Source organism: Ctenopharyngodon idella, chromosome 15 (assembly GCF_019924925.1).
Source record: "Ctenopharyngodon idella isolate HZGC_01 chromosome 15, HZGC01, whole genome shotgun sequence".
Taxonomy (NCBI): Eukaryota; Metazoa; Chordata; class Actinopteri; order Cypriniformes; family Xenocyprididae; genus Ctenopharyngodon; species Ctenopharyngodon idella.
In genome coordinates this window covers 18,115,891-18,260,069 of record NC_067234.1, presented here as the reverse complement: position 1 = coordinate 18,260,069, position 144,179 = coordinate 18,115,891, and the positions used below count along the sequence as shown (strand labels likewise).

Sequence of the window (144,179 nt, the reverse complement as noted above, 5' to 3'; positions counted from 1 at the left end):
TTAATTTCATAATCTTTTCTTTGACAGAAGGCTGTTTTTTTTTTCTTTTTTCCTTTTAATATAAAGTGAGGAATAAAGCAAGAGTCACTGTCATATCACTGCTTTTTGTTGTTGGCTTTAGAAATACTTGATATTAACATCTGCATATAGACATTAGTAATTAACTGTGTTCAGAGGCAGGAGGAAAAAAATAAACCAGTAAAAGAATGGGAAGATTTAGGTGCGCATGATTTATCCGTCGATCAGATGCGCGTGAAAGTTGTGTTCGTTACTATAGCAACAGTAGAATCCGGGTACAGTGTGTTTCAGAATCAATCACTGTAAAAAGAACTTTTATGTCGTGATGACGACAAAACAACTTTTGTTATCTCGAGATCACGAGAAAATTAGGTTGTGATCACGACAAAACAAGATAGAAAAAAATAAATAATCCATGGCCGTTTAGGGCTTCCGTAAAAAACAGATAAATAATACAAATATATTACGGAAATAAATATTCAGTGAAATTATGTGAGTAATCTTTGTTGCCCTCTGCTGGTAGAGAAATTTACAACACCTGTCTCTTCTGTAGTCTCAGACTGAACTTTTCCCAACACTGTCTATATTGCACAATAAATCTATTGTCTATGGCTTGTTTTTTTCACTTTGCTTTAATCATTTGCTGCGTGTTTTAAGTGTTGCACAATCTACATTGTAATCAATATCTAACAAATTCGAAACAATTCAAATGAGCTAGTTCAGCTCTCATTTTCATGAGCATTACTATAAAACAAGAAACTGGTGTGAAGTCACACACACATGTCAGTGTGATCGCTGTGTGTCTCTGGGTGCTTCTCAATTCTTATTTGTGCATCCTCGTTTCCTTTCCTCGCTTCCTTTCCTCGCGTCTTAGCTCCACCCTTTCAGCATGCGAGGGAAGGACACAAGGAAAAGACGCGAGGACGGAGGAACTGAACCAAGTGAAATGATATCCGTGCTCCCTTTAGCGTTACTTTAAAGCTGCACTCGAGGGATCTACCCACATGTTGTTAAAGTTTGGTTATTTAAAAAAATTATAATAAATATTAATAAAGCAAGATGCTCCGTTGAAATATGTGAGATGTAAAGTTTATTTAAACTGCAAAAGTAAAGCATACTTTTAAATTATTGTGACAGATATGAAGGGGGAGGAGAATGTATACGTGCGTCATGTTTCTCGACGAGAAAGACTTCCGCAAAGGATGCACCTGTGTATCCTCGCTCATGACTCCTCAGGAAGCTTCCTCATTCCTCGTTCCTCGCCTCCTCGTGGTGCAGCCTCGAGAAGCACCCTCTGTGTCTTCAGTCTCTGTAGCTCCTTATTCACCATCAGATGATCCTGAGGAAACTGAACTGATGTCTAAATACTGAGAGTCATACAATAAAACACACAGACAGTCACATTTGAGTATGAGACATTACTGCTGTCACATCACATCAGGAGACCATTTCAGAAAAAACACAGATAGAGATATTAGTATATTCATATTAGAGCCAGAGATATGAATTAAAAACTGCTAATAGATTAATAACAGTAAATGATAAACAACTCTCTATTTATCACTTACACACAGAGACACTATAAGAGGTGAAAATATTCATATATTCATAGATCATATTCATATCACAGAATTAAACTCTTATTAAACAGTTTAAAGTACAGATACTAAAGTGGAGCTGAATTATTGTCTTATATTCTCCAGTTACACACATATGAGGCTGTTACTGAACTTGGGTCAATTTAAAAGCTTTAAATAAAAATATACTCACAATATTTTAGTTCCTTCAGTTTATAATGTAGATCATCCTTCATATCAGAGAGCAACTTCACTGATTTTCCTAATTTACTCCCAATCAGACTCAGATATCTCAGGTGTGAGGGGTTTGATCTCAGAGCTGAAGCCAGAGCAGCACAACCTTCATCTGTGACTCCACAATCACTCAACCTGTAGAGAATAATGACAGTTTGAGTTGTAGTTCAAGTGTCTGTAGTTTATGATTCACTCTGGTCTCAGATCAGTAGAGGAGATATAATGACAAGTATTGCCACATACTGCTGCTGATAGAATGAGATTCATGCATGTTCAGTGGTGCTGTTTGAAACTGTCATGTGCTTCAGGACTGAACAGACACACAGAGTTGAATGTCAGATATTGTTTCATAGTGATATAAGGATGTTCTGACTGGAGAAACAGACACTTGCACCTCTAATACACTCCTACAGGAAGACATTTGCTTCACAGGACCCACGTGTTCCTCATTACATATCATTTAACTCATGTGATCAAACACACAATTGTCATGTTTGGTCTCACCTGGCAGCTTATAAACTGAATAGAAATGTTGTGAACTCAATAGAGATATTCAATGTCCTAATGCAGGGATGGGCAAACTCGGTCCTGGAGGGCCACTGCCCTGTATAGTTTAGCTCCAACCCTGATAAAACTCACCTGCCTGTAGCCTTCTAGTAATCCTGAAGGCATTGATTAGATGGCTAAGGTGTGTTTGATTAGGGTTGAAGCAAAACTCTGCAGGGCAGTGGCCCTCCAGGACCAAGTTTGCCCAGGCCTGTCCTAATGTATTCAAAGTAAGAACTATTGCCTACACATGCATTGAGATCATGTTAATGAGCTTAATTTCCCCCAGATCATCACCCATTCACCTCCAGGTTACCAACATGATCTCATGAGAGTACATGTGTTTTTACATAGTGTGGTTGTACCACACGTACATTTATTTACATTTTCATACACACAAAAACGTACAGTACTGACATAATTATAGCACTAAAACGTCAAAGCCCACGCTGGTTATGATTCAAATTTGAAAGTTGCGCCACCCTCGAGAAGCATTACGACATGGTTTACGGCACTAATGTCGAACGCTCATTGGCTCTCACCTGCTATGTCACATATTGCAACATGCTCTGTTTGAGTATATTGACATTTGAAATGAGTGCACGCTTTCACAGAGAGAAGCCGGATTCATATTTTCATGGATTAATAGCTTAAATTCTGCTCTGTACCCTATAAAAAAAAGTATTACCACCAGAGAAGACTGCGACTCGTCATCATTGGTACCACTTTTGACATTTTGCAATAAATTATTGTGATTATGCTTGTTTGTCTGTTATTCTTTTATTTATAACAGTAAGTTACATAGTTTTAAGAAATGGTTATGGGTAGGTTTAGGTGTAGGTGTAGGATTAGCGGCTCAAAATATTGTTTTAATGCTATATTGTTACTAAAATTGTCATTTTCCTACACTTTTCTGTCCATTATGTTTTGTTCTTTTAATATTCTGTATAAAATGGGTGTGTTTAGGTTCGGGGTGAGGTTTAGGGATCTTACATTTATCTATAAAACAATAAAAAGGTCATTTTACATATATCTTTATGACATGAAAGATTTGTAAATATTTTACGTTTTTTCGCTGTAAAAACGTAATAATGCTACATTTCAGTGCTGCCAATATGTCCGTATTGCACATTTCAGCACCTATCCAAACATACAAAAAATGTGTTTTGTGTCTTTGAAAGTTACGTATTAATACCTACGTATTAACTATGAGACCAGGCTGAGGTTACAGCTCTACACTGTATTTCACAGTTAAATTCATACCATGCTTTATGACATCTATGAGAACACAATGAACTCAGATGATTTTAAAACAAGAAGAAAATAAGATGAAAAAATAACTCTTAAAAGAGAGGAGCAGGTGAAGGAGTATCAATCACAAGTTGATTTTAGTTTTAAAATTTACATTAAAGGAGACATCTTACTGAGGACAAAGACGTGTAAATATTAGAGAGATGATCTTACCACAGTATCTCCAGTTTACAGTGAGGATCCTGTAGTACATCAGACAGTAGATTCAATGATTTTCCAATTTTATTCTCAGACAGACTCAGTTCTCTCAGGTGTGAGGGGTTTGATCTCAGAGCTGAAGTCAGAGCAGCACAACCTTCATCTGTGACTCTACAATCTCTCAACCTGTAGAGAACAATGACACACTCTTCACTCTCTCAGTTCAGATCAGATCAGTTTAGCAGTGAATCCATCATTAAAGAGAAAGTACAAACTTGAAGCACAAATTAATGTTTACCGGATTATTAGACTGAGATCTAAAATGTCACAACATATGATCATAAAACAATTCAATTATCATTCAATCAGGAAAACAAAATAACTCTTATTTGCACTATATTAAATATATTATTATTTCTTTTGCATTTAATAAATGACACTTTACTACATAGGTTAGTTTTGCTATGTTATTTATCTGTACTATGTACAGGGTTTCTACAGGTTTCATCAAATCTAATTTAATGCTTTTTAATGCAAATTTTTTAATGCCATATATATATGCCGCTGTCGATAGATGATGGCATACGGCAATGAGAAAATTCATCATGTCATTGTTGTATTCGCATTCTGTCAAGTGTCAGTCCTTTACATTTGTTTGCTTCTCTGCTGCTACCCTTTTGCTCACATAATATATTTTAATACAGCCAAATTCCCAATAAAATTGTTTCATCTATATATATTTTTTTTTGTTTTTGTTGTCAGACAATATGAAATGGTGACTGAAACGCGGCCCATTAAGATTACACAGGTCTCGACATTAAGCCTTGTCATGTGGACACACGTAAATCGGTCATTCACTTGTACGAGTAAAACAGTTGCTTGTCCGGAAAAAAATAGTATTTTTTTGTGGTGGAAATATAAATTTGTTCTGAAGCAATATCCTTTCAGAATATTGCAGCTTTGACATATGTGAATCTGCATATTTTTGATTGATTACAACTGCATTAAATAATGTTATGGGATTGTTTTAAATATTGTTTGAAAATACAAATATGAAATGTTGGGGGGGGGGGGACTCTTTGACTCAACCGATTCGTTCAAAACGCTGAATCATTCAGTAATGAAAACAAGGCTGAGTGTTGTGCTTTGGTTCTGCTGTGATCTTTGTTTGAAACTATTTTTTAAAATAGAACAAAAACAGTCAATGTTCCTTCTAAAATGTAAGTGGCTTAATATTAACTACTTGTTAATTGAACTGTTGTATGAAATCAGTGTCACGTTTATAATCGTGATGGTAGCCTATTTAGGAAAACAGCATTCTTGGTCATGTGGTTTTGTTTACCAGTATGAAGTTATAAAAACTCTGCATTTTGAATTTTTACCGCAGTATGTTTAACAGTTTCTTTTTGTGTGTACTTCGCTCATGTTTCCTTTTCTCCTCGAGATGGTGCGCGAGCCTCAACAGCGCAACCTTGTTATCATCAGTACATTATACAGCCTATTATTATCCACTATCGATCCAAACTAACACTAAATGTAATAAAATCAGTCATACTCACGTTTTGGTGATTCCCAAGTTGCTGTTTTTTTTTTTTTTTTTTTGTTTTTTTTTGGTATTGATGTTTTAATCAGGTCCTTGTCCGGTCGGGAAAGTAAATTCGAGCCCTGACATGTTATAAAAGCACTAAAATCCTGATTTATAATCGAGACGTTGTCTGACAAAATCACCATACACATAAGATAGACATTTGCAGTGATTTTGGCTATATGTACACGTAAAATGATCAATCAGGTTAGAAGCAATAGTATCTATTTTATTTGTTCTCTGACAGAGCGCACATCCTCAACTGAATGCGCTGCTGAACCAGAGAGGTGCGCCTGCGGCAGGAAAGCAAGATCTCGCGCTCGTGCGGCAGTACCGGTGGGTCTCGGAAGCTAGATCAGGTTAACAAATCGCTATATTTGTCACAACGCGCTTTCTTAGAAAAAAGTCGCAAAAGGGGTCTGAAAAGGCGCTAAGTTAGCAACACTGATGCAGCCTTCTGTCTACAGGTCCCAGTGCGCCGCTGTCAAAAACGGCGTTATGGCAATTTTGCACCGGCCGGAGGCAATTACCAAACTGGTTCCGTGTGTGTATCACACCAATTTACATATTACATATGAATTATAATATGAGTATAAATTAATCTGTGTGAGTAATTTTACACAAACACACACATTTAAAAAACATTTTTGAAAGTGCAAATGCAGAAAGATGAACATGGCGAACAGCATGTTCTTCATTTCTCAGTTGTGTTGAGCTCGAGTCTGTTTAAAGTCAAGAGACTGAAATGTTGATTGTGTGAAAGTGTGTATTTCAGTGTGACTCTCAGTCCTGCAGTATCATGTGACTGAGGAGCAGCTCATGTGTTCAATCATTTACAGCTCAATCAGCTGAACTCACAGCAGCAGAAAGAGGCTGAACACTTCAAATATACTTTACATTGTGATTCATGTGTGAGAGTCAAATATGAACTTACCACAGTCTCTCCAGTTTACAGTGAGGATCCTGTAGTACATCAGACAGCAGATTCACTGATTTTCCTATTTTATTCAGTGACAGATCCAGTTGTCTCAGGTGTGAGGGGTTTGATCTCAGAGCTGAAGTCAGAGCAGCACAACCTTCATCTGTGATGCCAGAATCAGTCAACCTGAAAAAGAGATGAAAATCAAATAGCATAATAAATAGTTAAACTATCAAACCGCTATCTAACTTTTAATTCCAATATAATTTAACAATGTAAAATTTTTATCCAAGTTTCACAGTCAAATTCACACTAATAAAAATAACTAAATTATTAATTAAAAATTTAACTAAATTATTATTGATGTATTTATTAACTTTAAACCAAGGGTCTTCAACCGGGGGTCCACAGCGGTACTGCAGGGGGTCCGATAATTAATGTTTGATCACAGATATTTTTTGTTGAAAATTAAAACATGGGTAAAAAAAAATGAAGTCAAACATAAATATAAGCACCCTCAGTTGATACAGAAATATCAGCTTTTGAGTTTGCGCTCAGGAGAATGACGAATGTTTCTATTAACAATGTGTTTTTGCAGCGGTGAGAAATGTAGCCAATCACAGACATGTCTGTTGATCTCTTGAACTCAATGGCCAATCAGAGGTGTTTCATTTAGTCAGAATCCACTCACTGCTCAAAACACTGGAGTTTTTGGTCAGTGCTGAATTCTGTACGCTCATGAATCCTCTCATTAACAAAGACACAATGCAAGTAAGAAATTCATTATGAAATTCCATTCCAATTATTTGTAAAAGTAATGACTCTGCTATACACTAACCATACATCAATTTGTTTTTTAGGAGATTTGAGTTACTTATAAATAATAATAATAATAATAATAATAATAATAATAATAAATTAGCTGTTTCTCCAGTTGTTTGTTTGGTCTTAATTTCTTTTATGTAATTTATTTAAAAACAAATATTTAAAAAATTATGTGCAAGAACATTCAACTGGTAAACCTGAATTATTTATTCATACACAAATTCTCTGACTTTGTTTGAATGTTTGAAGGAATTTTACATTGTTTAGAAAAACACATCAAAATACTGACAACTAAACTCTGGACAACTTCTGCAGCACTGAAGATTTATTAACTTTTATTTTCTTGATGTTTTAACAGTGAAGTGATTGTTCTCAGTGACACTTACTGAACTGATCTGGATTCTTTAATCACAGGCAGCAGCTTCTGAAGAACTTTCAAATCTTCAGCTTTATTGTTTCCTAGAATAAACTTCTTGAGATCAAACTCATCCAGCATTTTCTCTGAGGTCAACAACACAAAAGCTACAGCTGACCACTGAGATGAAGAGAGTTTGGTTTTCTTTATTCTTCCAGATTTCAGATTCTGTTGTATTTCCTCCACTAGTGAATGATCACCCAGTTCATTCAGACAGTGGAACAGATTGATGGATTTCTCTGGAGAGTCAATGGTCCTGATCTTCTTCTTGATGTACTCAACTGTTTTCTCGTTGCTGTCAGATCTGCTTCTTCTCTGTTTCATTAGTCCTTGTAGGAGAATCTGATGAGACTCCGCAGGAAAAGGTCCAGATGTCCATTTTTACTCTGTAGAGCCTCATTCACAGCTCTCTGATGGAGATCGGATAATGAAACATGTTTAAACCTCTCCTTAACTTTAGACTGCAAACTCTGTTTGGTGATTTGGTCAAACACATTTGTGTTGCTGTTAGTGAAGGAGAGGTGCACATATAGAGCTGCTAGATGTTCCTGAACGCTCAGATGAACAAAGCAGAAGACTTTCCCCTGATACCAGCCAAACTCCTCTCTGAAGATCTGAGTGCACAATCCTGAGTACACTGATGCTTCTGTCACATCAATGCCACACTCTCTCAGGTCTTCCTCATAGAAGATCACATTTCTTTTCACAAGCTGCTGAAAAGCCACTTTCCCTAGTTTGAGGATCATGTCTTCATCTGTCACGTTTTTCTCATAGTCCTTCTCATGTTTGATGTCAGTCTGAAGGATCAGGAAGTGTGTGTACATTTGAGAGAGAGTCTTGGGAATCTCTCCACTCTCTGCTTCACTCATCATCTTCTCTAGAACAGCGGCTGAGATCCAGCAGAACACTGGGATGTGGCACATGATGTAGAGGCTCCTTGAGGACTTCAGGTGTGAGATGATTGTATTGGCCAGACTCTGATCACTGATTCTCTTCCTGAAGTATTCCTCCTTCTGTGGATCATTGAAGCCTCGTACCTCTGTCACTCGATGGACACACTCAGAAGGGACAAGATCAGCTGCTGCTGGTCTGGAGGTGATCCAGATGAGAGCAGAGGGAAGCAGATTCCCCACAATGAGGTTCGTCAGCAGCACGTCCACTGAGGCTGATTCACTTACATCACACAACCTCACATCGCTCTGAAAATCCAGAGACAGACGACACTCGTCCAGACCATCAAAGATGAACAACACTTTATATTTGTCACTGGATATTTCCATTTCCTTTGTTTCAGGGAAAAAGACATGAAGAAGATCTGAAAGACTGAGTGTTTTGTCCTTCATCAAATTGATCTCTCTGAAAGGAAGTGGAAATATGAGCTGGACGTCCTGATTCTCTTTCCCTTCAGCCCAGTCCAGGATGAACTTCTGCACAGAGACTGTTTTTCCAATGCCAGCGACTCCCTTTGTCAGCACAGTTCTGATGGGTTTGTCTTGTCCAGGTAAAGGTCTAAAGATGTCATTGCATTGGATCGGTGTGTCCTCTGCTGCTGCTCTCCTGGATTGTGTCTCAATCTGTCTCACCTCATGCTCATTACTGATCTCTCCACTCTCACTCTCTGTGATGTAGAGCTCTGTGTAGATCTCATTCAGGAGTGTTGGGTTTCCCTGCTGTGTTGTTCCCTCATACAGACACTCAAACTTCTTCATCAGATTTGATCTAAACCTTTTGAGGACTTCATGGCTGTAAAATTAAAATACCTCATTATTACTTGAGATAATAAGCAGAAAGTCATTTTTGTATTCTGTATCATAATTAAATCATATCTTTTACAGAAATGTTATACCTCAGATCAGTCTGTGTATCTCCACTCTGAAAATGTATTTTATGACCCATAGGCTCGTCACTCCTCATAGACACACAGCTGGGCTCTGGTTCTGTTCTCTTCTGATGAACTGAACTGTAACAGAGAGAGATTAAAGTGAATGCTTTAAATTACTGTATTAAAAAAACAAACAAACAAAAAAACATTCTTTTATCCATAGAAACACTTTAAGGTTTTTTATTCACACTATGTTGATACAAAAACTGTACTTTCAACTAAGCACTCTCATAGATGTGTGTCTCTGTGTGAGCAACACTATTTATGTTAAAATATCAGATAAAGATAAAAATAACTATAAACAAATTACAAAAATAATTATTCAATATTTACAGATGTGTTATACCTGAGATCAGTCTGTGTATCTCCACTCTTAAAATGTAATGGTGGATTCATAGACCTGTCACTCCTCATAGACACACAGTTGGGCTCTGGTTCTGATCTCTTCTGATCAACTGAACTATAACAGAGACAGATTTGATTCTTTATGATTATAATAATTTTATTACAAGGTCTTTAAAAAGTATTTTTCATCAAAAGCACTTTAGGTCTTGTCTTGTTTGTAATAAACTTTTTACTTAAAAACATCTATATTTTAAATGTAATTTATGTTTATTCAAAGTACCTGCATTCAGGAGAAACATCTTCATCTCTGGATGTTTGTGTGTCATCCATGATGAATCTGAACAGTTGAAACAGAATCTGATCTCCAACACTCTGGACGGAAATGACAACAACAACAATTCAGCTCAACTGGTCAGAAACAGGATCACGAGGCGGTGACGTTCACTCAAACACACTATTTTTCCATCCAAAGTTGCGAATTTAACTTATGCGCAAAATTGCAATATCGCATAAAACATTTGAGAATAAAGCACCGTTTCCATCAAGTGAGTCAAAGAGAACAAAATCGTCACTTCCTGATAAACTCGTGCTAAATATCGCTAAGAAACGTAGAAGAAGCCACTGTATATAATAATTTTCGTATAGCTACAATAAATTATTTGCGTCACAGATCGCGCAGACGAAACACAATAAACCTCAGAGGGGAAGCTGCTGTTTATACGACAGTTATGGGAGGAATTATACCGAACCAGTTTGACGACAAACTTCTGACTGACCAAAACAGCATTTCAGATGCTTTTCAACAAGATTTTTCCGCTGGTTATTACAGTTATGCCGTCCCATCGCGCAAATTCACATGATTTTTTTTTTTTTTTTTTTTAATGCGCAATTTATTCGGTAAATGTATTTCCATCGTAGTTTATGCTAAAGTTTTCTTATCGGATAAAAAAATTATCCGACTCAAACGAGCGCAAAATGGGGAACATCAACTCTGAACATTCACTTTCACTTTATCCACCTATTTCCGGGAGGCGCTACTAAACGGAAACAGTGTTCTGATGACTCAAGAGTTGCAACTATGGCAGCTAAGAAGGCATGCATTGTATATGTATATGCATTCCTCTTTCAGATACTGCTAATTTACAAAGAACTACCTCATATTGGAAGTTGAATATTTCACTGCTCAAGTACAATGAAGTAAAGGATAAAATTAATTTCATAATCACTAATTATTGGGAAAACGCTAATAAGGAAAACAATTTTTTGCAGTAATTGGGAATTGGCGAAATATGAAATTGGTAAATACTTAAGTAGTTTTAGTAGCAAATTGACTAAAAAGAAAAGAAATTAAGAGAGTAATATCTAAAATCTAAAATCTTCTATCTAATATGGTTCTGTCTGATGCTGAAAAAGTTGAGCTTGCGCATCATCAAAATGCGTTAGATGAGTTTTACAAACAAAAAGCTGAGGGAGCGTTTGTTAGATCACGGAAAAGATGGATTGAGGAAGGTGAGCAAAACTCTTATTTTTTTTTAGACTAGAAAAACAACAAATGAAAAAAAAAATTGATTGGAAAGCTTATAATTGATGGATCTCTCTGTGAAGACCAAAAGGACATTGCCAATTTCTGTGCTAAATTCTATCACGATTTATATATATCTAAATTTAACAATCAGCATGCTCATGATTCTTTTGAGTCGTTATTTTCCATTAATCAATTAAGTAACACTGATCAAGCCATTTGCGATTCTCCCATTACTTTAAAAGAAATTGAAGAAGCAATTAAATCTTTAAAAATCAATAAATCCCCTGGCACAGATGGTCTAACGTCAGAATTCTATCTGTTCAGTAAAAACATTGCCCCTTTTTTGTTAAACGTCTTTAAGGAAAGCATAAATAAATCTTCTCTCCCACCTACACTATGCCAAGGACTGATCACTTTAATTCCCAAGCCAAGTAAAAATATTACTTTATTAGATAATTGGCATCCAATAACATTATTAAACATTGATTATAAAGTAATTGCTTTAGTATTTGCCAAAAGATTAAAAGGAGTATTACATTCTATTATTGATGAAACACAATCTGGCTTTATGCCAAATAGACACATATCTAATAACATAAGATTGATATTAGACATTTCAGATTATTCTGATATAATTTATAATGACAGCTTCATCTTTTTCTTAGATTATTATAAAGCTTTTGATACTTTAGAAGACAGTTTTTTATTTTAAGATGGGCTTTGGTGATTATTTCTGCAAGATGGTTAAAATGTTATATGTGAATGGAAATAGCTCAATTAAACTAAAAAACGGTACTTCTCCCAGGTTTTCTCTAAATCGTGGTGTTTGTCAAGGATGCTCAGTGTCTCCTTATTTGTTTTTAATTACAGTGCAGTTTCTTAATTTACATATTAAAAGGAGTAACCTAAAAGGCATCACTGTTGGAAATGCAGAATTAATCATTAGTCAATTAGCTCATGACACAGCATTGTTTTTAGAAGACTCCTCTCAAATCTCAGTAGCCTTAAATGTCCTTCAATAATTTTCTAAAGCTTCTGGTCTAAACCTTAACATTGATAAATGTGAATTATTTCCCATCAAAAGTTGTAATGTCTTTTCAATCTGTGGCATAGCTGTTAAAAGCCCTGTTAAATATCTTGGTATAGAAATAACTAAAGAAAAAAATAGATGTGCAACTAATTTTAATCTGATTATTGAAAAAACTAAAAAAAAAAAAAACTTAATTGCTGGCTTCAAAGGGATCTATCTATTAAAGGAAGAGTTTTGCTCACTAAGGCCGAAGGTCTTTCACGCCTCTCTTATGCGGCCCAATCTCTCTATGTAGATAAGCCTACATTGATTGATAGAGCTCTAACAGATTTTGTCTGGAAGAACAAAAGCCATTATATGAAGAAATCTGTTATTTTAAACTTTTACAACAAAGGTGGCTTAAATTTTATTGATTTTAGTTCTTTAAATTACACTTTCAAAATAAATTGGCTTCATCTATATTTGAAAAATCAAGATTCCATCTGGAATATTTTCCCTCAACAAGCTTTTTCATATATTGGAGGTATACGATTTTTATTGATGTGCAACTATAACTTATCAAAAATTCCTATCAAACATTCAAATTTCCACCAACAGGTACTTTTGGCGTGGGCTTTAATATATAAACATAATTGCACTCCCCATAAATTCTTTATTTGGAACAATCAAAATATTTTATACAAAAACAGTTTTTTGATCAGTGGTTTAATAACGGTTTACTTTTAGTTTGTCAGCTATTTAACAACAAAGGTTTACTAATGACTTACGCAGAATTTCTTTCAGAATACAATATGCCAGTTACTCCCAAAGATTTTGCCATAGTTATGGGAGCGATACCAACAGGAATCTGTATGCTTTTTAAAAATTGCGTTCACTCTCCTACTATAAACACTTTTTTCCCTGAGCCAATAGACACTCCAATATGTAAAACATGTTTTTCAGAAAAAAAAAAGATAGAAACAAAGTTAGATACCTATTTCTTGAAGATATTATCTCGATATCTCCTGCAATCTTTTACTGGAATAATTTATTTCAAAATTTAAAGTGGAAAAAGATTTGGCCTTTACAACAAAAATATTTTCTCACCAATAAAGTAAAAGAAGTGTCTTTCAAAATAATAAATAAATTTTACCCTGTTAAATATTTTATGATTAAATATAAAACCAATATTGATACAAGATGCTCATTTTGCCAAGTGCACACAGAAACTGTCTATCATTTATTTTGGTCATGTTTCTATACTGAACAACCATGGAAAAATATTGAAACATTTATTAAAGGTAATATCCAACAAGATATATCTGTAACTTTTAAAGATATTATTTTTTGACACTTTGATTCTGATTATAATAAAAACAAAGCTTGTTTTGTTATAAATTTAATTTATTTTCTTTGCAAATTGTATATCCATAAATGTAAATTCACTAACAACAAACCAATTTTTCTTGTTTTTTTGAAAGAATTTAAAATGTATCTTAACACCATTTCATCCTCTATAAATAAGAAAGCAAGAAGAACAACCTCAATTTGTAATGACTTTAATTTGTATACTCTAATTGAAATGTAAATTAATATCTTACCCTCATGTTTTTTTTTCTTTAACTATTTTTCTCTTTTCTTTCTCTTTTAGCATTTATGATTATTTTTCTCTGTTCTGTATGTTCAGATGACATTAGACATATTGTTGATATATGTTGTGTACTCTATACAAAATTGTATCATTATTGTCATCTTTATAATGTTTGCAATAAAAAAAGGCCATTCTTTGTGTTCTTTTTGAAGAATTTTCAGAGCCTGATGAAGTCGGTATAAATACGTGTTTAATAGTTCCAGATCTATACTTGTGCTCTTATATTTATTTGCCATTAATGTAAATAAACAAGTACAAACAATATACTTGCTCTTGTGAATTTATGTTGATGTTAATTACATTTACGAGCTGTTTCTTTAATACCACGCGTGGTTTGCATGTTGTTGATGATTGGGCTGACATTTTTGACACACCCACCAAACAAGAGAAAACGTCGGTGCGTTCCAAATGGGATATATCGCCCTCCGAAGGGCACTTCGGAGTGAAAACAATCATGGCCGCCATATTGAAGGGTCATTCCAGACTGAAGTGCTCAAAACTGGCCACTTCAAAGGGCCCTTCGGAATGAAGTATTTCGAAGGGTACAACTGATGGACACTTCGGGCCCCCATGATCCTTTGCACAGGGAAGTTTGGCGTCACAGAATGGGTACAGGAGGCTCGAAGTTCAATTTTACCTATAAATGTATGTAGCCTATAGTATTTTTCTATACTACTGTAATATTTATACAAGTTAGATTTGGTACATTAATATGGTCAAAACGACATTGCACTTCACCAAAAATACTTTACAGCTCCCTTTATCAGTCCATTCAAATGTTTAACCCCTTAACCGTCACAGTCCGGCTGGTCGGACGCTTCCCGACCAACACACCCATGTAGGCCCCACATGGTTTAGCCCAGATTAAACACTACCCAGTGTGAACACTACAGGCTGTTACATGTAACACTGAAATATGCTGGAGTTAATGAGATAATTAGGTGATGAGCAGAATCACCGAAGGACAGAGGAACAACAAGAACTACGACTTCAGCCACAGAATTAGATGAAATCAACTGAAGATAAAAGACATTAAATCTCTCAAGATCTGATTAAACAACTCCACAAACAGCATTACCAGCTTCATTTATTACTAACCAGATTGACTTTATTTCTGACATACATCTACAAAAGTTGTTATTTAATTCACTATTCTAATGACTGAGCTTTATATGAGCAAAATGTTGTTAAGTTCGTGTTGGATCTCGTTCAACCCGGAAACCGTAGCAAAACGCTGCGCACCGGTTTGAGCTTGAACGTGCCTAAAAAGTAATCCCTAAACCCCATCCCGAACCTAAACCTACCCATTTTATACAGAATGTTAAAACATAAACATAATGTGCAGAAATGTGTAGGAAAATGACAATTTTAGTAAAAATATAACATTAAAACGATATTTTGAGCCACTAATCCTACACCTACCCCTAAACCTACCCATAACCATTTCTTTAAACTACCTACTAATATAAATAAAAGAATGACAGACAAACAAGCGTAATCACAATAATTTTTTTTTTTTTTTGTTGCGAAAATGTCAAAAGTGGTACCAAAAGTAGTTCAAATGATGATGAGTTCCAGTCACAGTCCTCTCTGGCGGTAATAGTTTTTTATAGGGAACAGAGCAGAATTTAATTTATTAATCCATGAAAATATGATAAATCCGGCTTCTCTCCGTGAAGGCGCGCACTCATTTTAAATGTCAATCCACTGAAACACGGCATGTCGCAATCTGTGACGAAGCAGGTGAGAACCAATGAGCGTTCGATATCAGTGCCGTAAACCATGTCGTAACGCTTCTCGAGGGTGGCGCTACTTTCAAATTTGAATCATAACGAGCGCGAGCTTTGACTGTGACGGTCGCTGTTGCTGAGAATGAAGATGAAGATCGATGGATAAAGGGCTGAATTTGGATCTGTTCCTTACAAACATATGGATTCTAAAGATTTGGAGTACAGCGAACAAATAAAATGGATGTGATTTGTGAATTTATGTTGTGCTTTGGTGTATCTTATGGTTGTATTGTCAGTCACTGCATAGGAGAAAACGCCTTCTGTGTCTCACAGCAAACAAACTATTACAAAATGGTTAAACAATTACAGAAAATTTATTCATAAGGTTTTAAATTGTAGTCTTGTTTAACATTATGCAATCCTCCGAAACGAGCAGCACAAGTCACGAACAGAAATGTTATTTCATATTAAGGAGTAAACTGCTTTCAATAAATTCGACTAAAAACAACATTAAATCATTAAAGCCACGATTTTAATATTAATACATGGGAATTCATATACACTAACACTTCAAGTTACATGATTTACGTTTTTATTGCTGTTAATACGTAAGTATTTTTACGTTTTAGTCCTCTAAATACGTCAATGTTGTACGTTTTTGTGTGTATGAAAACGTAAGTAAATGTACGTGTGGTAGAACCACAACTTACACAAAAATACACACGTATTCTCATGAGATCACGTTGCTCAGATACATGCAGTCTTGCGCAGTCCGCAGTTCTATATTTATGCAATTCGTACAAGATTAAGTTAAAGTAAAATTGTTGTTCATTATTTGGTAAATGTTATCGAAAACGATCCTGATATTTATCTGGTATATCCCACATGCACAGGTGTCGACAATGTCGACTTATCGTTACAGCCCTACACCGACCAAGCAAATAAATATAGTAAACAATAGGATGAAAACGACAAACTATTGTCATGTTTTTTGCAACAAAATACGTTTTATTGTGTCCTGAAAGCGATCTGTCTAGCGCTCTCTTTCAAACAGACGCACACCCGCGCAGAAACAATCTTACAACTGATTCATCCAGGAATGAAACTGTGTTCTGCTGTGTTGATGTATGGTTGGCTGAGTAAAAAGGATAAAGTATTTGGCAAATCTGTGTCTAAAATGTTATAACTTTATTAGACCATATGTTTTTTAGTCTTTCATTTATGATGCTGTGTAGGGTGACCATATGTGCCATTTTCTCAGGACGCGTCCTGTTCAGGATTTCTAAATTGCCTAAAATGGCACGATATTGGTCGATTATGTATAATTCACGCTATTGGTCAAATCATTTTTCAGTCATTACCTTCCGCAAATATGAAAACAAAACCAAAATTGGGACATTTTATGCAACTTGGAAATCCTGGACAGAACCGGTCCTGGGAAAATGGCACATATGGTCACCCTAATGTTGTGTTAATTTGTTTGAAAATCTTTTTATTATTATTTTAGAATTTCCTTGTTTATGTCTAAACAAAGGAGCTAAATGTAAGAAAAATGGATAAGTGTAAACTGAGATTGACTATTTAAGAAATTTAATACTTTTGACCTTTGTACAAACTAAAAGGAAAACATCTTTGTGACATTTTATAGCAACCTCATTTGAACCAGAACTTTATTATAGGCCTATATATGTTGTATATATATGGCTATATCAGATTCTTATATTATTTGTTAAATATATTTTCTCCAGATTAACTGTGCAGTTTATGAGACCTGATGTAACCTAAACTCCTTCCTCACTGAATGAAGCTTCTTTCTGGTGTGAATACGTATGTGTGTTTGTTAAGATGGTCTTTTTGTGAAAAACTCCCACATTAGACACAAATGTAGCCTCTGACCTGCATGAACTTCAGGTGTTTATTCAGTTGTGTTCAGAAACTAAACTTCTTGCTTATGTTCAAGTTGGTCATGTGAATTCACCGCGCTGACCAACAGAAAGCTGATTGTTTTAAAGTGACCTCTGTGTGAGCTGTGCTTCATTCATCTCTACACTATTCACACCTGACCTGTTTTTGCACATGAAATGTATCATTTTGAACACACCTTTACTGTTGTAAAAGAAATATCACACTCATGCTGTTGATCAAAACATATATCTGAATTGTTTTCACTTATTGTTTTGGTTACATTTGTTTCATATCTTTAATTTGACTGTCTAAATGAGAAGGCTTTTCAATTAAAGAATGTTCTTAAATATAAAGACAATAAATACATCAATCTAAGAGCAAAACTTCTGCTGCTCCCTAAAATACAGAACAACATCTCTACAAATCTTGTGAGATTTCAAACCAACATTCTTTGAACAAACTGAAAACAGCTTTATTTGAACAATAAAATAACATTTGCATGATCAGAATCTCATTTATTTGAGCAGCTGCACAGACGCTAACTGAGACCTGATTCTTGAGGTTTATGTGTCCGCATGTGTTTGTTTAAGTGGCTTTTTTGTGTGAAACTCCTTCCACACTTCGAGCAGCTGAACGGTTTTTCATCACTATGAATCCTCTGGTGCTGCTTCAAATGGCTCACTGCTATAAAGCACATGTGATCCCGCACAACATCATGTACTTTTTGGTGCTGTTTCAGAGTCCATGCGTGAGAAACTCTTTTCACACAAAGGACACTTATGGAGCCTCTCATTCATATGAATTGTCAGGTGTTTTTTTAGATTTGGCACTGAGGTGAAATTTTTCCCACACTGATCACAATTAAATGCTTTTTCTCCAGAGTGATGACACATATGATAAGTGAGTCCTGATGACTGTATGAAGCTCCTCCCACACTGACGGCACGTGTGCGGCTTCTTTCCAGTGTGAATTCTTTCATGTGTCACAAGGTGGTTTTTACCTTTGAAACTCAGTCCACATTGAGGGGAATAAAGTCAATGTCCAGCATTGAGAAACTGTTTCAATAAATATGTAAAGCATTCTGGCTCGTCTATTGTGTCCCATTATATGAGAGCTGTGTGTGGAGGGAGTGTGTGTTCATCTCTGTGTTTTTATGAAGGTATGAATGTGTTTATGCATCAATTTGCCCACGTCGTGTTAAACTATGCTGTATAGCTGTTTTGTGTGTGTGCTAATTGTCAAAATCCAAAATGTATTTTTAATTATTAGAAACAAATTTTTTATATGAAAAAGTTAATAATTGTATTTTTATTGCCAAAATATTTTACTTTGTCTTGCATATCTTATTCATTAGATTCTGTCATATGGTCATGTTACAGTGTGCCTCACCTACGGGGCATGTTGTCACATTTCACTTCCATTCTTTCGAGGTAAATAAAGAAAAAGTAGGCTATATGCTCTAATAATGAAACAAAACCACATTTTTGTAATAGACGTGTGAAATTATTGTGGAAAAAATAAATTCTCTGAACCTCAAGTGGATTTACACAAAATGAGAAAGCTAAAAAAGTGTTAGGTTGTGCCCCGCTCTCCCCTACCTATAGTGGCCGATAAGTGTATACTCATATAGTCAGAGTATATATATCCAAAGCAGAGGAATTTTAATGTTGTCAGCGACACTAAGCAGAGTTTTGCTGCTGTAGTGAACATTCACCATAAGAGAAACTGGTTGTCAATCCTGATCTTGTCAATTTAAGTGATATTTCTTCTAAAGTCAGTACTGTACTTGTCAGTGATGTAATGATTTTTCATGACAGCACAGATGGCGACTGAGATGTTTCATGTCTAAAAAACTCTTTCCACACTGATGGCTCTCATGAGATTTCTCTCTAGTGTGAAATACTTTTTGTGTGAAAATCTTTCTCTTGCATGTGCCAGTTTGTAGATGTGTTGACAAGTACAGGACTGACTTTAGAAGAAATATCACTTTAATTCTACTACAGCTGATCTGAGACTGAGTTTTAACCTTCCATCAAAATGAGTGAGTGAGTTTACTGAACCCAGAACAAAAGGAATAATGTAATTAAGGATGGATGGACACCTTGCAGTTTAAGGAGCAGAATGAAGTGAGATCCAGATCTGAGGAAACTGCACACATCTGTTCAGTTTACAAACACTGTATCCAACAGACAAATAAATGACAAAAGAGTTTATCAGTGTTTTGAGGTCTAAGAGAGGAGAAACATGGTCACCTCTCCACACTTTTTTTTTTCTCATACTCTGAGGAAAATGTGCAACAAGCAGAAAGTTACAGATTTAATATTATTATAGAATTAATATTGTCATAATTAACAAGTTGTATATGAATGTTTTTTGTTTTTTTTATGGTTGAGCTTTAACTGGCCATAATATTCAGAAATATGGCTTAATTATTCCATTATATCATTTGTCATTTTGGTAATCTGATAATAACCCTCTTCATCAGTTTTTTAAAGCCTACAGAATTCCAGAATTTACTCTGAAAAATACAGGAAATAAATAAACAGTAAATAAAAGACATGATTAAACTAAAATGCCTCTGAGTTTCCTTATAGTAGAATAAATCTGTTTTGTAACAATGTCTTTACCATCACTTTTGATCAATTTAATTCATATTTGCTCTATAAATGTATTAATTTCTTAGAAAAAAATCTTACTGACACCAAACTTTTTAACAGTATTGTACATCAAATGTTTTAATTATTTTGGGGCTTTTATTTATTTATTTATTTATTTATTTATTTTTTATCATTTTATAGATTGTGAAAGTGAGAGAGGCAGATGGATTGAGAAATAATGCAGGCCAGATTCAATTCTAACACTGAAATCTACTATAAAACTGATTCAGTTCATTTGCAGAAATTATACAACCAGAATGAAAACTTTTTATTCCCATCTCTGCTGTCATAATGTTAGTACACGAAATTACCGGTGATTATGAAATTAAATTACTCACCCTCATGTCGTTCCAAACCTGTAAGACTTTTGTTCATCTTTGAAACACAAATGAAGGTATTTTAATAAAATCTGAGATATTTCTGGCTCTCCATTTACAGTTCACACAACTACCACTTCAAAAAGTTCATAAAGAGATCATAAAACTAGTCCAAATGAATCGAGCGGTTTAATCCACATTTTCTGAAGAGGCGCGATCACTTTATATGACGAACAGATAAAGTTATACAATAATATTAACAGCCAAGCTGCTGAAAAGGTCGAAAATGTTAAATATTTTGTATTGTTTCTGGATAATCATTTGAATTGAAGTCTAAATATTGACTGTATCTATAAGTCGATGCAGATACTGTATATTTTGAGGAAATTAAATAGTTTTGGTGTGAGTCTACAGATCCTATTGAGAGTATCATAAGGACAAATTTCCATGCAAATGGACAATAAAAATATTTCATTTAATTTCATAATTCCAGGTCAGTTTCTTTGACAGAAGGCAGTTTTTTTCCCTTTTAATATAAAGTGAAGAATTAAGTAAGAGTGACTGTCATATCACTACTTTTTTTTAATATATTACAGAAATAAATATTCAGTGAAATTATTTGCATAATCTTTGTCACTCTCTGCTGGGAGACAAATTTACAACATCTCTTCTGTAGTCTCTGACTTAGTAAAACTTGTAAAAACTTTTCCCAACTCTGTCTGTATTGAACAATAAATGGCTTGTTTTTCGCTTTGCTTTGTGTTTGCTGCGCATGTTACACCATCTACATTGTAAACAATGTCTAACAAATTTGAAACAATTCAAAGTTACTACAAACCCGATTCCGAAAAAGTTGGGACACTGTACAAATTGTGAATAAAAAAGGAATGCAATGATGTGGAAGTTTCAAATTTCAATATTTTATTCAGAATACAACATAGATGACATACCAATAGTTAAACTGAGAAAATGTATCATTTTAAGGGAAAAATAAGTTGATTTTAAATTTCATGGCATCAACACATCTCAAAAAAGTTGGGACAAGGCCATGTTTACCACTGTGTGGCATCCCCTCTTCTTTTTATAACAGTCTGCAAACGTCTGGGGACTGAGGAGACAAGTTGCTCAAGTTTACGAATAGGAATGTTGTCCCATTCTTGTCTAATACAGACTTCTAGTTGCTCAACTGTCTTAGGTCTTCTTTGTCGCATCTTCCTCTTTATGATGCGCCAAATGTTTTCTATGGGTGAAAGATCTGGACTGCAGGCTGGCCATTTCAGTACCCGGATCCTTCTTCTACGCAGCCATGATGTTATAATTGATGCAGTATGTGGTCTGGCATTGTCATGTTGGAAAATGCAAGGTCTTCCCTGAAAGAGACGACGTCTGTATGGGAGCATATGTTGTTCTAGAACTTGGATATACCTTTCAGCATTGATGGTGCCTTTCCAGATGTGTAAGCTGCCCATGCCACACGCACTCATGCAACCCCATACCATCAGAGATGCAGGCTTCTGAACTGAGCGCTGATAACAACTTGGGTTGTCCTTGTCCTCTTTAGTCTGGATGACATGGCATCCCAGTTTTCCAAAAAGAACTTAAATTTTTGATTCGTCTGACCACAGAACAGTTTTCCACTTTGCCACAGTCCATTTTAAATGAGCCTTGGCCCAGAGAAAACGCCTGCGCTTCTGGATCATGTTTAGATATGGCTTCTTTTTTGACTTATAGAGTTTTAGCCGGCAATGGCGAATGGCAAGGTGGATTGTGTTCACGTTTTCTGGAAGTATTCCTGAGCCCATGTTGTGATTTCCATTACAGTAGCATTCCTGTGTGTGATGCAGTGTCGTCTAAGGGCCTGAAGATCACGGGCATCCAGTATGGTTTTCCGGCCTTGACCCTTACGCACAGAGATTGTTCCAGATTCTCTGAATCTTTGGATGATATTATGCACTGTAAATGATGATAACTTCAAACTCTTTGCAATTTTTCTCTGAGAAACTCCTTTCTGATATTGCTCCACTATTTTTCGCCGCAGCATTGGGGGAATTGGTGATCCTCTGCCCATCTTGACTTCTGAGAGACACTGCCACTCTGAGAGGCTCTTTTTATACCCAATCATGTTACCAATTGACCTAATAAGTCGCAAATTGGTCCTCCAGCTGTTCCTTATATGTACATTTAACTTTTCCGGCCTCTTATTGCTACCTGTCCCAACTTTTTTGGAATGTGTAGCTCTCATGAAATCCAAAATGAGCCAATATTTGGCATGACATTTCAAAATGTCTCACTTTCAACATTTGATATGTTATCTATATTCTATTGTGAATAAAATATAAGTTTATGAGATTTGTAAATTATTGCATTCCTTTTTTATTCACAATTTGTACAGTGTCCCAACTTTTTTGGAATCAGGTTTGTATTTATTTTTTGCCCAAGTATTTGATAATGCATTTAATATCCAGATTTACCGTGTTAAATTGTATTTGGATTGGACTTCCAATACTTCCATGCGCATTTTATGACCCTGTCCGTCCGACTTTTTTCCACAGATTGGTTTGTTAAGTCGCAGTGCATTATTATATCGCCTTATCACAAATGAGACACACAGATGGAAATGTTGTTCGTTGTGTTGTTTACTGTAACGCTTGTCTATATATTGGTTTAGTTACCACCGGAGCTCACTGGAAGACTACATTTTCCAACATTGCTTGAGAACTACAGCAAACTACGGCAACTCATATAGCTCAAAATACACAGCACTTTTTTCCTTGCGGTGGTTCTAAATAGTATAATTTTGTATAAAGTTAGAAAGTAATAGAAATTATTAAAGTAGTATTTTGTGTGCTTTATTAGGCAATTTTAAAGTAAAAGTAATCCGTTTTGATATTTAAATACACTGTTAATTACAATAACAACTAGCTGAAAAAAATATATTGATAAAAATAGAACAAAGACTTGACTTGAGACTTCACTTGGACCCCTAAAGACTTGAGACTTGACTTGACTTGACTTGGACTTGGATCTCAAAGACTTGAGACTTGACTTGGACTTGACCGCAGGGACTTGTGAACATGTCTGCTGGACACCGATCAACAAAATGACCTGGGTCCCCAGAACGCCAACAGGCCGGCCCAGGCATCCCGCTGCCCTAGTGGCAGGAAGCGGGTCAAGGAATTGGCGTGGAGAGAGCGGAGGAATGGGAGCTGACGCTGGGCTGATGCTGGTCAACCCTGCCCCCCTGGGCGACGCCCTCTGGGCCGCTGTTGGTACCGTTCCTGGACCACCCCTCCACCGGGGTGGTGCTCGTGGAGGGAGATTCCCTCTGGACCTGGGGAAAGGGACAGGTTTGGAGGGAGAAGGAGGGGGAGAAAACACAGTGGAAGAGGGAGAGAGAGAAACAGATGGCAGGGGTGTTGGATGGCCTGTTTCAGCAACGTTGGGCGGTGGCATTGGACCCACTGGGCGGTCTTCCGAGCAAAGGGTCGGCCACAGTCTCCAAGGTCCAGCGATCTGAAGCGCTGGCGGTGCTGCTCTGGACTCAGGCCGACCCGCTGGAGGATGGTGTGCTTAAGGTCTTGATAGACCAGGAGGTTCTGGACTGGCAGCTGTTGTGCGGCCACCTGCGCTTCTCCAGACAGCAGGGGGATGAGCCGCACTGGCCAGTCTTCTTGGGGCCACCCACATGCCTCAGCAGACCTCTCAAACAGGTCTATGAACACCTCGGGGTCGTCCTGAGGACCCTTCTTATTGAGAGGCACGTGAGTGGGCGGGGCTGGGGCAGATGGAGTTCCCGTAACCCGAACCTCCCGGTCAATCCAGCTCCGGAACAGCTTGTGGTCTTCCTGCTGGTCTTGGACGAGGGCTTGGAAACGCCATTCCTGATCGTCCCTCATGCCCAGCAGTGCCTGATGGTGTTCCTGGTGAAGACCTGCGAGCGATTGGATGACCTCCGCAAATGGCGATCCTGGCGGGGACTGCATGACGGCGATGGCGTTCTTCTCCCTTCCCGGGTTTCGGCACCAGTGTGATGTGGTTCAAAGTGTAGAAGGAGGAAGACATGGTCGGCGTGACTGGGACTCGTGTTTTAATTAAAGTTCTCTGGTACAAACAAAAGAAGTGGCGCTGACTGCGCTTTCTATCACTCAGCAAATAACTCAGAATATAAGTCAGCATACAATTCCAGCTCTGACAGACAGTCTCTTCACATGGCATGAGTTCCCAGTCAGTTTCTCTCTCTCCCACTCCCCATTTCCTGGTGGCTTTTAACCGGTCTCTCCACACCAATTACTGAAACGAGACACAGGTGTTTATCATTTGCACTTGACCTACTTACGCACCGCTCGTCTCCTGCCTCTCTCTCCCATTGCAGACCTCGCTTGCCACAACAGAGTTTACTGAAAGTACCTGCATCCTGGAGAAAAATCTTCATATATGAATGGTTTTATATTATCCATGATGAAGCTTAACAGTTGAAACAGAATCTGATCTCCAAGACTGACTTTGGGTGGAAATGACATTCAGATGAACGGATTCTGAGACAAACAGGATTATGAGAAATGAGACCGCTTTCATTTGCTTAAAAATATCAAACACGTATCAAAAAATGAATACAACCTTCAGGGAAAATATTAATGCGGAAGTCACCTGTAAGTCTCAAGACCTAAACACTCACCTTGATCAACATTATTTATATAGCCTACAGATGAACAAAATCCTCCAACTTTTCTCTCAATTAGCAACAGGTACATTCATTATAAAGGTTAAAACACTTTGATACTTCATATCGTAATGAATCGACTTCGAGCGTTTAAATAGTGATTTAAAAAAAATAAAAAATAAAATAGTGATTCTTTACTTTCACTCTTCATTTGTGACCCGAGCGATGCGCTCGTATGCATACATAGCTACACACAGCAGTGCACATTTGGTGCGTTCCCTTCCCTGACTGAATGAACACACACATTCACTTTGTATAATGTTTAAATGAAGCAGGACAACTGCTTCATGAAGCTTCGAACAATTTAGGGGCCGTTCAAATATTGCGTCTAAAAACGCGTGGAAAAACACTTAAACAAGAAAACAAGGACATACAATTTCAGAAATAAGAACCACTCACAGTCTTTACAAGTTATTGGGACTGATTCATTCAGAAATTAAACTTCACTACTGTGTTCTGCAGTTCTGCACTCTTTCCACACACTGGAAACAAGAACGGCCTCTCAACTGTGTGAACTGTCAGGTGCTTAAGATATGATGAGGATCTAAACTTCTTGCCACACTGATCACAGCTGACAGCACAGATGACGTTTTATCCTGTCTGTAAAACTTTCCACACTGAGGGCAGGTAAAGTACGGTGACCGAGAGGGGACATGTTCGGTTCACTTAGTTTTGTCGTGGCCACGACATATAGGCTGCATCCGAAAACTGGAAAATGCTGCCTTCGGAGGACACATCTCAAGGTAGGAAGGAATCAAGGCATGTCCAAATTCAATGTTAGCTCCACCTCCTGTTTCCTGAGATACCTTAACCTGATCGATTTTTGAAGGCAGCATAGATGCAACCTTTGCTGCCTTTGATATCCCACAATCCTGTGCTTTACATTCTGTGACAGTTGTTCTAGAAAAATAAAGATGGCGTCCGAAAGTTGCATTTGCTGGTCAGTTTGTATGTAAATGTAGATTTTTGACAACATGTCATTTCTAGCAAGAAATTACTACTGTAGTAATTAAATATTTGTTCAGTTTTCACCAAAGCTCGCGCTGTTTTGCGGTAGATCATTAAACTGTTACGCTGCCTCAGAAATCTGTCTGAAATCAGTTTCGTGAGGTGCCTTGATTCACAAATGCTGCCTTACAAGTCATTGCCTGATAGGGCAGCGAGGCAGCAAGTCAGCTGCCTAGGTTTTCGGATGCAGCCATAAACTCGTGGGAACGTGATAATAAGCCGTGGCCACGAGATCATTTTGTCAAGGTAACAACATCCTTGTGTCGTGGCCACGCGATGTAAAGTCGTGGCCTCGAGATCATATGTTGAGGGAACGACATAATTTCTCATGGCCACAAGTTAAATGCGTAAACAACCTGCGCAACCATGGCAACCTGGAATTATCAGAAATGGATAGGCCTATAATAATATTTATTTTTAATTAAGAAAAAGCGTGGAATTAAGAAATTATTTTAACACATTGCATATTATGTCTTTTAAATCCATTCACTGTTTGTTAATTTTTATTTAATATTTTTATATTATTTCTTATTATTATTATTGGTTACATTTTTGTTCATTGTTATGTATTTGCTTTATTTTCTCCTTCATTTCCCATATCTCTTTACCTTACTGTAGGCCTATATTATGTTAGCTATATTTTGTAAATACTGTAAATGCTCGATCATGCCAATAAACATGTAACTTTATGACTATTTTTCTGTACACTACAGAGTAGCCAATGTGAAGATAGGCTAAATGAGCGTCTGTTATCATTCGTAGTCCCTCGTGGCTGTGACAGCATTCGAATAAAATTCTAAAATGTATTATTAATAATAGGTTATATGTTAAAAGAATATTTTAAATCCATTCACTGATATAGCCTAGGCTAAACTTAATTTTGTTTATCATTTTATATATCATTTATTTTATTTAGGTTTAATAGGCATAATAATAACAATAATAATAATAATAATAATAATAATAACAATAATAATAATAATAATAATGACACAATCAGTTTAAAAGGCTGTGAGCTGGGATTGATAAAAATGTTTTCTTCTAGGCCTTTTTTATTTAATGTTCTTACATATTCCTTTATCATTTATTGATAATAACAAACTTCATTTCAATGCTGTCTATTTATAGCTTATTACATTGCGCGCGATGTTGACTATATAGACAGCAATCAAATAATATATTAATAAAATAATTTCTTAATTCTGCCCTTATTTTATCATTCTTGATTAAATTTCTGATAATTCCATGTTGCTATGGTTGCGCAGGTTGTTTACACATTTAATTCGTGGCCACGAGAAAAATATAAAGTTCCCTCAACATATGATCTTGAGGCCACGACTTTACATCGCGTGGCCACGACATAAGGATGTCGTTACCTTGACAAAATGATCTTGTCGCCACGACTTATTATCATGTTCCCACAAATTAATATCTTGTGGCCACGACATATTATAACGTTCCCAAAAGTTTATATGTCGTGGCCACGACAAAACTAAGTGAACTGAACATGTCCCCTCCCGGTCACCGTAGTGAAGGTCTTTATTTAGACAGTCCAGTCCAGTTCCAAACGGGATATATCATCCTCCGAAGGGCACTTCGGAGTGAAAACAATCATGGCCGCCATATTGAAGGGTCGTTCCAAAACAAAGTGCTCAAAACTGGCCACTTCAAAGGGCCCTACGGAATGAAGGATTTCGAAGGGTACAACTGATGGACACTTCAGGTCGCCATGATCCTTTGCACAGGGAAGTTGTTTGGCATCACAGAATGGGTACAGGAGGCTGTTACAGGAGGAAGTTAGATTTGGTACATTATTATGGTCAAAACGACATTGTACTTGAGCAAAAATATGTTACAGCTCTCTTTATCAGTCCATTCAAATGTTTAAAATACTTAGACACAATATACAATATGGAGAGATAAACCAAAGATAAATAAACTAACGTTAAACAAAAGGCGCAGCTTGCACAATCTACTCTTCCTTGATTGATGCAGAAGTGTGTTCCAAAAAAAGAGTTTTTTTGATCCCTACACCCTTCATCCCTTCGAAGCTCTCACTCCGGAGGGTAAACCCTTTGAAGGAATTAAGGCATAGGGATGAGCCCTTCCGAATGGAATGCAAGGAGTTTTTCATAATTTCAATGGCTGACTGTAGTAAAGGTCTTACACTCAACAGTCTCTGTACATTTCTTTTGTTAGCTAGTGATTTTTGGGTAACGTTAGTGTAACCCAGGTCACTAAAAAGTTAAAATAGAATCTAAAAAATATATATATATATATTATGCTTTATATGTAGAAAAAGAATATCATCAACGTTACTTAAAATGTAATACAAATAATAAGAGAAATTGATACAAAATAATTTTATTTTAGTCAGAGTAATCTGAGATCACTGATTGGATGAGGTTAGAGGTTAGTCCCACCCCTAGACATCATTAGAGAGACGAAGATGTGAGAGATTGTATTGAACATAAGATTCTTTTGTGGATACTTTTGAGTAAAAGAAAGGGAAGATTTGTGTGTAGAGAAGCGGAATCAATGTGTTTTTAAGAAAACTGCTTAATTTTCCCCCCTTTTCTTTGTATGGATTATTTTCTCCTTGGCCAGGTTTTTTTTTCTTCTTCTCTTCCCTTCACACTTTCTGTGCGTGTGAATGTTTGTTCTGCTGTCGATCCCAAGCTCCAGCAGTTGAGATTGTCGTGAAGGAATTGTCCTTGCCTGTTGCTGTGTGCACGTTGCTTGGTGTCACGATCACTGTCTGTTCCTGTCAGTTCCTGGACTCCACTTCCCATAATCCTCCCTTCCAATCACATGCACCAATCACCAATTGCCACACACACCTGCAGATCATTACCTGGACTATTTAAGACACACACACACACACACACCCTTTGCGAAGTCTTGATTTGCCCCGGTGATCAACTCTGAGCGTTTCCTTGTGGACTGTTTACCCTGTTACCGTTGGATTGTTTATTCGTTGTGATTCTCTGCTGCCTGCCCTGAACCTTGCCTGTGTACTGGACTGTGATTGTTTGCTGCCTGCCCTGATCTCCGCCTGTGACCCGATACAGTTTGTCTGCTGCCTGCCTCGACCATTGCCTGTCCCTGTTTGTGTCTCTGCCTTTGCCCTGTCTACTCTGTAAGTACTTTTAATAAACAAGCTGCAATTGGATCCCCGCTCTGCCGACCCATCATTACACTTGGACTGGCGAGCCATTCCCATCTGAATCGTACCTGGTGACATTATTTCAAGATTGTGAAATACTGATTGGTAGGACAAACCATTTTTTTCTTAATCACTTTGGTTTTTGTCTTCTTACTGGACCGAACAATTTTTTTTTTCTTCACTACGGACCCGCTGGATTGAGAAACTGATTTTTCATGGACTAAGGGCACTATTTATTTTTTTTCTGTGTGATCCCTCTTCATTATTTTTTTTTTCCTTGACTGCAAACTGAGACACTGAATTTACAGTTCCTATGGGTAATACTTACCTTTGAGTGGTTATTCCCTTCTTTTTTCCTCCAGAGTAGTGTTAATTTCGTCAGCTATTTTTTAGTCCTTAGTCTTAGTCCTGTGTCAAATGTAACTTTTAGTTTTTATCATATTTAGTCAACCTTGTCCTGTTTTTGTTTAGTCAAGTTTTAGTCAACTAAATGTGTGAGAATTTAAGTCTCGTTTTAGTCAATAGAAACTTATACATTTTTGCGTCATATTTTCATCATACTGCATAATGGTTAAAATGTTATAAAATATTATTTTGCACAATTTTAATTGCAGTGATTGTTGTTGTTTTGCAATGGTATTTTTACATTTAATTAGAAGTTGCTCTTTCACTAATAAACACAAATCAACAGAATATCGATTCATATGCATGGTTTATTTTACCTCATCTAGTGTACAAATTAAAGCCTATTAAAGCCTATCAATTATAGCCTAAGCTAAATAAACACCAAAGACTTTAGATGTACACCCACCCTGAAAACTGGTGAAACAAAAACCTACTTTCAAATATTAATAATTTCAAGTTGTATTAATGTTTCTCTGTTAAAACAACGAAAAAAAAAGACCATACATATTTCCACACAGAGGTTGCGTAAGTACAATCAGCAATCACAATCGCAAACAATACAGTCGAGATCCATGACTGAACACAGACTGACTGAATGACACTTTCATTTAAGCAGAATACCTCAAATGGAGATCGCTTGCTGAAATCCAGCTTGTATAGTACCGTATGTCGGTGTTTTCAGATCATGGCGCCTCCGCAGAGAGCGTGTGCGAATGGTTGCCAGATTGCATAAAGCAAAAAGCCGAGCATGTATCCGTTTAACAGAAAAACTCTGTTTGGGGGATCTGAGGCCTTGATATCTGGCAACGGCAAACATGAACGCACACCTAGTTTTGTACAGCAGTCTGAAATGTTTTGGCTCTACTTTTTTCAACAAAAATAAAAAAGATTTTGGTAAAATTTTCATTCTTTTAACTACATTTTAGTCTCGTCTTTTTTCGTCAACAATATTGCATGTTTATATAGTCACAGTTATCGTTTAATGGCCTTATTATCGTCTAATCATCGTCTCGTCTTAGTCCGAGGAAAAAACTTTGTTGATGAGCATTTTTCATCAGATTTCATTAACGAAATTAACACTACTCCAGAGTCGCACTTAGTCTTCTGTGACTGGTCTAAAATTAATTTAAATTATCTTAAATCTGACATTTTATACGTGTGTACATTGCAGAAGCAGAACCGGTGACATTGGTTACACAAAAGTGGCGAGCAAGCCAGGAGGAAAAAACATAGATTTACACATTTTGAAACCACAAGTAAAATATTTAAGTGCAAGAGGGTGTAGTGAACAGCAGACATGATGGCACCAGAGCAGTGTTAATTTTGCTGATGAATAATTTGTCATAATTTTCGTCAACGGCATTTTTTCATGGACGAAAACGAGACGATGACTAAATAAAAATGCGTTTTGAATGACTAAAATCTACTCAAATTTTCATCAATGAATAAAAACAAGATGAACATGATAGAGAGGGACGATTTGGGAAGATATCCAGTCAGGACTGCTGTCCTGTGTGGAAGATGCGCACATTTGAAGTGTAACGTGTTGATCTAACCGCAGGAAAAGCGTGTTCTACAGGCTCGAGCAGCAGCACTTCAAGTTCAGACTGCTTCGCAATCAATGAATAGCGCACATTTATGCTAAGCGATTGCTTCTAAGCTAATGTTGATGAATTACGGCAGTGTTTACACTACACAATGTTTATATGGTAATATGTTTTAGATGGTTGTAAGAATGCATATTTTATTTCCCTCATCAGTCTGCTACCGCAGACTGCAGATATTTCAGAATAAGAGTCACGGTGTATTTCGGGATGGTTTATAATTATTATTTTTTCCTGGTCATTATTGTTATTTTGTTTACACAATAAACTGTATTTAATTTCATTTAATTTCTATTTAATTCATAGTAAACTACTGTATCTAAGAACATTATTTGACACATTATTCAATATATTTTACAAGTATAAGGGTTATTATAGTTAACTAAACCTAAAACCATAAAAAAAAAAAAAAACTTCATTACATGAAATAAACATTAACTGAAATAAAAAATAAATATCTAAAAAATGTAAACTTATTTTATTTCATTTAGGCCTGGTTTCACAGACAGGGCTTAGACAAAGCCAGGATTAGGCCTTAGTTCAATTACGATATTTAAGTAGCTTTTATAAACGTACACTATAAAAAAAAAACTCTTGAGACAAAACGATGGCACTGACATTTTTTAAGATTTGTCAGTACAAGTTGCTTTTAGTTAAAACAGCTCAAACATGCATTTTAGTCTAGGACTAGCTTAAGCCTTGTCTGTGAAACTGGGGGTTAGTCTCCAAGCTTTAGCTTAACCTGATTTACTAAAGTACTGGAGAAATACAAGAGAAGAGAGTTTTGTTCCAAGATGCTCTCTAAGGCCACAAGCACCTCCAAGATGACTTCAGTACTCACAGTTGGGACATCCTCTTAGCCTAGTTATCCAGTCCTTGTTGACAGGCCTCAGTACTGCTTTCACTACCTCCTTGGATGACTCTGAATCTTCAACCAGAAATTCAAGTCCTGATCCTATTGTGACCAGTCAGCCCCTTACATGCAGAGGGACCGGCATATATTCAGGAGAGGAGGGTGTAACCTATGTCACGAAAAAGTTAAAATAGAATCTTGAAAAAAAAAATATTATGCTTTATATGTAGAAAAAGATTATCATCAACATTACTCAAAATGTTATGCAAATGATAAGAGAAATTGATACAAAAATAATTTTATTTTATGAAATTGAAACTAGTCAGAGTAATCTGAGATCGCTAATTGGATGAGGTTAGAGGTTAGTCCCGCCCCTAGACAACGTTAGAGAGACGAAGATGTGAGAGAAGTCAAGCGAGTGCTTTTGAGAAATTGATTGTTCATGGACTAAGGACACCATTTAATTTTTTCCCCGTGTGACCCCTCTTCATTATTTTTTTTTTTCTTGAATGCGAACTGAGACAGTGAAATTGAACTGATACACTGAAACTGAACTGAGACACATACTGTTGTTTATATGGTGTTTCTGTTTTTTTTTTTACTAAGAAAAGAGTTACTAAGAAAAAAAATCTAAAAGATTAAAAAAAAAAAAAAAAACATGGGTTCCTATGGGTACTACTTACCTTTGAGTGGTTATTCCCTTCTTTTTTCCTCCAGAGTCGCACTTAGTCTTCTGTGACTGGTCCAAAATTAATTAAATCTGACATTTTATAAGATGTCATTGCAGAAGTAGAACCAGTGACATTGGTTACATTACTTTTGGACTTTTTGGTTTTATTTTGGCCCTAGTCAACCCCACTTTGTTGCACTTTGTTTTTTTTTTTTTGTAATTCAGTGTTTTTTATTATTGAGAAAACATACAGAACATTTTGTAATACTAGAAAGAAAACTTATTAGACCACTATTACCCTTGTTTTTCCATAACCTGGAAATGAACATTTCTTAAAATTAATAAACAATTAACACTGAGTGTTCACTGGACGAACAGGTTAATTGATTGTAATATTAATTTTAATGTAGCTACATCAAGTTAATCTGATTAACTGATTCACATATTCATAATTAATCATAATTAATAATCATAATGAGTTATGAATAATTATTAATATTTTCCATTTTAGTTAATTCGCTACAGATTTAAAAAGCAAAAATAAAAATATGAAACAGTTCCTGTGCTTGGTGCATTGCAAATCCAGTTCACCACTGGGTGAGTTTGAAGATTTTTATCCCAAGGTACCTTTTAACATGGCACGTAATTTAAAATATAAAAATAAAGTGTTATGTGAAATGTTAAATCTTTCAATTAAGTCTCGAAAATCCAGGATTGAATCCTCTCCTTTTTTGTCATTTAACGTTAGAATACCTTTTATAGCCCAGGAAGGCTGCACAAAAGGTTGTCCCCCAGAAAGTAAATTCAAATTGTGCCAAATAGGAGTATGGGAGTGCCATATAGTTTTAGATGAAAAATAGGCTTCTATCTTTTTAAATATTTGGAGAGTATAGGAAAGTATAGGACCATAATATAAGGAACACTTCCTGAGTGAAAGTCCTGAAAATAAAAAATCTTGCAAACGAATTGGTGAAATGCGCTCTTTTTCTATTTGTTTCCATGAAGACTGTGAACTAGGATCAAACCATTTCGTAATTGAAAGCAGGATAAAGGACCAATGATAACATTTAAAATTAGGGCACACTTTGTTGCACTTTGACCTTAAATGGAGTTTAACACAAACCTGATCTTACATCAATATATAGTTTTTGCTTCTGTTTACAGTTTGATAAGCTTTGAAAAGCTCATTCCACAAAAAGAATACAAGTAAGGCCGACTTTTAACTTTCAAGTGTTTTTTTTTTTTTTTTGATGACCATCAACCTTTTTTCCACACTGATAACTGTTAATGGTTTTGCAGCGTAACTGCACACATGATGATCTATCTATCTATCTATCTATCTATCTATCTATCTATCTATCTATCTATCTATCTATTTCTAAACCATATAGACTCATTTAAACTCATTCTAACATTTCTTATCTATCCATGAACTAGCATGGTATCTATCTGAAACATGATAGCAAAGCGATAATACGTTCTAGCATCTGCATAGCACCACTCTAGCAACCATCCTGAACAACCTAGCAACCATCCTAAGAACTGCATAGCAACACCCTTGTAACCATCCAGAATACCCTAGCAACTGCCCAAAAGTCCCTAGCAGCCCCATAGCAACACCCAAGAAACCACCCCAATTACCCTAAATGCACATATTATATTTGTATAATATTATCTAATTATGAAAACAAATTAAGCTTTTCTTATTTATGGTTTATTTGTTAGATGCCTGTTATATCTTCTTACAAAACAGTGCTTTCTAGTGATTTAACAGCTTGTGGTCTGAAGCTGGAATGGTTTGTTTTTAAAGTTTGTGTAGATTCAAAAGGAAATTGAAAAGAAAAAAAAGAAAAAGAAAATTTAATACAAACTTAATATGGGCATACTGCATTATTACACCAAGAGTTATACTGTTTCAGGTAGTTAAAGAATGAATCAATTCATTGATTATATAAGTGTGAGTCTGAAAGCTTATGCTGCTATTTTGAACCAATAATCAGAACAAAAAGCAGTTGAAGGATGACATGCATAATTCAGTTATTTATCTAACTCCAATATAATTAATCTGACTCCATTAAAGTTGTTGTAATTCTTTATTTAACCTCTTATTCTTTAAACGTAAAAGTCTTTCTTAGAACTGATAGGAAAACATAGGATTTAACCTGAAGGTATAGATAATGAAAGTTACAATCACTTTAGCTTTCAACATTATCAGTGGCAAAAGGAAAGATTCTCAAAGCTTTTAAAGGAGGCAAAGTTATTTATTAAGTTACATGTTTAAATAGACAGTAGAATTACATAACATACTGTATAGAAAAAACTTAGCTGTAAAAAAATAATGCACTGCTGTGCAGAAGAGGCTGGAAGAGCCTTTATTGTAGTATGAGGTTACGCACCGGTCTGCAGGAATGGCAGGATTAAAGACTTTCTCCTAGATCATTGTTAAACATGAGTGGGGTACCAACACCAAAACCAACTGACAGGAAACCAAAAGATAAGTACATAAACATATTCTCCTCAATGTATGTTTCAGCAATAGTACCTAGATTGTACATTAGGATACTTTAATATACCTATTAAGTTCACCATCATTCAGTGCAGTTTATAAGCTGTCAGATGAGACCAAACATGATATAGTTACATGTTAGAAAACACTCATAGATAAATAACATGTTGTTGAAAGCATATTCAGTACGGCATGTGAAGCAAATGGTACAGATGTGTGAAAGTTCACCCAAAAATGTATCCCATGATTTACTCACACTCAAGCCATCCTAGGTTTAAATGTTTATATCTTGTCAAGCTCCTCCTCTCTTATATAGAAATTGCGGTCAAAACTGACTGCATCCATACAAGCAGCTTGCAAATATGTTGTGTAGTATGCAGACTCTGCTGTTGCGTGCACAATAGCAAACTGCACTACATTACTGCCATTCTCAACAATGTACCTTTGTAAAAGTGGGGATTTAGTTTAAGAATAGTGGACTTTATCTTTCGCGTCTGATTGCACTAATACTGTCAAATACACACAAGGTTTACATAAACACAGTTGGTTATGTCTAAATTGAAAGTAATCAGTTGAGAGAAAATCGGATGCGTGTCTGTATTTTAGATGTGTGCAGGTCTTAAAGTAACAGCCGCCTAATAATAAACAAACTGCCCTTGTCCTTAAAGGGACAATTCACCCAAAAATGAAAATTGTCATTATTTACTCACTCTCATATTGTTCCAAACCTGTATTAATTTCTTTCTTCTGCTGAACACAAAATATGTAATTTTGAGTTCAGCAGAAGAAACAAATTCATTCAGGAATTTTCATTTTTGGGTGAACTTTTCTTTAATGTTAATACATTTATTATTGTTATCTTCCTACAGGTCTATCTGAACTGGTAATTTTATGTCATTATTTAAGTATTTAATTTAATATTGTCCATCTTGTACATTTACATTTATTTTTTATATAAGAAGATGCTGTTTGTCTTAAGTTATTTTAACCGAGGGGCCCACAAATAAAATTCTGCTTAGGGCCCCATAAAAGCTTGGGCCGGCCTTGATTATACGTGTCACACTGTGTTCAGGCAGGAAGACGAAGGCAGAAGGATCCAGTTCAAAACACTCAAGGTTTAATAAAAATAACTCTAGCAGGCAGACAGGCAATAGGAAAACACCACTTAATGTAACGGTGATCGGACAAAGACAGAGTGAATGGGAGGAACTTAAATAGCAAACAAAAACGAGGATAATTAATCCAATTTTTTCCTTACAAGCCTACAGCGTTTTGAATTATGCGTTTGCACTTCCGGTTTGGGGAACTTCCATTCAAAAAGACTGAAACAAATAATTTCAAATTACAAGGTTGCCCTACACATAAAGCTTTTCCAACAGTTTGACTGAATGAGCTGTCAATTTTCCTTCACGGTTTATTTTCAGACATCACAAGAATAACGTAACTCTTGGTATTTTAATGTGACATGTTATAACAAGAATGTCTATGGCAAGAACTCTTTTCAGTCGCTGCATTATTTTCCTCATTATCATTTTCTTTTTTCCCTTTGCACTCCACTGTAATAGTACGAAAAAGGACAACAAATACTGCACATTTGTGGTCTGTTCTTCTGATTTATGATATATCCCATTAATCTAGTTTTTCTCCTCAAATTCTGAAGTCTCTTTTCAGGTTTGTTTTCACAGGTAAATAAAATTTATTAACTGTCAAAATGACGGAAATCACTTTGAAATAGTATCACGTAATGCTGAGGTTAAAGGGATAGATCACCCAAAAATGAAAATTCTGTCATCATTTACTCACCCTCAGGCTGTTCCAAACCTGTATACATTTTTTTTTTTTTTTTTTTTATTATGTTGAACACAAAGGAAGATATTGTAAAGAATGTGGGAAACTGAACAGTTCTGGGGCACAATTGACTTCCATAGTATTTTTTTTCTTACTATAGAAGTCAATGGCACCCCAAAGCAGCCTGGTTACAAACTTTCTTCAAAATATCTTCCTTTGTGTTCAACAGAACAAAGAATTTTTTTACAGGTTTGGAACAACTTGAGGGCGAGTAAATGATGACATAATTTTCATTTTTGGGTGAACTGTCCCTTTAATGAACATTTTTGATTAAGACAACGTAGCTTATGTTACATAATACAGACTACAGTAAAATTTAACCTGTCTGTTATTGCTGTGGAAAGAATTGTGCTTTTGGGATTATTCATGGTCTGTTCAAAGTACCTTGTTGATGCTTTTACACTTTAATGTTCGATGGTTGCAGGTTGAGTAGAATAATGTCATCTCATTGTACCCAGTTTATAAAAAAAAATAATAAAAAAAACGTCATAGAGTTAGCCTTTCACTGATTACCTTTTCACAGCTTAACAGAAGTTACACCCATAATTCACGCAAAGCGTCATGGGGCGTAGGATTAAGGTGGATAGAACACAGCTGATACAACTGAATTAATGATAAAGAGTATAGACTCCAAAAAGCGAACCTTTGCCACCATTTTGGGGTGAAAATGCCAGCTGGACAACAGAATCCATCAAATCTTGCGCACCCAAAATCTTATTTTATATATGTTTTTTTTTGTTTTATGTTATCAGTTGTGGAATCCAACCATTACACATCTGAGGTAACGTAGTTAGCCTACTTTATTGAGTATTTCTATTTTTTGCAACTTTACATATTTACTATTAATAGTAAATTAATAAATTAATAATTAATATAGTTAAGATCATCACATTTATAGCGTGATCCAGGGGATTAAAACGTACATTATATATTTCAGACCTAGTGGAGTAATAATAGTAAATTACTCCATTAGGTCTGAAATATATAGGTTTTAATCCCCTGGATTAAGCTACAAACATAATGACCTTATAGAACATGATGCATTGCTGTGTCTGTTATCCCATAATTCCCACTTTTGGACACAGTGGTTGTGTTTTTTTGTTTACATAGTCTTGCTTTAACGGACATTAATACAAGACAACACTGCAAAAACAGTTTACTGTCAAGCATATTCTGTTATATATTTATTGTCCAACATTCCCAGTTTTTCTGATGAATGTCCTTAATGCCCTTACGTGATTTAAAATTCTATTAAAATGCCCCAGAATTCAAGATAAGGGGCAAAAATATCCCTGTATGTCTTTTATATTTATATAATTTAATGCTAACCAATATTACATGATGAGCGGCATTTTTATCCAAATAAGCATGATTACAATGTGATATTAATTTTGTAGAATTCTGTTAATGTTGATCTGGTTACCGTGAAAACAGTGTCATGCACTGCTGCTTCAGCCATCATATGGTAGAAAATGTCCAAAAAAACCCCAAAGCAAAATGTGTTCAACAAGCTGACAGAAGTCGATCAATTTCTTTGTTGGAAGGGTGTAAATGTAACTCTAGTTTTAATGTTGTCTTTGTAAATATGCACTTTCCCATATGGCCACGGAGGAGAATCAGAGGGTCACATTCAGCGGACAGACACCCTTTTTTACAGTCTATGACAGACACGACACACTGTATTTTTTTGTATTTATTTCAGCAAATGACAAACTAAAATCAAACCCATTGAAGCTCGTGAACAGTTTTGAAGTGGCTGAATGAGAGTCATACTCGCAAAACCAAACAAAATACAAAACTTTCAAAAACACTCAGCTGCGTGATTATTTTACTGAGTGATAGGCAGGGGGTTCAATCAGTGACATTATTAGATTTGCTATACGGCATCTTTCCGTCACCTCCTCAACCTGCTTCCCTTAGTGTTTTTACACTGCGAAAAGGCGGAAATTGTATTACACCGTCCAGTTTTTTCCCCTGAACGATGTGAGCTCCTGTTGCAATTCTCGATTCAGCATAAATGACCTACAATGGCAATAATTTTCACAATCACGACAGAAAATCAAAAGACTGCCCTTAATGTCACTAGCAGAAAGGCGTGACGACGGCGTGACGACAGCTTCACATTCTTTTTATCTACCGCCTTGATGGCAGGAAAGTCTTTTAAAGGATTAGTCCACTTTCAAATAAAATTTTCCTGATAATTTACTCACCCTCATGACATCCAAGATGTCCATGTCCTTCTTTCTTCAGTCAAAAAGAAATTAACCTTCAACCGTTTGGAGTCCATTGAAGTCCGCTATAAGGAGAATAATCCTGGAATGTTTTCATCAAAAACCTTAATTTCTTTTTGACTGAAGAAAGAAGGACATGGACATCTTGGATGATATGGGGGTGAGTAAATTATCAGGAAATTTTTATTCGAAAGTGGACTAATCCTTTAATTCAGTAGAAAAATCATTCCTCTTCATAACATAAGGATCACGTCTAACATATGTTGTGATTTTCTGTTTATACCTTTCTAAACCAGCACAGTATGGACTTTTCTCCATCTTCTCCATTCTAATTTTCACTTCTTGCCCTTAACCTGAATTTCACGCGTTACCAGAACCACGTGATTGCAAACAACCTATTGTTTTGCGTCTCTGAGCAACGCTTCCTGAATTAATCAGCCATTTGAATGAATCCGATGAATCTCAATGACTCGCTCATTAACAGTGACTTGCTGCCACCTCCTGGAGAGTTTAATTTCACATTTAAAGTATCTTAAAATATTAAATAATTTCAAATAACAGTATTTACCGTTTTATTTTTTCAACATTTCAAAACATTATTTATGCATCTGTAACTGCTCTTGACTGATTAACTTTAATAAAATTTAATCTGTAGTTATATAGTTATACATTAGATTAAAATTTCTGTAACTGAAAATCTCCTGTTTAAGCATACATACAAACCTGAAAAGCACCATTTATTTCATTTATGTTTATTCTGTTGTATTTATTTGTGCTATTATTTGTTCCTATGTTATTACTTACTGTTTACTTGTCTTACAATATTTAAAATTTAAGTGAGTTAATCTAGTAGTTTTTGGTGTCAACCTTATTTATTACACATCTTCACATCTTCTATTACCCCATCAAATTCGGCCAGAAATCTTGGAGTAATCCTTGATTACCAACTGACCTTCAAAGACCACATTGCAAAGACCACTCGGTCATGCAGATTTGCACTATACAACATCAGGAAAATCAGGCCCTTTCTAACAGAACATGCAGCACAACTTCTGGTCCAGGCCCTGGTCATTTCTAGGCTTGATTACTGCAATGCTCTTCTGGCTGGACTGCCATCATGCACAATCAGGCCTCTACAAATGATTCAGAATGCTGCAGCACGTCTCGTCTTCAACGAGCCCAAAAGAGCCCATGTCACGCCTCTCTTCATCTCTCTTCACTGGCTACCAATTGCTGCTCGCATCAAATTCAAGGCGTTGACGCTTGCTTACAGATCTGCCACAGGCTCTGCACCCTCCTACTTCCACTCACTCTTATGAGTCTACACTCCTACCAGAAGCCTACGATCATTAAAGGAGCGAAGGCTTGTGGTACCATCACAGAGAGGCACGAAATCACTCTCCAGGACATTCTCGTTCACTGTTCCTTGCTGGTGGAACGATCTTCCTGCCTTTATCCGGAATGCAGAATCCCTGGCAATATTCAAAAGACAGCTGAAAACTCATCTCTTTCGTGAGCACTTAACCTCATCTTAATAAAATTTTTTTTTTTAAATTTTATACCTATCCTTTCACTTCCTCTAACCCCTCTCTATTGTAGCTTATGATACTCTGAGCATTACCTAAGACTTGTATTGTGAGCACTTTTTGTGTCTATTTGCCTCGTCATGACGACTCGCTTGTTGTATTCCTCACTTGTAAGTCGCTTTGGATAAAAGCGTCTGCCAAATGAATAAATGTAAATGTAAATGTAAATTTATTAAGGTTACATGTATAAAAACAATGAAAACAATAAGTAGGCTTATTTTATAGGCCCATTTCATTTTCTTTTCTTTTCTTTTTATTTATTTTATTTTTTTACTTTATTTATTTATTTATTTTTATTGTGGGGGCAGTGAAAATTTGAACCACTGGCCTGACTGAGCGCTGAGCCCGTAAATGTTCAGTGAAGGCATTTGCATTGTCAACCTCTGCTGGTAAACACATATCTTCTGTAGTCAGGCATTAGATTTCTCAAATTAAAACTTTTAAATTTAGAAAAACGTTTTACATGTAAAAAAAAAAAAAAAAAAAAAAAAAGTTATATTGATAAAAGAATCACATTTTCCAATTATAATAAACAAAGCTGTCTACCTTACTCAAATCTCTTAATTACACTGTGTATGTGGTTTGTTCATTACAATGTTCTAGTTGTAGTTTTGTCACTTTTGTCACACTCTTGTAGATTATACAGTCTTACACCATCTACATTGTGATCAAGCAGTGCATTATCTACCGAATCCAAAACAACTTCATATTGCACTTATTTTTATGTGTAAAATTGAGTCTTAAAAATATACAGTAAGTTCAGATCCTGTAATAATGTAAATCTGATTATATACAGTATGTAGTACAAAAAAACAGACCCACCAAAAAAGAAACTGGTGTGAAGTGTGAAGACTATGACAGTGATCGTTGTGTGTCTCTGTGTTTTCAGTCTCTGTAGCTCCTTGTTCACCATCAGCTGATCCTGAGGAAACTGGACTGACGTCTAAATACTGAGAGTCCTACAATAAAACTCACAGACAGTCACAAATGAGTATGAGACATTACTGCTGTCACATCACATCAGGTGATCATTCATATATTCATAGATAATATTCACATCACAGAATTAAACTCTTTTTAAAACAGTTTACATAGACTAAAGTGGGGCTGAATTATTATCTTATATTATCCAGTTGCACACATGAGTCCCGTTACTGAACTTGGGTCAATTTAAAGGCTTTAAATAAAAATATACTCACAATAGTATAATCTCTTCAGTTTATAATGTGGATCATGCTTCATATCAGAGAGCAACTTCACTTCTGATTGTCCAAGTTTATTCCCAGACACGTCCAGTTCTCTCAGGTGTGAGGGGTTTGATCTCAGAGCTGAAGCCAGAGCAGCATAACCATTAGCTGTGACACTACAATCTCTCAATCTGTAGAGAACAATGACAAAGTTTGAATTGTAGTTCAAGTGTCTGTAGTTTGTTATTGACTCTGGTCTCAGAGCAGGAGAGGAGATATAATGACAAGCATTGCCACATACTGCTGCTGATGCACTCATACAGGAGGCCATTTGCTTCACAGGACCCACATGTTCCTCATTACATATAATGTATTAAGTCTTGTAATTAAACTTATAATTGTGTCATGTTTGTTCTCATCTGGCATCTTATAAACTGAATTGGAATGTGGTGAAATCAATAGAGATATTCAATGTCCTATTAAGCTCATTAACATAATCTCAATGCTGTAGGCTCTAGATCTTACTTTGTACATTAGGACATTGAATATCTCTATTCCTCCAGATCATCACCCATTTACCTCCAGTTTACACCTCTACACTGTATTTCACAGTTACTCCCTCAAATTCATGTCATGCTTTATGTAATCTCTGAGAACACAATGAGCTCAGATGATTTTAGAACAAAAAGTAAATACAGTGAAAATTAAAAGAGAGAAGATGAAGGAGTGTTAATTATATGTGCTGAGATTTAATGTTTATTGAACATTTACAGTATCTCACAGAAGAGAGTACACCCCTCACATTTTTGTAAATATTTCATTTTGTAAATATTTTTACTTTTCATGTGACAACACTGAAGAAATGACACTTTGCTACAGTGTAAAGTAGTGAGTTTACAGCTTGTATAACAGTGTAAATGTGCTGTCCCCTCAAAATAACTCAACATACAGCCATTAATGTCTAAACAGCTGGCCACAAAAATGAGTACACCCCTAAGTGAAAATGTCCAAATTGGGTCCAATTAGCCATTTTCTCTCCCCGGTGTCATGTGACTCGTTAGTGTTACAAGGTCTCAGGTGTAAATGGGGAGCAGGTGTGTTAAATTTGGTGTTATCGCTCTCACTCTCTCATACCGGTCACTGGAAGTTCAACATGGCACCTCATGGCAAAGAACTCTCTGAGGCTCTGAAAAAAAGAATTGTTGCTCTACATAAAGATGGCGTAGGCTATAAGAAGATTGCCAAGACCCTGAAACTGAGCTGCAGCAAAGTGGCCAAGACCATACAGCAGTTTAACAGGACAGGTTCCACTCAGAACAGGCCTCGCCATGGTCCAAAGAAGTTGAGTGCACGTGCTCAGTGTCATATCCAGAGGTTGTGTTTGGGAAATAGACGTATGAGTGCTGCCAGCATTGCTGCAGAGGTTGAAGGGGTGGGGGGTCAGCTTGTCAGTGCTCAGACCATACGCCGCACACTGCATCAAATTGGTCTGCATGACTATCGTCTCAGAAGGAAGCATCTTCTAAAGATGATGCACAAGAAAGCCCACAAACAGTTTGCTGAAGACAAGCAGACTAAGGACATGGATTACTGGAACCATGTCCTGTGGTCTGATGAGACCAAGATAAACTTATTTGGTTCAGATGGTGTCAAGAGTGTGTGGCGGCAACCAGGTGAGGAGTACAAAGACAAGTATGAGTGCTACCGGCACTGGGGAGCTACAGTTCATTGAGGGAACCATGAATGCCAACATGTACTGTGACATACTGAAGCAGAGCATGATCCCCTCCCTTCGGAGACTGGGCCGCAGGGCAGTATTCCAACATGATAACAACCCCAAACACACCTCCAAGATAACCACAGCCTTACTAAAGAAGCTGAGGGTAAAGGTGATGGACTGGCCAAGCATATTTCCAGACCTAAACCCTATTGAGCATCTGTGGGGCATCCTCAAACGGAAGGCTCTGTGATGTCGTCATGGAGGAGTGGAAGAGGACTCCAGTGGCAACCTGTGAAGCTCTGGTGAACTCCATGCCCAAGAAGGTTAAGGCAGTGCTGGAAAAAATAATGGTGGCCACACAAAATATTGACACTTTGGGCCCAATTTGGACATTTTCACTTAGGGGTGTACTCACTTTTGTGGCCAGCGGTTTAGACATTAATGGCTGTGTGTTGAGTTATTTTGAGGGGACAGCAAACTACTTTACCTTGTAGCAAAGTGTTATTTCTTCAGTGTTGTCACATGAAAAGATATAATAAAATATTTACAAAAATGTGAGGGGTGTACTCACTTCTGTGAGATATTGTATTTTAGAAGTTTTAGAATTTACATTAAAGGACACGTCTTACTGAGGACAAAGACGTGACTATCAGAAAGATGATCTTACCTCAGTATCTTCAGGTTACAGTCAGGATCCTCCAGTACAGCAGAGAGAAGCTTCATGGCCGAATCTCTTAGTTTATTCTTAGACAGACTGAGTAGTCTCAGATGTGAGGGGTTTGATCTCAGAGCTGAAGCCAGAGCAGCACAACCTTCATCTGTGACACCACACTTACTCAATCTGTAGAGAACAATGACACACTCTTTACTCTCTCAGATCAGATTAGTTTAGCATTGAATCCATTATTATAGAAAAGTATAAACTTAAAGCACAAATTAATATGTTTGATGGATCATTAGACAAATCTTAGAATGTCATTATCATAAAACTAAAGTATTGAAAGTATGATTCAATCTGGGAAAATAATATCTCTTATTTGCAGTATATTAAATATCTGTCTTGTGCAAAATCTATATCTAATCTTTTAATAAAAAAATCAACAACATGTATGTTAGACCCTATACCGACTAAGCTATTGAAAGCGATGCTTCCAGAGGTCATAGATCCTCTTCTTTATATCGTTAATTCGTCTTTATCACTAGGATACGTACCAAAAACTTTTAAGCTGGCTATTATTAAACCTCTTATAAAAAAAAACACAACTTGATCCTAGAGAATTAGTCAATTACAGGCCGATCTCAAATCTCACTTTTCTGTCAAAAATACTAGAAAAGGCAGTATCATCACAACTATGTTCCTTTTTAGAAAGAAATAGTATCTGTGAGGATTTCCAGTCAGGATTTAGACCGTACCATAGTACTAAGACTGCTCTTATCATCAGATCGTGGTTGTATCTCCCTATTAGAGTTACTGGATCTCAGTGCTGCATTTGATACTATTGATCACAATATTCTTTTAAATAGACTTGAAAATTATGTTGGCATTATTGGAATTGCACTGTCATGATTCAAATCATATTAATCTGACCGTTATCGGTTTGTAGTAGTAAACAAAGAGATGTCATATCGATCCTAAGTTCAATATGGAGTACCGCAAGGCTCAGTACTAGGACCATTGCTTTTCACTCTGTACACATGCTACTCTTGGGAGATATCATAAGGAAGCATGGCGTTAGTTTTCACTGTTACGCTGATGATACTCAGCTCTATATTTCTTTGCGCCCTGACGAAACTTACCAATTCACAAAATTAACGGAATGCATAGCTGATATAAAAAATTGGATGACCAGTAATTTCCTACTACTAAATTCAGAAAAAACAGAGATTCTAATTTTTGGACCAAAAACTTCTTCACGTAATAACCTAGAATACTGTCTAACACTTGATGGCTGCTCTGTTAAGTCTTTGTCGTCAGTTAGAAACCTGGGTGTGCTCTTTGATACCAATCTTTCATTTGAAGGCCATGTTTCTAGCATCTGTAAAACCGCATTCTTCCATCTTAAAAATATATCTAAACTACGACATATGCTCTCAATGAAAAATGCAGAACAGTTCCTGCGTTCATGACCTTAAGGCTAGATTACTGTAACGGTCTACTGGGTGGTTGTTCTGCTCACCTGATAAATAAACTACAGCTCGTACAAAATGTAGTTGCTAGAGTTCTTACTAGAACTAGGAAGTATGACCATATTAGCCCAGTTCTGTCAACACTGAATTGGCTTCCTGTTAAACATCGTATGGATTTTAAAATCTTGCTAATTACTTACAAAGCACTAAATGGTTTAGCTCCCCAGTACCTGAGCAAGCTCTTAATGCATTATAGTCCTTCACGTCTATTGCGATCTCAGAATTCAGGCCAGCTGATAATACCTAGAATATCAAAATCAACCACAGGCGGTAGATCCTTCTCCTATTTGGCACCTAAACTCTGGAACAATCTTCCTAGCATTGTTCGGGAAGCAGACACACTCTGTCAGTTTAAATCTAAACTAAAAACGCATCTCTTTAACCTGGCATACACACAACACATTATCAATTTATATTTTCAAATCCGTTAAAGGATTATTAGGCTGCATAAATTAGGTCAGCCGGAACCGGGAACACTTCCTGTAACACCAGATGTACTCGTTACATCAGAAGAAGAATGGCATCTACGCTAATATTAGTCTTTCTGTTTATCCCGAGGTTTACCATAGTCAGCCAGATCTGGGCCATATCCAGGTGAGATTGAGGACCTGCGCCTTGACATGACCACAACACAGCCCTGAAGTATCAGCAGAGATTGAGTCAACTAGATCATCCATTGTGAAGGCCTCATCGACACGACAACCAGTGGCATAGTTCCTCAACAAACCGTCCATACCGGCGTGATGAATACAATCCTCAACTGGATGGAACTGGAATAAATACTTTAAATGCTGCGATCCCATCAGATTATTGATAGCTACCTGAATCATAACAAAGCACTGTTCGCCAAAGGAGGACTGGCCCCCCGACTAAGCCTGGTTTCTCCTAAGTTTTTTTTTTTGTTTGTTTTTTTTTCTCCATTTTAACACCTATTTACCACCTGATGCCACCTGTTGGAGTTTGGGTTCCTTGCCGCTGTCGCCTTTGGCTTGCTTAGTTGGGAACACTTGACATTTGATATTCAACAGTGCTTTGCATCTGCCTGCATTGACACCATTTTCTTTAAGAGCTGCTGTGCAGCCAAAATTATACACCAGTTATCACTGTAAAGCTGCTTTGACACAATCTGCATTGTAAAGGTGACTTGATTTGACTTGACTAGAAACTTGGGATTTCATCATTTCACTCTCTTAAAACTCATTCTTTCCTCAGTTTCTTTCTTTCTGCAATAATCAAAGTCTCATTTATATGTTTTTTAAAAAAAGTGTCTTGTGTTATGTGCTTACGAATTTAATGTCTTAAACTGCCGATCTATGTTACCTTGCTAATAAATAGTGTTTTCACTATAGTTTGGATATTCATATCCGCTATAGAGCTGATAGTTATGGCCCGTTCAAATGAATGCTGAACAATTCATTTGCCAGGTCGTATAATAAGTGACTCAAAATTCCCTATATTAATTAATAGTTCCCTTTGAGCTAAATTGACCTGTGTCCCTTTCATTTCTGCAGAGCAGCTCATTTATTCAATCATTTACAGCTCAATCAGCTGAACTCACAGCAGCAGAAAGAGGCTGAACACTTCAAATATACTTTACATTGTGATTCATGTGTGAGAGTCAAATATGATCTTACCCCAGTTCCTCCAGTTTACATTGAGGATCCTCCAGTACAGCAGACAGCAGATTCACTGATTTTCCTATTTTATTGCTAAACAGATTCAGTTCTCTCAGGTGTGAGGGGTTTGATCTCAGAGCTGAAGCCAGAGCAGCACAACCTTTATCTGTGAAACCACAATTATACAACCTGTAGAGAGATAAGGCATGTGATCAGCTAGAGAAAAAAAAGCAGGAAAATCTGGCCATGCCCGAAATCTCTTTTTTTTTTAAATATATATTTTATCACATTAAAAGATATATCTTATATTGTAATAATACATACTGTACTGTAAAAATAAAAAGCAGCATTTAATAATCATGATATTAATTAATATATTATATAATATACTAAAAAGTATTAATAGATTTGTGTAGCGTCTGCACAGAATCAGTTAGCAAACCAACTCTAGATTTGACAGAATGCTTTTAGTTTTTTGAACTCTGCATGTAAATCAAGGATAGGCTCCAGCAAGTCTAGATCAAATTGACCCATTGGCACCTTTGTTACCTCTTTGAAGAAGAAATCAAAAATAATCAAGATAACAGAAGACATCCTCACCAGCTCCAGGGACTTCAAAGAGTCACCCTGGTGGGGCTAAGGGCCATGTGGTCAGACACTGGCCAAAACTCCAATACACATCACACACACACACACACACACACTCACCCAGACACCCACAAACACACATGGAGACTGTATTCACATGTATCCTCAAAATATGACTATGCCAAAGTGTACCCGTTATTGTATTCAAGTGTGCATAAATGTATCCATAAGATATAAGCTTAGTTGCGACTATAGTTGTGTTAGTTTCACTCTAAATGTTCTATTCAGGTATAAGAACTGTATCTCTCCCTTAATGTCTTTGCCACCCAGCATGTTTGGGTTTGTTTTAAACCTCTCTGAATGTTCTAATTAACAATGTATGTTATGTTACTGTACAATGCATTTTTCTATTTTTAATAGTATTGCGAAGAAAACGTACTCAGATCTGACACTTCATAAACTATGCAAATTAGGTCATAAATGGAGACAAAGAAAAAGTTTGCCCGCCAAACTTTCACCCTCGCCACTGGCTGGTGCATCCAAGGAGGCATTTTGGTTTGTTTGTCTTTAAAAGACAACGACACACGTCCTTCATCTGTTGAGTCTTCTTCATCCGTTGAGTCTTCTTCATCCACTGAGTCTTCTTCATCCGTTGCCTTCACTCTTCATCACCTAGGAGATGGACTCTTTCTTCTTTATTTTTTGGTTATCTTACTCTTAAGTTTAAAACCTTGTTTGAAAATCCCGCCGAAGAAACCTTCCTCGGAAAAGGACCAATCGCTCCAGATTGCACGTACTGAAACTCCTGCAGAAAGACGAAGCAACCACAGCACCTAAACCTATGCAAGTATAGAACCATTCTTTTCTAAGCGTTTTAAGCTCCACGTGTAAGTTGAGTTTCCTTGCTGGCTCTCAAAGGTTTTAACTGTTTGTAATTTTGCCATTTCTTTGATCACCTCTGTTTTCTTGACTTTACTTTCGTTTTATTCTATGTATGTTCATTTGTTGTATTTTTAGTCATATATTCGTAGTTCGTATCTATTAAATACATTATATTCATGCTCAATTGTTTCTGTTGCTCATTCAGAAAATCAAGTCACTTCTACGTTTCGATTTTGCAAACTGCTTTACGTTTTAATGCTAGAATAGGAAATTATTTGTCGTGGCCAGAGGAATAATTTCCTTTTATAATAGTTGATAAGGAAACTGATAATTTGCTGGACAAACTAGACCAGTCTTTCTAAATAAACTATTAAACTAGAACTAGTCCTGAACCATATATGTAATTAATTATAATCCGTTGTAATTAATTCACAATATATGTGCATAATTCCCTTTTTGGTCAATCTATATTATAATTGATCATAACATGTTATGATTTAATTATATATATATTTCAACCATAATCTGAATTAATTAATTAATTCATTGTAATTCGTTACATTTGTTATTATTGAAATACCTGCCAAAAGTTTACAAATATTAATAATTTTTAAATAAATCTCTTCTGCTCACCAAGGCTGTATTTATTTGATCAAAAATACAGTAAAAATAGCAATATTGTGAAATATTGTTACAAATTAAAAAAAAAAGTTTCAATTTCAATATTATATGTAATTTATTCCTGTGATGCAAAGCAAAATTTTTTGCATCATCTTTTGCAAAAATGATTTTCCATGATCTTTCAGAAATCATTCCAATTTGATTTGCTGCTCAAGAAACATTTCTGATTATTATCAATGTTGAAAACAGTTGTGGTGCTTCATATTTTGGTGGAGATGTTGATACATTTTATATTTCAGGATTCTTTGAAAAATAGAAAGTTCAACGAAAAGCATTTATTTGTATTTATCAAATATATTTCATTTTTTAAAGCATTTATTAAATAGAAACATTTTGTAACATTTTAAATGTCTTCACTCACTTTTCATTACTTTAATGAATGATGAATTAAAGTATTAATTTCTATTTTAAAATCTTACCACAAATGTTTGAATGGTATCATTGTTTCCACAAAAATATTAAGCAGGAAAAACTGCTTTTTAACATTGCTAATAATAAATAGTGAACATTTCTTGAGCAGCAAATCAGCACTTCCGATGGATTATGTGACATTGAAACTTCTCTTTGCAAATAACAGAATTATGAACGAATCTAACGATGAATGTTGCGTTCCCAAATGCAAATTAAAGCATCACAAATGCAGTAAGATTTACAGTGAATCGAAACTGAAAACACAGTACTGTTACAGCAAACATGCAGCGTGTCAGACTATAGCCTATATTTATATAATTACATCACAACCATTGCGAAATTTATGATAGTACTAAGTAATCTCACATTCTCACCACCATACATAAAGTTACGGAGTGAGTAACATGTTTTCAGCTGCTCACATTTGGACATGTTTTACTGAGGACAAAGACGTGTGGATATTAGAGAGATGGTCTTACCACAGTATCTCTAGTTTACAGTGAGGATTCTCCAGTACACCAGAGAGAAGCGTCACGGCCGAATCTCCTAGTTTATTCCCAGACAGATCCAGATGTCTCAGGTGTGAGGGGTTTGATCTCAGAGCTGAAGTCAGAGCAGCACAACCTTCATTCATGACACCACACTTACTCAACCTGTAGAGAACAATGACACTCTTCACTCTCTCAGATCAGATTAGCAATGAATCCATTATTAAAGAGAAAGTACAAACTTAAAGCTGAGCTCATAGACAGCTCACTCAATTCAATTCAAATTGGCTTTATTGCCATGAAAATGTCCACAGCAAAGCATCAAAATCTGTCCAAATATTGGGAAACAGTAACAAGAACATAAAGATTTATATTAATTATATATACAATGTCAGTGTCTGTGTATGTTTGTATATTATATGCATGTGTGTCAGTCACTGTATCCATCATCAGGAAGTGCCCCAAGTTCTTCTTCCACTGCCTGAAAAAACATACTTAACAATATTTACCAAATATTTAAATTATTTTTTAATTGCTTTTAATTACACTTAGGTGTAGCCTATAAGTACTAAGTAAATAAATAAGTGAAGGGATAAATCAAACAGTTATGTTATTCTACAGAGAGGAAAAAAAGCTCTGCTCCATTTTAGTGCAGCTATGTACAGAAGGAACTGCATTGATGCCAAGTTCTTAATAGTGTGCTCTCTGGTACCGTGCTGCAACAAAATGGATGCACACTGCTGTCCCAGCAACACAAGAACAACAGGCTGGGTCCTTTAAATCAATCTCTGAAGATAATTATATTGGGTTACATATTGAATTTGTATACATTTTGAATTACTTTCAATTGCATTTTAAATTGTTACATTGTAAATTAAAATATTTTTAATTAAATGATAAAAAACGAATAATCTTTATGTCACAAACATACCAATACACTGTAAAAAGTGTTTAGGCATATTTCAAAAGATGTCCCTATCCCTCTTAACCACTTCTGATCTTGTTGTTTTTTACTGAACAGCTTCACCATGTTTGTGTTAGAGTTAGTTTGTGTATATTAAATACAAATTAATTGATCAATTCAAACTTCAGATAACAGATAATAAAAATCATTATAAGTATGAACTGTCAGAAACAGACTAAAGGTGTATTATAATACATGGCAATCTAAAAATGGGAACAGTATTTAAAATACTTTCTTTCTTTATGGTCATGTGGTTTCTCAGTTCTGTTCTGTCATTGGTTCCCTTGTTCCTTATGTCATTTGGCCATTGGCTGCTGTTGTCATGTGTTCCCCAAGTTCATGTATTTAAGCCCTAATGTTAACACTGTTTTCTTATCAAGTTTTGTTCACTGTACTGCTGTTGGTGAGTCTTATGTTCAAGTTCATAGTCATGTCATGCTAAGCCAAGCCAAGCCAAGCCAAGTCCTTGTTTGTTTTGTTCATGTTTGTCAATAAACTGCACATGGGTTCCCAACACTCGCCTCCAGTGGACTATAATTAAAGAGAGCTAGACAAGTAAACATGAACCCAGCAGTTCGTCTCCTGCGCCTCCGTCAAGGCAATCATTCTATTGAGGACTATGTAAAGGAATTCCTGTGGATTTTCAGACCAGGTGGGCTTTAATGGCATTGCCCTCAAAGACATTTTTCATGCTGGTCTAAATGAACCAGTCTCCTCTAAGATGCCTAGAGGTTCTATCAGCTGGACTCTGATGGAGTATATTGACTATGCACTTTTATTGAGTGGCTCATCATTTACTGTGGGTTTTGCGGATGAGAGGCCCCATAATCCCACAGTACCCACCACACCAGAGTCTCCATGTCCCGACCGTCATGTCTGGACTTGTTCACGCCACTCCAGGGCCTGTTCACACGACGACTGCCACGCCAAGGTCTGTTCACTACATACCAGCCAGGTCAGTGCCTGTACATGTCATGCCTGCCAAGTCAGAGACTGTTCACGTCATGTCTAACAAGCCAGAGCTTGTTCACGTCATGCCTGCCATGCCAAAGTCTCATCAAAGTCATATTGGGAATAGGGGTGTAACGGATCGCGGTTGATCCGCGATCCGTACAAACCAGGCCCCACGGTTTGGAATGCATGTGATTTGTGGATTAACTGCATTAAGCCATTATATAGAGAAAGTTTATTATTTGCACGTGTTTGTATTTTGTATTTCGCAATCGCACACGTGCTCACAGAGGCGCCTTTTAGATGGTGCGTGAACACATAATTGAGCTCTGTTTTGCGACTCCTTGAGAACGGACACTTAAACACAAATGATCTCAAAATCCCAGTCTTGACAAGTACTTTTGTTTACTGTTGTATATAAAGTCTTAAGTGAACCTAAACAGTTGAGTTAAGTCGAGAAAGAAATCAGATGTGTTTCATCATATTGGTTCCGTGCATTCAGTTGTGCATTCATACCATGCATTCAGTTCGGTGCAATAAGTGAGAGCAGCCTAAAATTAACTATGTCATTAATTGTCAAACAACAAAACAACTTTAACAATAATTAATCTATATTTAATTTATACAGTGAACACTATGCATGAAGTAATTAGGGCCCGAGCACCAATGGTGTGAGGACCCTATTGGAATTGCTCCATTTCTTATTATTGTTTTTCTAAGGAGAATTATTTTTTTTCCACCATCCGGGGCTTTTTGGGGACCTTAACATGCTCAAAGGTCTCAACTCTTGAAAATTGGCACACACATTTGAATCTGCGGCCATTAGGATGCTGATCTAAATAGTTCTGTCTTAAATCAGAAGATATTTTTGGTAACACTTTACAATAAGGTTTCATTAACATTAGTTAGCTGCATTAGTTAACATGAACTAATAATGAACTGCACTTATACAGCATTTATTAATCTTTGTTAATGTTAATTTCAACATTTACTAATACATTATTAAAATCAAAAGTTGAATTTGTTAACATTAGTAAATGCACTGTGAAGTAACAAACAATCAACAAACAGCTGTATTTTTAACTAATGTTAATAAAGATTAATAATTACAGTAATGTATTGCTCATTGTTAGTTTATGTTAGATAATACATTAACTAATGTTAACAAATAAAAACTTTATTGTAAAATGTTACCTATTTATTTTATATAAATTTCAACACAAGTACACAAAATGTATGACCACAATAACATTAAGAACCTTTTTTTTGTTTCTTTGTTTAGATAAATTGGGGTTGGACCTGTAATGTGATGCAGTTAGACTAGGTTACATTTGATTCATATTATTAAATTGTAAAGAAATTAAATATCAATCTTTGTCGAAAGAATTCCAGGTGCAGTTCACTCTCAGCCAATAAGATTCCATGTAACATTTTCATCGATCAGTCGTCTATTCTGATTGGTTGATAACTTTTGACAGCGTTTAATCCAGAAGCAAATTAATGTCTAGTGCAAGAGCACAGAGAGATTCACGAGTGCACAGGACACAGCTTGAGAGCGCACACGCAATATCTGAGTGAGAGGAGAGGCAGTTCATAAAAGAGCACTGTATATTTGAGAGCGCACGTCCAGTTTTGTGTGAGAGCAAAGGAAATCCATGCGCGAGCGAAGAGTTTTGCGCTTTGCGCTAGCGTCACAATAATGCGCTCTCGACATTTGGCAGTAAAATAACACCATACACATGCACTCTGCCTCTGTTTGAACTGAAGCGCTACAGCGATGTGTCAGTCACACAACAGAGCGCCAAAAAAGATCACGACAGCTCAAGAGAAGTTCATGGTCTCACTCCAGTCTATGGGAAAATAGCCCATTTTCGATTCTTGTGAGGTTTATTGTGCCTGCAGACTCACCCTGACACCTCCCACCCCCGAAAAAAAAAAAAAACTCTTCGGATCTACACGATTCACATAAATGACATATTTTGATTCAAAACAGCGAATTTAGTCGAAAAGCGACTAGTTTGCAGGTATGTTTATAATCGCTGACTGAAGCTGTCAGTCAGTGCAGCACAAGCTCAATGATCTAGGCACACTTGTGAAAATAAATCCTTAATTTACAGTGTGTTGACCATAGACTGTAAAAAAAAAAATATGGACGTAGAGTCCGTAATGTCACCCGTAGATTTCTGAAGAGCATTTCTGAAGCGAAAATGCGGCCGTTGCCATCTTGGCAGCGCGTCACTCCCGGATAACTGAAAATGGGCAAAGAGGCGGGACATGGTTGGAACTGAGGTGCCTGGTTGCTGAAACCACGCCCACCTAGCGTGACGTGATCATGTTAGGAGGAGCTAGGAGCTATCTATCTGTCTAAAATACTATCAAAAAAAATTAATAAAGATAACAAGTTATATCATTAGAAAGGTTTACTGTCTATCTACAGTGTCTGTTTTACGATATAGATGCTCCAGCACCAGTAATATTGTAATTTGTGTCGGGTGTGCAAATGACAACTCGCAAATTCAAAACGGGACACCATAACTTTATAATGAAATAGCGATCGTGAGATGAATCCAATCCATCGCACTTGGGTGAAATGTCCACTGAAAAACAAACAACAATACTTTTTGTCCACAAAAGTGTTAAATCCATGAAATATTGATATATTATCCATTGTTTGCATCAAATTTCTTCTGAATAATCTCCTCTCCATCATTGTTCTTCAAGAAATTATGCAATCTGAGTACCATTTATGTTGTAAAACTGTATATGATTGTATATATTGGACTCACAAACAAATGAACCCGCGTAAAAGGTATAATTTTTCAAAACAGTGCAGCAGTTTTAGTTATAATATCCAAGCAGTGCTGTCAGAGTTTATGGTGTCTTGAGAGGCATATTCTGTATTTTGTAAATCTGGCGGACAAAATTTTTAGCCAATGTCAAGACGACCCAACAACGTGTGTTCTGTTTATCTTCCACATGTGTGCACATTTACACAGACGTACATCTGTCTCGAGTCTCGACCATAAGTACAGCAAGTCATTATTTGATAATTGTATGAAATAATCCCGAAAAAAAAGCACAAACATGGCAGAGATGCCAAATTCAGTGGCTGGAATTAGCTGAGGTAACGTGACGGCTCACAGACAGCAGCACAATCCACCTGTCACTCAAGTGGCCACACCCTTAATTATGCAGAACTTTAAGGCTTAATATAATTTAAACTGATGAGTTATTTAAAAAAGAAAAAAAAAATCACCCCCCTCGGAGTTGTCATGAAGGGCAAAATTAGCTGTATAGACCAAAACCAGCCTGTAAACATGTTTCTTTCTGCTGTAAAGTTGGGCATTTTAACATGGGGCTCAATGAGATTCTGCTCTCTTTTGGAGCCTGTCCCTAGCAGCCAGTCGATGAATTGCAGTTTAAGTCACTTCCATATTGGCTTCAAGAGAAACTGGGGGAGGTTGCCGCTTGGTGTTGACGCTTTTTTTTTTTTATACAAGTGTGAAAACAGATGGTCGAATTGAATTTTGCTGAGGAGGAATACTGATGCACCTTTTTAATGTGGTCTTAAAAGAAAGGATTTTTAGAAATCTTGGCCAACTGAAAAGTATGAACATGAAAAGTATGAGCATGTACAGCACTCAATACTTAGTTGGGGCTCCTTTTGCCTGAATTACTGCAGCAATGCGGCGTGGCATGGAGTCGATCAGTCTGTGGCACTGCTCAGGTGTTATAAGAGCCCAGGTTGCTCTGATAGTGGCCTTCAGCTCTTCTGCATTGTTGGGCCTGGCATCTCGCATCTTCCTCTTCACAATACCCCATAGATTTTCTATGGGGTTAAGGTCAGGCGAGTTTGCTGGCCAATTAAGAACAGGGATACCATGGTCCTTAAACCAGGTACTGGTAGCTTTGGCACTGTGTGCAGGTGCCAAGTCCTGTTGGAAAATGAAATCTGCATCTCCATAAAGTTGGTCAGCAGCAGGAACCATGAAGTGCTCTAAAACTTCCTGGTATACGGCTGCGTTGACCTTGGACCTCAGAAAACACAGTGGACCAACACCAGCAGATAACATGGCACCCCAAACCATCACGGACTGTGGAAACTTTACACTGGACCTCAAGCAACGTGGATTGTGTGCCTCTCCTCTCTTCCTCCAGACTCTGGGACCCTGATTTCCAAAGGAAATACAAAATTTACTTTCATCAGAGAACATAACTTTGGACCACTCAGCAGCAGTCCAGTCCTTTGTGTCTTTAGCCCAGGCGAGACGCTTCTGATGCTGTCTGTTGTTCAAAAGTGGCTTGACACAAGGAATGCGACAGCTGAAACCCATGTCTTGCATACATCTGTGCGTAGTGGTTCTTGAAGCACTGACTCCAGCTGCAGTCCACTCTTTGTGAATCTCCCCCACATTTTTGAATGGGTTTTGTTTCACAATCCTCTCCAGGGTGCGGTTATCCCTATTGCTTGTACACTTTTTTCTACCACATCTTTTCCTTCCCTTCGCCTCTCTATTAATGTGCTTGGACACAGAGCTCTGTGAACAGCCAGCCTCTTTTGCAATGACCTTTTGTGTCTTGCCCTCCTTGTGCAAGGTGTCAATGGTCGTCTTTTGGACAATTGTCAAGTAAGCAGTCTTCCCCATGATTGTGTAGCCTACAGAACTAGACTGAGAGACCATTTAAAGGCCTTTGCAGGTGTTTTGAGTTAATTAGCTAATTAGAGTGTGGCACCAGGTGTCTTCAATATTGAACCTTTTCACAATATTCTAATTTTCTGAGATACTGAATTTGGGATTTTCCTTAGTTGTCAGTTGTAATCATCAAAATTAAAAGAAATAAACATTTGAAATATATCAGTCTGTGTGTAATGAATGAATATAATATACAAGTTTCACTTTTTGAATGGAATTAGTGAAATAAATCAACTTTTTGATGATATTCTAATTATATGACCAGCACCTGTATATCAGATTTGTTGAAGGAAGCTGCTTCTGTTCATGTGTGCCAAGACATTTTAGAAATCCCGACCGGGAAATGTTTTTCGGCCATGTCCGGAATAAAGATGGAAACCCTATACATAGCCTACATAACATTTTCTCATTCATTCCCTGTGCGACTTCTTGCAAAGGCAAACCTCTTGCATTTCATTTACTCACACCACAAGGTGTTACCGTGGGCTCAAAGCTTCAGCACTGCCACTCTGAGCTCTGCTGATGTCCGAGGTAAAACACGCCCCCCTCATTAGCATACAGACAAAGAAATGTAGAAATAAATAACTGTAGAAATAAATGTAGGCAAATACATATATACTGTAATATATTTGGATCTGAGGCTGGATCGGAGAGATGAACGACAGACACACGCTTTGCACGTTCACTTGCTTTACTGAGTGTTCACATACGGAGAACTTACCTACATACAAATGGGCGTGGCTTAACATCCCAGTCAATCAGCACATCTATTACACTCCTTCCCCTTAAGATTCGAACATCTTTTTTTTCAAAACAGTTTTAAAATTGTTTTTAAAAAAAAGTAGTAGGAAACAAATACTTGGAGCAGTACGGACCCCCTGTGGATATCTACGAACAACATTTTCTGAGGGTGTGGTGCTCACTGGACGTCCAGTTCTCTGTATTTCCAGTAATCTCTGGTTCAAAAACTGGCATAGGGTTGTCACTGACAGAAGGAATGTTCATGACTCCAATGCCATCAACATTAACAACTGGATTTGGGATCTCTAACACGCCATGCAAAGGAGATCCTTCTGCAACATTTCCCGGCAGAATATGGTCCACATGCACAGTGCGCCTTCTTTGACCTTCCTGTACTAGATAACTTACAGGACCATTCCGCTTGATCACAGTTGCGCTCAACCATTTCTCCTGCCCTCCTCTGAAGTTTCGGACTCGTACTGGCTCTTCCTCCACGAAAGATCTTAGGGCTTTTTTCCCTTGGTCATGCTGTTTCTTTTGTTCCTGCTGTTTTTCCTGAACAAATTTGGCCAGATCAGGCTTCGACAACGAAAAACGTGTTCGGATGTGGCGCTTAAGAAACAGCTCCGCTGGTGTTTTCCCTGTGACTGTATGAGGTGTACTACGGTACATTATTAAGAAATTGGCCAATTTGTGCTTGAGTGAAAGCATCTGCTTGCCCCGTTTCTCACCAACACTTTTCAGGAGTGACTGTTTCAGTATCTGAACAGATCTTTCTGCCACACCATTTGAGGCCGGATGATAGGCAGGAACTTGTGTATGTTTAATTCCGTTTCCTTTCAGGAAATCCGTGAACTTGGCAGACACCAGCTGCGGCCCATTATCAGAGACCACCTCCTCTGGTAATCCATAAGCCGCGAACAAACCTCGGAGTGCATCAGTGGTGAGCGAGGAGGTGATTGATGACATTGGCACCACCTCTAGCCATTTTGAATGGCTGTCGATCACTACTAGAAAAAACTGCTTGTCTTTTTCTGTGAAATCAATGTGGATTCTCTGCCATGGCTGCTCAGGCCATCTCCACGGGTGAAGGGGTGCCACTGCAGGTGACTTTTGAACTGACATGCAACAGCTACAGCTCCGCACTCTTTCTTTAATGCAGCCATCTAATCCCGGCCACCACAGGTAGCTGCGAGCCAGGGCCTTCATACGGCAAATTCCCGGATGCTCATGGTGTAGCTCGTCTAGTAATCTGGATCTGTATTTGGGTGGAATTATGACATGCATAGCCCACAACACACACCCTTGGTCCTCTGACAATTCATGTCGGCGTGTGAAGTATCGTTTCAGACTCTCCTCTGACACATAGTTTGGCCAGCCATTCACAGTGTAATTCCACACTTTGCATAGTGTTGGATCGTTCCGTGTTGCTTGTGCTATGTCCTTAGCAGACACAGGGAGCTCATCCACCTGGGAAAAGTAGAACACACTTCCTTCTTCCCCGATACAGTCTTTGCCCATAGTTGGTAGTCTGGACATTGCATCAGCATTCATGTGATCAGCTGATTTGCGGTACTCAATGTCATAATTATAAGCCATCAGCACTAAAGCCCAGTGCTGCATTCTAAGGGCTGCCAAGGCTGGTATTGCTGCCTTCGGTCCAAGTATCGCCAGCAGAGGCTTGTGGTCGGTTATGAGTGTGAACTTCCGTCCATAGATATATTTGTGGAACTTTTTAACCCCGTAGATGATGGACAAGGCTTCACGTTCTATTTGGGCATACTTTTTCTCGGTTTCTGTCAGTGTGCGGGATGCAAAAGCTATTGGGCGCTCTTCACCATTGTCCATAATGTGCGAGATCACAGCGCCCACCCCATAAGGTGAGGCATCGCAAGCTAATTTCAGGGGTCGGGTCCCATCATAATGTACCAGCACTGTACTACTGAGCAGCAGCTGTTTAGCTTCCTCAAAAGCTGTGTCACACGCTGAAGTCCAGCTCCAAGGTTGCTTCTGTTTTAGCAAATTGTGTAAAGGCTGCAGCTGGCTGGAGAGATTCTTCAAAAACCGACCATAGTAGTTCAACAGGCCTAAAAACGACCGTAGCTCTGTGACATTGTTTGGTTTTGGGGCGTTAACAATCGCTGCAATCTTTTCCTCAGTTGGATGTAGACCCTCTTTGTCGATAAGGTGGCCTAAATACTCAACACTGCCTTGCATGAACTGACTTGGAAAGTTTTACTCTAAGTCCATACCTCTCTAGTCTGTCCAATTTGCTAAACAATGTTCCGCCTGCCAACTTAGCGAACAAATCTTCTGTGTTGGGCAGCGGATATGTTTCCTCCTCTAGGTTCTGGTTTATAGTGACTTTATAGTCACCACAGATGCGGATGGACTTATCACTTTTTGGCACGACTAATATTGGGGCTGCCCATTCACTTCTTTCAGTCTTGGATATTATGCCTGTTTTTTCCAGTCTTTCCAGTTCCTTTTCCACCACTTCTCGTAAAGCATAAGGAACAGGTCTCGCTTTCTGAAAGATCGGTGTTGCATCAGGAGGAACTCGGATGGTAGCTTTAAAATCTTTAATTGCACTTGGTTTGTCAGAAAATACCTCTGAGTGTCGTCTCAACACTGCTTTTAATGCTGGGTCAGAGGCCACTTCAGCTTTTTCCACCATGAGAATATTTGGCCAATTCAACTGAATTTTCTCTAACCAGTTTCTGCCCAGCAGGGCCAGTCTGTCCCCTTTGACGATGACCAATGGCAGTGTGACATTTTGCTTTTCATACTTCACTGGCACATCAATGGATCCCAGCAATGGAATTCTCTCCCCTGAATATGTAGTTAGCTGCATGCTTATTTTGCTTAAGGGTATGTGCGAAAGGAACTCCTTGTATGATAGTTCTGACATCAGCGACACCGCTGCCCCCGTGTCCAGCTGCATGTCCATGCACTTTCCATCCAAATTCACATTTACCACAATTCCTTTATTTCCGTTTGAGGTTGTGTACACTGTATACACTCCAAATAACTCTGATTCATCCTCTTTTCTTTCATTAGAACACTCTGCCTCCACATACTGTGTCTGTCCGGCTGTTCTCTTATTCCTACAGGCCCTTGCAATGTGTCCAATTTTGTTACACACATGACACTTCTCATTCTTAAACCTGCAGTCTCTAGCAGAGTGTTTCCCAGCACATCTGTAGCATTTATTGCTTTTTTCTTTTCTCTGTTCTCTCTTCTGGTATTTTCCTTTTTCAGAATCATCTCTCCCTTTAAACTTTCCTTTTCCTTTCTTTTGAAAAAGTTTAGCTTTGTTCACGGCATTCACTGACTGTAAATCCTTGGTCTTACCCGCAATTTCCAGCGTGTTTCACGAGGCCAGCTCCAGAGATGACGCAATTTCGCAAGCCTGGTTAAACGTCAGATCCTTCTGACTCAGCAATTTGCGTTGCATCGACTCCGAGTTTAGTCCACTTACAAATCTGTGTCTGAGCGCATCACTGAAATATTGTCCAAATTCACAGCTCACTGATAGCTGTCTCAAAGCCACGATGTAATCCGCCACGGATTCACCTTCCTTTTGGTTGCGTTTCTGAAATTTGAAACGCTCCGCGATCACTAGTGGTTGCAGTCTGTAATGCGCTAGCAACGCTGCTTTCAGATCGTTATATGACATTGCACTCGGCTTCGTCGGCGTGACTAGATTCTTTAACAGTCCATATGTCTCTGCCCCGATCACGGAGAGAAGCACACTAACCCTTTTTCTCACTTGCAATGTCATTCGCCAGCAGACACTCTTCAAAACGCTCAATGTACGACTCGAAATCCTCCTTCGATTCCTTGTACTCTTTCACACAGCCAAACTGTATCGCTGCCATGTTAGCTATGTTGTTAGCAACTTTTCACTCGTGCCTTGTTCCTTTCTTTTTAGTTTCTTTTACGACAAGTGCAACGGTGTTTCTCATCAACTAACAGTCTCTAAATATACTCTTAATCCTCGTCGCCACTGTAATATATTTGGATCCGAGGCTGGATCGGAGAGATGAACGACAGACACACGCTTTGCACGTTCACTTGCTTTACTGAGTGTTCACATACGGAGAACTCACGTACATACCAAATGGGCGTGGCTTAACATCCCAGTCAATCAGCACATCTACTACATATACATAAATAAGTGTGGAAATAAATAAAAGTGGAAATAAATGCATAAATAAATAAATGTGGAAAATATATAATTATCCATAATTAAGGAACTAATGTATAAATAATAATTTATTTTTATTTTTCACATTTCTTCATATATTTATTTATGTATTTATTTATTATTTTTGCAGGTGTGGGCCTCCATATTGATCAAGTGCTTTAACTCCGTTGTTTCTCCAGAAAAGATCAGTGAGGGGAAAGTTTCTTATTTTATGGAGGATAATTTGTTAACGTGTGTCCTCGTGCTGTGTGTGTGTTTGTCTTTCCCTCTCTCTGCTTTTCCCCGTCACTTTCACTTTCTTAGATGCAGCTCATTGGTCACATCCAATGCCACATCGTCACATTGGGAACGTTATTAAATGACCAACAGAGGACCATGTGGGAAAGTTCTGTTAATGACTCAAATGTCCCCTTTGTAACGTTCTTATGTGACCATAAAATAACCAAAATGGTACGTCCCCCTAAATTCATATAAAGAAACTTGAACTGCAGCACTTTTATTACCAAAAGAGGATGTTTTAGGAATGTCCCTAATGTTCTGTAAAGGTTCAGGATTTTCGTCACCGTAAGAGAACTTTTAGGGAACGTTGCGAGAATGTTTGCGAGAATGTCCCCTCCTACGCAGTAAAGTATCAGTCAGGAAAAATATCATATTTGTACTATATTAAATATATTAAATGTTTGTCTCATGCAAAATCTGTTTTAATAAATGATACTATTCACTACATAGGTTACTTTTGTTATGATACTTAGATCTGTATGTAATATGTATGGAGTATCAATTAGCGCGTGTGTGTGTGTGATTTTACACAAATACACTTTTAAAAACATTTTAGTATCAATGCAGAAAGATGAACGTGATGTAAGATTGAATCCAGCATGTTCTTCATTTCTCAGTTCTGACTGTTTTGAGCTCGAATCTGTTTAAAGTCAAGAGACTGAAATGTTGATTGTGTGAAAGTGTGTATTTCAGTGTGACTCTCAGTCCTGCAATATCATGTGACTGAGGAGCAGCTCATGTGTTCAATCATTTACAGCTCAATCAGCTGAACTCACAGCAGCAGAAAGAGGCTGAACACTTCAAATATACTTTACACTGTGATTCATGTGTGAGAGTCAAATATGATCTTACCACAGTTTCTCCAGTTTACAGTGAGGATCCTGTAGTACATCAGACAACAGATTCACTGATTTTCCTATTTTATTCTCAGACAGATTCAGTTCTGTCAGGTGTGAGGGGTTTGATCTCAAAGCTGAAGTCAGAGCAGCATATCCTTTATTTGTGATACCACAATCCCTCAACCTGTAGAGAACAATGACACACTCTTCACTCTCTCGAGTCAGATCTGGGGCTGTTTTCACAAAACATCTTAAGGCTAAAAGCAGCTCCTAACTTGCCGATTTAGGAGAAAATCTTAAAAATAATGGGTGTGTCAATCCTAAATTTAGGAGTCCTACATTTTTGCTCTAAGAGTATTTCACAAAGCATTTTAGTGCTAAAACTAGCTCCTAAATCTGTGAAATGTTAGGAGTAGTCAAGAGGACTCCTAAGCCACTAAGACCAAATCACAAACAATCCTAATGGCCGCTGCTGCCAATCTGCCTCAGTAATCTGCCAAAGACACTACATCATGAGGCAATAGTGACAGAGCCTTAGGTGCTGAACCTTTGCTTTGTAAATGCAATAAATATTTTGATTTATAGACTTGAATCTATGATAAAATGGCACAAATAAATCTTTAATAAATAAAGAAATAATGACTGATTACCTGTGGCGGTTGTTTTCACAAGTTCACACTTACAAATGATCGAATAGAGTATTATTTGGCGTGCTGAGGGCTCCGAGCTTGGAATTTTTTTAGCGGTGGAGGGATACAGAAAACTTTCGAGGTAACTATAGGTGAGTCGGCTCTCGTCTGTATATACCTCCTCTTGAGCTGATTAGACAGACCGTTTGAATGTGCTCCTCCCAAACTTTGTTTATAAAACATCATTTGTCACTTGATTTTTGCATTCCCTCGAGATGCAGACATGTAAAAGGCTGACAATTAGCTGAACATATACTAGTTTAATTAGTGACACTTTGCCTACATTTTAAAACCTTTATTTGAATATGGCAACATTTTTATTTTAAAATCTTTAACTAAATATGGCAACTTGTTACCTCATTTTACAATATTTCTATGATTATATCACTGACAGAGACCCCTCCCCCATCAGCCAATCACTGTGGTCATAGTCAGGGCCGCTGCTGGCCAAATGGGTGCCCTAAGCAGAACGCCCCGGGTTACTTCACTGTAACCCTGTTCACTGAAAAGGCGGGAACGAGAAGTTGCACTTATTTCAGCGCTATGGGAACGTCTTTAGTCGTGACCAGCTGTGAATATACGTGTAAAACAATATTATATTACAATATATTTATAGCCTAAATTGGAATGCGCCGATGCAAGGCTATAATTAGATGAACCACAGGTGCGTCTGCAGATATTTTGTCTGAAGAGCAGTCCTGGGACATCCTAGTGTGGAAATGAAGCGCAGCTTCTCGTTCCCGCCTTTTCAGGGAACAGGGTTACAGTGAAGTAACCCGGGGCATTCCCTTTCAAAGGCTACACTCGAGCTGCGCTTAATTCAGCGCTATGGGAACGAGAATACCCACGCTGCCGCACTGTGTGTCCAGACCCCCAGGCTATGAAGTGTGTCACAAGCACAGAGAGTCTCAGACACAAGCTTGTGATGTTGACTCAAGGACGCAAGAGCCCGGAGTAACATGAACATCCAAACTATAAAACTTTCTGAATGTGTGCAGAGAGGACCAACCTGCCGCATCACAAACATTTTGTAAGGAGGCGCCCCCCACCAAAGCTCTAGAAGAGGCAACCCCCCTGGTGGAATGAGCCCTGATGCCTGTTGGCGAAGTCTGTTGGCGCGCCTCATAGGCAAGGGCAATAGCATCTCTCATCCAATGTGACATTTCGTGGCAGCTGCACCCTTGTTATGGCCGCCATGAAAAACGAATATTTGCTCTGACTTACGCCACTGGCTAGTGCAGTGGACGTAGGTCTGAAGAGCACGGACTGGACACAGTCTGTGAAGTCTCTCCTGCTCCGGCGTAGTGAACGGCGGAGGGCAGAAGGCTTCGAGAGTGACCGGATGCGAGTTTGTGAAAGGAACATTAGGTAGATAGTCAGGATGAGGATGCAAAATAGCTTTCACCTTTCCTGGAGCAAAGTCTAAGCAGAATGGCACAATGGACAGAGCCTGCAAGGCCCCGGTTCTCTTTAGAGAAGTTATAGCCATTAAGAAAAAACATTTTCAGAGTAAACAGCTTGTCAGAAACTGACTCTAAAGGTTCAAAGGGGGTCTCAACCAGGCCCTCTAGGACTATTGCTAGGTCCCATGAAGGGATCCTGGTTCTAGAAGGAGGCTTAAGCCGCCTAGCTCCTCGAACAAAGCGAGAGAGCAGGACATGCTTGCCCAAAGGCACCCCGTCAATCAGAGCGTGGCAAGCAGAGAGAGCGGCCACATGGCGGGGCATGTACCTGTTGATAATTTTTTCCTGCAGGAAGTCCAGAACTGTAACAATCTGGCAATTAACTGGATCTGCATTGTGTGCAGTACACTATCTAAGACACCCCATTTGTTGGCATAACTTGATCTAGTGGAGGGAGCCCTAGTCTCAATAACATCAGGTGAAAGCCCTGTGTCCCTCAGTTGGTTCCCCTCAGTGGCCAAACATGAAGGTTTCCACATCTCTGGCCAGGGATGAAATATTGTGCCCTGCACCTGAGACAGAAGGTCCCTCCTCTTCGGTATCGCCAATGGCAAGCCGTCGAGGAGAGATATTATCTCCGAGAACCATATTCTGTTCAGCCAAAGCGGCGCTATCAGAAAGAGGCAAGTCCCTTGTTGGCAAACTTTGGCTAGAACTCCTGGGAGCATAGAAACCGGAGGAAACGCATACAGGCGCATTCTGGGCCATGTATGCGTATCACATCTACACCCAGGGGGAGCTGGGTGACTCAGAAAGAAGTAGAGTGGACATTGCGCTGCCTGTTGGGGGCGAAGAGGTCCGTCTGTTTCATAAAATCTTTACCAGATTTGTTTCACTACCTCGGGTGGAGTTTCTACTCCCCCCGTCGGTATGCTCTGTTTGGACAGATGTCTGGGGATATAAATCGCCCTGAGGGACAGGAACTTGTCCTGAGCCCAGAGCAGAATGCGCTGCACTAGCCTGTCTAGATGTCGCAAATGCAGTCCACCCTGGCGATTTGTATTAGAGGCTACCGCAGTAATGTCCACCCGCGCTAGGACATGGTAACCCCTTAACTGGTGGAGGAAGTACTTCAGGGCCAGAAATACAGCCATCAAGGCAATTGATGTGCCAATCGAGATGATGACCTCACCATATCCCTTTGGACTGGACGGCCACCTGGACGGCTCCCGTGCCCTTGCCCTTATTTGCAGTGGGGAATTGCTTGGACAAAACTGGCTCTGAGCCACAACTGAAATGGTCTCATATGCAAAAGGCCCATAGGAATCACAGAGGACGCTGACGCCATGAGACCTAGCATTTCTTGATACTGCAGAACAGTGCAATCTTGGCCTAGCCTGACATTGTTCAGGGTGGTTAGAATGGTCTCGACTCGAGCAGGAGACAATTGTGCCCGCATCATGGTCAAATCCCATATGACCCCTAAATATGTCTTTCTCTGGGTAGGACAGAGAACAGTTTTCTTCTCTTTTAGTCTCAACCCTAGAGAAACTAGATGAGCTAGTACGACATCTCTGTTGTAATGCCATCTCTTGTGACTGTGCTAGTATTAGCCAGTTGTCTATGTAACTCAAAATGCGAATGCCCTGGAGTCGCAATGGAGCCAGTGCTGCATCCATGCATTTTGTGCGGGGTGATAGGGCCAGGCCGAATGGAAGAACCGATATTGGTAAGCTTCGCCCCCAAAAGCGAATCTCAGGAACCTCCTGTGTTGTGGCAATATTTCTATGTGAAAATATGCGTCCATGAGATCGATCGTGACGAATCAATCATGATGTTGGATTGCGACACGATCATCTTTACGGTTAACATCTTGAACTTGAGAGCTTTGACTGAATGGTTTTATGCCTTGAAGATCTAAGATTGGACACAGCCCCTCACCCTTTTTGGGAACTAAGAAGTATCTGCTGTAGTAACCTGACTCTCTCTCTAGAGGGGAAACATGCCCTATGGCCCCTTTCTCCAGAAGAGATTGCAGCTCTTGTGACAGTAAAGTCACTTGCCCCGGCTTCATGGTAGTGGAGACCATGCCGTTGAAACATAAACTGGATTCTGTATCCTTTTTCTACTGTCTTTAGAACCCACGCAGAAGTACCTGGCAGTAGTTTCCATGCTGCCAAGTTCTCTGAAATGGGCACTAATTTTGATACTTCCCGTAGAGGATGTTAGATGTTAGATGTTCCACATCCTGATGTGTTACAGGAATCAACAGAACACCTAACATTTCACTGAAAACCGCTGCCCCCCGAAGCACCAGAGGTGGCGGGGAAGGAGAGTTTATGTGGAGATATTGAGAAGGGGCGGGTGTTAGATACTATGAGGCTGCTGAGCATGACGAGCTGGTCCCCATTTTTTACGGGGGGAAGCGCAACTCCCCACAGTCTGTTTTTGAGCCTTTCTTCAGCAGGTCAGCCTGGTCCACCTGCAACACTGCCATAGTGTGCAGAGCAGTACCAGTCTGACACCCTGATCGAAACGCCTTCCCACCAGTATGGATGACGAAAACCTTCTCCAGAGTGCTCAGGACCTCAGACTGGGCCGAAGGTTTACCTTCCAACAAGACAATGACCCTAAGCACACAGCTAAAATAACGAAGGAGTGGCTTCACAACAACTCCGTGACTGTTCTTGAATGGCCCAGCCACAGCCCTGACTTAAACCCAATTGAGCATCTCTGGAGAGACCTAAAAATGGCTGTCCACCAACGTTTACCATCCAACCTGACAGAACTGGAGAGGATCTGCAAGGAGGAATGGCAGAGGATCCCCAAATCCAGGTGTGAAAAACTTGTTGCATCTTTCCCAAAAAGACTCATGGCTGTATTAGATCAAAACTACATACTACATACTGAGCAAAGGGTCTGAATACTTAGGACCATGTGATATTTCAGTTTTTCTTTTTTAATAAATCTGCAAAAATGTCAACAATTCTGTGTTTTTCTGTCAATATGGGGTGCTGTGTGTACATTAATGAGGAAAAAAAATGAACTTAAATGATTTTAGCAAATGGCTGCAATATAACAAAGAGTGAAAAATTTAAGGGGGTCTGAATACTTTCCGTACCCACTGTGTGTGTGTATATATATATATATATATATATGTATACACATATACACGTATACACATACATACAGTAGATGGCCATTTCACTTATTAATTCCTCAGAATTAAATGCAGCTAATTAACAGACAAGTAAACACGAATGAAAATCTGTGCTTAAATCTTTCATAGATCAGCCTGGAATGCCTGTAACACAGCCATTGAGTACAGCGCAGTACCAGTCTGACTTGCTGTGAAACGCCTCTGATGATGCGCCCCCAGGGGAGAGATAGCATGCGAGCGTCTCTCCGATCTGAGGCAGCATCGTATAAAGCGTGCCTTCGCACCCGCGATAGTCGAGCAGGTCGACGATACGGGTACAAAGACACATTTATTTTATAAATGCTTTGGGGGTCTGACTTGTGTTTCACTGCATGAGTGACCGCCCAGAGCAGTTCCCTTTCACTTTATCATCACGGGAGGAACGCTCGGAGACGGACAAACTCACATTCCATTCCAACAGAAAACACTTGAAAACACAGTGTCCTCCGCCCAAGCCGAAGAAGCATCGAGGCACACTTCGGTCCCGGCAAAAGGACATCGCGATCTGGAGAGAGAGAGAGCAACAGGGATGGACCCGTCTCTCACTCCTCAGCCAGATCGCCACGCGAGCCCCACGATCACATTGTGGGTGCTACCCCTTGAAATAAGCAAAGCGAACGCGAAGCACTTGAACATTCACAATGCTCGCACTCACCCTGTTACAACACAAGGGCAGCATGCTCTTCCCCAAACAAACAAAACAATACTGGTGTGTCTCTGATTCGGAGATGGAACGCGAACACGGAGACACACACCGTTTGTTGTTTTATTCAGCCATGACTTTCTCTCAAATATATAATATATATGTGTTCACTTTTCACTTGTCAGACAGAGTTGAAAAAGGAACAAAGGGAGAGAAAGTTCTGTGCACTGCCTGTCAAATCTAACTCCTAACAAAGTGATGAAGGAAGGAAAGAGTTTGAGCAGGGCTGTTTCACTCTCTCTCTCTCACACACACACACACACACACACACTTCACAGTGTGGTCTCTGAAGACAAAAGACCTGCAGACGCACCTGCGGTTTATCTAATTATAGCCTCGCATCAGTGCATTCCGATGACGTCACGCAGGCTATAAATATAGGTAAATTTCATTGACGTTGTCTTACACGTATATTCACAGCTGGTCATGACTAAAGACGTTCCCATAGCGCTGAATTAAGCGCAGCTCAAGTGTAGCCTTTGAAAGGGAACTGTATTGTTGTGCCCCCCTAACCCCCTCCACAAACGCATTACCATTTTTTTTTTTTTTTTGGACAACAGTCTTTAAAATGACTTAAAATACGTAGGCTATATAATAACAATGAGGCAGTAATAGTGGTAAGATAAAATGTTTTGTGAATACGGCCCCAGATCAGTTTAGCAGTGAATCCATTATTAAAGAGAAAGTACAAACTTAAAGCACAAATTCATGTTAGATGGATCATTAAACTGAGATCTAAAATGTCAAATATGATCTTACCACAGTTTCTCCAGTTTACAGTGAGGATCCTGTAGTACATCAGACAGCAGATTCACTGATTTTCCTATTTTATTCCCAGTCAGATTCAGTTCTCTCAGGTGTGAGGGGTTTGATCTCAGAGCTGAAGCCAGAGCAGCACAACCTTCATCTGTGACTCCACAATATCTCAACCTGTAGAGAACAATGACACACTCTTCACTCTCTCAGTTTAGATCAGATCAGTTTAGCAGTAAATCCATTATTAAAGAGAAAGTACAAACTTAAAGCACAAATGATTGTTTGATGGATCATTAGACTGAGATCTAAAATGTCAAATATGACCTTACAGCAGTTTCTCCAGTTTACAGTGAGGATCCTGTAGTACATCAGACAGCAGATACACTGATTTTCCTATTTTATTCATAGACAGATTCAGTTCTCTCAGGTGTGAGGGGTTTGATCTCAGAGCTGAAGCCAGAGCAGCACAACCTTCATCTGTGAGACCACAATCAACCAACCTGTAGAGTCAAATATAAATATAAGCACCCTCAGTTGATACTGTAAAAATATCATATTGGTGAAACAGATTTGGCAATTACTCCAGTGCACTTTAGTGTTTGCGCTCTGGAGAACGTCAAATGTTTCTATTTACAACGTGGTTCCTATTTACTCAACAGTGGTGAGAAATCACAGACATGTTTGTTGATCTCTTAAGATAAGAATAAGATTAAGAATAAAGGGGTCCTATTATGGCCTTTTACGAAGTCTTGATTTTGTTTTTGGGGTGTACTAGAATATGTTTTCATTTTCATGTGTTGTGATTGGCACCTGTAAAAAAGGCTGCGGTTTGCTGTCACTCTAACCTCTCTCTATTAAATCTCTCCCTCTGTATTTTGAGGCACGGGCATACACAGCATTTCGTCTCTAATTGGACAGTTTTTGGTGGGTCAGCACCCTGAGCCGGCAAGTTGTCTATGGTAAAGAGCAACAAAGAGCCAACCATTTTTTCAGCACCGTGTGTTCGGGAAATGTCCTGACCCTCCATAACTGCGAGTTCTCTAGTGTAAAGATTCAGGGTGGCATCAATTTCAAACCAATTCGAGCCTGATTTAGACCCTGACAATGTTAACGAACAAGGGGATTGTGCAGAATGGATTTCATGCACAGACTTTGCAAGCACGGATTTCACAGTGCAGGTGCTTACAAAAGCAACAGAAAATAGGCCGTTCTTCATAAAATGTGCAGCGCACAGATAAACATTGGGGTTATAATGTTCAGGAACAGTGTTTAAAACAAATTTTAACCACTCTAAATTTGTCCGCCTTAGAAAGGTCAAACGAATGAGCTTTGGAAACATTGTGTAAAAAACAGCGTCTCTTTGACATAGCAACAACACTGTCTTCTCTAATACAGCTCAACGAGGCCTTGTCCCCTTTGTTGCGTGTTCCGCGGGCTGAGATTATTTAAACAAATAACACTATGACTTCATAAGACCCAGAAAAAACATGTTGTAGTACAAACAAGTTGGTCATTGTAGTTCTTGAAAAGTGGAATCTGTTAAATAAAATCGCCCTTTGGAGTGGACTTTAAAGGAACACTCCACTTTTTTTGAAAATAGGCTCATTTTATAACTCCCCTAGAGTTAAACAGTTGAGTTTTATCGTTTTGGAATCCATTCAGCCGATCTCTGGGTCTGGCGGTACCACTTTTAGCATAGCTTAGCATAGTTCATTGAATCTGATTAGACCGTTAGCATCTCGCTCAAAAATGACCAAAGATTTTCAATAGGAAAAATATCGAAACTCTTTGGTCATTTTTGAGCGAGATGCTAACGGTCTAATCGGATTCAATGAACTATGCTAAGCTATGCTAAAAGTGTTACCGCCAGACCCGGAGATCGGCTGAATGGATTCGAAAACGGTAAAACTCAACTGTTTAGCTCTAGGGGAGTTGGAAAATGAGCCTATTTTCAAAAAAAGTGGAGTGTTCCTTTAAGCTTTGTAGCCTTGCAGATCTTTTTATGCTCAAACAGCAACATTAACGACTAACTGAAGTGGAAAAGCGTAATAGGACCCCTGAAGTGATTGTTCTCACTGATACTTACCGAACTGATCTGGATTCTTTAATCACAGGCAGCAGATTCTGAAGAGCCTTTACTTTATTTTTATTGTTTATTCCAACAAAATTATTAATATCAAACTCATCTAGCTTTTTCTTTGCTGTCAGCAACACAAAAGCTACAGCTGACCACTGAGATGAAGAGAGTTTGGCTTCCTTTATTCTTCCAGATTTCAGATACTGTTGTATTTCCTTCACTAGTGAATGATCACCCAGTTCATTCAGACAGTGGAACAGATTGATGGATTTCTCTGGACAGTCAATGGTCCTGATCTTCATCTTGATGTACTCAACTGTTCCCTTGTTGCTGTCAGATCTTCTGCTTGTCTGTTTCATTAGTCCTTGTAGGAGAATCTGATGAGACTTCACTGACAGACCCAGAAGAAACCGCAGGAAAAGGTCCAGATGTCCATTTTTACTCTGTAGAGCCTCATTTACAGCTCTCTGATGCAGCTCAGATAATGAAACTGTTTCTGATGATTTGTGTTGAAACGGCTTGCTCTGTTTAGTGATTTGGTCAAACACATTTATGTTGTTGTTTGTACAGGAGAGGTGCACATACAGAGCCGCTAGATGTTTCTGAATGCTCAGATGAACAAAGCAGAAGACTTTCCCCTGATACCAGCCAAACTCCTCTCTGAAGATCTGAGTGCACAATCCTGAGTACACTGATGCTTCTGTCACATCAATGCCACACTCTCTCAGGTCTTCCTCATAGAAGATCACATTGCCTTTCACAAGCTGCTGAAAAGCCACTTTCCCTAGTTTGAGGATCATGTCTTCATCTGTCACGTTCTTCTCATAGTCCTTCTTATGTTTGATGTCGGTCTGAAGGATCAGGAAGTGTGTGTACATTTGAGTGAGAGTCTTGGGAATCTCTCCACTCTCTGCTTCACTCATCATCTTCTCAAGAACAGTGGCTGAGATCCAGCAGAACACTGGGATGTGGCACATGATGTAGAGGCTCCTTGATGACTTCAGGTGTGAGATGACTGTATTGGCCAGACTCTGATCACTGATTCTCTTCCTGAAGTATTCCTCCTTCTGTGGCTCATTGAAGCCTCGTACCTCTGTCACTCGATGGACACACTCAGAGGGGACGAGATCAGCTGCTGCTGGTCTTGAGGTGATCCAGATGAGAGCAAAGGGAAGCAGATTCCCCACAATGAGGTTCATCAGCAGCACGTCCACTGAGGCTGATTCACTTACATCACACAACCTCACATTGCTCTGAAAATCCAGAGACAGACGACACTCGTCCAGTCCATCAAAGATGAACAACACTTTGTATTTGTCACTGGATATTTCCATTTCTTTTGTTTCAGGGAAAAAGACATGAAGAAGATCTGAAAGACGGAGTGTTTTGTCCTTCATCAAATTGAGCTCTCTGAAAGGAAGTGGAAATATGAGCTGGACGTCCTGATTCTCTTTCCCTTCAGCCCAGTCCAGGATGAACTTCTGCACAGAGACTGTTTTTCCAATGCCAGCGACTCCCTTTGTCAGCACAGTTCTGATGGGTTTGTCTTGTCCAGGTAAAGGTCTAAAGATGTCATTGCATTGGATCGGTGTGTCCTCTGTTTCTGCTCTCCTGGATTGTGTCTCAATCAGTCTCACCTCATGCTCATTACTGATCTCTCCACTCTCACTCTCTGTGATGTAGAGCTCTGTGTAGATCTCATTCAGGAGTGTTGGGTTTCCCTGCTGTGCTGTTCCCTCATACAGACACTCAAACTTCTTCATCAGATTTGATCTAAACCTGTTGAGGACTTCATGGCTGTAAAATTAAAATACCTCATTATTACTTGAGATAATAAGCAGAAAGTCATTTTTGTATTCTGTATCATAATTAAATCATATCTTTTACAGAAATGTTATACCTCAGATCAGTCTGTGTATCTCCACTCTGAAAATTTATTTTATGACCATTAGGCTCGTCACTCCTCATAGACACACAGCTGGGCTCTGGTTCTGTTCTCTTCTGATGAACTGAACTGTAACAGAGACAGATTAAAGTGAATGCTTTAAATTACTGTATTAAAACAAACAAACAAACAAAAAAAACACATTCTTTTATCCCTAGAAACACTTTAAGGTTTTTTATTCACACTATGTTGATACAAAAACTGTACTTTCAACTAAGCACTCTCATAGATGTGTGTCTCTGTGTGAGCAACACTATTTATGTTAAAATATCAGATAAAGATAAAAAAAAAAAAACTATAAACAAATTACAAAAATAATAATTCAATATCAGAATACTATTCTGATAATACAAAATGCCACACCAAAATCATATTTTACAGATGTGTTATACCTGAGATCAGTCCGTGTATCTTCACTCTTAAACTCTATTATACGACCCATAGACCTGTCACTCCTCATAGACACACAGCTGGGCTCTGGTTCTGATCTCTTTTGATGAACTAAACTATAACAAAGACAGATTTGATTCTTTATGATTATAATAATTTTATTACAAGGTCTTTAAAAAGTATTTTTCATCAAAAGCACTTTAGGTCTTGTCTTGTTTGTAATAAACTTTTTACTTAAAAACATCTATATTTTAAATATAATTTATGTTTATTCAAAGTACCTGCATTCAGGAGAAACATCTTCATCTCTGGATGTTTGTGTGTCATCCATGATGAATCTGAACAGTTGAAACAGAATCTGATCTCCAACACTCTGGACGGAAATGACAACAACAACAATTCAGCTCAACTGGTCAGAAACAGGATCACGAGGCGGTGACGTTCACTCAAACACACTATTTTTCATTCCAAAGTTGCGAATTTAACTTATGCGCAAAATTGCAATATCGCATAAAACATTTGAGAATAAAGCACCGTTTCCATCAAGTGAGTCAAAGAGAACAAAATCGTCACTTCCTGATAAACTCGTGTTAAATATCGCTAAGAAACGTAGAAGAAGCCACTGTATATAATAATTTTCGTATAGCTACAATAAATTATTTGCGTCACAGATCGCGCAGACGAAACACAATAAACCTCAGAGGGGAAGCTGCTGTTTATACGACAGTTATGGGAGGAATTATACCGAACCAGTTTGACGACAAACTTCTGATTGACCAAAACAGCATTTCAGATGCTTTTCAACAAGATTTTTCCGCTGGTTATTACAGTTATGCCGTCCCATCGCGCAAAGTCACATGATTTTTTTTTTATGCGCAATTTAATCGGTAAATGTATTTCCATCGTAGTTTATGCTAATGTTTTTTTATCGGATAAAAAAATTATCCGACTCAAACGAGCGCATAAGATTTTTGTGCGCATTTTTAGAATTTTTCCGCATCTGGCGTTTCCATCCAGCAGTTTTTGATGCGATATCCCAAAATGCGCATAAAAATAGAAGAATAAAGAATAAAGAATAAAGTAAAATATTAGGCCTAAAGCAGAAGTCATCCTAAAGTGTCTCCAGACCCGAGAATACAGATTCTTAAATTAATAATAATAATAAAATAAAAACTTCACCTTTCAAGAAGCCATACGCAAATTCATTACAAAGGTTCCCATTAAACACGCTGATACTCGTTATATAAAAGAATCGAGTCTGGTTGTTAAAATGGGGAATATCAACTCTGAACATTCACTTTCACTTTATCCACCTATTTCCGGGAGGCGCTACTAAACGGAAACAGTGTTCTGATGACTCAAGAGTTGCAACTATGGCAGCTAAGAAGGCATGCATTGTATATGTATATGCATTCCTCTTTCAGATACTGCTAATTTACAAAGAACTACCTCATATTGGAAGTTGAATATTTCACTGCTCAAGTACAATGAAGTAAAGGATAAAGTTAATTTCATAATCACTAATTATTGGGAAAAAGCTAATAAGGAAAACAATTTTTGCAGTAATTGGGAATTGGTGAAATATGAAATTCGTAAATACTTAAGTAGTTTTAGTAGCAAATTGACTAAAAAGAAAAGAAATGAAGAGAGTATTATAATATCTAAAATCTCAAATCTTCTATCTAATATGGTTCTGTCTGATGCTGAAAAAGTTGAGCTTGCGCATCATCAAAATGCGTTAGATGAGTTTTACAAACAAAAAGCTGAGGGAGCGTTTGTTAGATCACGGAAAAGATGGATTGAGGAAGGTGAGCAAAACTCTTATTTTTTTAGACTAGAAAAACAACAAATGAAAAAAAATTGATTGGAAAGCTTATAATTGATGGATCTCTCTGTGAAGACCAAAAGGACATTGCCAATTTCTGTGCTAAATTCTATCACGATTTATATACATCTAAATTTAACAATCAGCATGCTCATGATTCTTTTGAGTCGTTATTTTCCATTAATCAATTAAGTAACACCGATCAAGCCATTTGCGATTCTCCCATTACTTTAAAAGAAATTGAAGAAGCAATTAAATCTTTAAAAATCAATAAATCCCCTGGCACAGATGGTCTAACGTCAGAATTCTATCTGTTCAGTAAAAACATTGCCCCTTTTTTGTTAAACGTCTTTAAGGAAAGCATAAATAAATCTTCTCTCCCACCTACACTATGCCAAGGACTGATCACTTTAATTCCCAAGCCAAGTAAAAATATTACTTTATTAGATAATTGGCATCCAATAACATTATTAAACATTGATTATAAAGTAATTGCTTTAGTATTTGCCAAAAGATTAAAAGGAGTATTACATTCTATTATTGATGAAACACAATCCGGCTTTATGCCAAATAGACACATATCTAATAACATAAGATTGATATTAGACATTTCAGATTATTCTGATATAATTTATAATGACAGCTTCATCTTTTTCTTACATTATTATAAAGCTTTTGATACTTTAGAACACGTTTTTTTATTTCAAGATTGGCTTTGGTGATTATTTCTGCAAGATGGTTAAAATATTATATGTAAATGGAAATAGCTCAGTTAAACTAAAACTTACTGACACCAAACTTTTTTACAGTATTGTACATCAAATTTGTTTTAATTATTTTGGGGCTTTTTTTTTTTTTTTTTAATCATTTTATAGATTGTGAAAGTGAGAGAGGCAGATGGATTGGGAAATAATGCAGGCCAGATTCAATTCTAACACTGAAATCTACTATAAAACTGATTCAGTTCAATTGCAGAAATTATACAACCAGAATGAAAACTTTTTATTCCCATCTCTGCTGTCATAATGTTAGTTCACACAAAAATTAATGGTGATTATGAAATTAAATTACTCACCCTCATGTCGTTCTAAACCTGTAAGACTTTTGTTCATCTTCGAAACACAAATGAAGATATTTTAATAAAATCAGAGATATTTCTGGTTTTCTATTGACAGTCCACACAACTACCACTTCAAAAAGTTCACAAAGACATTGTAAAACTAATCCAAATGAATCGAGCGGTTTAATCCACATTTTCTGAAGAGACGCGATCACTTTATATGGTGAACAGATAAAGTTATACAATAATATTAACAGCCAAGCTGCTGAAAAGGTCGAACATGTTAAATATTTTGTATTGTTTCTGGATAATCATTTGAATTGAACTCTAAATATGGACTGTATCTATAAGAAGTCGATGCAGATACTGTATATTTTGAGGAAATTAAGTAGTTTTGGTGTGAGCTTACAGATCCTGTTGAGTGTCAAAAGGAAAGGACAAATTTCCATGCAAATGGACAATAAAAATATTTCATTTAATTTCATAATCTTTTCTTTGACAGAAGGCTGTTTTTTTTTTTTTTTTTTCCTTTTAATATAAAGTGAGGAATAAAGCAAGAGTCACTGTCATATCACTGCTTTTTGTTGTTGGCTTTAGAAATACTTGATATTAACATCTGCATATAGACATTAGTAATTAACTGTGTTCAGAGGCAGGAGGAAAAAAATAAACCAGTAAAAGAATGGGAAGATTTAGGTGCGCATGATTTATCCGTCGATCAGATGCGCGTGAAAGTTGTGTTCGTTACTATAGCAACAGTAGAATCCGGGTACAGTGTGTTTCAGAATCAATCACTGTAAAAAGAACTTTTATGTCGTGATGACGACAAAACAACTTTTGTTATCTCGAGATCACGAGAAAATTAGGTTGTGATCACGACAAAACAAGATAGAAAAAAATAAATAATCCATGGCCGTTTAGGGCTTCCGTAAAAAACAGATAAATAATACAAATATATTACGGAAATAAATATTCAGTGAAATTATGTGAGTAATCTTTGTTGCCCTCTGCTGGTAGAGAAATTTACAACACCTGTCTCTTCTGTAGTCTCAGACTGAACTTTTCCCAACACTGTCTGTATTGCACAATAAATCTATTGTCTATGGCTTGTTTTTTCACTTTGCTTTAATCATTTGCTGCGTATTTTAAGTGTTGCACAATCTACATTGTAATCAATATATAACAAATTTGAAACAATTCAAATGAGCTAGTTCAGCTCTCATTTTCATGAGCATTACTATAAAACAAGAAACTGGTGTGAAGTCACACACACATGTCAGTGTGATCGCTGTGTGTCTCTGGGTGCTTCTCAATTCTTATTTGTGCATCCTCGTTTCCTTTCCTCGCTTCCTTTCCTCGCGTCTTAGCTCCACCCTTTCAGCATGCGAGGGAAGGACACAAGGAAAAGACGCGAGGACGGAGGAACTGAACCAAGTGAAATGATATCCGTGCTCCCTTTAGCGTTACTTTAAAGCTGCACTCGAGGGATCTACCCACATGTTGTTAAAGTTTGGTTATTTAAAAAAATTATAATAAATATTAATAAAGCAAGATGCTCCGTTGAAATATGTGAGATGTAAAGTTTATTTAAACTGCAAAAGTAAAGCATACATTTAGATTATTGTGACAGATATGAAGGGGGAGGAGAATGTATACGTGCGTCATGTTTCTCGACGAGAAAGACTTCCGCAAAGGATGCACCTGTGTATGCTCGCTCATGACTCCTCAGGAAGCTTCCTCACTCAGATCCAGATCTGAGGAAACTGCACACGTCTGTTCAGTTTACGAACACTGTCTCCAGCCTACAGGCAAATAAATGACAAAAGAGTTTATCAGAGTTTTGAGGCCTGGGAGAGGAAAGAAACACTCTCCACCAAACACTTTTTTCTCATACTCTTGATGAAAATGTACAACAAGCAGAAAGTTACAGATTTATTATTATTATAGAATTAATACTGTCATAATTAACAAGTTGTATATGAATATTTATTTTTTTATTTTTATTTTTTGAGCTTTAACTAGCCATAATAATATTCAGAAATATGCCTTAATTATTCCATTATATCATTTGTCATTTTGGTAATCTGATAATAACCATCTTCATCTGCTCTTCATCAGTTTTTCCAAGCCTCCAGAAATCCAGAATTTACTCTGAAAAATACAGGAAATAAATAAACAGTAAATAAAAGACATGATTAAACTAAAATGCCTCTGACTTTACTTATAGAAGAATGAATCTGTTTTGTAACAGTGTCTTTACCATCACTTTTGATCAATTTAATTCATATTTGCTCTATAAATGTATTAATTTCTTAGAAAAAAATCTTACTGACACCAAACTTTTTAACAGTATTGTACATCAAATTTGTTTTAATTATTTTGGGGCTTTTTTGGAAATCATTTTATAGATTGTGAAAGTGAGAGAGGCAGATGGATTGGGAAATAATGCAGGCCAGATTCAATTCTAACACTGAAATCTACTATAAAACTGATTCAGTTCAATTGCAGAAATTATACAATCAGAAAGAAAACTTTTTATTCCCATCTCTGCTGTCATAATGTTAGTTCACACAAAAATTAATGGTGATTATGAAATTAAATTACTCACCCTCATGTCGTTCTAAACCTGTAAGACTTTTGTTCATCTTCGAAACACAAATGAAAATATTTTAATAAAATCAGAGATATTTCTGGCTTTCTATTGACAGTCCACACAACTACCACTTCAAAAAGTTCATAAAGACATTGTAAAACTAATCCGAATGAATCGAGCGGTTTAATCCACATTTTCTGAAGAGACGCGATCACTTTATATGGTGAACAGATAAAGTTATACAATAATATTAACAGCCAAGCTGCTGAAAAGGTCGAAAATGTTAAATATTTTGTATTGTTTCTGGATAATCATTTGAATTGAACTCTAAATATGGACTGTATCTATAAGAAGTCGATGCAGATACTGTATATTTTGAGGAAATTAAGTAGTTTTGGTGTGAGCTTACAGATCCTGTTGAGAGTGTCAAAAGGAAAGGACAAATTTCCATGCAAATGGACAATACAAATATTTCATTTAATTTCATAATCTTTTCTTTGACAGAAGGCTGTTTTTTTTTTCTTTTTTCCTTTTAATATAAAGTGAGGAATAAAGCAAGAGTCACTGTCATATCACTGCTTTTTGTTGTTGGCTTTAGAAATACTTGATATTAACATCTGCATATAGACATTAGTAATTAACTGTGTTCAGAGGCAGGAGGAAAAAAATAAACCAGTAAAAGAATGGGAAGATTTAGGTGGAAACATTTAATAGCTCATCACAAAAAATTACGGAAGCCCTAAACGGCCATGGATTATTATTTTTTTCTGTCTCGTTTTGTCGTGATCACGACTTAATTTTCTCGCGATCTCGAGATAACAAAAGTTGTTTTCTCGTGATCACGACTTAATCTCTGCTCTAAATTACACAAATGTGCCAACAGGTGTCAGTATATTACCAAATTTAACTGATGATGTGCGGTAAATTTCCACTTTACTGTATTAGTTCATATTGGCCCAGATTGTACGAGTTTCGGACAGAGAAAGTCTTCGTGATCGCTTTATTTTGTGCAGTATTGTGTGCGTTAAGTAATTAACTTAACTGTTAAATGCTTGAATATGATTATTTCGCTTGAAAGTTTATCTGTTATCGTTCTGACTAGTGCAGGACTCACCACAGTTTCACGACCGCAATAGTTCGGTGTGATACTAAACTTTTTGCTTATTAAAACTAACTTGTTTTTTCACTTTGCTTTAATCATTTGCTGCGTGTTTTAAGTGTTGCACAATCTACATTGTAATCAATATCTAACAAATTTGAAACAATTCAAATGAGCTAGTTCAGCTCTCATTTTCATGAGCATTACTATAAAACAAGAAACTGGTGTGAAGTCACACACACATGTCAGTGTGATCGCTGTGTGTCTCTGGGTGTTTCTCAATTCTTATTTGTGCATCCTCGTTTCCTTTCCTCGCTTCCTTTCCTCGCGTCTTAGCTCCACCCTTTCAGCATGCGAGGGAAGGACACAAAGAAAAGACGCGAGGACGGAGGAACTGAACCAAGTGAAATGATATCCGTGCTCCCTTTAGCGTTACTTTAAAGCTGCACTCGAGGGATCTACCCACATGTTGTTAAAGTTTGGTTATTTAAAAAAATATAATAAATATTAATAAAGCAAGATGCTCCGTTGAAATATGTGAGATGTAAAGTTTATTTAAACTGCAAAAGTAAAGCATACTTTTAGATTATTGTGACAGATATGAAGGGGGAGGAGAATGTATACGTGCGTCATGTTTCTCGACGAGAAAGACTTCCGCAAAGGATGCACCTGTGTATGCTCGCTCATGACTCCTCAGGAAGCTTCCTCACTCCTCGTTCCTCGCCTCCTCGTGGTGCAGCCTTGAGAAGCACCCTCTGTGTCTTCAGTCTCTGTAGCTCCTTATTCACCATCAGCTGATCCTGAGGAAACTGGACTGACGTCTAAATACTGAGAGTCCTACAATAAAACACACAGACAGTCACATTTGAGTATGAGACATTACTGCTGTCACATCACATCAGGAGATCATTTCAGAAAAAACACAGCCAAAGATTTTAGTATATTCATATTAGAGCCAGAGATGTGAATTAAAAACTGCTAATAGATTAATAACAGTAAATGATAAACAACTCTCTATTTATCACTTACACACAGAGACACTGTAAGAGGTGAAAATATTCATATATTCATAGATCATATTCATATCACAGAATTAAACTCTTATTAAACAGTTTAAAGTACAGATACTAAAGTGGAGCAGAATTATTGTCTTATATTCTCCAGTTACACACATATGAGGCTGTTACTGAACTTGGGTCAATTTAAAAGCTTTAAATAAAAATATACTCACAATATTTTAGTTCCTTCAGTTTATAATGTAGATCATCCTTCATATCAGAGAGCAACTATCTCAGGTGTGAGGGGTTTGATCTCAGAGCTGAAGCCAGAGCAGCACAACCTTCATCTGTGACTCCACAATCACTCAACCTGTAGAGAATAATGACAGTTTGAGTTGTAGTTCAAGTGTCTGTAGTTTGTGATTCACTCTGGTCTCAGATCAGTAGAGGAGATATAATGACAAGTATTGCCACATACTGCTGCTGATAGAATGAGATTCATGCATGTTCAATTGTGCTGTTTTCAAACTGTCATGTGCTTCAGGACTGAACAGACACACAGAGTTGAATGTCACATATTGTTTCATAGTGATATAAGGACGGTTCTGTGTGGAGAAACAATGACTTGCACCTCTAATACACTCCTACAGGAAGACATTTGCTTCACAGGACCCACGTGTTCCTCATTACATATCATTTAACTCATGTGATCAAACACACAATTGTCATGTTTGGTCTCACCTGCAGCTTATAAACTGAATAGAAATGTGGTGAACTCAATAGAGATATTCAATGTCCTAATGCAGGGATGGGCAAACTCGGTCCTGGAGGGCCACTGCCCTGTATAGTTTAGCTCCAACCCTGATAACACTAAAAAAACAGATTTCTCACAGATTATTTTTGTATTTCTGCATTCACATCTTAACAATGAGGCTTTTCAATTAAGAAAGTTGTTGAATAAACACAAGAATAAAAATACATTAATGTCCGAAATGTAATGCAATAATTCTGTTCTGCTGCTCCCCAAAAAAAAACATCAAATCTTGTTATTTCATAGAAACTGTATTTGAACAATAAAGTAAAAACAACTTTATTTTAACAAATAGAGTGAAAACAACTTTTTCAAATAAATTGAAAACATTTGCATTCTCAGAATCTCAGATTATTTATTTGAGCAATGATAGCGACCTGATGTTTGTGGCTTCTCTCCACTATGAATATGTATGTGTTTGTTTAAGTGGCTTTTTTGTGTGAAACTCCTTTCACACTGCGAGCAGCTGAACAGATTTTCTCCAATGTGAATTCTTTGGTGTTTTGTCAAATGACTCGCTGCTGTAAAGCTCTTCCCACACTCGAAACACATGTGATCCCGCACAACATCATGTAGTTTTTGGTGCTGTTTCAGAGAGTCTGGTCGTGAAAAACTCTTTTCACACAAAGAGCACTTATGGAGCCTCTCGTCCGTATGCACCGTCAGGTGGCTTTTAAGAATTGATGATGTAAATTTCTTACCACACTGATCACAATTATATGTTTTTTCTCCAGAGTGACGATGCATATGATAACAGAGACCTGACAACCCTATGAAGCTCTTCCCACACTGATGGCATGTGTGCGGCTTCTCTCCAGTGTGAATCCTCGTGTGTTTGTCCAGGTGGACTTTCTCTTTGAATCCATATCCACACTGAGCGTATGTGAACGGTCTTCAATGACTTTTCAGACGCTTTCTGAGATGTTCAGGTGTAATGAAGGTATTGCCACACGCCACACAAGCATGAGTTTTCACAGAAGAATGGATCTTCTGGTGCTTTCTGCAATTGGCCAGCCGTGAAAAACTCTTTCCACACACTGGACACAAGTACAGCCTCTCGACTGCGTGAACTGTCAGGTGTTTGTTGAGATATGATGAGGATGTAAACTTCTTGCCACACTGAATGGTTTTTCATGACAGCGCAGATGACGACTGAGATGAATCTTTTGTGAAAAACTCTTTCCACATGAAGACATGCGTGAGGTTTCTCTCCAGTGTGTATTCTTATGTGTCTGTTAAGGTGGCTTTTTAGCATGAAACACTTTCCACACTGAGGACACATGTGAAGCTTCTCGCCAGTATGAATTACAATTAGTTGGTGCTTTTTAAAGCTTCCTTTTAGTGTGAAACTCATTCCACACTCAGGGCAAGTGAAAGACTTATTGGTCTTTGTAGTTCTTCTGTTTTGTGATAAATTATTTTTTGCAACATTATCGTGGTTCTTTTCATTCAGCTCTTTACTTTGCACTTGGATGTCCATTTGGTCTAAAATAAACCATACTTGGCCACATGTCACTTCACTTAAATTGTTTTGGAAATTTATCATGTCAGTAAATTGAGTTGTATTGAATTTTGCTTGAAATTGATCAACTGCAAAATCACATTCATTGTTAATGATGGTAAATGAGGAATATTAGTCATATTAACAATACATCTCAGAACTTTGTCAATAGACCATGTAGGCTACCTTTCTCCATCCAATCTCTAAAAAGGGGTTTAATTCTAAAGACTGAACAGTTGTTCCAAATAGGTGTATTATATGTATCAGTGAAGTTATGCTTATACAGTTACTTCCAGTATAACTTGATGAAAATCAGATAATGGACATTTTTGTAAAGTAAAATCACATCACAAAAGAAATTCAATACCACCTACAATTTTCAAAATTACCATGGGAACACAAAACCAAAAACTGCCAGTTTATGTCCTTTATTGTCTTGTCAGAAAAGAGAAGAGAAACATGCAGGACAGATGAAACTAGACTGTGACGACTCAGGTTGAGTGGGATCCATATGCAGTTTATTAATAAACAGCAAGCTCACAGTTGAGGCAGGCATGGGTCTTATCACCAGTATAAACAGCAGTGTCAGAGGCAGCACAATAATCGAGGTCATAACCGGGCAAAGGATCAGGGCGGGCAGCAAACAAACAAAGTAACAGGCAGGCAACAAACAATCAAAGGTCAGTAATCCAAAAAAGGTTGATACACGGGTATTCCGTAACAGGAATCAAACAAGGCAAACAAGACAGCAGGGCAAACAATATTATACAAGGAGGCCAGGTATGTGGGTGCTTGGGAATTATAGTCCAGTTAATACTCGAGAGAGTGAGACCTCTGGTGGCCGACTGAGGGATCTTCGCTGGCATTTATAATACAGGGTCGAGGATATCATTCGCATTGACACAGGAACTCTCCTTCTGCCCGTACCCCTGCCTGTCTACCAGGTATTGAATCTGGCATCCCCAATGTCTGGAATCTAGCACTTGATATGCCTCCTTGCAGTCGATGATCATGGGTGGGGGGCCTGATTCACCATCTTCCGCCTCCACTCTCGGGCCACCGGCAGGTTTCAACAGTGACAGGCAATCAGGTCACAGACAGAAACACAACACATGCAGGGATGAACACAAAGACCCATGAAACATGACTGTTTATTTCTGTAAAGCTGCTTTGAAACAATGTGTATTGTATAAAGCACTATAAAAATAAAGGTGACTTGATTTGACTAGATAAATAGGGATGCCACGAACTGACTGTTACGGTCAAAGCCATAACATAACAGAAGGTCAGCACAAAAGGCTTGTTCCAATAGGGTAATTTATTTAAGGACAATAATCATAACATAGGAAAAGTAATCATGTACGCAATGGGACCGCCATCAAAATCCTGCATTACATGCACACGTAACACCACCAGAAGATGGAAGTCATGTAAACCCATTTATTCACCAGAAGCTTTAATAAAAAAAATATATATATATAACCTATATTACAGAAATAAATATTCAGTGTAATCATTTGCATAATTTTGGTAGACACATTTAAAACATCATTTTCTTCTGGAGGCAGGCTCTTGATTTCTCAAACTGGTAAAACCTTTTCCTTAGTTTAAAAGTTATAATAAACAAAGCTGTCTACATTGCACAACAAATCTCTTATTTAAACGTTTAAGGCTTGATTAAAATCAGACTGTTTTAGTTTTGTCTCACAGCTCGTAGTGTATATTGAGTGTTACACCATCTACATTGTAATCCATATCTAATAAATTCAAAAAGACTCCAAATCCCTAATGCTATAATAAAATGAAAATTCTGTCATTAATTACTCACCATCATGCCGTTCCACACCCGTAAAACCTTTGTTTATCTTCGGAAAACAAATTAAGTTATTTTTTATTAAATCTGAAAGGTATCTGACTCCTTCATAGACAGCAATTTAACCACCACTTTCAAGTTCCAGAAAAGTAGAAAAGACATTGTTAAAATAGTCCCCATGACTACAGTGGTTCAGCCTTAATGTTATGAAGCGACGAGAATACTTTTTGCAGTGTTTACGTTCAGCGCTTCCAGGTTCTACGTCAGAATGCTGGCTCATTATTGGCTGGCTGCTGTGTCAGCATCACACGCATGTGTTGTGCTGCTCCCGTGAACAGCGTCAGCCAATACTGAGCCGGCGTTCTGACATAAAACCTGGGAGCGCTGAACATAAACAGCATAAGACAATGACGCAGAAGAGAGGATATTGTTGAATAAAGTCGGTATTTTTGTTTTGTTTTTGCGCACAAAAAGTATTCTCGTCACTTCAAAACATTAAGGTTGAACCTTACATGGACTATTAAGGTTGAACCTTACATGGACTATTAAGGTTGAACCTTACATGGACTATTAAGGTTGAACCTTACATGGACTATTAAGGTTGAACCTTACATGGACTATTAAGGTTGAACCTTACATGGACTATTAAGGTTGAACCTTACATGGACTATTAAGGTTGAACCTTACATGGACTATTAAGGTTGAACCTTACATGGACTATTAAGGTTGAACCTTACATGGACTATTAAGGTTGAACCTTACATGGACTATTAAGGTTGAACCTTACATGGACTATTAAGGTTGAACCTTACATGGACTATTAAGGTTGAACCTTACATGGACTATTAAGGTTGAACCTTACATGGACTATTAAGGTTGAACCTTACATGGACTATTAAGGTTGAACCTTACATGGACTATTAAGGTTGAACCTTACATGGACTATTAAGGTTGAACCTTACATGGACTATTAAGGTTGAACCTTACATGGACTATTAAGGTTGAACCTTACATGGACTATTAAGGTTGAACCTTACATGGACTATTAAGGTTGAACCTTACATGGACTATTAAGGTTGAACCTTACATGGACTATTAAGGTTGAACCTTACATGGACTATTAAGGTTGAACCTTACATGGACTATTAAGGTTGAACCTTACATGGACTATTAAGGTTGAACCTTACATGGACTATTAAGGTTGAACCTTACATGGACTATTAAGGTTGAACCTTACATGGACTATTAAGGTTGAACCTTACATGGACTATTAAGGTTGAACCTTACATGGACTATTAAGGTTGAACCTTACATGGACTATTAAGGTTGAACCTTACATGGACTATTAAGGTTGAACCTTACATGGACTATTAAGGTTGAACCTTACATGGACTATTAAGGTTGAACCTTACATGGACTACTGAGTCACATGGACTATTTTAACAATGTTTTTAGTATCTTTCTGGACCTTGAAAATGGTGGTTAAATTGCTGTCTACTGAGGAGTCAGATAATTTGTGTTCTGAAGATGAATGAAGGTCTTACGGGTTTGGAATGATGTGAGAATGAGTAATTAATGACAGACTCTTCATTTTGGGGGGAACTAACCCTTTAAATAATCAAGTATAAGTTTAGGTCCTATATTTGATAATTGTGTAAATCTGATGATCTGTAATTCAAAAGAACAGACCCACAAAAAGATGAAACTGGTGTGAAGTCACACACATGTCAGTGTGATCGCTGTGTGTCTCTGTGTCTTCAGTCTCTGTAGCTCCTTATTCACCATCAGCTGATCCTGAGGAAACTGACGTCTAAATACTGAGAGTCCTACAATAAAACACACAGACAGTCACATATGAGTATGAGACATTACTGCTGTCACATCACATCAGGAGATCATTTCAGAACAAACAGCCAGAGATATTATATATTACAGCCAGAGATAATAATGAAAAGCTGTGAATAGATTATAACACAGTTAATGATAAACAACTCTCTCTTAAATAACTTAAGCCAGGTTCACACTGTACGATTTTGGCCACGATTTGGCCATATGAAACAAATTTTGTGAATCCTAAAACAAGGGGTTTTAAACCTGTCCTGAAGCACCTCTAGCACTGCGTTTGTATGTCTCCCTCATCTAACATACCTGATTCAAATCATCAATTCATTAGTAGAGACTGCAGGCATTTCTCAATACCAAGTATGCAAAGTTTAAATGAACTCCAGAGGACGAGAGGACGCAAGTTCGGTAATTCTACAAATAGAACAGCAGCGTACTTGACACCGCCACTCAGCCCACTCCGGTTTTCTCTGTAGGCTATATATAATTAGGCTACAATAAAACGAAATATGTTATAAAATTCAACCCGGCCTCTTTTCGTTTTCATTTAAAAAAAAAAAAAAAAAAAAATTAAACATTAATATGTGGTTCAGGCAAAGCATATGTAGGCTACTCTGATTATATTCACTTTATGTACATGTATAATAAAATGAAATATGACATAAAACACAACCTTGCCTCTTTTTGTTAAATGTCAGTTTATAAAAGTATATATATTGGCTATTATTGATCATTAAAACTGACATAGGTATAAAGTATAAGAAGATATACAATAAGAAATAAAGACAAGCAAACAATTCAGTCAAATGTACAAAGTCAGCGCTTTAGTACAACGGCAAAGTTAAACAAATATATAAAGTTATGAAACCTCACCTCAGCCAAAACTATTTGCCCGGGAACAAATTATAGATAAATGAGACCAAAGATTACTCGTTAGATATACACAAGACAAATTATATCTCCTGTTTAACCACTACAGAGACTTCAGAATCAGTGGCAAACATCAGAAGGACTAGCCAATGCTCTCGGCTGGGTACATGAGCGCTGAGCCCCCGGATATCGCCTGGATCTCAAAACGTCAGATCAAATTTTCAAATAGACGCCATCTTTATCAATAAAGGTATAAAGGACTATTATAAATCATACAGTGTGAACAGTGCTTTACACACTGTAAGAGATTAAAATATTCATATATTCATAGATCAGTCACATCACAGAGTTAAACTCTTACTAAACACAGATTTACAGAGACTAAAGTGGAGCTGAATTCTTATCTTATATTCTCTAGATAAACACATAAGAGGTTTGTTACTGAACTTGGGTTGATTTAAAGGCTTAAATAAAAATACTCACAAATCTTTAGAACCTCCAGTTTATTATGTGGATCATCCTTCATTTTAGAGAGCAAACTCAATCCTGATTGTCCTAGATTATTCTCAGTTAGATATAGCGCTCTCAGGTGTGAGGGGTTTGATCTCAGAGCTGAAGCCAGAGCAGCACAACCTTCATCTGAGAGTCCACAATCACTCAACCTGTAGAGAACAATGACAGTTTGAGTTGTAGTTCAAGTGTCTGTAGTTTGTTATTCACTCTGGTCTCAGATCAGTAGAGGAGATATAATGACAAGCATTGCCACATACTGCTGCTGACAGAATGAGATTTATGCATGTTGATGCTCAATGTGCTGTTTGAAACTGTCATGTGCTTCAGGACTGAACAGACACACAGAGTTGAATGTGAGATATTGTTTCATAGTGATATAAGGACGGATCTATTTGGAGAAACATCTGCTTCACAGGACACACGTTTCCCATTACGTTTACTAAAGAGTTAGTTCACCCAAAAATGAAATGTCTGTTATTAATTACCCTCATGTTGTTCCAAAGCTGTAAGACCTTCGTTTATCTTCAGAACACAAATTAAGATATTTTTTATGAAATCTGAGAGGTTTCTGATCTCCCTATACACAGCAATGTGACAACAAATTTCAAGGCCCAGAAAAGTAGTAAAGACATTGTTAAAATAGTCCATGTGACTACAGTGGTAAAAAACAAAACAAAAAGAGGACTTTATTCAACTATGTCTTCTCTTCCGTGTCAGTCTCTGTGCTGTTTACGTTGTTAACACAGTGCAGTGCTTCTGGGTTCTACATCAGAACGCAGATTCATTATCAGCTCCTGCGTAAGCATCAAATGTATGCGTCGTGCTGCTCATGTGTACAGCGTCAAACTCTGCTGCATATCAATATGATGACTCTTATGGACACTTGTGCTGTGTAACAGGTATATGCTGTGTACAGGATTACTCCGCCCTGCCAAATGATTACATTGGTGACACCTGCAGCTAACTTCCCTTTTCACTTTTAAAAGAAGCTAGAGGGATGGCAGATGGGGGCGGCCTACTTGATTTGTTTACTTGTTATTTGTTTGATTGCGTTTCTTTTTGCATGCATCACATTGCTACAGCACATTCTCACACCTGAATACGTTTGGTTGCCGTTTCCCGGACAAGCCCCCATTTGTTACACTCCGTAGCTCAAAAGCATGGGGTCCTACTTTACGATCATATAATTGTTTCATTCTTTCCTGACATTTTTTAAGTGTAGCACTAGCCAGCTCTCTTGCTTGTAACAGCCTCAGACAAAATCCATAAACATACAACAGCAAATTTTTAGGCGAATCAGAAATTGACAGTTTTGCAGTACATCCAAAAGCCCATGAACTTTGTGACCAAAAACTAAATCATTAGGACTAAATCCAGTGCTTTCTTGCACAACCTCACATGCAGCCAATAGTAACCAGGGCAAACCCTCCTCCCAGTCTCTATTCAAATTATACACAATAAGCAAGAAGGAGAGGCTTCAATGTTTGGTGAAATCTATCTAACGCTCCTTGGCTTTGTGCAATTAAGATTGTGCTTAATTTTTAGCTGTTTCAAAATTGGTTGGAAGAGGTGAGAGGTAAGGTTGGTACCCTAATCACTCTGAATAACTTTGTGAATGCCAAAAACTGACTTAAATTGTGACAAAGCTCTTACAATTGAACGTGATGTAATTGTACGCAATGAATAGGCAGAAGGGAAACATGTATCTAAACACATGACTGTAAGCAAATATTTGCTTCCTGACTTTGTGGTAAAATGTAAACTGAGTGATGAAAATTATGAGATTGCTACTCCCCATCGGAGAAACCCAGTTATATCATCGGTTTTGTAATATCAGATTTATCAATAAATGGAGCCATCTTGTGGCTGTTTTGAAAATTGCATGCTAGACTGCCATTAAAGGGAGAGTTCACCCAAAAATGAAAATTCTGTGAACCAGGGCCTGTGCCAGAGGCGGGGGTGGGGGGCCACTTACACATCCCAGCATAAATGCTCCCAAAAAACTATTTGTTTTAAGAACATCTGCATTCACAAGCCACTGTTAATTTGAACAGAAAAGCAAGTATACTGTATGTGGGGCTTTTGTTTAGTGCTAACTTAAACACCTCTGATTGGCTATTGCGATCAAGAAATCAGATATGTTTGTGATTGGCTATATTGCTCAGCACTGCAAAATCACGTAAACAGAGACCTTTGATGCTCTCTAGAGAACAAATATACGTACTGGATAGTTTGCCAAATATGTTTCTCCAATATGCTATTATTACGCAGAAAACTGATCCTAGACCAGTAGTTATGGGCAGCTTTTCCATCTCAAAGCAGTCAAATGCAACAGCAGGACATTTTTACAGTGAAAAAAAATTCCATGCTAAGGCTGTGTGTCCACCTAAGCGTTTTTTTTCCGAGGCTATAGTGTATTTTTCCAATTGTTTTCAATGGAAGTGTCGCATTTTTAAAATGCCAGGAGCGCAAAGAGGCGCTGAGCATCTATTTCACACTGAAGCTCTGAGCACTCGCCATTTTTTACCGGTCGCCTAGAGTTGAAGAATGTTCAACTTTGGGTAAAATGCAGCGCTCATTACTGCTACTTTGTACCCAGCCATCCAATCACAGTGGAGGAGGGGTGGGACAAATACCACACCGACCAACCGCCACATTCTGCTTGTACAATGTCAACAGATGACAACAAGGATAATAACGGAACAAAATAATTTAAAACAAGAGCTTGTGCTGCCGAAGTGCTCAAGCACCCACAGCTAGGCGTTTTCAGCAGAGCGCCTAGTGTTTTCAGCTGGCTAAAATATGCTTTGGTGGACACATGGCCTAAGTCCATGGCCAGGGGAAGCCTTGCCCTGCATTATACACGCCCCGTTTAAGTTTCTGATTCATATTTCTGAAGATAATATGTTATATACTGCTGAACAGATTAGTGCTTCCGTGAGCTAAAGGTTGCTGAAAATGTTTTGATTAGGGGGGCACATTTTGTCATCTTTGGGGCACTGAGAAAGCCCTGTCTATGCTTTGCCCCGGTATGGTTTTTTTTTTAAATGTTTTTTTTTTTGGGGGGGGGGGCGAGATTGAATATTCAATCTGTTAATTCATTTTCTACCCCTGAACATAAAAAACAAGAAGCTGAATTCTTGGGTTTTTTGTTTTGTTTTGTTTGTTTTTTTTAGGAGGAGGAAGTCACAGAGGTTTTGGATCACTGTTTTACACATTAATGTCATCTGAAAGTTCAGTATTAATCAAATTATAAGAAGCAACTGAAGCTCCAGTAAATATCTGGTGGGTCAAAAACAGGAGCAGAAGGTCATGTGATGTGATGAAGATGAATGAAATGAACTTCATCTTCAGTCATCAGAGTCATTAGTGCTGAGATTTACTGTTTACTAAACATTTATTTTACGAGTTGATTTTAACCTTAAAATTCACATTAAGGAACAAGACAAAGTCGTGACTATTAACAGACAATCTTACCCCAGTATCTCCAGTTTACACTGAGGATTCGCCAGTAAAGCAGAGAGAAGCTTCACGGCTGAATCTTCTAGTTTATTCCCAGTCAGATCCAGTACTCTCAGGTATGAGGGGTTTGATCTCAGAGCTGAAGCCAGAGCAGCACAATCTGTGACTCCACAATCAATCAACCTGTAGAGAACAATGACACACTCTTCACTCTCTCAGTTCAGATCAGATCAGTTTAGCAGTGAATACATTATTAAAGAGAAAATACAAAATTAAAGCACAAATTAATGTTTAATGCACAATTGGACTGAAATCTAAAATGTCACAGAGCACAAAATGTGGCCATAAAACATCTAGTCTCATGCAATCATGATAAATAATATTATTTAATTGCACTATATCTGTATTTTTATATAAAATGTCTGTTTTAGGCAAAGTCTGTTTTAATTAATGACACTATTCACTACATAACTGTCACGCAGGGGTTGCAGCACTCAAGCGCACGATGGAGATATCTTCAAAAGACATTTAATAGAATAATCCAAACAATACACAGGAGAATCAACAAGGAGAAACATACTACAAACACCCTTACCGTTAAACAAAGCTAGACAAAGAACAGAAAGAAACTGTTTGCTTATATACATGGAAAAACAAGGGAGCTAATTAACAAGAAACACCTGAACACTAATTACTCAGTAACTAAGGAGACAAAAAGTTGAATGAGATGAAACAAAGAAACACATGGCAAAGCTGGGTCAACTGAAGATGAACAGACAGTGAACACAATGAAAACAAAGACAAAACCCTGACAATAGCTTTGTTTTATACTGTTATTTAGATATGTACTAATATGTATGGAATGGTGATTTGAGTGATTTTACACAATTAAAACAAAATTAAATATTTTAAGAGTCACTGCATTTAGATGAACATGATGAACAGTAAAAATGAATCCAGCATGTTTTTCGTTTCTCAGTTCAGACTCTTTTGAGCTCAAGTCTGTTTAAAGAGACTGAAATGTTGATTGTGTGAAAGTATGTATTTCAGTGTGACTCTCAGTCCTGCAGTATCATGTTACAGAAGAGCAACTCATGTGTTCAATCATTTACAGCTCAATCAGCTGAACTCACAGCAGCAGAAAGAGGCTGAACACTTCAAATATACTTTACATTGTGATTCATGTGAGAGTCAAATATGATCTTACCACAATTCCTCCAGTTTACAGTGTGGATTCTGTAGTAAATTAGACAGCAGTGTGACTCCTGAATTTCCTAGTTCATTCCCAGACAGATCCAGTTCTCTTAAGTGTGAGGGGTTTGATCTCAGAGCTGAAGCCAGAGCAGCGCAACCTTTATTTGTGAGACCACACTTACTCAGCCTATAGAGAGTAATGACACAAGTTGAATTATAGTTTAAGTGTCTGTAGTTAACTCACTCTAGTCTCAGAGCAGAAGAGGAGAACATACTGCTGCTGATAGAATGAGATTTATGCATGTTGATATGCGCCCTCCAGAAGTTTGCGTTCTGCAAGTGAACGGCACCTTGTGGTGCCATCCCAAACGGGGCACAAAATCACTCTCACAGACCTTCTTCTGGTCTGTTCCCTGCTGGTGGAATGACCTGCCTAGCTCTATCTGAGCAACGGAGTCTTCAGACATTTTCAAAAAAACTGCATATAGACATATCTTTTTCAGTAATATTAGCACTTACTTTTTCTTTTTTCTAATTCTATTCTCTCTCTCCATCTATTTAAAAAAAAAAAATCCTTGCTACAAGCAATTTACTGGATAAAATGGGACTTGACAACAGCACTTATACTGTTGCACTCATGTTGATTTGATTGCTTCTACTGTTTTCATTTATAAGTTGCTTTGGAGTAAAGCGTCTGCTAAATGACTAAATGTAAATGTAATGTTGATGCTCAGTGGTGCTGTTTGAAACTGTCATGTGCTTCAGGACTGAACAGACACACAGAGTTGAACATAAGATATTGTTTCATAGTGATATAAGGACGGTTCTGACTGGAAAAGCAATTAATGGCACCTCTAATACACTCCTACAGGAGGACATTTGCTTCACAGTCGAGGTCTGCGTGGGACAGATTTTTCAGTCCCGCTCCTGTCTGGTTCTGTTGGATTTATCTCACTCCCACAAAAATACGTTACCTTCTCACGCTACCACCTGCAACATTCATGTTTTGTACCAATCCCACCAGCAAAAGCTAGCAGGTGAAATTATACAGAGATAGAGTACAGACAGATTTTTTTCAGGACGTCCAGGAAATTTCCATTAAATAGCTTCAAGTTAGTCCACCTAGCAACAGCATACAATTAATGTTAATTTTACTTAATGAACTGTTACTTACTGAATTGAACTGGATTCTTTAATCACAGGCAGCAGCTTCTGAAAAACTTTCAGTTTTTCAGTTTCATTGTTTCCTCCAACAAATTTATTAATATCAAACTCATCCAGCTTCTTCTCTGAAGTCATCAACACAAAGACTACAGCTGACCACTGAGATGAAGAGAGTTTGGTTTCCTTTATTCTTCCAGATTTCAGATACTGTTGTATTTCCTCCACTAGTGAATGATCACCCAGTTCATTCAGACAGTGGAACAGATTGATGAATTTCTCTGGAGAGTCAATGGTGCTGATCTTCTTCTTGATGTACTCAACTGTTTCCTCATTGCTGTCAGATCTGATGCTTGTATGTTTCATTAGTCTTTGTAGGAGAATCTGATTAGTCTTTACTGACAGACCCAGAAAAAAACGCAGGAAAAGGTCCAGATGTCCATTTTTACTCCATAGAGCCTCATTCACAGCTCTCTGATGCAGCTCAGATAATGAAAAATGTTCTGATGAATTGTGTTGGAACCAATCCTTAACTTTAGACCACAAACTCTGTTTGGTGATTTGGTCAAACACATTTATGTTGCTGTTAGTGAAGGAGAGGTGCACATATAGAGCTGCTAGATGTTCCTGAATGCTCAGATGAACAAAGCAGAAGACTTTCCCCTGATACCAGCCAAACTCCTCTCTGAAGATCTGAGTGCACAATCCTGAGTACACTGATGCTTCTGTCACATCAATGCCACACTCTCTCAGGTCTTCCTCATAGAAGATCACATTGCCTTTCATGAGCTGCTGAAAAGCCACTTTCCCCAGTTTGAGGATCATGTCTTCATCTGTCACGTTCTTCTCATAGTCCTTCTCATGTTTGATGTCAGTCTGAAGGATCAGGAAGTGTGTGTACATTTGAGTGAGAGTCTTGGGAATCTCTCCACTCTCTGCTTCACTCATCATCTTCTCTAGAACAGCGGCTGAGATCCAGCAGAACACTGGGATGTGGCACATGATGTAGAGGCTCCTTGATGACTTCAGGTGTGAGATGATTGTATTGGCCAGACTCTGATCACTGATTCTCTTCCTGAAGTATTCCTCCTTCTGTGGATCATTGAAGCCTCGTACCTCTGTCACTCGATGGACACACTCAGAGGGGACGAGATCAGCTGCTGCTGGTCTGGAGGTGATCCAGATGAGAGCAGAGGGAAGCAGATTCCCCACAATGAGGTTCGTCAGCAGCACGTCCACTGATTTCTTTTTGTTTTCATCTTGTAAAGTCTCATTTTTTTTTAAATGTAAGGGAAGACGACACTCATCTAGACCATCAAAGATGAACAACACTTTATATTTGTCACTGGATATTTCCATTTCTTTTGTTTCAGGGAAAAAGTCATGAAGAAGATCTGAAAGACTGAGTGTTTTGTCCTTCATCAAATTGATCTCTCTGAAAGGAAGTGGAAATATGAGCTGGACGTCCTGATTCTCTTTCCCTTCAGCCCAGTCCAGGATGAACTTCTGCACAGAGACTGTTTTTCCAATACCAGCGACTCCCTTTGTCAGCACAGTTCTGATGGGTTTGTCTTGTCCAGGTAAAGGTCTAAAGATGTCATTGCATTGGATCGGTGTGTCCTCTGTTTCTGCTCTCCTGGATTGTGTCTCAATCTGTCTCACCTCATGCTCATTACTGATCTCTCCACTCTCACTCTCTGTGATGTAGAGCTCTGTGTAGATCTCATTCAGGAGTGTTGGGTTTCCCTGCTTTGCTGTTCCCTCATACAGACACTCAAACTTCTTCTTCAGATTTGATCTAAACCTGTTGAGGACTTCATGGCTGTAAAATTTAAATACCACATTATTTCATGAGTTAATAAGCACAGTGGGTCTCATTCACTAATAATTGAATGGATTATTTCGTATTTGTATGCACAAGAGAACTTCTCATCAAAAATCACAACACATGCGTACGCACATGAATTTGTTTAATCTTGTTCTAATGTTGGTAAATTGTGAGTACTCTAAATGAGCGGCCCTGTGCATGAGGTTAGTAATGTGCATAAAACACACACAAACATTTATCCATATAAGGGCTTTCCGCACAACATTTTCTTTACAGTCTTTCGTCACTCTCGTCAAACATATGCCGCTCTCTGCAGACGTGCTCTTGCCAGATCCTTGAGCAAAGCCAAGTGTGCCATTCTCAAAACAAGGTCAAACACAATAAACACCTTTTATACAGACCCAACTGTCCACATGTGTAAATCTGCATTATTCAGAGAAACCTAGTAGCTGAAGCTATAATGCCGCTTTTCTTACTCTCACTGTACAGTGCACGCATAATTATTGCAAGTTTTTTTTCAGGCACATTTTACCAATTCCAAACCACATCAATCTTAATAACTACTATTAATTTTGTATTTAATCATATATAAGTGATATATATATAATTGTTCATGAAGGCTGGAAATGAAAAACGCCTTAATATTCAGGTGTGCATAATTATTAGGCAGGTTTTCTTTAACAGGCAAAATTAATTTTTAGTCCATTTCCCATCCTGAAAATTCAGTTTTGCAGAGATAGACTAAAAATGATCTTGAAAAATTACTTCCAGAATCTGGAAGATAAATTCTTTAAACAGTGGTACAAGAGGATGTGGTGCTGGTCCTTCAAGAGTCACTCTCAATCTGTCTGTCTATAAAGCCTATAAAAACAGTCTTCATGTATTTTACAACACTTCAGTTTGTTCTTCTTATTAAGTGGGAGTCATTTTTTAGGATTCTTTACCCTAAGTCTCTGAGATCCTGACACCTTGCACTTCTGGAGACTCCAGGTAGGTTATGTTCTGGAAAATGGTGGCGCTGGAGACTAAAGTGTTCCTGATGGTTTCACACTTAATTCTTCACCTTAATTCTAAATTATTCTGCAGTTAACATGTCTTTTCTTCTCCACCTGTTTTAGTCTGACCCTGATGACCCAATGAGCATTTCACTGTCCAATTGTCATGCCTTAACTTTGCAATTTCTAGTATTACATTAGTATTGCATTTTTCTCATGAGCATTTAATAATATTTGACTTTTCGGTCTGAGTTAAATTTCTTTTTGGCTTATTTTATCTGTAAAAGAAAACCTGCCTAATAATTATACACACCTGAATATAAGGTGTTTTTCATTTCCAGCCTTCATGAGCAATTATATATCACTTATAAATGATTAAATACAAAATTAATAGTAGTTTTAATTGTATATAGTAATAGTTTAATAGTAATAGTAGTTAGTAGTGAGATTGATGTGGTTTGGAATTGCCTGGAAAATGTGCCTGAAAAAAAAATATGATCAGAAAATTAACATTTAAGATGACATTAAATTGAATGCCTATCATTTATTAATTTTATAATATAATATAAATAGTGTATAATTATAGTTGTGTTAAGATGAAATATAACTTCTTAACACGATTATATGGCCACACAGAGAAAGTGCTTTTTGCATATGTGTGGTTTCAGTTGTTCCTACATTTTTCACACATCTAGAATAAATTTTAGCATGAAACTATATGGTGAATCATGATTTGTTTGTGAAAATGTTTGTACGCATATTTTACGCATGTGTGTACACATGCTTGGTGAATGAGACCCAAATGTCTTTTTTATTCAGTATGATATCTTCAAATCTTATCTTTTGTTGAAATCTTATACCTGAGATCAGTCTGTGTATCTCCACTCTTAAAATCTAATGGCTGATCCATTGACACATCCCTCTTCATAGACGCACAGCTGGACTCTGGTTCTGATCTCTTCTGACGAACAGAACTATAATAAAGAGAGGTTAATCATTTAAAAGACCATATTTAGCAAAGCACATATTTATTTATTATTAAATTATTATTAAAACAATCACTTAATTATCATTACATTTAGTTATTACAAAAATTATAAATTGAACAACAGTGCTTTCACAAATGTGACTCTTGTGTGAGCATCACTAAGTTAAAATATGAGAGAAAAATAAATACTAGGCCTATTTATATTATTCTGATAATATAAAAAGTCATATAATCTATTTTTATAGAAACAGAATACCTAAGATCAGTCTGTGTATCTCCACTCTTAAAATCTATTGGATGATCCACAGACCCATCACTCCTCATAGACACACAGCTGGGCTCTGGTTCTGATCTCTTCTGACGAACTGATGAACTATAACAGAACAGATTTGATCCTTTATGATAATAATTATTTAATACAAGGTCTTCAGGTATTTTTCTTCAAAAACACTATATGGGGAGGCTGATCTCATTTTTTAAAAATAAAGTTTTCAGTTTTAATCTTTAACCTAACTTCTATCATTTAAATGTGGTTTAATATAGTGTTTATTCAAAGTACCTGCGTCCTGGAGAAAAAAAATTTAATCTCTAGATGTTTGTGTATCATCCATGATGCTGAATAGGTTCAACAAAATCTGATGTCCAATACTGACTCTGGATGGAAATTACAAAAAATAATTAAGCTGAACGGATCCTGAGAGTCGGAAACAGGATCATGAGACGCGGCGTTCACTCAAATATTCATTGTTAGTCGTATATTAACACAAATGCTAAATAAATAAATGCAAATAAACCACTGAAAACACGGAAAACCAATGAAACCACGTTAACGTGCTTAAAATTGAAAAATATCAAATTCATATCAAAGAGCTACTGCTTCCTTAAGGGAAAATATGAATGCGAAATTCACCTGTAAAGCCTCTCGAGAGCTGAACACTCACCTTGATCAACATTTAATTACACGCAGATTCACAATCTTCCTTTTCTATCAAGTAGCTACATGTAAATTTATTTTAAAGGTTCTCATCGTTAAACACGTTGATTCTCCGTATTGTAAAGAATCGATTTCGACTGATTAAATAACGAATCAACTCTGAACATTTACTTTCACTCTTTTTTTGTGCCGATGATGAGGTCACGCGCTCGATCTCAAGCCTCATCAGCACGGCGGTGCACGTCTTTTTGTTTTGTTTTTGTTTTTACAGTTTTCCCTGAATAAATGGTTACAGGCATTTACTTAGCATAATGTTGAAAGATACAGCAGGGCAAACTTAAATTACGTGGCAAGAGATCATTTTGTTATGGTAACGATAACGAGTTTAATGCGTAAATAAATCTGTGTGTTAGACTGTGGCATGACCAGGAGTCGAATGACTGAAGGCATGTAGTAGATCGTGTGCAACAAGTTTTTCTGCAAAGTTTTGATTGTGTTGATCATTTGGAAGCCTTAGAAAATAATGCATCACATATGACACAGTAGGCTTAAGTACACTTAAGTTCATTTTAATTATCCATTTCTGGTTAGGTTGCAATTCATGCAGGTTTGTTTACACATACTTTTGTACAAAGTAAAAGGAAAACATCATTACAAATCTCGTGACATTTCAAAGCTACTTCATTTAAACAACTTTATAATATATATTTTTATTTAGTGTTTTCGCTTTATCAAATTCTTATATTAGTTCATAAATTGTTTTTCTACAGATTACTTAGACTACTGGTCTAAATATTGTATGGTTATATTTCTTTTTTCGTTTTTAATTTGTTTTGTTCCATTTTAAGTCTTTTTTTTTTTTTTTTGTCGTTTTCATCTACATTTATGTTCTTATAGCCTATGTAAGGGGGGAGAAAATCATGTAACTTATAAAGTATTAGTAAACTAATACTTTTGCTACTCTCCAAAGTAAAAGTGAAAACAGCTTTACAAATCTTGTGAGATTTTTAAAGCTATACCTTATTTGAACACCTTTAACAATTGCTTTTATCAGATTCATCACATCTTTTTATTTCTTTTTCTTCACATGAGACCTGATGCACATTTGAAACTTCTTTTCGGCTTCTCTTCAGTGTAAAACCTCGTGTGTGTCAAGCTGGACTTTTTTGTAGCAACGATGAAACCAGACAATTGTGAAGTGGAAGGTGACTGCTTAGATACAGGGGTGGGCAAACTCGGTCCTGGAGTGCCTGAAATGTAATTTCTCCAGTAAAACTGGACTTTTTTATAAAAAAAAAAACAACAAAAAAAAAACAATTCAGTGTTGTCTTTTCCTTCTTTCTTCCCCTTCTTCTTAAAGGGTTAGTTCACCCAAAAATGAAAATTCTGTCATTCCAAACACGCAAGACTTTCGTTCATCTTCGGAACACAAATTATTATATTTTTGATGAAATTTGACAGCTCTCTGACTCCTCCATAGACAACAATTTAATTACCACTTTCAAGAAAGAAAGGTAGAAAAGACATTGTTAAAATAATCCATGTGACTACAGTGGTTCAACCTTAATTTTATGAAGTGATAAGAATACTTTTTGTGCACAAAAACAGTACAAAAATAATGACTTTATTCAACAAATTCATCTCTTCCCTGTCATTCTCCTGTGCTGTTCACATTGTGTAGACAGTGCAGCACTTACAGGTTCTGTCCGAATGTGACTCAGAATGCTTTGTGATAGTACAAGACATTTTAAATCAGTTAAGAATTACATGAATAGAACAAGTATTAATTAATAGACTGAATGAGAGATACAAATATTACATAGCTTGCACTTTTTTACTTTTAAATGTATGTGAAATTAATGGAATTAACATTTTTAGTACAACCATGAATTAAGCCTAGTTTGCACAAATCACAATACAGAGCAAATTCTTAAACACTATATGACATTAACGATTACCTGCACACGGAGCAGAAGAAGAGAGAAAAAATTGTGAGTTTGGTGAATATACTGTTATGTCGTGTCTCTTGAATAATGACTCTGAATTTAAACTGTATCACTGTGCTTCTTTACTTTTTTTCGGCAACATTACATACAACTCACTGGCACTTCTTTGTCCCCATTGCGTGACTTCATATAACTTGTGCTAAACTAGAACACCATAGCAACATCACCACATCTCCCTTTCTAGAGATCAAAGGGTAGACTACCTTTGTCTCAATAGACCTTAGAGGATTATTTTGCCTCTTTTGCTGGAAGGTCTGCTCCTATCTAATTCTTAAACAAAACAGGTAATTACGAAATTTGTATTGGTATCTGCCAGAATCCCATATTGGCATCTAACTTACTAAAAATCTGTGCTCCGGCTAGCATTCCTAACGTCTGTTCAACTGATGGCAGGATGTATTTTTCCCTGCGAACTGTCTCATTCAATTTGGAGAGGTCTACACATATCCAAACAGCAGAAATTCTTTTCCCATTGACAAAGCCATATGGACCCCTGAAATAGGCTCGATGACCTGCTTCTCTTGCCTGCTTTATCTGCGGCCATAGTAGTGCTCTAGCCTCCCTGTCCGCTGGTAAGATGTGCTCGGCGAAGCTGATGTTCAAGTCTTTGCAAACTGAAGAATTCTTCGTAAGGCGCCAGAATTCATCTCTGTAATGTCTCATGGTGAACTGGATGACCACCTGTCGGTTGTACCCTGCCTCCTTCTTTCCCACGCGATGTACCGAATCCACCATACTCACCAATTTTGTGGACCATTGTGGATTGATCTGCGCCATGATCCCAAGTACCTCGTCCCTTGTTCTTTCTTCAGCTTTCTCTTTTAGGCCACGGAGCTTGAGATTCCAGCATCGTTTATATCGCTCCAGCTCCTGAACACACTCCTTCAGCTCCGCATTTTCCTTCGTCATCTTAGACATTTCTTTTCCAAGGTTACTGGATGCAGATTTACAGTCCTTGATCTCTTTTGCGTTAAATTCCATGCCCTTTGTCAGTTCTGCGATCATAACCGTGTTCTGCTTAAGCTGCATCCCAAAACACTCCTAATGGCGGTCAGGTTGTTTATCGCGTCGAGAATAGCGACGTTGGAAACCTCAGGTTGGGCATCCCCTTTTAGTCTTTTTTGAGGTACAGGGATTTTAGTAGGTGTAGATTCCATCGGTCTCCTTACACTCACTTTTTGAGTTTCCATCATCTCTTCATTGGCAGGAGCAGCATAGTCATGAGACAACGGTTATACACCCAGAGAAACATCACCTGCGTTTTTGGTTTCGCCATTTTTTAAGTGTCACATAAAAATATCTAACAAAAACAAGTTCTTCCTCTTTCTTACACCTTCAGTGGTCAAATAACTAAATAAAATAAACAAGAAGGGGAAGCAATGTGAAAATTTGGGACTAAAGATCAGAGACACAGCAAAGTATGTGTGCTCAGTTCACCATCTTGCCAGAACCCCACATCCCAGAGCTAAGGTCTATTTTAGAATATTTCCCTTTATTGTTTTCATGAGGACGCGTCATGCTTGTCACGTGACACACCGCGGCCAGTCGGCCACACTGCATGACAGATGTATTGCTTTTCTCACCGTCATCAACTATCTGATATTCCGATTCTCAAATATGTGCAAGTGAGTATTTGTCATTTAAAAAACGATGTAATGACCTTGATCTTAATATATAACGTGAATTCATCCATTTGTCCCGAAATACATGTGGCTGATGAACTGGGAGAACAATAGAGTGAGCTTTATAGGTACTTACACAATGTGTATCTGATACGAATAAACGTCGGCAAATTATATTTGAATGGATTGTTATTGCTGCTTCCATAGACATCAGTGTATATTTCATTGGCTGTTGCGTCGCGACACGTGACACCACAGGATATAGAGTCAGCCGACAGCTTCGGATATTTAGCATGCTAGATATTTGTATGGCATCTGCAAGGTGTCGGCGACGCGTCAGCAAGCCTCTTTGATGCATTGTTGAGTAGTTCACACATAAAGATTGGCAAGCACCGATCACTGGCTGATTTTCCCCCGATCACAGCCCGACCTGTCAGCGAGCTCATTAACTTGCAAATCGGGTTTAAGTCAGGCTTAAAATCCTGTATTGTAAACTTGCCATTAGCGAATGACTGCAGAGCAAGTACTGAACGCAATCAAATATGACTGTCATTGTCACTTGATGGATCTGGTGAAGCTGTCAGTGATCAAAATATTGATTTTGAAGATGTTGAAAATTATATTGTTTTTTGATATTGCGAATGGGCTCATATTCGCGATCTCAAACATATTCTCAAAACTATCATTTGCTGAATGTACTGGGAAATGAGCTCTGACGAGAACTACCTTTCTAAAGGTGCAATGACGTTGCTGCCTATGAGTGGATCAGATACCCTCGGATTTCATCAAAAATATCTTAATTTGTGTTCTGAAGATGACATGACATGAGGGTGAGTACTTAATGACAGAAATTTTTGGGTGAACTAACCCTTTAATCACAAAGACAGCAGCTGGTTTATTAGGCTGCTGTCACTTTAAGACCTGCACAGACCCAATACACTGTACTGCGTCTTGCTAGACGCTACGGGGAAACTTCTTTTCTCCGATAACTGAAGCCTTATTCAATCACAGCAGTGAAACTGCATGGCCATTAGTTTGTCCAAGCCCGTCAGAGCCCGCCAGAATGGGCGGGACATCTGGCTATATAAGCGGGCACTTCGTTTCTTGGGGACAAGGAAGTAATGGCTGTAGAAGCCTGACTCGCTCTGAGCTGGCGGAACTTTCTCTATGGCTCCTTTAGCCAGCAAATTATTCACCTCAGAGCACAGGATGCGAGCGTCCTCGCTCCCACTGAGGTGGGAACCACGCCGCTAAAGCGCGGGGGTTTTTGAGCCGAATTTAAGTACATAGCCTCGCTTTATTGTCCCCAAAACCCATTTTGACACTCTGGGGATGGCTTGGGGACCCGACGCTCATGATATGTTTGTTTTACCTTGTTTGCTATAACAGCGATTAGTTGCATGGGCACGGGAACTTGAGCGGATCCCAGTGCTTAGAAACACATTGTCTCCAGCACCCGGAATTGAACGGGGTGTCAGGTGGCATAAATATTCATGAAGAATGCTCTTTTAGAGAGAATAGTTATATGAGTCTCCATTGATAGTCATGAGGGAGAACATCATACATTAACGAGCTGTTAGCACTGCATTCAGCTGAGCGCTGTCAGTGTCATGTCATATTCAGCTGAGCACTGTCAGCATTGAACTCGCTCTTGCGCTCTCGTAGTGAGAGCGCTCGTCCTCAATGAATGCAGCTCAGCATTTTGAAACAAATGCCAGTGAGAATATGCTCTTTTAAAAAAATAAGCTCTGTATGCTCACCTGACAGAAGGCGCTCTCAGACGCTAAAGGATGCTCATGCGGCGATCAACTGAAGCAGAGCAGGCGCTGTTATATTCACCAGACAGTGGCAGGGGAAGTGCTGACACAAGTGCTCTCAGCGCTGCATGTGGCTCGTGAGCGAAGCACTGATCGGGCTGCTTAAGAGCGGCGAGCTGATCTGGCTGCTGTGAAGCACCGTGCTGATCAGCTTGCTGGAAGCGGCGAGAGAGAGAGGTCGCTGCGTCAGCTTGATCCTACTGCTCATAGTCAGCGAGGCAGCTTCAAGTTTCGTAGATTCAGTGATGAGAAGTGATCGTCGTCGCTGAAGGAGAATGAATCAGAGATCCTATGTGAAGTGCTTGCTTATATAGCCAGATGCCCCGCCCATTCTGGCGGGCTCTGGTGGGCTTCTTCGTCATAGGCTCGCGCTGCTCCGCCGTGCTGTCATTGGTTTGTTTTATTCAAACTGCACGAACCAATGGCTGTGCAGTTTCACTGCTGTGATTGAATAAGGCTTCAGTTATCGGAGAAAAGAAGTTTCCCCGTAGTGTCTAGTAAGATGCAGTACGAGTGAAGTATCGAAAGTGAACCCTCCTTTTCTGCGTACTGGCAGCCGCAGCGTTAGCATTAGCCGTTATGCTTTTTTGGCTAATTGTTGCAGGCCTGTCATCTAGTGGCTTTGGCTGCATGCACTTCAGGTCCGAGTCCGGCAGCGCGAGTGTCACGCGTTTTATTTTTTACACTTCCTGCTATTCACATAATTGGCATATTGCGGCCCTTCACATAGCACGGCCTATTGCGGCCTTTCATGTAACATGGCCTATGTGGTCTTTCTGTTTTAATCGGCCTAATGTTTCTTCTGCATAGCTTATACAGTCATATAATAATTATAATAGTTCATAAATATTTACTATTTATGCCTTAATTTGTCACAAAACTTTGTTTTTTATCTTTGTTCAACACTGAATCTAATACTACACACATTTAACTATTCAAAATGTGTATTTGTCAATCTCAGGCAACTTTATTTCATTTTTTACAAGGTTTCAACGCAGAAGATGGATGCATGTTTTCTCAGTCCTGTTACCAAAACTCAGGTGCCATTTAAAAAGCATGTTTAAAAGCATGTCAGTTAATTCCTTTGTATTCACCTCAAGAAAGTGTTTATTTTGAAGAAATGGTTGGTTATGTGTTCAAATAACTGATATTTGTGACAAAAAAATCACTTTATATTAAAGCAAGGTGTATTTTAATAAAAAACGCAAAACAATTTTCTCATTTAAAAGAAGACAAAAGCCTCAAGTTTATATATTTTTAAATAATTTAATTTATTTAACAATTGTGTAAATGATGGATCATACAAAACTGATAAAAACAGTGGTTTAACTTTATTTTTCTAGAAAAATAAATAAATTTAGTAACAGGACTGAGCACTTTGTAACAGGAATGAACACTGGGTAACAGGACTGAGTGTCCATATGTTTGTAACTAAAAATAAAAAATTATATAGTTACTAAAACAAGAATTTCAATAATCACGTTTGACTCATCTTTAAACATATTTCAAATGTAAGTTAAATTGTGCAAAAGTAAGACACTGTCTGATACTGGTTGGTGTGGAGGAGCAGATCTAGCCATGGTTGAACGGCACTGGTTAACACATACATACACGCTGCTCATTCCCTTTTCCCCCTCCGTTGATAGACATTATGACGGCATCGCAACTCCTTCCCCTCCTGTATATATAACAAATTTTTTGCACTTATTTTACCCTACTTGCATACATACCTTGCTCCTACATTATACCTGATTTAGGTTTTAAATATATGTTTTACATGTGTTATGTGTGATGTCCTGGGTCGGAGGACATTCTGGTTTCGCAAGTCAGGGGGATGGCCCAGGTGAAAAAATAATATAGTAAATACTATAGTGTTTTTGAACCATACTATAGTAAATTGTAGTATACTATATATATTATAGTATTTACAACGCTTTGTTAATGAATGCTACAGCATACTGTAGTATTAACTATAGTGAACTGATAAACTGTAATAAATAATGTAGTATACTTTAGTTTTTACTACAGTAAACTGTAGTGTATATTGTAGTATAATATACCCTATAGTTGTAGAAAACTTAGTACAGTATTGGGTAAAGTAATTTGTTTATATTACAATAGTTGTTATATTATCACAGCAACTATAGAATTACCACAACAAATTAATTCAAGACTTTATTATAGTATGGTTCAAAAACACTATTGTCACAGTCACATGGACTTTCAGTTTGTTTGTTTTCATCGGTCACGTGTTCCTTTGTTCTAGTTTCCCGCCACTATCTGTAACCTTGGACACTAATCACTTTCATCACAGCTGTTCGTCATTTGAGTTCATCAATCAGTGTATTTAAGTTCCTGTTTCTGTTCAGTGTGTGGTCGGGTGTTGTTAGTGTCTACATGGTGTGTATTCCTGTCTGTTCCTGTATTCTCCCATTGGATTTTCAAGTAAAGACTCACTTTATCCTTATCTCCTCGTTCGTGTGCTTTATACACCAGCTACCATAACAGAACACCCGACCTAAACAGTAAGTGACGTGTTTGACTGTAGGATTTTCTTTTTTTTGTTTTCGTGTTCAGTGTTTTGTTTCTGTTTCTCACCCCTGCTTGCACCATGGACCCACCTGTGAGACTTATATGCCTTGAGCAGGGAGAAAGCTCCCTCGGGAGACATTTACAACTGTTTTTGGATCTCGCCCATCAGACCACCTTCCCGGACTACTGCCTGTGCACGTTCCTGTACGTCGGACTAAACAACACCACACGTGCACAGCTGTCCGGGGAGGGTCCTCGAGGGAGCTTCGCGTCCTATGTGGAGTGGGTGCTGGCATCCTGCGGATCACCATTCACCGTTGAAGTTGCGGCCAGCCCCACTCCCCAGCCAGTGCCCAGCCAGAACCACCCAGACGGCGAGGATTTACGTCCTGAGCCCACCGCAGGTAGAACGACAGAGACCGCCACGATTGAGCCACCCACGCACACAAGAGCGATCGGGGGTCACATCGCCACGGAGCCCGAGCAGCGTGTACCTGACCAGGTGTGTGAGCCGGCCGAACCATCCATCGCCAAGGGAGTGTTGGTGGACCTCGAGGGTCCGGAAGTGAACCCCGCCCACCCCCCCGCTACTGAGAGTGAGTTTTGTGCTGAAACACTGCTGGACTTAAGGTGTGGAGAGGACATTTTTCTTGCCCCTGTACTGTCTCCTGTCCAGCTGGTCCCGTCCAGCGTGCCTCTCCCACCTTATCACCAACCTTCCTGTGACTCTCCACTACTCTTGGATTTTTGCATGGAACTCCAGCCTGTTTCCCAGTTCACAGCCATCAGTGCCATCCAGTCATCTCCGTCTCCCTTCAGTCCCTCGATACCACCTCCTCTCAGTAGCGTGGTACCATCTCGGGCCTGCCGGGATCCGTCTCCTCCTGGGCACGAGGAGCCCGAAGCTCCGCCTCCAGCTTCGGATGGTCTCGAGCTGCCTCCATCTATCGCCCTTACTCCTGCACCTGCGCTCCTTCCGCCCTCGACCTCGGAGTGGACCATCGGCCTTTCGGCCACGCCGGACTCCCTCGGCACGTCGGCTCCACCTGGGTCAGACATCGCTTCACCTCCGCTGCGGACTTACGGACCGTCCGCTGCTCTCTGGTCCTCCACCCCTTCCACTACGGCTTGCTCCGCCCTACCTCAGGCTCCGTCTCCGCCCTCGGTCGCACCAACGCGTCCTCAGACCTCCGGATCCACTCCTCGATCTCAGGAGGTCGTCACTGCGGCTCCGTCGCGGCCGCTTGGATCGTCACCATCTCTTCACCACCTCAGCTCGTCGGCTACGCGGTGGGCTCCATCCTCTCCGTCATTGACTGCGGTCCTGCCCATGGCGGTCATCAACAACCTTCCATGGCTCCTCCCTCCATCAACGCCGCCGTGGGGCACTACCCTGGCTGGTGCCTGGCACAACATCCTGCAGCCCCTGTTCAAGGCCATCCCCTGGACTTCACCTCCACCTGCACCACCCTGGACTCCTGTATTCCGCCTCCTCCCAGTTAGCCGTCCGCCTCCTTAGCCACCTCCTACATCGTCTTCAGCATCCTATCTTCATCTTCCCCTCTCTCTACGGCGCGAGGACGCGCCTTTCCGGGAGGGGGCGTAATGTCACAGTCACATGGACTTTCAGTTTGTTTGTTTTTCATCGGTCACGTGTTCCTTTGTTCTAGTTTCCCGCCACTATCTGTAACCTTGGACACTAATCACTTTCATCACAGCTGTTCGTCATTTGAGTTCATCAATCAGTGTATTTAAGTTCCTGTTTCTGTTCAGTGTGTGGTCGGGTGTCATTAGTGTCAACATGGTGTGTATTCCTGTCCGTTCCTGTATTCTCCCATTGGATTTTCAAGTAAAGACTCACTTTATCCTTATCTCCTCGTTCGTGTGCTTTATACACCAGCTACCGTAACAACTATAGTATTTACTATAGTATTTTTTTCACCTGGAGGGGGACTGTGTGAGGTCATGTGACCATTATAAAAGGTGCTTTTGCTCAAATGTGTTACCACACATAACAAAATTACCACATTCAAGGTCCAGAGAAGTAGTAAAGAGATGGTTAAAATAGTCAATGTGACTACAGTGGTTCAACCTTAATGTTTTGAAGCGACGAGAATACTTTTTGTGCGCAAAAACAGAACAAAAATAACAACTTCATTCAACAATTTTTCCTCTTCCCTTTCATTCTTCTACGCAGTTGGTGCAGTAAACGCAGTTCAGAGCTTCCATGTTTACATCCGCAATATTGAAAAACGCAGAGTATGAAATCAATGCCTGAGAAGCTTGTTCTCAATTTCCTTATGTCCTTTGAGAAAACTTTGACATCCCACTCCACATTGTCTCATTGTATCATTTGTTAGTAAATTGCATATTTGTTAGAAAATGTATCAACAGCAAAATTACACCAAATAATTGTTAGTGATGGTAAATGAGGAACATCAGTCATATGAGGCACTGACTTTGAGCATTAGAACAACAGACTTTAGAATACATAGAAGAAAATTAAAAATAGTTTGTAATCACAATGAAAGTTACCTTCTGCGCGAATCTGCAGTACAACTCCTATTGCAAAAATATTATATCATCATTAAATGAACAATGGAAAATGTTCCTTTCTCCAAAAAACTAAAAAAAAAAGTGATTTAATTCTAATTAATAGAGTTATTTATTCCAAACAGGTGTATCATGTGGAGTGAAGTTATACAGCAACTTCCTGTATTTAATACCTTAATGAAAAACAGATAGACCTAGTGGGTATTTTTGTGACAAGAAACAAAATCAATAGCACATTTTTCAAAATTGACCTAAAAAAACAAAAAAATAAAAACTGCCACCATTTACTTCCTTTATTGCCTTTTCAGAAAAGAGAACATGCAGACATACAGACTCCACATTAACACTAGAACCGCCAGGAGTCGTTGTATATCTAAAACCGCCAGCGGGTAAAATTTACTCATGCACATGATTACTGTTTTGATATGGCTAAAAATCGTATCATGTCTCTGTATTATGCCACTGTCTTCACAAAGAAATTCTAGAGTCATGAAATGATTATTTTTAGTCATCAACTATGTTTTTTTTCCTGTTGTTTTATGCTATTTTAAGCAGGCTACACTAATCACTTTTTGGTGAATGTAGGCTAAACCAGCCTGCAATGACAACTGTTACAGTACAGAAGGGACGGAGACTGAAGATGGCAGAGATGGTAGTTTATTTGACACACAGCAGAGTAAACAGACGTGCAGGTGAGTATAACATGACTTTGCAGGTGAATGGTGAGATGAGGATGAATGATACTGTCCTTTTGTGTTGAATAGGTGACGATCCTGGGAGACGATGGAGGATGAACAACGCTGGAGACTGGAGACACTCACACACAGACTGGGAACACGAGGAGAGATTTGAAGACGCTGGAGACAGGTAAGTAGATCGCTGGGAGTCCTTGAGGTAAGCATGTAGGTATGTCTAGATGCGAACGAGATCGGACAGTGACTGAGTGTGTGTGAGTGTCTTAAGTACTGGTGGTGATGAGTGTGCTGATGAGGTGCAGGTGCGTGTGATCAGTACTCGGGAGATGGGGTGCGCTGTGATTGGTGGGTGTTGGAGCCTGGCGTGTCTGTGACAGTACCCCCCCCTCCACGGCCCGCTCCTGTGGGGCCGAGGACCCCGGCGTCGTGGTGGCCGCCCTCTTCCATGTGGGGCAGGTCTGTCGGGATGGGCTGCGTGGAAGGTGTGAAGCAGGTTGGGATTGAGTATGTCGTTTCTGGGGACCCAAGAGCGCTCCTCAGGGCCGTAGCCTTCCCAGTCCACTAGGTATTCTAGCTGACCACCACGGCGCCGGGAGTCCAAGATCTCACGCACCTCGTAGGCTGCACCGTCGTCCAGGATGAGTGGAAGGGGGGGGTTCGGCTGCTGCTACGCCAGGCTCTGTGGAGAGAGGAGCAGAAGGGTGGTGAGGTTTCAGGAGAGACACGTGGAATGTGGGGTGAATGCGGTATTGAGGTGGAAGCTGGAGCTGGTAGAGGCCAATGAACAGCCAGACCTTCTGTCCAGGTTGGTAGGCAGGGGCGTTGGAACGGTGAAGGTCGGCTGCCATCCTGCGTCTGCACAGGGCCCGTTAAAGCTGATGGTGTGCTGAGTCCCAGACCCTCTCGCTCTCGGAACCAGTAGTCGACAGATGGAACGTCCGATGGTTCCCCTGACCAGGGGAACAGTGGGGGTTGGTAGCCGAGCACGCACTGGAACGGGGTGAGTCCAGTAGATGGTTGGCGCAGGGAGTTTTGTGCGTACTCGGCCCAACCCAGGTACTGGCTCCAATAGTCCTGGTGGCCGTGACAGAAGGTACGGAGGAAGCGACCGATCTCCTGGATCTTCCTTTCCGTCTGCCCGTTCGACTGTGGATGGTAGCCGGATGTCAGACTGACGGTCACACCTAGGAGCGAGAAGAATGCTCTCCATACTCGGGAAATGAATTGAGGTCCTCTATCTGAGACGATGCCGGCTGGAAGGTGGCGAGGGCTCTTCGAGATGGCGCATTCCTTGCACATACCTTTTTTTTTAAAAATATTATTACAATTTAATATAATGGTATTCTATTATATACTTTAAAATATAATGTATTTCCGTGATGCAAAGCGTCTGAACATGCTTTTTTTTATTTTTTTTATTTTTTATTATGCAAACAGACAATTACAATATTTACAGAAAAGAAATTAAATGCAAAATACAAATACAAAGACCAACAAAACATACATAACAGCCAGTATGATTTGGGTATGTGTGTGTGTGTGTGTGTGTGTGTGTGTATATAACTAAGTGTAACTGGGTGTGGGAGTGGAAATATATGAATAAAGGAGCATGTAGGAAAGTACAACAGACATAACCAGAGTAAAAAAAAATATATATATATATATATATATATATATATATATATATATAATGATGAAGATGATAGTATCACACGCAAAAAAATGAGGAAGGTGACAATAGCAACAGTAATAGCAGTATTATTAATAATAATAATAATAATAATAATAATAACAAAAATAATAATAATAATAATAATAATAATGATAAATCCAATTAATAAGAAATGACAAATAGTAATAATAGTATTAGCAGTAGTAGTAATGATAAACATTAACAAATATACTCATTTCATCCGGAATGAGGGGGAGGTTAAAGGATCAGGAAGGGGAAAAATAAAGATAATAGTAATAGCAATAATACACATACCTTCTGACGTCGGATGCCATGTTCGGCCACCAGAAGCGTTCCTTCAGCAACGAGAGGGTTTCATTGACCCCCGGGTGGCCAGTGACGTGTGGGCAGTGTGGATGAGTGGAGTGCGCCGCGCTCTGGTGGTGTATTGCAAGCCTGGTGGACAACCCGACGGAGTGTTGGCGGAGGCCATTGGAGGAGGGCATGGTTTCCTCAGACCAGGAAATAGGGTTGACGATGAGGGTTTCAGGAAGGATGGATTCTGGTTCTTCGGGTCTTTCCTCTGGAGCGTGCAAACGAGACAGGGCATCGGCTTTGACGTTCTTGACACCGGGATGTAGGAGATTGTGAAATTAAAGCGGGTGAAGAACAACGCCCAGCATGCTTGCCTGGGGTTTAGCCTCTTAGCTGCTCGAAGGTACTCAAGGTTTTTATGGTCGGTGAGTACGAGGAAGGGGTGTTTGGCATCAGTTTCTGATGGCATCCACCTTCCTCTCGTCCATCCGGATGCCACTGCTGTCAATGTTGTACCCAAGGAACTGCACTGAGGGCTGGTGGAAGGAGCACTTTTCAGCTTTTAGGAAGAGATGGAATTCCCTCAGGCATTTCAGGACCTCCGCAACGTGGTGGCGATGTTCGGCCAAGCTCCGGGAGTAGATGTAGATGTTCAGAGCCTGTTCGTTCCAGCCACTTGAAGCTGCTAGCGTTCTGAATTGCAAAGCATAATCATTTACAGACATTGTGCCCTGTTTCAAATTATACAGTTTCTCACCAATGGAAGAGTCAGTGGCAGGCCTCCCGAAGACCTCCCGGAAATGAGCGACGAAGCCAGAGTAAGACTGAATGACAGGATTATTCTGGGACAAAATGGAATTGGCCCATTGAAGTGCTTTGCCTTGTAACTGTGAAATTATGAACGCTACCTTGGCGTTGTCTGACTCCGTCTGCTAATAAATTGCCTCTTAAGTGATTTAGATCCTGACTACATGCTCTGAGTAGCATGGTACAATAAGAATGTTATTTTTCATAACCTGGAAATGAACATTTCTAAACTAAATTAATAAACAATCAACACTGAGTGTTCACTGGACGAACAGGTTAATTGATTGTAATATTAATCTTAATGTAGCTACATCCAGTTAATCTGATTAATGGATTTACATATTCATAATTAATAATCATAATGAGTTATGATTAATTATTAATATTTCCCCTTTGAGTTAATTCGCTACAGTGGTTACGACGTAGAAAGTTAGAAAGTTGGTTGGTATTTGTTCTTACAACAAATACCAAAGCACGTTCGTACCTCTTGCAAACAGTACAGTGACTGAGTACAGGGAACTGGCACAGTTGGCATATGTGTATCAGGCAGCATCACACAAGGGTACAGCAACTGACTCAGTAACTACGTCTGTGTACCCTGTTTTGAGAGGTGCAGCACGGGGTTCAGATGAACGACCAGCTCCCGCTGCACGTCAGTCGGCTGAACAAGGACTATGTTTCTTTCACACCCGTTTTGGAGCGAAAGCCAAAAAGTACCGTCCTCCATGCACATTTAATGTGAGCCGCAATATGCCGACTGTCAGTAGCATAGTAGCTAACGACACTGCTTGCTGTTCATCACAGACTCGTTATCTGGCTGACATTTCCTGTGTGATACAGGGGCGCAGGTTAGCGTCCTGCCCCCGTCAACAGTGGATAGACGCTCTGGCGAGGTTGGCTCACCACTCGAGGTAGCCAATCAAGGCAAAATACGCACCTATGGGAAACGGCTAGTACCACTGTGCTTCAATGGACAACGTTTTACATGGGAGTTCGTGTTAGCAGATGTGAGTAGGCCCCACCTGGGGCAGATTTCCTGTGCACCAATGGACTGTTGGTTGATGTCAAAACTGCTGTTTGGTTACTGCGGAAGGTTTCAATGTTTTACCTTGCTCAATTAGCACCTTTCACACGACCACTCTGTCCAGCGCATTGACCGGTGACTGCAAGTTCACCCGACTGCTCTGTCAATTTCCCAATCTCACTAAACCCACTTTCTCCTCAGCAGTGGCCAGCCATGTGGTCGTACATCATATCTCTACATCCGGACTGCCGGTTCATCCAGTGAAACTGGCAGTTGCCAAGGCCAAGTTTGCTAACATGGAAAAACTTGGTATAGTGCGATGCTCTAACAGTCCTTGGGCCATGCCAATCCACATAGTCCCCAAAGCGGATGGCGGTTACCACCCATGTGGAGATTATCGTCAACTCAATGACATCACCACACCTGACCGATATCCAGTTCCACACATTCAGGATTTTTCAGTCGGCGGCTCTGCCCAAATGAGCAGAAGTACAGCAGTTTTGACAGAGAGTTGCTCGCGCTCTACCTGGCAGTAAGGCACTTTCATTTCTTTTTGGAGGTATGTGTTTTCACAGTGTTTGTGGATCATAAACCCTTGGTTTATGCTATGTCCAAAGTTTCTGAGCCCTGGTCATCACGACAACAACGTCACCTGGCCTTCATATCCGAGTTCACGACGGATATCAAGCACATTGACGGTACAAGCAACGTCATGGCAGATTGCCTTTCCAGGGCCACTGTGCAAGCAGTACACTTGGGTATAGACTTTATCCAGTTAGCAGCTGACCAGCAATCCAACCCCAATGTGCAGGTTTACAGGACAGCTATCTCAAGTTTGAAAATAGCTGATGGGTTAGGTTGTAGATTAGATTGTAGAAAATGGCACTGCATTACTTACAGTGGATTCTCCCGATTGAAATGAGTCCAAAATCAACAATCACTTGCATGAATCACGAGATATTTCTTGTGAAGGAATGATTTTAAAAATGCCCATTAGGGCAGTATGCTTTTTTTTTTTTTTACCTTTTATTAGCAGTTTCTCAGCAAGAGAATGTCCAAAGTTTTCTTTCAAACGATAACAACCTTTTGACTCTCCTTGCTATAGTTTTGGAGTTACGAGTCTTTACTTTTTTGTATGACATTCAGAAAAAACAACTCTGAAAATGCCTTCAGGGCTTAAAGGTGGGGTAAGTAGATTTTCAAACACGCTATTGGACATTGTTGATGTTTGAAATCAACCCAAACAAACCCACCCCTCTCTGCATTGCTCCTCCTCCAAAACTCACACTCCAGTCCTAACCACCCTGCTCTGAACAGATCGCTGCTGGCAGGCAAGGCGAGTGCACTAATAATGACTCTAAACACCGCATTCTTTTGTGGTCGTCAGTGTGCAGTGGTTTACCTGCACAACTCTCACTATCTGGCCACTGTTACACACGCAATGCGAGTGGATGTCTGTTTATCACAGCTGACACACGACAAAATGCTCCACGAAAAACAAAAGTTCAGGTAATGAACGAATGACAAGGAAGCACAAAAAATGAATGTACTGTACACAAGAGTAAATACAAAGTGTTTGTTGTTAGTCGCCAACAGCACAGCAGCTCCAGACAATCGGTGACACACAAACCCAGTATTACATGTGAAGCGGAATCAAAGCAGCCTCCACGACTGTTTTCAGGCCTTCCTGCCTGGCTCTCTCCAGCGCTGGAAAGCTTTTCTAATATTAACACAGGTCCTAAAGCGCTTACCCAGTCATAAACCTTCATTCCAGTGATATTCTTTTGAGCTCTTTTGTATTGTGTTCCATCTCTCGTTCTGCATTTTTTTTTGCTCATTCTCTCTCCTCGACTGTCATACGCCCCCTCATGCTGATTGGTTACACGTTTGTTGTTGTTGTCGGCCCGACTAACTTTCAAACAGTGTTTTTGAAAATCTACTTAAACCAAAAAAAAAAAAAAAAGTTTCAAAATTTACCTGAAAACACAAAACTAAAAACTGCCACCATTTACAACCTTTATTACCTTTTCAGAAAAGAAAAGAGAACATGCAGATGCCAAAGGCTCCACTTTAATAAATAGGATTTGTCCAAAAATGGAAATATGTATTACAGCCATCTCTCTAGTCTGTCCCTGCAATCACCTATCTTTCGAAAATAATCATCAATATAAATATTACTCCATATCCTTGGAAATAATTATCCCTAGATATTTAACAGTAGATTTAAAGGACATAAGATGGGAGCCATTAATTCATTAATTCACATTTCCCCAGATTAAAGTGCTATCCAGGAGTTTTAGAAAGAACAAAAATTACATTTTACAGAAATCAATATTAAATATTCAATGACGCCATTTGCCCTCTGCTGGTAGACACATCTTTTCTGTAGTGAGGCTCTTGAAAACTTTTAAACTTAGAAAAAGGTTTTACAAATATATTAAATGGTTATATATATATATATATATATATATATATATATATATATTGCCAAAAGAATCACATTCTCCCATTATTACAAACAAAGCAGTCTAACTTGTTTAATAAATCTCTTATTTACGCTTTGTATATGATTTGTTAATTACAATAGTAGTGTCTCAGTTTTGTCATTTTTGTCACACTCTTGCAGTGTATACAGTCTTACACCATCTACACTGTGATCAAGAAGTGCATTATCTAGCGATTCCAAAACAACTCCAAAGTGCCAACGGTGCTTTTAGGCACTTGTTTTCAAGCATTAAATTGTAATTGTGTAAATCTGCTGACATACATAGTTCAAAAGAACAGAACCACCAAAACAAAAACACGAAAATTATGTAAATTCACACACATCAGTGTGATCTCTGTGTGTCTCTGTGTCTTCAGTCTCTGTAGCTCCTTATTCACCATCAGCTGATCCTGAGGAAACTGGACTGACGTCTAAATACTGAGAGTCCTACAATAAAACACACAGACAGTCACATATGAGTATGAGACATTACTGCTGTCACATCACATCAGGAGATCATTTCAGAAAAATCACAGCCAGATATATTAGTATATTCATATTACAGCCAGAGATATGAATGAATAAATGCTAATAGATTAATAACAGTAAATAATAAACAATTCGCTCTTAATCACTTTCACACAGAGACACTGTAAGAGATGAAAATATTAATATATTCATAGATCATATTCACATCACAGAATAAAACTTCTTTTTAAACAGTTTAAAGTACAGAGACTAAAGTGGAGCTGAATTATTATCTTATATTCTCCAGTTACACATATATGAGGCTGTTACTGAACTTGGGACAATTTAAAAGCTTTAAATAAAAATATACTCACAATATTTTAGTTCCTTCAGGTTATAATGTGGATCATCCTTCAGATCAGAGAGCAACTTCACTTCATATTGTTCTAGATTATTCCCAGTCAGACTCAGTTCTCTCAGGTGTGAGGGGTTTGATCTCAGAGCTGAAGCCAGAGCAGCACAACCTTCATCTGTGAGACCACAATCACTCAACCTGTAGAGAACAATGACACAGTTTGAGTTGTAGTTCAAGTGTCTGTAGTTTGTTATTCACTCTGGTCTCAGATCAGGAGAGGAGATATAAATACAAGCATTGCCACATACTTCTGCTGACAGAATGAGATTTATGCATGTTGATGCTCAGTGGTGCTGTTTGAAACTGTCATGTGCTTCAGGACTGAACAGACACACAGATCTGAATGTGAGATATTGTTTCATAGTAATATAAGGACAGTTCTGACTGGAGAAACAGTCTCTTGCACCTCTAATACACTCCTACAGGAGGACATTTGCTTCACATGACCCACAGGTTTCCCATTACATATCATTTATTAACTCATGATCAAACACATAATTGTGTCATGTTTGGTCTTATCTGGCAGCTTATAAACTAATAGAAATGTGGTGAACTCAATAGAGATATTCAATGTCCTAATGTACTCAAAGTAAGAACTATTGCCTACACATGCATTGAGATCATGTTCCTCCGGATCATCACCCATTTACCTACAGGTTACAGCTCTACAGTGTATTTCACAGTTAAATTCATGCCATGCTTTATGACATCTATGAGAACACAATTAGCTCAGATGATTTTAGAACAAGTAGAAAATAAGATGGAAATAAAAAGAGAAGAGCAGGTGAAGGAGTTTTAATAATCATTTGTGCTGAGATTTAGTGTCTTTACTGAGCATTTATTTTACAAGTTGATTTTAGTTTTAGAAATTACATTAAAGGAGACATCTTACTGAGGACAAAGACGTGTGAATATTAGAGAGATGTTCTTACTGCAGTATCTCCAGTTTACAGTGAGGATCCTGTAGTACATCAGACAGCAGATTCACTGATTTTCCTATTTTATTCTTAGACAGATCCAGTTCTCTCAGGTGTGAGGGGTTTGATCTCAGAGCTGAAGCCAGAGCAGCACAACCTTCATCTGTGACTCCACAATCACCCAACCTGTGGAGAACAATGACACACTCTTCACTCTCTCAGTTCAGATCAGATCAGTTTAGCAGTGAATCCATTATTAAAGAGAAAGTACAAACTTAAAGCACAAATTAATGTTTGATGTATCTAAAACATCTAAACTATCATTCAATCAGGAAAAATATGATATTTGTCACAGACACGCCAGGCTCCAACATCCACCAATCACAGCGCACACCTTCCCCGGAGTATTAATCACCGCCACCTGCACCTCATCAGCTCACTCATCACCAGCACTACTTAAGACACTCACACACACAGTCACATTGTCCGGTCTCGTTCGCATCTAAGGACTTACCTGTATGCTTACCTGAAGGACTCTCCTCGCTACTTACCTGTTCCTTTGTCTCCGAGTTCCCTCCATCGTCTCCAAGTCTGTGTGTGAAGTGTTGTCTGCAGTCATCGTCTCCAGTCAGCAAGTATCATTCTCCATCGGCACTCTGCAACCACAAAGGACAGTATCATTCTCTATACCATTCATCAGTCACGAACTTTGCATCTGCATACTCACCTGTTGTCACCATTTACTCTGCTTGTGTTCAATAAACAACCTGTTAACCTATCTCCTGTCTCCTGGCTGGTCCTACTGTAACAGAAGACCGGACCAATACAGCGGAACACAAGCATAAGTCAACCAGATCAGTTCCAGGATTTGGTGGACGCTTTGCGTCGCACTTTCTCCACTCATCCTCCACCGTCAGCACCCACCTTCACTTCCGCAAACACCGCCACCTCTCCTTCACCACCTGTGTACGTCAGTCCCATGGCCAAAACAGCGCCCTACTCTGGTTCGGCGGAGGAGTGCAACGGATTTCTCCTGCAATGTTCCCTGACCCTGGAGATGCAACCGAACTTGTTCCCCAACGATTACTCTAAGGTAGCGTTTGTGATCTCCCAATTATCCGGCAAAGCGCTGCAATGGGCTGATTCCATTTGGTCACAAAACAACCCTGTGCTTCAGTCATACTCCAGCTTCATCGAGCACTTCAGAGAAGTTTTCGGGAAACCCTCATGGGATGCATCTATTGGTGAGAAACTTTATAATTTGAAGCAAGGAAGCCTTCACCACCGCTCCTCTCCTGGTACACCCTGATCCCGACAGACCATTCGTGGTGGAGGTGGACGCCTCCACAACCGGAGTAGGAGCGGTTCTATCTCAGCAGCAGGGGAACCCGAGCCGCCTCCATCCATGCGCCGCCTTCTCCCGCAAGCTCAACCCGGCGGAGAGGAACTATGACATCGGAAACCGAGAACTTCTTGCAGTCAAGATGGCCCTCGAGGAGTGGAGGCATTGGCTGGAGGGAGCTAAGCATCCCTTCCTGGTCCTAACGGACCATAAGAACCTTGAGTATCTCAGATCCGCTAAAAGACTCAACCCCAGACAGGCCCGCTGGGCGCTGTTTTTCACACGTTTTGACTTCATCTCTTATAGACCTGGTTCTAGAAATGTCAAAGCGGACGCTCTATCAAGACTTCATGCTCCAGAAGAAAACACAGAGGAACCTGAACCCATTCTCCCAGAGCAGATTGTTGTCAGCCCCATCACTTGGTCTGCGGAAACTCTACCCTCCTCCAATGCCTCCACCAACACTCCGACGGAGCTTCATATGAGGTGCGTGAGATCTTGGACTCCCGGCGCCGTGGTGGTCAGCTGGAATACCTGGTGGACTGGGAAGGGTATGGCCCGGAGGAACGCTCATGGATTCCAACGACATTCTTGACCCTAACCTGCTGGACACTTTCCACGCTGCTCATCCCAACAGACCTGCCCCTCGTGGAAGAGGTAGACCACCACGACGTCGGGGTCCTCGGCCCTCAGGCACGCCAGGCTCTGACATCCACCAATCACAGCGCACACCTTCCCCGGAGTACTAATCACCGCCACCTGCACCTCATCAGCTCACTCATCACCAGCACTACTTAAGACACTCACACACACACAGTCACATTGTCCGGTCTCGTTCGCATCTAAGGACTTACCTGTATGCTTACCTCAAGGACTCTCCTCGCTACTTACCTGTTCCCTTGTCTCTGAGTTCCCTCCATCATCTCCAAGTCTGTGTGTGAAGTGTTGTCTGCAGTCATCGTTTTCAGTTAGCAAGTATCATTCTCCATTGGCACTCTGCATCCACAAAGGACCGTATCATTCTCTATACCATTCATCAGTCACGAACTTTGCATCTGCATACTCGCCTGTTGTCACCAATAAATAAACAACCTGTTAACCTATCTCCTGGCTGGTCCTACTGTAACAATATCTTATTTGCACTAAATTAAAGTGCCCATATTATGGCATTTGAAAGGTTCCTATTTTTGTTTTGGGAGTCCCCAACAACAGGTTTACATACATGCAAGGTCAAAAAACACCATCATTGTCTTATAATACGCATTTATTTTTATCTTATTTGCTCAACGACTCCCAAACGATTCGCTCAACGATTCATTATTTATTTTTATTTTTTTCAAAACCCCTCTTTTGCATGTTGCTAATCTGTGGTGACTGGTCAGATGACCCAGTCAGTTGTATACAGGAGTAGAGTATACAGTGCTTGCATCACTTACGCGTGCGAGCCTTTGAAAGTATCTGGCTGCGGAAAGACTCGTTCGGCGTGTGCACTGCGCACTATCTAGTGGACTTTTGTTTTCAAGCACTCAATTCACTCTCGCATGGGCTGTTGTACAGTACACACAATGTCCGTGCCATCACAAAAATCCCTTTTTCGAACCCTTCTGGTGACGAAAATTATGCGACGCGGACGGTGCATGAGGCTACTTTGGGGTTAAGCCCATAATAGCGGCCCCCAATCCGCCCGAGCCCATAAGCACGTGCATACCCTGCATACCCAGACAATACGCCACTGGACTGAAGCCCTTTATACGGTTCAGTCCAGTGGCGTAATGTTGTCATCACTGAACTGAAACTCGGAGCCGTGTGGATGTTAGACACTGGATTTTAGTCCTTGCGTATCGCATATTTGTCTAGAAGATTATTATTATTTATTTATTTTTTTTACTTAGAGGACATATATATTGCCAAAAGTATTGGGACACCCCTCCAAATCATTGAATACAGGTGTTCCAATCACTTCCATGGCCACAGGTGTATAAAATCAAGCACCTAGGCATGCAGACTGCTTCTACAAACATTTGTGTAAGAATGGGTCGCTCTCAGGAGCTCAGTGAATTCAAGCGTGGTACCGTGATAGGTTGCCACTTGTGCAATAAGTCCAATTGTGAAATTTCCTCACTACTAAATATTCGACGGTCAACTGTTAGTGGTATCATAACAAAGTGGAAGCAATTGGGAACAACAGCAACTCGTGGTAGGCCAAGTAAAATCACAGAGCGGGGTCAGCGCATGCTGAGGCGCACAGTGTGCAGAAGTCGGCATCTTTCTGCAGAGTCAATAGCTACAGACCTCCAAACTTCATGCGGCCTTCAGATTAGCTCAAGAACAGTATGTAGAGAGCTTCATGTAATGGGTTTCCATGGCCGAGCAGCTGCATCCAAACCTTACATCACCAAGTGCAATGCAAAGTGTCGGATGCAGTGGTGTAAAGCATGCCGCCACTGGACTCTAGAGCAGTGGAGACGTGTTCTCTGGAGTGACGAATCACGCTTCTCTGTCTGGCAATCCGATGGACGAGTCTGGGTTTGGCGGTTGCCAGGAGAACGGTACTTGCCTGACTGCATTGTGCCAAGTGAAAAGTTTGGTGGAGGGGGGATTATGGTGTGGGGTTGTTTTTCAGGGGTTAGGCTTGACCCCTTAGTTCCAGTGAAAGGAACTCTTAATGCTTCAGCATACCAAGACATTTTGGACAATTTCATGCTCCCAACTTTGTGGGAACAGTTGGGAATAGCCTCTTCCTGTTCCAACATGACTGCGCACCAGTGCACAAAGCAAGGTCCATAAAGACATGGATGAGCGAGTTTGGTGTGGAGGAACTTGACTGGCCTGCACAGAGTCCTGACCTCAACCCAAGAGAACACCTTAGGGATGAATTAGAGCGGAGACTGTGAGCCAGGCCTTCTCGCCAACATCACTGCCTGACCTCACAAATGCGCTTCTTGAAGAATGGTCAAAAATTCCCATAAACACACTCCTAAACCTTGTGGAAAGCCTTCTCAGAAGAGTTGAAGCTGCAAAGGGTGGCCCAACTCCATATTAAACCCTACGGATTAAGAATGGGATGTCATTAAAGTTAATGTGCACGTAAAGGCAGGCGTCCCAAAACTTTTGGCAATATAGTATATGTTTCAGTTGGATTGCACATCAGAACAGGTGAGTCTTTTTGTTTGGGGGCATTTTTATATTTTTTGGCTTCTTAAAGACTAATTTTAACAAATTTAAATCATTTTCTCTGTGAGAATTATAATTACATTCTTTCCTACAAAACCACATTTGACAGACTGTCAAACATGGCAACAATTATTAATCATTACAGGTTGTGATTCGGAGGAAGAAAGAAGCTGGTCCAAATAAACTGAGTACTGACCTATCCTTCAGTAACAACCGGCTTGTGAATCCCTCGTTAAAAGCATTAAGGTTGAAGAAGCAGGGAACACTGCACAAGGTTGGGGTTTCAAGTTTTCCCCGGTGTCAGTGCGCGCAATAAGTGGGCAGGCAATATGCTAATGTTTCGTTTTGATGTCACAACAAAACGGCTTGAGATTCGTTTTACAAACGACTCGTTTAAATGACTCAGAGTCGACTCTTACTTTTGAGAGATAATAACTTTATATACAGTGCACTTTCAGATTTAAAACTTTGCAGGATGTTTTCATTCACTTAGAGCTATGTTACACACTACATAAAAGGTAATTTTCAAAAATCCATAATAGGGCCACTTTAAATGTCTGTCTTTTGCCAAATCTGTTTTAATAAATGACACTATTCACTACATGGGTTAGTTTTACTATGTTACTTAAATCTGTACTATTTAATATGAATGAAGTATCAGTTAATCTCTGTGTGTGTGCTTTTACACAAACAGACACACGCTTGAAAAAAAAAACATTTTAAAAAGTGTCAATGCAGAAAAATGTACATGATGAAGAGTGAGAATGACTCCAGCATGTTCTTCATTTCTCAGTTCTGACTGTTGAGCTCGAGTCTGTTTAAAGTCAAGAGACTGAAATGTTTATTGTGAAAAAAGTGTGTGTTTCAGTGTGACTCTCAGTCCTGCAGTATCATGTGACTGAGGAGCAGCTCATGTGTTCAATTATTTACAGCTCAATCAGCTGAACTCACAGCAGCAGAAAGAGGCTGAACACTTCAAATATACTTTACATTGTGATTCATGTGTGAGATTCAAATATGATCTTACCACAGTCTCTCCAGTTTACAGTGAGGATCCTGTAGTACATCAGACAGCAGATTCACTGATTTTCCTAGTTTATTCAATGACAGACTCAGTTCTCTCAGGTGTGAGGGGTTTGATCTCAGAGCTGAAGCCAGAGCAGCACAACCTTCATCTGTGACACCACAATCACCCAACCTGTAGAGAACAATGACACACTCTTCACTCTCTCAGTTCAGATCAGATCAGTTTAGCAGTGAATCCATTATTAAAGAGAAAATACAAAATTAAAGCACAAATTAATATGTTTGATGAATCATTAGACTGAGATCTAAAATGTCACAAAACATGATCATAAAACATCTAAAGTATCATTCAATCAGAAAAATACTATCTTTTATTTGCACTATATTAAATATATTAAATGTCTATCTTAAGCAAAATCTGTTTTAATAAATGACACTATTCACCATGGCCGGGCTTTCCACTGGGCTTGAGGAGCTTTTACCCGTTTACATTTGTTTGATTTGTTCAGTTTTGCCAGTCAGAAATTATTAGTCTCATTTCCACTGTCTGGCCAGTTTGATCGAGTTTTAGTATCATATTTAAAAAGTAGCCTATTATTTCATTTTTTCAATTATTTAATATTTCTACATTAAAAATTATATTTTTAAAACATTAATCTCTTAACATAATTTATGCAATTATAATTGCTGTGCAAATCTATTCATGCAATGTCTGAGCTGCATTAAACTGTATGTGTAAATCCAAAAAGGATTTTATTGATACTGACTTCATTTGATTGGTAATAATAGCCACACACAGTGTCTTTTTATTGTAAATGAATTTATTGATTAAATTCAAGAATCTGACATAAGAGGACACAGATAAATAAAAAATAAATTTAAAAATACTGTTCATCTCTGGCTTTATTGCTCAGTGTTATTTCAGGGTTTTGATCTTCTCTCAACTGAGAAAGCACATGCTGTATTTTATTGTATTATTATGACTATTTAATATTAACTTTAAACATTGAGGCATATTGCATATTAATTGTTGTTGAGAATACCCAGGTGGTCACATAGTCAGCCATGGGTGGAGCTAAGTCTCCTCAGGTGCACTGAATCATTATTTAGCTGCTGTTGTTTGGTGTGTGCAACATGCAGCTGAAGCTGACATTCCTTTTCCTTCTCCTCAAAGAGAGCTTCTTGTAGAGTTGATGTTTCTGACTTTAAACCATACAACTTTATTTGAATCCTATGTTGCTATGGCTCGATTCCTATGCTTCTAATTGTTAAATAAAGATCATGGACTGAGTACTGGATCCACTGTGTTTTAATGAGCACACCATCCTGGTAGCACATTCCTGAACCAACCCATTTCTAAACTTTACAATTGTTCTAGGAACCTCAAAGCATATTTTAAGTTTTGTGTATTTTGAGCTACTACATAATGATGATCTAGTTGATTTCTTGTAGCGTAGGTAGGGCCCAAACATAAACACAAGCCCAGGGGCCCACAGACCCCTCAGTCCTGCCCTGCTATTCACAACATGGTTTAGTTTTACTATGTTACTTAAATCTGTACTATCTAATATGAATGGAGTATCAATTAATCTGTGTGTGTGATTTTACACAAACACAAACACACACACACACACACACACACACACACATTTAAAAAAACATTTTAAAAAGTGTCAATGCAGAAAGATGAATATGGCGAACAATAAGACAATAAGAATGAATCCAGCATGTTCTTCATTTCTCAGTTCTGACTGTTGAGCTCGAGTCTGTTTAAAGTCAAGAGACTGAAATGTTGATTGTGTGAAAGTGTGTATTTCAGTGAGACTCTCAGTCCTGCAGTATCATGTGACTGAGGAGCAGCTCATGTGTTCAATCATTTACAGCTCAATCAGCTGAACTCACAGCAGCAGAAAGAGGCTGAACACTTCAAATATACTTTACATTGTGATTCATGTGTGAGAGTCAAATATGATCTTACCACAGTCTCTCCAGTTTACAGTAAGGATCCTGTAGTACATCAGACAGCAGATTCACTGATTTTCCTAGTTTATTCCATGACAGACTCAGTTCTCTCAGGTGTGAGGGGTTTGATCTCAGAGCTGAAGTCAGAGCAGCACAACCTTCATCTGTGACTCCACAATTCATCAACCTGTAGAGAACAATGACACACTCTTCACTCTTTCAGTTCAAATCAGATCAGTTTAGCAGTGAATCTATTATTTAAGAGAAAATACAAACTTAAGTACAAATTAATATGAACAAATTAATTTGATGAATCATTAGACAGATCTAAAATGTCACAAAACAGGATAATAAAACCTCTAAAGTATCATTCAATCAGGAAAAATAATATCTTTTATTTGCACTATATTAAATGTCTGTCCTGTGCAATTATCAGGGTTCAAGCGCTTTAAGGCTTTTAAGCACATAAAAGGTATTATATTTTATTTAGCAAGCATGAAAGTACTTAAATATGGTGTGGAAAAGACCATTTACAGCCAACAAAGGTAATTTACCATTGCAAATATATACTTTTTAAAGCTTTTTAACAGTTTTTATCTTTTTAAGCTTTTTAACAGCCTAGGACTAGTTTGGCAAAGTTGGTTTTTAAAAAAAAAAAACACACACAAAAAAAACCTCCAATATTTAACGAACGATTCAGTGGACAGCGGCGGTCTGAGAGGCATAATTGCTCAGGGGTGCGTTTCCCATACAACGACGTAACTCGCTGCTTCACTTCAATAGTACGATGCATCAATGAGCAAATCAACTAGCTACTCACAACTGTTTCCCGAAACTGTATCGTCGTTCAACCACGTTGGTGAATGATGTCATGCAGGTGATGGAGTAATAACTTCTTTAAATGAATCCGTTTGAGATCGAATTAATACTAGATTTTTTTGCTATAAAATATGGACATCTGAGGACTTATTCTCATTTTTCTCAGTTATCTTGCTTTATTTCCAGATTCAATCATAGGCTTGTTCTTACGTACTAGAGCACGTATGCACATGTGCACTCTTCAAACATGGTGCTTAAAACCTCTTGACAAACTAAAATATGTAAATGACATTTGTATATATATTCGAAATAAAAGATATACATTGTACTTAATGTCAGCTTGCTTATTTTGTTTAAGATAACGATTTATTAAGTCCACATCATAAAAACAAGAAACTGTGCTTCTAACCACTGCTCGAGAGCTGTCGTTCCAACCACACAAGTTTGCGATGCAGTTTGCAAATGTTTGTTTGAACTATGGTTTCGGGAAACACCAAATCATTGAACTATGTTAGTAACAACGGAACTTGCAATGTTAGTTGGCTAACGATATGCTTTTGGGAAACGCACCCCAGAATGAGGAGTTCTACCACATGGTACAAATGTCGTGGGCGTGCGTGAAAAAAACGTGCAATACATGATCCTTTAAGCACATGAAAAACACAAAGGCGCACCCTCCGGCGGCCAATTCCTTTCTAATTTCTCACAGGCCTCTAGGGCCCTGAGCCAAACAGGCCCAGCGAGTTTTGTTCCGATTGGCCTCCATTAACCTTGTCTGATAGCTGCTTCATTGGCTGATGGCGGCCATGTTTTTTGAGATATGTCAGTGTCCTCATACACTGTCATGGCACCTCGGACAAAGATACTGCATGCCAATTTTCAAGTCAGTCGGACTAACAGTGAAGTACTTATAGCCATTTTCATGTTTTTTTTGCTGTTGAAGCACCACCAAGTGGCCAGTTGCTGCGTCCTTTGTTACGCAACCACAAATGAGCTCTTAGGGTGTACTCACACTAGGTGCTCTGAACCGTGTCTAAGCACATTTGACCCCCAAAGCCCGGTTTGTTTGACTAGTGTGATTGCTCCGTACCATGCCTGGGCACAGTTCGTTTAGCCGTCCCTGGCCTGCTTGGAAGAGGTGGGCCAGAGAATGGTTCAGTTGGGCTCAGGCGTGGTACGCATGCAGTGTGAACGCTAACCATGCCAGAGCACGGAACAGCTACTACTCTTGTGTGCGCTACTATCATCATTACAATGGCAAACATCTTTATTACTACTTGGATAGTACACTTTTCAATAAATATAATTATTTCGAGTGTATTTGGGTTTGTAAGGGGTCTGGTTCTCACCTTTTTGATGAACAAGAATTATTAGTTTGCGAGTAAAGCTGCAAATTCCTCCATTAATGTCTGCTGCCTTCGTAATAATCCTCTGATAATGTGTAAGTGAAAATCGCTGCGCGGCATAAATGATAAATCTATTTTCTTAGCGAAAGTGCTTTTCTTCCTGTTTTCTTCCATGCAAAAAGTTGCATCTGACTTCCCACTGGGCCGGACGAGCTCATGGGCCCCAGTCAGTAGGGGGCCCCACTTTTGCCTATTTATGTTCGTTTGATTTGTTCAGTTTTGCCAGTCAGAAATTATTAGTCTCATTTCTACTGTCTGGCCAGTTTGAGCGAGGTCTATAAACGGACCAGCCTCCGACTGCGAGCTTCGATGCCATAAACAAACAAACGGCGTAAACTTGTATTTATCATTATTCCACACAGAAGACGGACACGTGTATTGAATCACATCTGCTCTTGTTTATTTGTGAACACATGGCTACTTTAAACAGCTCCATTAAGGATTTTAGCCCAAAAGAGCGCACATTTAGAAAGATACTGATAAATTCTCTCTGTCTAAATTCTCCACTAAATTATTCAATCTGAAGAGTTTTGAGCGCTCTCTTTCATCTCACTACCACCATGTCATCACACTAGTGGGGAGGAAGTATCATCAAAATGTAAAACAAATGTTTAGGAGTTCCTGTTTTTTATATTTATAACATGATATAGGAGTTATCAAACAAGCAAGAGTGTAATTTTTCTGAACATCTGCACGCAAATGTGACATTGATTTTATAGAACAACTTCAATAAACAACAGGTTACTGAATAACTTTCACATTTCAAACACAGTCTGTTTTTGCACCATCAAAGAAAACAGAACAAACAGCAGAATTGCAGAATTCACAATGTTTTGTTCCTCAAAGAATCAGTGTATTTGAACGAATCAGAGTTCATGATTCAATTAGGGTATCAATTCAAACTTATTTTATAGTCTATGATTCATACAGTCATTTGATAAGTTAAATGAATTTGAATTGTGAATCAGTTAAATGAAGGATTCAACTCACTCATTAAGACAGTGACTTGACGCCACCTACTGGCGGTTTTAGTATCATATTTAAAAAGTAGGCTATCATTTCATTTTTTTTTTTTTTTTTAATTTTTAATATTTCTACATTAAAAACGTAATTTTTTAAAACATTAATCTATTAACATATTTTATGCAATTATAATTGCTGTGCAAATTTATTCATGCAATGTCTGAGCTGCATTAAACTGTATGTGTAAATCCAAAAAGGATTTTATTGATACTGACTTCATTTGATTGGTAATAATAGCCACACACAGCGTCTTTTTATTCTGAATGAATTTATTGATTAAATTTAAGAATCTGACATAAGAGGACACAGATAAATAAAAATAAATTTAAAAATACTGTAAAAATCACTGGCTTTATTGCTCAGTGTTATTTCAGGGTTTTGATCTTCTTTCAACTGAGAAACACATGCTGTATTTTACTGTATTATAATGACTATTTAATATTAACTCTAAACATTGACTAGATTAGGCATGTTTCATATTAATTGTTCTAGGAACCTCAAAGCATATTTTAAGTTTTGTGTATTTTGAGCAACTACATAATGATGATCTAGTTGATTTCTTGTAGCGTAGGTAGGGCCCAAACATAAACACAAGCCCAGGGGCCCACAGACCCCTCAGTCTTGCCCTGCTATTCACTACATTGGTTAGTTTTACTATGTTACTTAAATCTGTACTATCTAATATGAATGGAGTATCAATTAATCTGTGTGTGTGATTTTACACAAACACAAACACACACACACACACACACACACACACACACGTTTAAAAAACACTTGAAAAAGTTTCAATGCAGAAAGATAAAATGATGAACAGTAAGAATGACTCCAGCATGTTCTTCATTTCTCAGTTCTGACTGTTGAGTTCGAGTCTGTTTAAAGTCAAGAGACTGAAATGTTGATTGTGTGAAAGTGTGTATTTCAGTGTGACTCTCAGTCCTGCAGTATCATATTACTGAGGAGCAGCTCATGTGTTCAATCATTTACATCTCAATCAGCTGAACTCACAGCAGCAGAAAGAGGCTGAGCACTTCAAATATACTTTACATTGTGATTCATGTGTGAGAGTCAAATATGATCTTACCACAGTATCTCCAGTTTACAGTGAGGATCCTGTAGTACATCAGACAGCAGATTCACTGATTTTCCTAGTTTATTCCATGACAGATTCAGTTCTCTCAGGTGTGAGGGGTTTGATCTCAGAGCTGAAGTCAGAGCAGCACAACCTTCATCTGTGACTCCAGAATCATACAACCTGTAGAGAACAATGACACACTCTTCACTCTCTCAGTTCAGATCAGATCAGTTTAGCAGTGAATCCATTATTAAAGAGAAAATACAAACTTAAAGCTCGAATTAATATGTTTGATGGATCATTAGACTGAGATCTAAAATGTCACAAAACATGATCATAAAACATCTAATGTATCATTCAATCAGGAAAAATAATATCTTTTATTTGCACTATATTAAATGTCTGTCTTGTGTAAAATCTGTTTTTAATAAATGACACTATTCACCATGGCTGGACTTCCCACTGGGCTTGAGGAGCTCATGGGCCCCGGTCAGTATGGCGCCCCACTTTTACCCATTTATGTTCGTTTGATTTGTTCAGTTTTGCCAGTCAGAAATTATTAGTCTCATTTCCACTGTCTGGCCAGTTTGAGCGAGGTCTATAAACGGACCAGCCTCCGACTGCGAGCTTCGATGCCATAAATGTATTTATCATTATTCCACACAGAAGACGGACACGTGTATTGAATCGCATCTGTTCATGTTTATTTGTGACCACATGGCTACTTTAAACAGCTCCATTACGGATTTTAGCCAAAATAGCGCACATTTAGAAAGATACTGATAAATTCTCTGTCTAAATTCTCCACTAAATTATGCAATCTGAAGAGTTTTGAGCGCTCTCTCCCATCTCACTACCATGTCATTACACTAGTGGGGAAGAAATATCATCAAAATGTTAGAAAAAAAAAGTTCCTGTTTTTTATATTTATAACATGATATAGGAGTTATCACACAAGCAAGAGAGTAATTTTTCTGAACATCTGCACACAAATGTGAAACTGATTTTATACAACAACTTCAATAAACAATTTACTGAATAACTTTCAGATTTCAAACACAGTCTGTTTTTGCACCATCAAAGAAAACAGAACAAACAGCAGAATTGCTGCGACTCAGAGTAACACAATGTTTTGTTCCTCAAAGAATCAGTGTATTTGAACAAATCAGAGTACATGATTCAATTAGGGTATCCATTCATACATTTTTACAGTCTATGATTCATACAGTCATTTGATAAGTTAAATGAATTTGTATTTTGAATGAATCAGTTGAATGAAGGATTCAACTCACTCATTAAGACAGTGACTTGACGCCATCTACTGGCGGTTTTAGTATCATATTGTATATATAAAAAAGTAGGTTATTATTTCAATTATTTAATATTTCTACATTAAAAATTTTATTTTTAAAACAATCTCTTAGCACAATTTATGCAATTATTATTGCTGTGCAAATCTATTCATGCAATGTCTGAGCTGCGTTAAACTGTATGTGTAAATCCAAAGATGGATTTTATTGATACTGACTTCATTTGATTGTTAATAATAGCCAAACACAGTGTCTTTTTATTATGAATTAATTTATTGATTAAATTTAAGAATCTGACATAAGAGGACACAGATAAATACATTTAAAAATACTGTTCATCTCTTAAATATCTTACCACAGTTTCTCCAGTTTACAGTGAGGATCCTGTAGTACATCAGACAGCAGATTCACTGATTTTCCTAGTTTATTCCCAGACAGATCCAGATCTCTCAGGTATGAGGGGTTTGATCTCAGAGCTGAAGTCAGAGCAGCACAACCTTCATCTGTGATGCCACAATCTCTCAACCTGTAAAGAGATGAAAATCAAATAGCATAATAAATAGTTAAATTATCAAACCGTTATCAAAAAATCTATCCAACAACTTTCAATTCCAATATAATTGAACAATGTCAAATTGTCACAGAGACGAACTCCGTAATTCCCTCCTCTGGCCATCGGAGGGAACCCTCTCCCGAGTACTGACGTGCACACACTCACGCATTACATTTCCCAGCAGCCCCGTACCTTGGACTAATCACCACACCCAGCTGAAGCTCATTTACCGGACTATTTAAGGCCCTCATTTCCCCATCACCTTTGCGAAGTCTTGTATTGCCATGGTGTACATTTCTGAGCGGTTTCCTGTGTTATTTGCCTGCCTGTTACTGATCCTGTTTGCCTCTCGTTTACAAATCTCTGCCGCCTGCCTTTGGACTGTTTATTGTTACCTGGACTGTGAGTGTTATCTGTCTGCCCTGATTCCTTGCCTGTACCCTGACTACGATTCTGCCTGTCCCTCATCATTCTGTTTGCCCCTGTTTGACCCTGCCTGTTGTACTACGCATTTCTCTAATAAAAGCCTGCTTATGGATCCCAACTCGAGTGACGACTCGTTACACAAATTTTTATCTGTTTCATGGTCAAATTCACACTAATAAAAATGTCAAACATAAATATAAGCACCCTCAGTTGATACTGTAATAATATCATATTGGCGAAACAGTTTTTTTCTATTTACAATGTGTTTTTGCAGCAGTGAGAAATGTAACCAATCACAGACATGTTTTTGATCTCTTGAACACAATGGCCAATCAGAGGTGTTTCATTTAGTCAGAATCCACTCACTGCTCAAAAACCTGGACTCAGACAACTTTATTGATTATAATGGAAATTTGTGAGATTGTGAACTGAGATGAGTGACCGCTTTTTAGTGATTATAAAGGGAGCGCACTTTCTACGCTATATATAATCCACTGAGTAAAAGTTTTGTTTTTCTTGCTGCTGAGAGGACTGATGTACATGCAGACTAATAGATTACTAGAAAATTATATTCGTATCAATTTATTTTTGAAATTCCATTCCAATTATTTGTAAAAGTAATGACTTGTTAATGATCTTAAATGTGTCACTGTACATTGCTATTCTTGTTACGGTGGAGCCGCTCTGCTGCACATTACATCTGCTCTTTACTAGAGAACCTGCACTAATTTCAGATACTCAGTGATTTGATTCTTTAAGTGTCCATCTCACAGTCAAATTAAAATGTGAACTTTTAGTCAACTTTAAGCTAAAGTTCAGGTAAATGTTTAATCGTCCACCTGACTAAAATAAAAAAAAAATAAAAAATGTATGACTCTGCTATATGTTAACTATACATCAAAAATTTTAGGAGATTTGAGTTACTTAATAAATTAGCTGTTTATCCAGTTGTTTATTTGGTCTTAATTTCTTTTATGTCATTTATTTAATAACAAATATTTAAAAAATTATGTGCAAGAACATTCAACTGGTAAACCTGAATTATTTATTCATATGAATATTCTCTGACTTTGTTTGAATGTCTGAAGGAATTTTTCATTGTCACGGTTTAGAAAACACATCAAAATACTGACCACTAAACTCTGGACAACTTCTGCAGCACTGAAGATTTATGAACTATTATTTTCTTAATGTTTTAACAGTGAAATGATTTTTCTCAGTGACACTTACTGAACTGATCTGGATTCTTTAATCACAGGCAGCAGCTTCTGAAAAACTTTCATATTTTCAGCTTTATTGTTTCTTAGAATAAACTTTGTGAGATCAAACTCATCCAGCTTCTTCTCTGATGTCATCAACACAAAAGCTACAGCTGACCACTGAGATGAAGAGAGTTTGGCTTCCTTTATTCTTCCAGATTTCAGATACTTTTGTATTTCCTCCACTAGTGAATGATCACCCAGTTCATTCAGACAGTGGAACAGATTGATGGATTTCTCTGGAGAGTCAATGGTCCTGATTTTCATCTTGATGTACTCAACTGTCTCCTCATTGCTGTCAGATTTGCTTTTTGTCTGTTTCATTAGTCCTTGTAGGAGAATCTGATGAGACTCCACTGACAGACCCAGAAGAAACTGCAGGAAAAGGTCCAGATGTCCATTTTTACTCTGTAGAGCCTCATCCACAGCCCTCTGATGCAGCTCAGATAATGAAACAAGTTTAAACATGTGTTGAAACCAGTCCTTAACTTTAGACCACAAACTCTGTTTGGTGATTGGGTCAAACACATTTATGTTGTTGTTTGTGAAGGAGAGGTGCACATATAGAGCCGCTAGATGTTCCTGAATGCTCAGATGAACAAAGCAGAAGACTTTCCCCTGATACCAGCCAAACTCCTCTCTGAAGATCTGAGTGCACAATCCTGAGTACACTGATGCTTCTGTCACATCAATGCCACACTCTCTCAGGTCTTCCTCATAGAAGATCACATTGCCTTTCACAAGCTGCTGAAAAGCCACTTTCCCCAGTTTGAGGATCATGTCTTCATCTGTCACGTTCTTCTCATAGTCCTTCTCATGTTTGATGTCAGTCTGAAGGATCAGGAAGTGTGTGTACATTTGAGTGAGAGTCTTGGGAATCTCTCCACTCTCTGCTTCACTCATCATCTTCTCTAGAACAGCGGCTGAGATCCAGCAGAACACTGGGATGTGGCACATGATGTAGAGGCTCCTTGATGACTTCAGGTGTGAGATGATTGTATTGGCCAGACTCTGATCACTGATTCTCTTCCTGAAGTATTCCTCCTTCTGTGGCTCATTGAAGCCTCGTACCTCTGTCACTCGATGGACACACTCAGAAGGGACGAGATCAGCTGCTGCTGGTCTGGAGGTGATCCAGATGAGAGCAGAGGGAAGCAGATTCCCTGCAATGAGGTTCGTCAGCAGCACGTCCACTGATTTCTTTTTGTTTTCATCTCGTAAAGTCTCATTTTTTTTAAAATGTAAGGGAAGACGACACTCGTCCAGGCCATCAAAGATAAACACTATTTTATATTTGTCACCGGATATTTCCATTTCTTTTGTTTTAGGGAAAAAGACATGAAGAAGATCTGAAAGACTGAGTGTTTTGTCCTTCATCAAATTGATCTCTCTGAAAGGAAGTGGAAATATGAGCTGGACGTCCTGATTCTCTTTCCCTTCAGCCCAGTCCAGGATGAACTTCTGCACAGAGACTGTTTTTCCAATGCCAGCGACTCCCTTTGTCAGCACAGTTCTGATGGGTTTGTCTTGTCCAGGTAAAGGTCTAAAGATGTGACTGCATTGGATCGGTGTGTCCTCTGTTTCTGCTCTCCTGGATTGTGTCTCAATCTGTCTCACCTCATGCTCATTACTGATCTCTCCACTCTCACTCTCTGTGATGTAGAGCTCTGTGTAGATCTCATTCAGGAGTGTTGGGTTTCCCTGCTTTGCTGTTCCCTCATACAGACACTCAAACTTCTTCTTCAGATTTGATCTAAACCTGTTGAGGACTTCATGGCTGTAAAATTTAAATACCACATTATTTCATGAGTTAATAAGCACAGTGGGTCTCATTCACTAATAATTGAATGGATTATTTCGTATTTGTATGCACAAGAGAACTTCTCATCAAAAATCACAACACATGCATACGCACATGAATTTGTTTAATCTTGTTATAATGTTGGTAAATTGTGAGTATTCTAAATGAGCGGCCCTGTGCATGAGGTTAGTAATGTGCATAAAACACACACAAACATTTATCCATATAAGGGCTTTCCGCACAACATTTTCTTTACAGTCTTTCGTCACTCTCGTCAAACATATGCCGCTCTCTGCAGACGTGCTCTTGCCAGATCCTTGAGCAAAGCCAAGTGTGCCATTCTCAAAACAAGGTCAAACACAATAAACACCTTTTATACAGACCCAACTGTCCACATGTGTAAATCTGCATTATTCAGAGAAACCTAGTAGCTGAAGCTATAATGCCGCTTTTCTTACTCTCACTGTACAGTGCACGCATAATTATTGCAAGTTTTTTTTCAGGCACATTTTACCAATTCCAAACCACATCAATCTTAATAACTACTATTAATTTTGTATTTAATCATATATAAGTGATATATATATAATTGTTCATGAAGGCTGGAAATGAAAAACGCCTTAATATTCAGGTGTGCATAATTATTAGGCAGGTTTTCTTTAACAGGCAAAATTAATTTTTAGTCCATTTCCCATCCTGAAAATTCAGTTTTGCAGAGATAGACTAAAAATGATCTTGAAAAATTACTTCCAGAATCTGGAAGATAAATTCTTTAAACAGTGGTACAAGAGGATGTGGTGCTGGTCCTTCAAGAGTCACTCTCAATCTGTCTGTCTATAAAGCCTATAAAAACAGTCTTCATGTATTTTACAACACTTCAGTTTGTTCTTCTTATTAAGTGGGAGTCATTTTTTAGGATTCTTTACCCTAAGTCTCTGAGATCCTGACACCTTGCACTTCTGGAGACTCCAGGTAGGTTATGTTCTGGAAAATGGTGGCGCTGGAGACTAAAGTGTTCCTGATGGTTTCACACTTAATTCTTCACCTTAATTCTAAATTATTCTGCAGTTAACATGTCTTTTCTTCTCCACCTGTTTTTGTCTGACCCTGATGACCCAATGAGCATTTCACTGTCCAATTGTCATGCCTTAACTTTGCAATTTCTAGTATTACATTAGTATTGCATTTTTCTCATGAGCATTTAATAATATTTGACTTTTCGGTCTGAGTTAAATTTCTTTTTGGCTTATTTTATCTGTAAAAGAAAACCTGCCTAATAATTGTACACACCTGAATATAAGGTGTTTTTCATTTCCAGCCTTCATGAGCAATTATATATCACTTATAAATGATTAAATACAAAATTAATAGTAGTTTTAATTGTATATAGTAATAGTTTAATAGTAATAGTAGTTAGTAGTGAGATTGATGTGGTTTGGAATTGCCTGGAAAATGTGCCTGAAAAAAAAATATGATCAGAAAATTAACATTTAAGATGACATTAAATTGAATGCCTATCATTTATTAATTTTATAATATAATATAAATAGTGTATAATTATAGTTGTGTTAAGATGAAATATAACTTCTTAACACGATTATATGGCCACACAGAGAAAGTGCTTTTTGCATATGTGTGGTTTCAGTTGTTCCTACATTTTTCACACATCTAGAATAAATTTTAGCATGAAACTATATGGTGAATCATGATTTGTTCGTGAAAATGTTTGTGCGCATATTTTACGCATGTGTGTACACATGCTTGGTGAATGAGACCCAAATGTCTTTTTTATTCAGTATGATATCTTCAAATCTTATCTTTTGTTGAAATCTTATACCTGAGATCAGTCTGTGTATCTCCACTCTTAAAATCTAATGGCTGATCCATTGACACATCCCTCTTCATAGACGCACAGCTGGACTCTGGTTCTGATCTCTTCTGACGAACAGAACTATAATAAAGAGAGGTTAAAGTTAATCATTTAAAAGACCATATTTGGCAAAGCACATATTTATTTATTATTAAATTATTATTAAAACAATCACTTAATTATCATTACATTTAGTTATTACAAAAATTGTAAATTGAACAACAGTGCTTTCACAAATGTGACTCTTGTGTGAGCAACACTACGTTAAAATATGAGAGAAAAATTGTCACATCCACGCCTTCCCGGACTCCGTTTCCCAGGATCCTCCTTGCTCCACTCCTGTTTTCACTTCCCTCATCAGCCTTCCCGCCATTTCCCTGGATTCCCTGCACCTGTTGTCTTCATCAGCACTCCCTTTAAGTTGGACTCACTCCCTGCACTCCTTTGTCAGTTCTATTGTTATTCTAAATGTGTATGGTTGTGTTTCTTGCTCCTTCGTTGATTAAATACCCTCATTATTGTGGATTTCCGTATTCGCCTCGTTTCTACAATACCAACACGTAACAGAAGAACTGACCTTACCTTTGGAAATCTACAAAAAGTATGGGATTATTCCTGGTTCCCGAGTCTCCCCAGCAAGCTTCAGCGGAGGATCGCCTGTGTGGGTTCCGGCAGGACGGTCGCCCGCTGGAGAGGTATGTGGAGGAATTTACCGAGCTTGCTTATTTGGTGAACTGGCCAGATGCCCCGTTAAACGCCAGATGCCCCGTTAAACGCCGCTCCAGCCTGTCACGAGCCCGCCCCGGCTCCTGCCGCCGCCGCCGAGCCCGCCCTGGCTCCTGCCGCCGCCGCCGCCGAGCCCGCCCCGGCTCCTGCCGTCGCCGCCGAGCCCACCCCAACCGCCGCTGAACCCACTCCAGTAGCCCACGAGCCCTTTGAACCCCTGAGTCTCCCAAAATATTTTTTTTTGGGGGGGAGGGTATCCGTGGGTGGGAAAGATGGGGGTGGGCTCGGAGACCTGCCATGGCCGCCCACGGCCCCTGACCCGCCGTGGCCTGCCAAGGCTCCTGACCCTCCGTGGCCTGCCAAGGCTCCTGACCCGCCGTGGCCATCCCTGGCTCCGGACCAGCCGTGGCCGCCCACGGTCCCTGACCAGCCGTGGCCGCCCACGGTCCCTGACCAGCCGTGGCCGCCCACGGTCCCTGACCAGCCGTGGCCGCCCACGGTCCCTGACCAGCCGTGGCCGCCCACGGTCCCTGACCAGCCGTGGCCGCCCACGGTCCCTGACCAGCCGTGGCCGCCCACGGTCCCTGACCAGCCGTGGCCGCCCACGGTCCCTGACCAGCCGTGGCCGCCCACGGTCCCTGACCAGCCGTGGCCGCCCACGGTCCCTGACCAGCCGTGGCCGCCCACGGCTTCAGACCCCATGACGGCCAAGGACCTAGTACCGCCCTGGAGACCTCCGCACCCACCTGCACCCCCCGCACCTGCCTGTAGGTCTCCAGGGCGCCCTCCTCCCCGCTGTTTTATCTGAGGCGTGAGGTCACGCCTTCCGGGGAGGGGGAGGTAATGTCACATCCATGCCTTCCCGGACTCCGTTTCCCAGGATCCTCCTTGCTCCACTCCTGTTTTCACTTCCCTCATCAGCCTTCCCGCCATTTCCCTGGATTCCCTGCACCTGTTGTCTTCGTCAACACTCCCTTTAAGTTGGACTCACTCCCTGCACTCCTTTGTCAGTTCTATTGTTATTCTAAATGTGTATGGTTGTGTTTCTTGCTCCTTCGTTGATTAAATACCCTCATTATTGTGGATTTCCGTATTCGCCTCGTCTCTACAATACCAACACGTAACAAAAATAAATACTAGGCCTATTTATATTATTCTGATAATATAAAAAGCCATATAATAAGCCAGTTTTTATAGAAACAGTATACCTGAGATCAGTCTGTGTATCTCCACTCTTAAAATCTATTGGATTATCCACAGCCCCTTCACTCCTCATAGACACAGCTGGGCTCTCGTTGTGATCTCTTCCGATGAACTGAACTATAATAAAGAAAGGTTAAAGTTAATCATTTAAAAGACCATATTTAGCAAAGCACATATTTATTTATTATTAAATTATTATTAAAACAATCACTTAATTATCATTGCATTTAGTTATTACAAAAATTGTAAATTGAACAACAGTGCTTTCACAAATGTGACTCTTGTGTGAGCAACACTACGTTAAAATATGAGAGAAAAATAAATTCTAGGCCTATTTATATTATTCTGATAATATAAAAAGCCATATAATAAGCCAATTTTTATAGAAACGGTATACCTGAGATCAGTCTGTGTATCTCCACTCTTAAAATCTATTGGATTATCCATAGACCTGTCACTCCTCATAGACACACAGCTGGACTCTGGTTCTGATCTCTTCTGATGAACTGAACTATAATAAAGAAAGGTTAAAGTTAATCATTTAAAAGACCATATTTAGCAAAGCACATATTTATTTATTATTAAATTATTATTAAAACAATCACTTAATTATCATTGCATTTAGTTATTACAAAAATTGTAAATTGAACAACAGTGCTTTCACAAATGTGACTCTTGTGTGAGCAACACTACGTTAAAATATGAGAGAAAAATAAATTCTAGGCCTATTTATATTATTCTGATAATATAAAAAGCCATATAATAAGCCAATTTTTATAGAAACGGTATACCTGAGATCAGTCTGTGTATCTCCACTCTTAAAATCTATTGGATGATCCACAGACCCATCACTCCTCATAGACACACAGCTGGGCTCTCGTTGTGATCTCTTCACAACTGAACTATAACAGAGACAGATTTGATCCTTTATGATAATAATAATTTAATACGAAGTCTTCAGGTATTGTTCTTCAAATAACTCTTTATGGAGGCTGATCTTATTGGTTTTAAATAAAGTTTTCAGTTTTAATCTTTAACCTAACTTCTATCATTTAAATGTGGTTTAATATAGTGTTTATTCAAAGTACCTGCGTCCTGGAGAAAAATTTTCATCTCTAGATGTTTGTGTATCATCCATGATGCTGAATAGGTTCAACAAAATCTGATGTCCAATACTGACTCTGGATGGAAATGACAAAAAAATAATTAAGCTGAACGGATCCTGAGAGTCGGAAACAGGATCATGAGACGCGGCGTTCACTCAAATATTCATTGTTAGTCGTATGTTAACACAAATGCTAAATAAATAAATGCAAATAAACCACTGAAAACACGGAAAACCAATGAAACCACGTTAACGTGCTTAAAATTGAAAAATATCAAATTCAAATCAAAGAGCTACTGCTTCCTTAAGGGAAAATATGAATGCGAAATTCACCTGTAAAGCCTCTCGAGAGCTGAACACTCACCTTGATCAACATTTAATTACACGCAGATTCACAATCTTCCTTTTCTATCAAGTAGCTACATGTAAATGTATTTTAAAGGTTCTCATCATTAATCACGTTGATACTCCGTATTGTAGCTAAAGAACCAATTTCGACCGATTAAATGGCGAATCAACTCTGAACATTTACTTTCACTCTTTTTTTGTGCCGATGATGAGGTCACGCGCTCGATCTGAAGCCTCATCAGCACGGCGGTGCACATCTTTTTGTTTTTGTTTTTAAAGAATAAATGGTTACAGGTTTGTTTTTACAGAATAAATGGTTACAGGCATTTACTTAGCAATGTTGAAAGATACAGCAGGGCAAACTTAAATTACGTGGCAAGAGATCATTTTGTTATGGTAACGATAACGAGTTTAATGCGTAAACAAATCTGTGTGTTAGACTGTGGCATGACCAGGAGTCGGATGACTGAAGGCATGTAGTAGATCGTGTGCAACAGGTTTTTCAGCAGAGTTTTGATTGTGTTGATCATTTGAAAGCCTTAGAACATAATGCATCACATATGACACAGTAGGCTTAAGTACACTGAAATGTGTTGAATAAAAAGTTGTGTGTTTGTTTACACATACTTTTGTACAAAGTAAAAGGAAAACATCATTACAAATCTCGTGACATTTCAAAGCTACTTCATTTAAACAACTTTATAATATATTTGTTTTTGCTTTATCAAATTCTTATATTAGTTCATAAATTGTTTTTCTACAGATTACTTACTCAGACTACTGGTCTAAATATTGTATGGTTATATTTCTTTTTTCGTTTTTAATTTGTTTTGTTCCATTTTAAGACTATTTTGTCGTTTTCACCTACATTTATGTTCTTATAGCCTAGGTAAGGGGGGAGAAAATCATGTAACTTATAAAGTATTAGTAAACTAATACTTTTGCTACTCTCCAAAGTAAAAGTGAAAACAGCTTTACAAATCTTGTGAGATTTTTAAAGCTATACCTTATTTGAACACCTTTAACAATTGCTTTTATCAGATTCATCACATCTTTTTATTTCTTTTTCTTCAGATGAGACCTGATACATGTTTGAAACTTCTTTTCAGCTTCTCTTCAGTGTAAATCCTCATGTGTGTGTCAAGCTGAACTTTTGTGTAGCAATGATGAAACCAGACAATTGTGAAGTGGAAGCATTCTAGCTCTATGATGTTTCTTGAAATGCTCTGCATCTGCACTCTTTCTTTCCTTATCTTTCGAGAAAATTGCAGCAGTATCGGGGAGTGCTGGGTCTAGCAATGATGAGAGTGGGCACAGTTGTTTGCAACCTTCTGCCCATAAGAAGCTGAGCTGGGCTGTACCCATTCTGCAAGGGGGTAGCTCAATATACCAGGAGATCAAGGTGGGTCACTGGCTTTCTTGAGAAGAGCAGCCTCTCCATTGCTCTGGGGAAACTTAGGACTGCTAGTAACATAGACAAATCCATAAGAAGCAGCAAAGAATGCAAATGAGTGTCCAGAGAATTGTGGTCCATTATCTGTAACCAGAATCTCTGGAACTCCATGACATGTGAATATGGACTTCATGTGGACAATGACGTCAGTAGACTTGGTGGGTGATAACTGAGCAATCTCCACATAGCTGGAATAGTAATCCATCACAAGCAGACACGTTTTAGTTCCCAGCATGAATAAATCTGCCCCTAGCCTTTGCAAGGGCCTGTTGGGAAGCTGAGTGGGCATGAGTGGTTCTTTTAGGTTTTGTCTCTCCTTGAGGCATGTCATGCAGTTGAGCTTCCTTCAGCCAATGACTTATCCCTGGCCACCATACTGATTGTCTTGCCCACTCTCTGCATTTCACAAGTCCTAAGTGCCCCTCATGCAACTTGCTAAGTATGCTGTTTCTTATGGCAGCTGGAATGACCAGCCTCGTGCCTCTCAGCAACAGGTCATCCTGTACAGTTAAGAGAGCACATTCTGCCCAGTATCGTTCCAGTATTAGGTCACTCTTGTTGTGCTCTGTCCACCCTTCAACACACAGTTTCATCACATTGGAGCATACAGTGTCACTCTTTAGTTCTTCTCTCAGCTGTTGTGCTTGCTAGCAAATTCCCCATGATAGAGTCTACTTATATATGTGTCCTCTCTCTC

The 144,179-nt window shown here is 38.6% G+C and overlaps 2 protein-coding genes and 1 long non-coding RNA gene across 10 annotated transcripts; 1 reads left to right on the top strand and 2 right to left on the bottom strand.

The window, feature by feature from the left end:
* Nucleotides 1-7,689: 7,689 nt before the first annotated feature.
* LOC127495424 (NLR family CARD domain-containing protein 3-like) lies at nt 7,690-10,889 on the bottom strand. Of its 3 annotated transcripts, XM_051862271.1 has the most exons (4): nt 10,076-10,889; nt 9,797-9,910; nt 9,415-9,528; nt 7,690-9,311 (listed from the first exon to the last, which is right to left on the bottom strand). In XM_051862271.1, exons 1-4 carry the CDS (start codon nt 10,123-10,125, stop codon nt 7,892-7,894), a joined length of 1,698 nt encoding a protein of 565 aa, XP_051718231.1. In that variant the 5' UTR covers nt 10,126-10,889; the 3' UTR covers nt 7,690-7,891. The 3 variants fall into 3 exon arrangements, with proteins under 3 accessions (XP_051718231.1, XP_051718232.1, XP_051718233.1); XM_051862272.1 differs by lacking the exon at nt 9,797-9,910; XM_051862273.1 differs by lacking the exon at nt 10,076-10,889 and having other exon boundaries at nt 9,415-9,523.
* Nucleotides 10,890-35,255: 24,366 nt separating this feature from the next.
* On the bottom strand, nt 35,256-142,355 carry LOC127495418 (NACHT, LRR and PYD domains-containing protein 12-like). Of its 6 annotated transcripts, XM_051862254.1 has the most exons (20): nt 142,046-142,240; nt 141,665-141,757; nt 141,368-141,478; nt 140,974-141,087; nt 138,615-138,728; nt 134,948-136,753; nt 133,094-133,264; nt 131,438-131,608; nt 127,122-127,292; nt 125,145-125,315; nt 119,617-119,787; nt 82,703-82,731; nt 70,704-70,845; nt 70,378-70,548; nt 63,638-63,808; nt 50,938-51,111; nt 47,915-48,085; nt 44,761-44,934; nt 42,386-42,564; nt 35,256-42,145 (listed from the first exon to the last, which is right to left on the bottom strand). In XM_051862254.1, coding segments are annotated over exons 2-20 (4,263 nt in total). In that variant the 5' UTR covers nt 141,715-141,757; nt 142,046-142,240; the 3' UTR covers nt 35,256-42,143. The 6 variants fall into 6 exon arrangements, with proteins under 6 accessions (XP_051718214.1, XP_051718215.1, XP_051718216.1 ...); XM_051862255.1 differs by lacking the exons at nt 70,704-70,845; nt 82,703-82,731 and adding an exon at nt 118,794-118,822 and having other exon boundaries at nt 35,256-42,564; nt 70,378-70,519; nt 142,046-142,242; XM_051862256.1 differs by lacking the exon at nt 70,704-70,845 and having other exon boundaries at nt 35,256-42,564; nt 70,378-70,519; nt 142,046-142,242.
* Nucleotides 42,399-131,784, top strand: LOC127495432 (uncharacterized). The gene is made up of 4 exons (XR_007925123.1): nt 42,399-42,491; nt 70,476-70,550; nt 70,706-70,801; nt 131,536-131,784. It is a non-coding gene; the product is annotated as an uncharacterized LOC127495432 (long non-coding RNA).
* Nucleotides 142,356-144,179: the final 1,824 nt, after the last annotated feature.

Coding starts and splice junctions, on each gene's coding strand:
- LOC127495424 (XM_051862271.1), bottom strand. CDS start 10,125: ATGGATGACACACAAACATCCAGAGATGAAGATGTTTCTCCTGAATGC. Junction 9,529..9,796: donor GATACACAGACTGATCTCAG/GTATAACACATC, acceptor TCTCTGTTACAG/TTCAGTTCATCAGAAGAGAA. Junction 9,312..9,414: donor GATACACAGACTGATCTGAG/GTATAACATTTC, acceptor TTAATTTTACAG/CCATGAAGTCCTCAAAAGGT.
- LOC127495418 (XM_051862254.1), bottom strand. CDS start 141,714: ATGGATGATACACAAACATCTAGAGATGAAAATTTTTCTCCAGGACGC. Junction 138,729..140,973: donor GATACACAGACTGATCTCAG/GTATACCGTTTC, acceptor TCTTTATTATAG/TTCTGTTCGTCAGAAGAGAT. Junction 44,935..47,914: donor TGTAAACTGGAGGAACTGGG/GTAAGATCATAT, acceptor TGTTCTCTACAG/ATTGAGTAAGTGTGGTGTCA.